This window comes from Hoplias malabaricus, chromosome 3 (assembly GCF_029633855.1).
Source record: "Hoplias malabaricus isolate fHopMal1 chromosome 3, fHopMal1.hap1, whole genome shotgun sequence".
NCBI classification, from domain to species: Eukaryota; Metazoa; Chordata; class Actinopteri; order Characiformes; family Erythrinidae; genus Hoplias; species Hoplias malabaricus.
The window spans coordinates 879414-1023592 of NC_089802.1; the positions used below are offsets into that span (position 1 = coordinate 879414).

At 43.2% G+C, this 144179-nt stretch overlaps 5 protein-coding genes and 1 non-coding gene across 11 annotated transcripts; 1 reads left to right on the top strand and 5 right to left on the bottom strand.

Annotated features, from left to right (window-relative positions):
• Positions 1-3903: 3903 nt before the first annotated feature.
• Positions 3904-15821, bottom strand: fbxw10 (F-box and WD repeat domain containing 10). Its single transcript, XM_066662623.1, has 14 exons — positions 15131-15821; positions 13704-13889; positions 13289-13489; positions 12155-12282; positions 11808-11924; positions 11534-11643; positions 10169-10372; positions 9636-9757; positions 9227-9381; positions 8468-8610; positions 7988-8146; positions 7330-7571; positions 7100-7228; positions 3904-6926 (listed from the first exon to the last, which is right to left on the bottom strand). Exons 1-14 carry the CDS (start codon positions 15639-15641, stop codon positions 6190-6192), a joined length of 3144 nt encoding a protein of 1047 aa, XP_066518720.1. The 5' UTR covers positions 15642-15821; the 3' UTR covers positions 3904-6189.
• Positions 15822-16771: 950 nt separating this feature from the next.
• trnag-ccc (transfer RNA glycine (anticodon CCC)) lies at positions 16772-16842 on the bottom strand. The gene has a single exon. It is a non-coding gene; the product is annotated as a tRNA-Gly (tRNA).
• A 1601-nt stretch (positions 16843-18443) lies between these two features.
• On the top strand, positions 18444-41917 carry unc13d (unc-13 homolog D (C. elegans)). 3 transcript variants are annotated; one of them, XM_066663216.1, is made up of 36 exons: positions 18444-18532; positions 18619-18793; positions 18892-19071; positions 20449-20493; positions 20638-20688; positions 20921-20977; positions 21850-21957; positions 22197-22256; positions 22440-22506; positions 22693-22873; positions 23521-23565; positions 23712-23783; positions 24648-24717; positions 24813-24917; positions 25473-25565; positions 26167-26267; positions 26385-26502; positions 29796-29917; positions 30059-30149; positions 30248-30304; positions 30389-30486; positions 30571-30622; positions 30760-30890; positions 31101-31221; positions 31612-31764; positions 33222-33317; positions 33830-34036; positions 34783-34857; positions 34949-35028; positions 35587-35692; positions 37515-37586; positions 37897-37980; positions 38234-38354; positions 38475-38598; positions 39745-39944; positions 41053-41917. In XM_066663216.1, exons 3-36 carry the CDS (start codon positions 19012-19014, stop codon positions 41187-41189), a joined length of 3360 nt encoding a protein of 1119 aa, XP_066519313.1. In that variant the 5' UTR covers positions 18444-18532; positions 18619-18793; positions 18892-19011; the 3' UTR covers positions 41190-41917. The 3 variants fall into 3 exon arrangements, with proteins under 3 accessions (XP_066519313.1, XP_066519314.1, XP_066519315.1); XM_066663217.1 differs by having other exon boundaries at positions 18924-19071; XM_066663218.1 differs by having other exon boundaries at positions 18957-19071.
• Positions 41905-54913, bottom strand: unk (unk zinc finger). Of its 3 annotated transcripts, none has more exons than XM_066663221.1 (16): positions 54717-54913; positions 52816-53025; positions 52050-52226; positions 51773-51903; positions 51455-51590; positions 50857-50974; positions 50397-50481; positions 50033-50244; positions 49720-49785; positions 49034-49202; positions 48645-48743; positions 48155-48340; positions 47811-47995; positions 44930-45190; positions 44743-44818; positions 41905-43103 (listed from the first exon to the last, which is right to left on the bottom strand). In XM_066663221.1, exons 1-16 carry the CDS (start codon positions 54830-54832, stop codon positions 43096-43098), a joined length of 2235 nt encoding a protein of 744 aa, XP_066519318.1. In that variant the 5' UTR covers positions 54833-54913; the 3' UTR covers positions 41905-43095. The 3 variants fall into 3 exon arrangements, with proteins under 3 accessions (XP_066519318.1, XP_066519317.1, XP_066519316.1); XM_066663220.1 differs by having other exon boundaries at positions 44702-44818; XM_066663219.1 differs by having other exon boundaries at positions 41905-44818.
• A 379-nt stretch (positions 54914-55292) lies between these two features.
• On the bottom strand, positions 55293-63691 carry si:ch211-250n8.1 (uncharacterized). Of its 2 annotated transcripts, none has more exons than XM_066665794.1 (16): positions 63457-63691; positions 63014-63118; positions 62364-62439; positions 61696-61852; positions 61569-61614; positions 61387-61445; positions 59839-59874; positions 59705-59757; positions 59242-59374; positions 58714-58934; positions 58569-58614; positions 58321-58386; positions 57140-57199; positions 56969-57051; positions 56389-56483; positions 55293-55858 (listed from the first exon to the last, which is right to left on the bottom strand). In XM_066665794.1, the coding sequence occupies exons 1-16, from the start codon at positions 63491-63493 to the stop codon at positions 55824-55826; spliced, it is 1308 nt and encodes a 435-aa protein (XP_066521891.1). In that variant the 5' UTR covers positions 63494-63691; the 3' UTR covers positions 55293-55823. The 2 variants fall into 2 exon arrangements, with proteins under 2 accessions (XP_066521891.1, XP_066521890.1); XM_066665793.1 differs by having other exon boundaries at positions 55295-55858; positions 56969-57054.
• A 9431-nt stretch (positions 63692-73122) lies between these two features.
• Positions 73123-76477, bottom strand: LOC136690827 (galanin receptor 2a). Its single transcript, XM_066662869.1, has 3 exons — positions 76466-76477; positions 75968-76359; positions 73123-73864 (listed from the first exon to the last, which is right to left on the bottom strand). The coding sequence occupies exons 1-3, from the start codon at positions 76475-76477 to the stop codon at positions 73123-73125; spliced, it is 1146 nt and encodes a 381-aa protein (XP_066518966.1).
• Between the last annotated feature and the right edge of the window lie 67702 nt (positions 76478-144179).

Sequence of the window (144179 nt, forward strand, 5' to 3'; positions counted from 1 at the left end):
TGTGTGTATGTCTGTCTGTGTGTCTGAGTGTGTGTGTGTGTGTGTCTGAGTGTGTGTGTATGTCTGTGTGTGTGTGTCTGTCTGTTTGTGTGTGTCTGTCTGTTTGTGTGTGTCTGTCTGTGTGTGTGTGTGTCTGTGTGTGTGTCTGTCTGTGTGTGTGTGTGTCTGTGTGTGTGTGTGTGTCTGAGTGTGTGTGTATGTCTGTGTGTGTGTGTGTGTGTGTGTCTGAGCGTGTGTGTATGTCTGTCTGTGTGTGTCTGTGTGTCTGAGTGTGTGTGTGTGTGTGTGTCTGAGTGTGTGTGTATGTCTGTCTGTGTGTTTATGTCTGTGTGTGTGTGTCTGTCTGTGTGTGTGTGTGTGTGTGTGTGTGTCTGTCTGTGTGTGTGTGTGTCTGTGTGTGTGTGTGTGTGTCTGTCTGTCTGTATGTGTGTGTGTGTGTGTGTGTGTTGTGAGGATGCTAACAGTCTGATCTGGTCCTTCAACAGAATAGAATGGTTCTTAAGCTGAAAGAGGTACAAGGGTTTGATCAGTTCACCAGAATAATCAGAGTGTCCTGTGCATGTTCTCACAGCCGTGTCTCAGTTGGTTTGAACCACACTCAGTGTTTCTAAGCATCAGTAGTTTACTGGATCCTTGAGCTCAGCGCCACATTAAATGCGCTGTGTTCCACTCGGCGATGGAAGTGGACTCCGTTACCAAAAGATACATGATCACACGAAAGATGCTTTTATTGTTTTTGCACCACAATAACTACAAACACACACACACACACACACAACCAGAGCAGCAGGCAGCTACCTTGTGGCCCAGGGAGGAATTTGGGGTTAGGGGCCTTGCTCAGTGGCACTTTAACCATGAAGGATGAGGAAGGAGACAGCACTGTTCCTCCCTTCACTTACTTTTAGGCTGCCCTTAAAAGAGCCCTGTTCCTGAATCAGTTTTGCCAAATCTTCTCAGAGGTGAGTAGACGATGTTTCATCGCTGTTAGGAGGTAAGAGAGCTTTCAGGAGCCTGTAACACTCAAAGAAATCTGCAAGTGTGTTTACCAACATTTCTAAAGCTCAGTCTCAGAAGTTGGTTGCATTTCTTCACAATCCCTCACTAACACCGCATTTCAAAACTGTATCATGAGATGTTTACCCAGAGCAAACCGCATCTGTCGTTATGAACCAGAGCAGAAAAGAAAACTCTTCTTATGACAGAGATGATATTTCACTACTGCCAGTGCACTGTGTAGCTGTGTGATTATTTGAAGGGCTCTCATTCAAATGTATATTTGTGTTCAGTGGAAGCCTGCAGTAAATCAATACAGTGCTTCTTTATGTGCACAGAGGGGCATCATGTCTGTGTGGCCTGGGGGCAGTTCTGTCCAGTGTCTGCATGCAATGCAAATACCCCGTCACTTAAGAGGTTTTAATCTGAAGCACAGACGCCTGCCACCAGTCGCACGGACACAACCGTCACACAAATTCAACCTGACACACCGACCTCCCAAATACCCCCGGCTTCCACGCAAACGCAGATCAAAAAGGTCAGGCGATGTGGCGTTATTTCAGAGAGACTGCTTTACCATGTGCCACTGCAGCTTACTGCCGGCTCTGTTCAACTAGCCTCCAGGAAACCACGTCTATCTTAGAATAAACCCACCGCTGTTAAAGGAACAGTGCGGCCCAAAAAAAAAGAGTTAAACTAAAAGAAATAATGGAGGGTTACGCAAATGATTGGAGAGTTAGCTGCTGCTGGTAGCGTTAGGTAAAATAAGGCAAACACGGTGTTCATCAAAAGTTAAAAACATTCATTCTTTCTCTGTGTTTTGTAAATGCCACTTCCTGCAGGAACCACTTAAACAAGTCTTTTTAAAAATGTCTTAATATTGTGACTCATTTTTAACAGCTGTTTTAAAACAGGCTTGTGGTTAGTACAATGCTAAATGCTTTGTTGTACGTTCACATTATGCCCCTAACGCCATTAGCTTTTGAAGTCTTGGCCTGACAACTGCAGTAAGTTTAAAGAAAACATTGTGTGAATGAAATTGTTTAAATAAATATTGTCTTAAACCGCTGTCCACACGTGGAATTTAACTGTTGTGGTGTAAGATCACACTGTTTCTTGGACACGTTAGACTCGTAAAAAGCAAACTTCACTTAAAAAACTCTTTTAAACCAGCTTCGTCACCCACAGACCTGGCTCCAGTCCCCCCCCCCGGAGATGGACAGGAGACCAGGGTGTGCTCCTGCATAAAGACTTTCACTTGTTTGCCATGGCTTTCATTTCACCCCCGTTACCGTACCATGGGAGGGAGTGACTGCGGACAACAGCGCTCGCTACCTGGGGGGAATGAGGGAGGGCTCAGGGAGAGGTGGGGGTGGTGCTTAGGGGCTTTGTGTTTCATCCACACGGAGAAAAATAGAAAGACCCCATGAAGCCTAATTTTCTGCAGATTAAACCAAATTAGCACAAAGGTGCTCCTGAAAAGGGGGATTTTCTGGGTGAGGGGTAGATGCTGCCTTCTTTGGGCTGAAGCCTGCGAGTGACCTGCCCTCTGCACCCACCCCCAACTTCTCCCCATTTAATCAGGCCCTGAGGGCAGCACCCCGAGCAGGCCGCAAGCTGGAGCAGGTTCTGGGAGAAAATCTCTGGTTGTGAAATCAGCTTTGGAGTTTCCAGTGTCATACAAAACAGTTCTAAGTACAAATAAATAGGCAGAGTGTGACTAATACTGTACACAACACACTGTAACCGCTTCATCCGGTTCACTGGTGCGGTTTGTCCAGATCCTTCCTGGAGTCGCTGAACACACAGCAGGAACAGGACAGAGCGCCAGTTCATCACAGGACATCACACACTCACCCAGTGACTCTTACACACACACACACACACACACACACCCACACACCCACCTGTGGACACTTATGCACAGCCAACCAATGTGCGTTTGGATTGTGGGTAGAAACTGGAGCACTCAGAGGAAACCCATGCAGACACAGGACGAACACATCTCCTCAGACACAGAAACCCGTAGTGAGGATTGAACATTACCTGAAGCATTATAATTCCACCTGTGAAGATTCGCCTTAGGAATTAATTACTAAACAATAACTAATATATTCACTGTTACAGCTGGATCATTAAAATCATGTTGAAATACACTCGTGTAAAACGGAAACTAAGCACACATGCCTGTTTACATAAACTCTACTACTGTACACTCTCTATAACAGAATACACTAGTCAACGGTATCACCAGTAGTTACAACAGTTAAATACACGGTTACCAGTGTGGCCTGGGCCAGAAAAGAGGTCTAACAACTTTTACAGATAATTATTTTAATAACAGCCCATTCAAAATTACACATTCAAGGGGCGCAGCAGGTAGTGTCTCAGTCACACAGCTCCAGGGGCCTGAAGGTTGTGGGTTCGATTCCCGCTCCGAGTGACTGTCTGTGAGGAGTGTGGTGTGTTCTCCCTGTGTCTGCGTGGGTTTCCTCCAGGTGACTGTCTGTGAGGAGTGTGTTGTGTTCTCCCTGTGTCTGCGTGGGTTTCCTCCGGGTGTCTGTCTGTGAGGAGTGTGGTGTGTTCTCTCTGTGTCTGCGTGGGTTTCCTCCGGGTGACTGTCTGTGAGGAGTGTGTTGTGTTCTCCCTGTGTCTGCGTGGGTTTCCTCCAGGTGACTGTCTTTGAGGAGTGTGGTGTGTTCTCTCTGTGTCTGTGTGGGTGTCCTCCGGGTGCTCCGGTTTCCTCCCACAGTCCAAAAACACACGTTGGTAGGTGGATTGGTGATTCAAAAGTGTCCGCAGGTGTGAGTGTGTGAGTGAATGTGTGAGTGTGTGTGCTGCCCTGTGAAGGACTGGCGCCCCCTCCAGGGTGTATTCCCACCTTGCGCCCAATGATTCCAGGTAGACTCTGGACCCAGCGCGATCCTGAACTGGATAAGGGTTACAGATAATGAATGAATGATGAACATTCAAGGGGTGATCACCCAGTGAAGACCATTACCTAACCCTAGCGCATATTTAACTGAGTCTATCACTGAATCTGTTTCCCTTCATTCCAATTAACATTTATCTTTATGGCATTTAAAAGACACTTATCCAGAGTGACTTTCAGAAGTGCTTTATCAACAAACAGAATACATCCTCACCAGGAATGGCCCAAAATAAAATGTCACTGTTTTGAAAGAATCCTAGTGCTAGGTCCGTTTAGGTTCAAAAAGAAAATAAAATCATTAGATTGACAATGATTCGTGGCAGATCTTGCTGCCAAAGTTGACCCCTTGCATTTGCTCGATCCTTCACCTCTCTGAGGACTCAAACACACTTCACTCCTGCTGTTTGTGGGGGGGCTTCTCCTTTTTGCTATGAATTTTAATTTTGGAAAGTTAGCACGGGTCATTTACGTTTTGTCGGTTCGGTCCATGTTTCCGAGGAAATAACGGCAATTGTGTAAAGCGTCTGTAATTGAGCTCCAGTTAAATTCTGTTACATCTGTTATGTTCGCTTTAAAAGTTAAGATTACATCTAATATGTGGCTCACCAGGCCTTCACTCAAAAAAGCAACTTACGAGGCAGTATATCTTCTGAAGAACCAGCAAAAAACCAAACCACTTTACAAGTGAAACATTACCTCCTCTCGCCGGCCAATAAAGGCCCCTCGCCAGACACTCCTAAAACTCTTAAGCATCCTTTCGATTGCTGTGATGTGCCACACAGTCCAGAATAAGATGCCGCAGCTGCTTGCCAAAGTACTTGAGATGCTGGGGGGATTAAACACTCCATCAATACTTTCCACAGAGATGGAGTGGCTAAGTGTCTTTATCAGCCATGAAACAGAGGAGAACAGAGACGAAGAAGCTGACTTGATTCTTGCTGAGGACAATCTGCATTAAGCTCAGTGAAGACGTTCCTTCTGCTAATCACTCTCTCTTTGTCACTATAAGAAGGAGATGCTGATTGCTTCATAAAACCTCTTTGAAATGCTTAAGAAAGGGTCTGAAAAAGTGCTCTCCATCAGTGGATGGAATTATATCTGCAGTTCTGAAGGGTCTGTGCTGCCCTCTAGTGTATTGAGTGTAACAGTAAGTTGCCAGTATAGGGCTCACTTTCACAGGGATTAAGAAGAAAAAGAGTTACTTTATTAATCCCTCACACACACACAACCAGAGCAGCAGGCTGCCAGCCACAGCACTTTGGAAGCAGTTGGGGAGTTAGGTGGATATTAAGGGAGTAGACAGCACTGTTTCTTCACTTCCCACACCTTCATATTTCCTGCCAGTCTTGGGTATCCAACTGGCAACCTTCTTCTGTATCTTTAAGGCTATGCCTGAGCCCAAAGCCTACTTGCAAAGTCATGACTGGGATTAATCCCTGTCACTGAAACAGACCCCAAACATGTAATTTAATTCATTCATTCATTATCTGTAACCCTTATCCAGTACAGGGTCGCAGTGGGTCCAGAGCCTACCTGGAATCATTGGGCGCAAGGCAGGAATACTCCCTGGAGGGGGCGCCAGTCCTTCACAGGGCAACACAGACACACACATTCACTCACACCTACGGACACTGGAATCGCCAATCCAACGCATGTTTTTGGGACTGTGGGAGAAAACCAGAGCACCCGGAGGAAACCCACGCAGACACAGAGAGAACACACCACACTCCTCACAGACAGTCACCCGGAGGAAACCCACACAGACACAGGGAGAACACACCACACTCCTCACAGACAGTCACCCGGAGCGGGAATCGGACCCACAACCTCCAGGTCCCTGGAGCTGTGTGACTGCGACACCTACCTGCTGCGCCACCGTGCCCCACATGTAATTTAATTGTTTCAGTTATAGATTTATAGTTAATGTCTGAAAAAAGCCTTAAATCTCCAAACTGGGAAATTTCTACCAGTTTTCTTACCATTTCTACTGGGTCTTTGTCATGAAATTTGGTCACAATGTAAAGGGTAAGTGGTGGTGCTGTGGTTTCTGTGCTATAACACACCTCTTGGGAAAGATGTGGCAGGTGTGTTGAATCAGCAGTGGTATTCATAAAACATGCAAGGAGCTGCCAACCTTGAGATCCATTAATCAGTGATCAATGTTACTGTCACTGCCATACGCAATCAGCGGCGCTGTACAGTATCTGTTCCCTTTATCGGATGAAGGTGTCCTCCCCCAGCTCGGGGGCATACAGCTGGTCCTCTCATGTCCTCTTACAGTTGTTAACTGGAACGCCTTTGATTTTAAGCTTCCCGGCAGTCTTTCTCTGTTGCTCCTTCTCTGCTGTAGTGTGTGTGGGTGTGTGAAGCAGCTGTGCATGTATGAACTCCTCCAGCTCTGTGTCTGTTTTCAGCTGAAAGCCTCCTCGCTCTCTGAAGGGATCCAGAGGGAAGTGCACGGTTTTGGGCTTGCGAGGCATCTCTGAGTCGACATGACCACCAGGCTGCTTTATCATACTCCTCATTAACATCTTCTGAGAACTCTTGAGTTTGGGGTGGGGTAGCGGCTCATGGGAGCTCAGTCCTGTCTGAGGCAGGATTAGCGTCGGGGAATCAATGCGTCCGGAGTGCAAGGAATGCTGGATGTTCATGTCCAACACACGGGTTGTCAGAGGGGTGTAAATTGTAACTGTCCCTTTAAAGCAGGACTGTGTGGATAGTTTAGGGGCTGAATGTGGCCGCTTGGGGGCTTTAAGAGGTGGAGATGTTTTAGTTTGCGGCTCCTCGACATGATCGTGTGGAGGCAGACCCCAAGCATCCCGCACCGCCACATTCAGCATCATATTGGTAGTGGCCAGGTCACAGCTGTGGGGCTGCTGGCTGGGCCGGACCTTTAAAAGCATCTGAGGAGCACTCACAGGATGATGGACGCCTCTCTTTTTCACACGCTGTTGGACTGCTGTCTCGCTGGTGGTCAACACATAATCCGCACAGAGATTTTCTGTGAAATTAGAACAGCGTTGTATGTTATTTGGGCTTGTGATGCTAATGTAGTCCATTGGTGATTTGGTGGCTATAAGCTTCAGTGTCAACTAGCTACGTGCAAAGCTCCAGTGCAAAAAAACAAAGAAGCAAAGGAAGCACATTTCTAATCTGTGAGCCACCCGTTCTTACCTGAGCCAGTAGATGTGCTCCTTGATGTTTGACTTGCCCGGCTGTGGGCACTGAGGGGCCTGCTGTGGGATTGGCAGGACGCCTGCAGTTCATCCCAAGTGGCCGGACACATGGATTCGTGCTGGATAACTGAGGTGACAGAGACCAGAGAGAAAGACCCCAAAAAAAGCTCATGGCAACATGTTAAATTCATAAAACAATCCAATGTTTAGAAATATGAGTACACACACCGTGTGCCCGCTGTCTGCTGGGAGCTGAGAGACTCCTGACGTGGGAAAGAGCTTGCTTTCTGGCTCTCCCGTCCCATTGCAGGACCTTTGGTTTGGATGACCCTAACAGAGCCTTGTGTTCAGCGTGAAGCGTCCCTTGAAAAACAGCAGGTCCTGACCTCCGCTCAGACACAGCAGAGTAATCCCAGCTCTCCTTGGCAAACTTCAACAGTAACACACGGCTACTGCTGTTCACCAGCAAGCTGAGAAACAAGGAGAGTAGTGTAGGGAAATATAAACATGCTCAAAAAAAAACATGGCAAACATTAGACGTGATAAATGCACACTCTCAGAAAATATGTACAAATTGATACTGGGGTAGTGTACGCTAACTTGATCCTATCTTTGCATCAGGCTTTACGTTTTCTATCTGTTACGTTATGAAAAGATGCACCTACTCTCTCTCTTTCCACTGTACCTTTTTTTTAAATACAGTTAAAAAAAGAACCATTTTTAAAAAGGTAAAGAACCTAAAGACAGAGTGATGGGTTTTTAAACCTTTAAAAGGTTCTTAACACACGCAGTTCTTAAACAAACGTGGCATCGCTCAAAAATCCTTTTGTAGCACCTTCATGTTTAAGAGTGTGTATGAGAATGACAGTGCGGAGCTTGAACTCACTTGTTGTCGTGTGTGTGTAGAGACAGTACTGAGCTCTGGTGAGTACTGATTTTAATGACTCTAAGGCAATCTCCACTCAGAAAGTTAAAGATCCGGATCTTTCCGTCCACACACCCAGTGATAACCCGCAGGAACAGGAAAGACAGGGTAAGCACACCCCTACAGGGACAAGAGTAAGTGAATATTAGTGTTCGGGCAATAAGTGAATAATCTGAACTGGATTAAACAGCAGTCTTATATAATCTTATAGTGTCTGGACACATGTTTTGCAGATTATGTACAAATGCTCAGACCTTTAACAAACCATCAGGTGACACCCCCTGGATTTTAATAGAGCTATGGTGAAGGTTATCAAAAGGCTGTATATATGGTAAGGTTGTCATGAAAGGGAGGAATTAAAGTGTTGACCCACCTTCAGAAACGCCTTGACAATGAACCACTTAAATAAAGTTTCGGTCCAGTGTACAGGGCAGTGCTTACTTTGGGTGGTGAAAGGTCATGAGGCTCTTTTTGAAGTCAATGTTGGTGCTCCAGGCCACGACCTGCCCATCTGACCCTCCAGAGAGAATGTGCCACTCGTCAAAGAACAGACACTTCACACAGCCTTGATGAGCTTCCATAACCTCCAGAGAAACACATACACACAAGCAGTTCACAATCAGTAAACACTCTCATTAACTTTTACAATGGGACTCGAAACATCTAAAATACATCAATAAATGCATAGTGAACAGAGGCCATGGTCTGGTTACGAGACTCTACATTCAATACAGTTTACATCATTGCTATCAACAGTGAGCTAGGGTTAATATCATTCATTCATTATCTGTAACCCTTATCCAGTTCAGGGTCGCGGTGGGTCCAGAGCCTACCTGGAATCATTGGGCACAAGGCAGGAACACACCCTGGAGGGGGCGCCAGTCCTTCATAGGGCAACACAGACACACACACATTCACTCACACCTACGGACACTTTTGAGTCACCAATCCACCTACCAACGTGTGTTTTTGGAACGTGGGAGGAAACCGGAGCACCCGGAGGAAACCCACACAGACACAGAGAGAACACACCACACTCCTCACAGAGAGTCACCCGGAGCAGGAACTGAACCCACAACCTCCAGGCCCCTGGAGCTGTGTGACTGCGACACCTACCTGCTGCGCCACCGTGCCGCCCTACAATGAAATTACTTCAGTTGTTTATTTATCTCCAGACATCATTTACATTTTTGCTCATACCTTCAGTAAATCTGCGCTCTCAGTGTCCCACATCTTCACCAAACCTCCCTCACAGCCACTGAGCACCAGAGATGCACTGATCTTCACACACACTATGGGCTTAGGGTGCTTAAACTTCAGCCTCTCACAGCACTGCCCGGTCTGCAGGTCCCACACTGGCGCCGCGCAACACAAACAATCAACAATCAAATACAACTTCGCTTCTCATCTTTTTTCCTTCTCAAAATAATTGACAAATTCTTGAAAGTGCTCCGTGTATGAAATTTAAACCTTCGTTATTCAAGAAAGTCAGTTTCCCATTTCCCAGGTGTTATCACTTTAGATAACCTTACATCTGCTCGTCCCTCAGATATATATCATTATGTTGTGCAGCTGAGTACACCTTCATTAAAACCATCTAACACTATACCTTTGACTCTGCAGTCTCTGGCTCCAGAGACCAGAAGATGTTCGTGTAGGTCCAAACAGCTGATGGTGCCCATATGTCCCCACAACAGCATGGTACACACTCCAGTCTTCAGGTTCCAGCATCTTCCAAACAGAGTTGCAGAGTCTAATTAGTTTAGATGTGCAGCAAAACAACACTCCGCTACAACACTGACCCAAACCAAAGAAAGCTTTAGTAAAAAATAAGCAAATCTGGGCATTTATATGCATTTCAAAGTTATTATTTAACTTCACTGCAACACAAAATCAAAACAATGACAAACACTGTCATGAGTGCATCAGTGAGGTACTGACAAACATAACTTGACATAGATGACGCTCCTTCTATCTCCTGCTTAACAATGGGTAAAGTGGCTCATGTGTGTGTGTATAGTTTGTCTCCAAAACGAGAGCATATTACACTGCCATTTTAAAAGGTGCCCACGACCCATTGGTCATACAGTGTGTATGATATTACGGTTTGACTGTGACAGTAATGCTACTGAAAATAATAACCTGATGCTGAGGTCGTAGCTGGCGCTAATGACCAACTCCCTCTCCTCACTGAGCAGCACGGCTCGAACACTGCCTGCATGGCCCTGCATCAGCACTGGGACTTCTTTCAGCAGAGTGACATCCAGCAGATGCACCATGCGGTCCTTTGAGCCGACTGCCACCATTTGGCCCCCGCTGTAATGGATCACTCTGCTGGGGTCTTCTCTGTAGAGCGGCGGGAGGAGGAGGAGACAAATAACACAGCTCATACTTTCAGAGGAAAATGATCCAGGATCACAGCTTCATCTGAACGGAACTAGAAATGCAACCCAGCGCAGGACTAGGCCTGAGGTTTCTGACACAAAATTTTGTAAAACAAATTTGTCACTACACTACTAAGCATAAAAGGTAAATGCAATTGCTAAACGTCACACGGTGATAGTTCTTCAGTGTCAGGATCACGGGGGGCGGACTGACGTAGACGGACGCACACGCTAAAACACAGTTACTGTTATTTAAACAAAAATTATAACAAAACAAAGACAGGCAACTACGGAAACAACAAGATATAGGACATGAAACGAGGAAACGACAGAGACAGACAGACCGGACTAAGCAACATGACAGCATGACAAAGGAAGCAAAACAATACAATACTAGACGGGGAGACCTAAACAGACAAACCTAGACAGGGAGAGCAAAGCAACACAAGGACTTGGAACGAGGAAACAACAGAGAGAGACATACCGGACTAAGAAACAAGAAACGGAAACACTGGAAGCGAAACAACAAGACTTGGAGGAAATTAAACGAATGACCGATATGAGGAAACGAGACAGAGGGACTTAAGTACATGTACCAGACAAGACACACCTGAAACAGATAACGAGGAGGACGGACAATGAGCCGGAACAAAGGCGGGACACGGGCGGACAATAACAGACAGAGCCATGTGCTGAGAGAGCACATGGCGTGGAAAACAGACATGACAGGACGAGGGCGTGACAATCAGATGGTGATTCTCCATTAAATCAGGAAGAGAACTAGACAAAAAAGATATATGAGGTAAAGGAGTGATAAAGGAAGCCATGATCATTTACTCCTTGACATTGTGTGACTTTATTAAGGTTTTTAATTAAACTTCAAAAGAAGCCATATAGATAACCATTAGATTCCTGGGCTCTTTATCTCAGGAGAATTTTCTGGACCGAGGTGATCTTTCTTTTTCTGATATTGTTTATGTCCAGGAGAAACTACTCCGAGAAATGTTGTTCCTATTGTGTATGTGAGTCAATTACATGTATTATTATTATATTTTATATTTTCCCTTGTAATACTTGTAATTCATATCTGACTTTAGATGGTGACTGTAGCACCCTATAACACCTGTCCAAAAGAACCAGGATGTTGAAGACTCCACAGAACACATTCCTCTCCTCCATCTCCACTGATCTGGTTTTAACACCCGCATAGACTGACTCAAAATACTCCACATCCTGTGGAAACACACACACACACACATACACACACACACACACACACATCACATACAGAGTTTTTCTCCTAGAAAGCTGTGTGTTGTACTACAGACAGCATTTATCTTTACAAACTATTGGTTTATCTAAATTTAATCATTTATTATGCGTTAATATGTTAGTACCTTCTTATTTTTAGAGGACATTTTGAGAGGATGGATGTATTTGTCCTCTTCTCTGAGGGGCACTAGGACCATACGGATCCTGGCATAGACAGGGTTGACACCTGGGGAAGAACTGCCCTAAGAATCAACACACAATGCTGTCATGCAGTAGGGAGATTAGGGAGTCATGGAGGTGTGTGTGTGTGTGTGTGTGTGTGTGTACAATAAATAAAAAAAAATATATAACATAAATAAACATCCATAAAATATGCTAATGCTTTATTATTCAGTAATGGAGAACAATGCTTGTAGAGTCATGGAGTCATTAGTGTGAGGAAGAGAAGTGATGATTAATGCAGGAGCATTACCTGTAAAATCATTGCTTGGCTTTCCACAGTTTTCTTCACCTCAATCTCTCGTAGGATCTCCTCTGTGAGATAGCGCCAGTGCTGAGACACACGTTTGCACTGCTGAAGGGTGGCCATGTCCAGCAGGCCTGAAAAAGACAGCACAAACATGCACAGCCCCGAGAAAAAGACGGACCACCACCTTATACCTCTGTAACTATGCAATAGATAACAGACACTGCTACTAAGGAGTAAGAAAACCATCCCAGTGGCCATGTTTTACCTTTACATAGTTATCTATGACTCATGTGATATCAGTGTCACTAGGAGAACAAAAATAGACGGCATATCCAAAAATGTGCATACACCACGTATTAGTAATGAATGAAGCTACTATAAGGTGTTGCTTACAACTATTTTTTATAATCTCCATAAGAGTTGAGTTGAGGTGGCAGTGGTGATTAGGACTAATCTAACACCAGTCTCTGAAACCACTCACTGCATCTACGTGGCTGAACACCATAAACTCCTCACAAAATAATGCCAAGCCTTCGCAGAGAAGCTGAGGTTATTACCGTGGCAAAGGGAACTCTATTTTAGCCCTTAACTGCAGAAAAAACACAGGGCCTATATTTTAATTTTCCTCTTCTCTAACTTCTATACTTACTTTTTCAAAGACATCATCCTCAAAGTAGCACACATCATGAGTAACAGCATGTCTGCACTGTTGTAGTTCATAACAAGACCTTGAATACGTTTAATTAACCTGGGAATGGTTAATAAGGCAATTCCAAAGCACATGGTCATCAGCAGGGTCCCGCCATTTACCTGCTGTCCATCTGCTGAAGACCAGGGTGAGGATCTGAGGGAGGCTTTGTATTTCAAATATACAGTGTGAGCTAGAGGGCGTTTTTCTCACATTACATTCATACAACAGTGTAGGGCTTTACAGTTTACGTGATAATACTAAAATAGGTTTCACAGCAGGTCTGTTTCATTGAGAATCATTGCATTGAATGTTCATAGGCATGGCTGTTTTAAAGCAGTATTTACATTTAATTACAAGTTAATTCATGTAGTTAGCACTTATACATCTGTACATTTCGCTAACAGAAAGGTGCCTGAGCTGTGAGATGTTGTCCTAGTCTTTCTCACCTAAAATCCTCTTCCCGATATAAACCGGAAGTCTTCGGATAAAGTCTCGGTGGAGGCTGACCCCTGACATGGAGCTGGAAGCGCGAGGGACCACCATGAGAGCAGGGTCCTCCGAGCGAGTGTCCGAGTGAGTGTCATTATATTTACCCCTTTGACCCCTGAATGTTGTTTCCTCCAACTCACTCCAGATGGCGCTGTTTGCTGTGGGAAAACTGATAGTGAACGATGACGTGTTGGAAGTTGTGTATTTGTCGCTCTGAAAAGGCTTGAGAGTTAAATTATTAGAGGTACACAGTTACAGTCAGGAGACAGAACTGTTGACACATCTGAGCCACTAGGTGTCAGTATAGTGAAGGAGAATTAGTGAAGAAAATGACTGAATGCTGTTGATCTTTTCAGCGGTTCAGAGACTTACTGGGTCCTGATCCGTGCTGAATCTTTGCTGCAATGTTCTCCTTGGTTTCCTGAGGGAAACACTCATGCAGAGGCTTGTAGACGGAGCTAGCCTGGATGAGAAGGTCCAGCTCTGGATGGTCTTCGGTGTGGAAGGAGTAATGTGATCCTGACTCTGAGCAGCACTCATCACCAGGGTCTGAAGGAACTGTGGAAATTTTCAAAAATGGGTAGAAGCTAAATATGGTTAGATGATCTGTCTGAATTGGAAATAAAATACTCAGTAATTAGGGCGGCACGGTGGCGCAGCAGGTAGTGTCGCAGTCACACAGGTTGTGGGTTCTAATCCCGCTCCGGGTGACTGTGTGTAAGGAGCTCGGTGTATTGTCTACGTGGGTTTCCCACAGTCTAAAAACACACGTTGGTAGGTGGATTGGTGACTCAAAAGTGTGCATGTGTGTTGCCCTGTGAAGGACTAGCGCCCCCTCCAGGGTGTGTTCCTGCCCTGCGCCCAATAATTCCAGGTCGGCTCTGGACCCACCGCGACCCTGAACTGGATAAGTGCTTACAGATAATGAATGAATGAACTCAGTAATTATCTCTAAAATAAAACATAATACACAGATCTGTCTGAATAACTTTGTTAACCCCTCAATGTATGGAGTCTTGAGTTATCCAGATGTTTTAAGGTGTTTTGATTTTAACTACAACACTTATATATAACAAGCAGAAAAGTAAAGACACCCCCCACTAAAGATCAAGTGTTTAACATAGCCATAACATGATTGTGTGGTGTGGTTTTTACTCTAGAAGACGTATCATGAGTGAAATAAGTAGTCAGTGCCATGACATTTCTGCTCAGCCTCAAAAACACGGATTCAGAAAAACAAGATTTCTTATGTCACAAACTTAAGGAACCAACCCTGTCAACTTGGAGCTTTCAAGCTGCAGGAAAGTGGTAGAGGGGTGGGTAGAGGTAAAAACATAGACTTTTGCATATTGCATTGCATAGATTTACATCTAATGTTCCTTTAAGATGTTATGGGATTTTTTTTTTTTATCTAAATCTGTAACTCTGAGCAGAAATGACTTATTATTCAATGTGTAATTGATAAATGGAGGGTCCATTTTCATTTCATTTTTGATCTAGTAAATAAACTATAAAATATGTAGAACATGTTAAAGAAATGTTTATTTTTTAAATGTAATAAACACAAGTACTGTCTCTGCCTAGGAAAACCTGTTTGGAAAACTACAGTGGGACATAATACTTCCACTAGAGGGCACCTTGTATAATACACTCGAGTTTTGGTTGGGATTCTGGATTTGGAACCCCCTGGTGGCTATTTTTGTGAACTACATAAACACATAGCGCGACTCCTGTAAAACTGTCTACCGCATCTTTAACTGTTGAACGTGCTGTGTGTATGTAAGATAGTATTTATTTACCTGTCCTAAAGGGCAGAAAACCTTGTTTTTCTCGCACTATCAGGACTCGAACCAAATTCCCCAACAGGTGCAGCAGGTCAGTGTCACATAGGGATAAAATCCCCAATAAATAATTAGACTTGGCCCAGTCTGGACTCCTACTGAACCAGTCGAGAGTGTCCATTAACGTTAGTCCTTTGTTGTGGTCCAAATCTTTGACCTCCTCCGGGTTTTGTGCTTTAACCTGAGACCTGGAATAAGTAAAATCTTTCCCCAAAGTCACCTGCAGGACATTCTGGAGGTTCTCCATGATCCCTAGGCTCCTACAGCGGAGTAAAAGCCCGGAGAGGAAGCGTCGTTTCTCGGTGTCCCTTGCTCTGCTGATCCACTGTGTCGACTCTTTCAGGTGAGCGGTGTAAATACACGTCTCGCAATGGCCGCAGGTGTTAAACTCTCTGCTGTTGGTTTTGCAGCTGAACCGCGTTGTACAGTCTCCACTCCACTCTCTAAACTCTCTCTTTATCCGCTGCATACTCAAATGAGTTCGCACACAGGATATAAGTTTACTTTTGTAGCGGTATATGAGTAAAAATAGCCGTTTACACTTCAGAAAAAGTGTCAGATTTTCCCCAGTCCGCCCTTCCCTCAGAGAAGCCGGTTGCTAGGCAGCCGCAAGTTGTCGAAGCTGCTAATGTTATGGGAACCGTGGACGTTAGGGGGACAGCAATCTGTGGCTTCTGAACGTATCTGGACGCCTTATAAAGTTGGTAAAAACACATGGTGGACACGTTAGGTGCCCAAAGGTTTGTGGACAGCTGCTTGTCCAACATTTACATTCTCCATCTTCTCCCACTGTGTGTGTGGGTTTCCTCCCACAGTCCAAACCTAAACAAACGCCCCTGGACCTGCAAAATAGGTCCAAGTCAGTCGCTCAAGGACATATTTTAAACGTCAATGAACGTCCAAAATCCAACGTTACAAGTTCATGGAGTGACTGTGTGAAACTGTTTACAGTTGTGAGTGCGTGAAAAATGCATATCGCATGTATTTTACAGTTTTAGTTAGTTTTTGCTTTACAGAAGGTGAAATATTAAACTATTCTGGTCTCTTGAATCAACTACATTATTGATATTTACTCGGGTCCACCATGGGACCCCTCAGATCACTGTCCTGTACAAGACTCATTTATAATCTCCTCACACAGATTTTACACTCACAGAGACTTTTATTATGGAAAACACACTAATACAAATATTACTAACAGCTCTGAGAGAGATAATAATGAGTATAAGACTGATATAAAATGATTAAATGATTTACTAATCTTATTTATAAAGAATAACAAAAAGAACCTAATGAAGGAGAAAAATGTAAATTGGACTGTGAATGGAAAAGTGCTAAAATGTGGCATTTTGTCTAAAATTCTGTTTAATCAGCAGCGGTCCGCCCAGAAAACGCTGTGTAAAACACTAGTGAACCTCCAACTCTCCCCTCAGTGGAACAACAGTGGTCCGCCATCTTCTTGCTCTCAGGGCTCAGGTAAAAAATTTTTTTGTAAATATTTTTATAAATAACTTCCTTATGAATATTCCGAGTACTTTTAAGTTTAAAGGCGTGTTTTGTAAAAGGTAATTGATAGTGTATTTATGTCTAAAACGTTTGTGCGCCGCCCGGGAATCGAACCCGGGTCGCAAGAATGGGAATCTTGCATGATACCACTACACCAGCGGCGCTGTGGAGACCGTTAGAGAGGCTTCTCAATAGTGCATCACATAAACCTCGTACAGTGCAGTAACTCTATAGTTATAGTCGCTCTATAGGGTTTACGAAAGAGTAGAGGTTAATATGTCAAATATAGTCATATATGTTTTTATAATGTATGGTTTTATGATGGTTTTACTTCATCTGCACGGTGATAGTAGTTCTGTTGTTGGTGTTGTTTTATGTTCATTTCCACACACATTCTTAGAATACCGTGACATAAAGAAGGCAGGAAATGAAGTATCTGGCTTTTCAAATGTTTGTGAAAGAGGAAAGTTGAAAGTCTGAAAAGACAAACAATTTCGAAGCAGGAGTGGCAATGTAATCATACATTTCTTTCTGATTGTGGCTGCATTAGTTTATCAGTTCTCTCTAATCACTCAATCACTGTTCCTGTGCTGGGGGTTTATTACATTGAATGGCATGAAAATCAGACAGAATATGACAGACAGCAATATTCACCACATTCGGATATTATACTTGCAGTTTCATGTTTGTCCACACAGTGTCGCTACAGATGTTAAACATTGAGAAAAGAAGGGAGAAACGCGAGGCTGTGGATGTGTCCCAATAGATTTCTAACGCCTTGCTCCCTACTCCCTTCACAGGCAGCACTTTAACCAAAGTCAACAATTATAAAACGGCTCATGTAGTCGCTATAAATAAACTGTGATAAAATGAGAAATTATTAAATCCCAAAAACGCAAGTAGAAATGTTAAAGATTGTTAAAGCTAATTGTAAGCTAACGTTAACTATTTAACATTAGTCCAAGCGGAAAGGAGACCCAGAGTCTGCAGGGCTAGTTAGCAAAGCTAGCACACTCAGAAATAAAAAGGTACGGCAAAGGTACGCTATTTTCACTAAAGGTAAAAACAGTGTAAATGTACCTTTAAAGGTACAATTGTGGTTTTAAAGTCAAGTTATGTTTCCTAAATTTACATTACATTCTCTTCTCTAGAAGGAGAGGTGAATATTTTGTAATCTTTTATTATAGAACTGTGCAAAATAAAAATAAGAAAGTCCTGGAGATGAAATGGGGCGTGTGAAATAAACACAATTTTAATTAGATGCATGATTTGTGTCATTGTGTCGGATATGGGGATTTTTGTTTGTTTTGATCTTGTTTGATGGATGAATGTAAAATATTTATTTGTAAAATGTGTGAATATGGGAATTTGGCCTCTATGTTACCTGCATTGACTTTCAGTCCCATTTAGCAAACTAACGACCATGATATGACTTTTATACACACTTTCAATATTTCAATACACATTATTTACAGCGTCTGTCACTGACCGACATTCATTAAAGGGCAATGCCATCATTTCAATGCACTCAATTTTAAATATATTAATTCATTAATTAATTAACAAAGCCAAGAGGTTGTTGTTTGATGGTGATGTGATATTGCTTCTAGTTTTTGACAGATTTTCTGTGGCTTTTTTATTGTTCATATCGATATCAGAATTTTATTGTATTGAATGGAATGAAGAAATATATTGTGATTATTTTGGCCGTATCGTCCAGCTCTAGTCCCAGTCTGTGTGGTCGACCGCCCTGCACCTTCCTCCACTTACAGCATTATTTCATCTTCAGAAGCTGTGTTGTGGTGGCACGCGTCAATCAGTGAGAAGACAGTATCAGTGTCTGCGAAGCCAGAGGTGGAAAATATAATGATACAAATAACTGGATATTTAAATACGTTTTTGACAAAGAGTCAGCTTTGTTTATTTTTTTATATCATCAGGAGTGACAGAGCAGAGAAGTGAAGAAGGGAGGCCAGCAGAGAGCTGAGTGTTGCGGAGGAGAGGAAGGAAGATGGAGAGCGAGAGCGAGAGAGAGCAGAGAGATAACAGGCTCTGCTGTAAGAGGCAGATGAAGAAACGGTTACAAGTCACAGGACCAACCTTAAACAGGAAATGGTAACTTCCGTAGCACACTTAAAGACTCTCTTATGAAAGATGTATGACGGTGTCAGTTCATTTTTACTGAGGTTTTGCTGAGCACCTTTTATTTTTAGCCGATCGGTTGAATGAACGTTGCGTTTGACAGCGGATGCTTTCAGACGAGAAACTGTGTTTCTAGAGGACTTCCAGCGGCGTTATAGAGAAGGCCACTGCGCTAAACTCTCTCCAGCAACATGGTACCAGTCCAGGATGGGTCAAACAACACAGACCGACTGCTCGTTCCACCTCAAGAGGCAAGTCCTATACACGTTTATATCACATCTGTGTAGGTCTCAAAGCTTAAACAAACACAGTACCAAAGGCTGGACATTCTTTGCCTTTGGCCGATACCTCTACATCAGTTTTATACGATCAAATAACGTGCCAAAGGTGTGTGCAAAGTCTGGACACACCTGGTTTAATTACAGGGTTTTTATTTAAGTAAAACTATGCTTTAGTACACAGTGAAACAGTTTAATACATAGTTATTTTCTGTATTTAATAAACAGGGCACGGCTACATGATACGAAACATGCCGTTTGAACAGGACTCTCTAAAAATCTGCATACAAATGTACAGAGAATGTGTTTCAGTGTCATGTAATGCAGTTTATGATTAACGAGAACACATATTTATGGAGTTGAGAATCCCCTCACAGCCACCTTCAGTTTTTATTTCCATCGACGTCACACAGTAACTGGAGATGATTCAGTGTGCTGCAGTAAGGGGAGTTACACAGTGGGGGCCTGTAATAGAATGCAAATGACTTAGCTGTCAGTGCAGAATTAAAATCTTTGCATGCTAATTCAGTGTAATGAAGCTTCCTTAAAGCAAACAAGGAAGAGTTTTAGAGAACTGCATGCAAACACCATCACAGCGACTCGTCTGTGTGTAGGGGCCTGTTCCGCATGGGCATTTTAATTAAATTCTAATTAAACTGCTTGTTTGTTGTTGTTGTTGTTGTTGTTGTTGTTTATTATTACTGTAATGTTGAGTTTTATATGCTGTGACCCGCCTGGTATTGTGCTTTATTTCAGAACGAATGGCTGGAGCTGTTCTGCTTCACGTGGCATCTTTTTTGCTGGACTTTGTGACATCATAAAAACAGTTAATCTAAAACAAAATATCGATCAGATGTACCTTATAACCATCAATATTTTGACAGTGTTGATACTCAGCAAGAAAATCGTAGTTCAGAATGTTGTTTTCCATGACTCTTTAAACAAAGTCCTCCTTTTTTATGTTATTTAACTTTACTCCAGATCCTGAAATGTTCATTTAAATAACTTAAAAATAACCGTTTATTTGGATAAATAAGGACTTGTGATATCCAGTTTGATGATAATGTATAACTCTGAAGGCCTGGGTGTGTATCTCCACTTCACACCCTGCCTCGTGTTAACACACACCTTATATATTAGTTTTATAGCATTTAAATGGTAATATGTAGCAACTCAAGCAATAGATTTAAAACTTAATCATGAGACACACACTGCAAGTCTTCCCTCATGACATTTATTGCATCCATGTTCCATGCATCAGAAATTCCAGGATCATTTAATAAAGGTTGTTTTTGTCCCCCCTCCCCCCCTCCTCTTTTTGTGTTTCTTTATCCATCTGCGGCTGCACAGTCGAACCCAACAGGTTCAGGATCAGCTCGAAGCAGACAGCGGCAGGTACTGTAGGTGCTGGCCACCTTAACCGACCTACAGTTTGTCTGTTTTTTTATTTTAATAGTAATGCTTTGAATATACATTAAAACATGTTGCATGTAGTTAATAGATGTAAAGTGAAATGATTTTGTGTGGCTGTGTATTTAGGGCTCTCCAGCACGGAAACTGGGAATGACACGGAGACAAAAAGACAGAAAGGTAAACACTGAAAATCACCCAGGTCAGACCCTGCATCAGAAGCCGTGACTAACCTGTTCCGTTCAGAAAGAGTGTGTGTTAAACACACAGCAATGTTTGTGTATTTTTGTGATTTATGTGCAGTGTTAAGGAGTGATGCACGAAATGTAATGGAATTGTATTAGACAGAGGTTTAGATTCAATGATTTGATTGATTATATAGATACGCTTAATATATTTAACTTTACTGCAGGATTTTAAGGATCCAGAAGACCCAGAGGAGACCGAGAGGAAGCACAAGGAGCTAGAGGTGAGCATCACATCGAGAATATCTTTATTCTAATAGTTTGAAGTGGTCTATACGCATGATTTTTGCTTCATTCTGGTGAGTTAATTCACGTGGCTATAGACAGTTATTGCATTGCCTTATTTGTATTGTCACAATTCTCCTTCTGTGCATTACACTTCATACATAATACTCTTTGTACTGTGCTACAGAAGTGTTAAGTAAATCAACATCCGTATTAAGGTTGACTTAAATGTGTCCAGCAGCGTGTTTTGTACTTGCAGATCTACAGGGGTTGGACAGTGAAAGGGAAACACCTGTCATTGTAGTGTGGGAGGTGTCAGGGCTAAATTGGAGCAGCCTGGTGGACAATCTTCATTAACTCCACACTGCACCAGTAAGACCATGTGCATCCAATGGTTCAAACATTGTGTCCTGAAGGCGGTGCCGTGTATCAGGACGACAACGCACCAATACACACAGCGAGACTGGTGAAAGACTGGTTTGATGAACATGAAAGTGAAGTTGAACATCTCCCATGGCCTGCACAGTCACCAGATCTAAATATTATTGAGACACTTTGGGGTGTTGTGGAGAAGCGAGTCAGGAAACGTTTTCCTCCACCAGCATCACGTAGAGACCTGGCCACTATCCTGCAAGAAGAACGGCTTCAAATCCCTCTGACCACTGTGCAGGACTTGTGTATGTCATTCCCAAGACCAACTGACGCTGTATCGGCCGCAAAAGGAGGCCTTACACCACACTAATACATTACTGTGGTCTAAAACCAGGTGTTTCACTGTCATTGTCCAACCCCTGTAGGTCATGTGTAGTCTCCTCACTGAACTTAAATAGATGGATAAATTCATGAACATTGTTGTCGTTAATGTCTGCAGCTCAAACCTTTGTACAAGGAGCTCCTGTACACCATTAAACACAGACTGGGAAAGACAAACAGCAGCACACAATACACTGACACTCAGCTCCAGGAATACATCAAAGAGGTGAGTTTACGATCCAAGGCTGGTGCCGCAGGTTGTTAACTTATACACGGTCTATAATCATATCGTTGGGCTCGTGTTGTTCCTGTTTTGTATCATGTTCTGAAAATGCACACGTATCAATATTTTACTTGGGTACATTTCACTTCACTCATTAAGACCAAGAGGTGGAAATAAGGATTGTAAATACCGTTTGTCATTGTAACTTTTATTAATATGTGTTATTTATGGCGTGTTTTAAGGCATTTAGGATGACGGATGATGAACATAAGAGTCTGAGCGAAAAAGTCCAGAGCACAGAGGTGATTACTTTATTTCTCTTTTATTAATTTATTATTGTTTCATGGATTCAGTTTAAGCAGATGTCTCTGTAAAGCTATATTATTAAGACATATGCTGGAAGAACGTGCTACAATACATTTGAATTGCACTGTAATCTGTATCTCATTTTCAATATTAACTGAACATGGTAATATTTCGCTCAGCGGCCCATTTACAGCCTGAAGGTCACCGTCAAAGAAGCCAAAGGCATTCTGGGAAAGGACATTAGTGGTATGTGTTACCATCTGAACTATTCTTACATAATACACGATCATAAGAGGGAATGAAATAGTCCATGGCTATATTTATCCCTCTGTAGCAGCAGTTACATCAAAGACACAGCATCAGGACTTCCCCTATTTTCATGAGTTGTATTGGTTTTTTTGTTCCTGTTTTTCCTCTGAATGTCCATGGCAGGTTTCAGTGACCCATACTGTCTGCTGACCATTATGCACCAAGGCCAGGAACCTAAAGGCGGCGGTGTACCCTCTAAACCACAGAAGGCTGTGGTGAAGGACTCAGGACAGCATGGAGAAGTGTTCCAAACCGACATTAAGAAACAGACACTCAACCCAGTCTGGGACCAGACCTTTAAACTGTGAGTGTCTGGACAGCAATATCTTTTCATTGAGTAACACAAGTACATTGAGGAATCTTGAGCATGTGGAATTCCAGGACATCAGTCCTCCACCCTGTAGCCCACATTCAGCCATAAGGGATTTTTACTTGTTCCCAAATTTGAAACGGAATGGCATTTGTGTATTTAAACGTGTGTGTGTGTGTGTGTGTGTGTGTGCGATCTAAATTCATGATTTGACTGTTTTCTAACAATTGTAGCATTTAGGAGTTCAAGCAATACTTGAAGACAATAAATATTATTAAAATATAGTTCATTATTAATAAACAATTAAGCAAAAGGACAATGACTTTAACATTTTACTTAGTGCACTGCACCAAACCAAAAATATCACAATACATTTTCTGAGGATTGATAATTTTGAGAAGGCAATAAAGGGCAAGCAGTGCTGGATTTAACCTCAAAATCAAATTAAACTGAAACATTTAATGAATCGTTATGTTACTTGTGTTTCTCAGTGTAAAATTTGAGTTGAAAAACTGAGAATAAACAGGGTGTGTCCTCATCACTAAAATTGCAGATCCTGTTTATAGTGATGTAGCAGTAGAACATGACTAACGATCACTGACTGGAGTTAATCGCCGTGTTTCTCTGTTGCTTTCACTCAGGGTGTTTGAAAACATAACCTCTGGCAATTTTCACTTGGAAATGTGGTGAGTAGAAGTGGTGCTCTGCGCCGTGGGGGCGTTTCTGCTTCAGTTTAGTTTCGGCTGAGTCACTGTGGTTAAACTATAGCTTGTCTATTGCCTGAATGAAGTGGAACGTAGCTTTGCTGATCTTCTCTCCTCTCGCTTCACAGGGATAAAGACGAGGAAGTGTCGCTCGCTCAGAAACTCGACGAGTTCCGGACAAATTTCCACGGTCTGAAAAGGTCACGCCAACACTGTGTTGTATAACACATGCACTCAGTCCACCCCCGTATGCTTTTACAAAGTCAAGGTTTCTGGTGACTCTCACTTTAGCTGTATATTTTATAGATGTTTTAATCTGTATAAAAGATCGTCACTCGTGCACGGCCCTTTAAACAAAATGATTAGCGAAGTGGTCAAAAAGAAAATGAATGCATCTGTTGTAAACAAGCCCACTGACCTCCTACAACAGTTCTGCAATTGTCTCAAGAGTAAGATTTTCCAGTTTCAGGCTAAAAAAATCCCTTTAGGGGATTTGTCTTGAAGGTGGAAAGAATCCACCTTAAGCAACTATGAGTAACATTGCTGCAATCAAGCCAGATATTTGCAGCCATGTAACTTTAGTAGCTTTCTTCAAAATAGGGTGGAATACATGACAGAAATGACTCATAGAGAAGGACAACATGCTGAAAGCTAAACATAGTAAGGTCTGGCTCCTTTTCTCTGGTTTAAAGGATAAAGACTTTTTGTGGACAAAACATTTTGACAGAAGTTGTGTTTCTGATTTTCCTAGTTTGGTTTCATAGAGCATTTCTAAGATGTATTTACACAATCCATGCTTGTTACTGTAGCGAGAGAAAGCTGATGAACATAAACATCAGTACAATGTACATAGTAAACTGTTGTTTTAAAGACTTCTAATTTTTATAGGATCATTCACTGAAAGGTTTTTATAAAACCACAACCGGTGTTTCTCAGGCATCTCTTTAAAAAGCTAACCTTTCATCGCCTTAATAATCACGAGTGTACAACGAGTGGGGTGTAGATTATCTTCTCCTTTTACCAGACTTTGATTTAAAATGGTGGCCAATGTGATTTATTTACAGGATGATAAAGGATGCAAAAAAGGAGAAAGGGACAGATGATTTCCTGGGAAATGTTGTTCTTAAACTGCAGGTGGGTGCATTTTAATATGTGAAAGCTCCTTTAACTGCTTTGTTTAGCACAAGAAAATACAAACTGACAAACTACTAAAGACTTCTGAATGATAGGATCTGCACTGTACGGAGGACAGATGGTTCATCCTCCAGCCTCGGACAGAGACGTACCCAGACCGAGGGCAATGCCATATTCAGTTTAAATTCATTCACAAAGAGGTGAGCACCACTGCAGGTAATTTCAGGTTCTACTGGGCAGAACAAAGGGAACTGAATAGAGACGGGAACATTCACGGATGGGAAAATGGGTAGAACTTGTTATAAGCGAAGTCAAGTGATCTTTATTGTTATTCTTCAGTATGTGTGTATTTATTGTGTTCTTCAAGTTCATGGTGCAACACAAAACAGTAGCACATTACACAGGAAACACATATCTTTTTGGAAATAGTACTAAATATACAATAAATAAACCAGATTAACCTCCACAACAGTAAATACAGAGCAGTAAAGTTGTGTGATACCCTTACGTGTCCCATTAATCTCACATTTGACTACTTTTTGGAGTTCACCATGTTCTTCATGTTCTCAGTCTTGCAAACGCAATCAGATCCAGCTCACACTGGGCAACAGATAGGGCACGTACAGCACCGATAGTGCTCTGAAGACATTTATCTGTTATCTGTGGTCATGGTGGGATTGCATAGCCTTTTATAAATTTAGCACACATCCAGTGATTTCAGAATTGGTGACTTGCTGCGTGTTCGTGATTGACAGAGAGATGAAACGCTGAGCGCTGGCCGTAGTGCTTATGTGAACTACAGTGGGATCCTGCAGCAGTTTGTTCAAGCTCACATCTCCAAACAGCAGGTAGGATATGATATTACTTTGTCACCCTTGTAAATACACAGGGTCGGCCATTTACATGGATACGCCTTAATAAAATGGGAATGGTTGGTGATATTAACTTCCTGTTTGTGGCACATTAGTATATGGGAGGGGGGAAACTTATCAAGATGGGTGGTGACCATGGCGGCCATTTTGAAGTTGGCCATTTTGGATCCAACTTTTGTTTTTTCCAACTTGGGAAGAGGGTCATGTGACACATCAAACTTATTGGGAATTTCACAAGAAAAACAATGGTGTGCTTGGTTTTAACGTAACTTTATTCTTTCATGAGTTATTTACAAGTTTCTGACCACTTATAAAATGTGTTCAAAGTGCTGCCCATTGTGTTGGATTGTCAATGCAACCCTCTTCTCCCACTCTTCACACACTGATAGCAACATCGCAGGAGAAATGCTAGCACAGGCTTCCAGTATCCGTAGTTTCAGGTGCACACAGAATACATCTTCCCTCATGAATGGGACTGGTCTCACGACTGAATAGATCCCAGTAGAGAAGAAGCTCTTACTTTAGCAAAGAGGGGCAATCTAACTATTAATACCCCTTTGTTTTTCTGTCTGATTAGGACAGCAGTCCCTGGAAGGGTGACCTCTGTGGAGAAGGGACTGCACTGTTGGAGCACTATGCTGCCCAAAACGACATTTCTCCATTTCTACAAGACCTGGCGTGAGTTCTGGGCCATCTGGCTGCATTCAAAAAGCTGTGTGTTGTTTACACATCCTCACAGACTTTGTTAGAAGATCAGCATTGCTTGATTGAGATCTCTGATGTGTGCGTGTGCAGGAAGTGGGTGGCCTACAGTAAACTCTATCAGAGTTTGGAGGTGGATTCTACAGTGCTTTTTCAGCAGTTGACCAGTATAGAGTACCACTGGGACCAGCAGGAACTCCCCTATCAACAGGTCAGAGCTACAGCAGACATGTCCTTTACGTTTTCACTGGCCTATAGAAGTCTTTGAACTGACAATTTCATGTTGCATACCCAGATTCCACTGTTTATATCGCTGTAAATCTGTTAGTCATTAATGTGATGAATGATTTATCTGAACTGTTTTCCTGGTAAGCAGACATCAAAGTAAACCCTTAAGTCAAAACATATTTAATCACAATTATTATATAATTACATATATTTTTTAGATTTATACATTCCATGAATATTCAAAAGTCCAGTCACCCACTCTCTTCTGCCCGCTACAGCTTTCTGTATAAAAGCATGATTCGTGTACAGTAGCTTCAGGTGAGTTCCTGAATAATGTGTATTTACGTGAAGGAGACACTTTTGTGGAAACTTCACATTTACTTTTGTGAAGGAGACACACAGGGAATAACTTTATTTACAAAAACAAATACAACACACAAAATGAAAGTAAACGTGAACTGAACAAACCAGGAAACAACAGGGAAGTGGTATAGACACGGGTAGAACACACATCTACACACAAGACCAGACAAAGGAGCACTGAAATCAAGGTGGTATACATGCACATGACCAGAGACAAGGAACACCTGGGAACATAAGGTGGCTGGATTGCGAAGGAGGCACAGGTGGGAACAATAATGTGAGGGTGGGGCTAAGGCAGGGCAAAGGCGGAGAGAAGGGAGGAGACTAGAACAAAAACAAAGCAGACAAGGGAACTCAGAAGACACAGAGACAGTGCAGGAAAACAGGGTAAAAGCTTTAAACATTTTAAAAACAGTAAACATGCTGGCTGTGCTGCCAACCTGGGGTTTTTTATTTAACTTGAAACACTTACTGGAAGGAGAAACCTGAGCTTATGACAGAGCTGAGTCAGAGTGTGGACTGGGGACGTGCCGCTACTCAGATAAAGATCAGGATACATACCTCGAGGACATTGAACAAAATCGGTGTTCCTCCATGTGTTACCAGCCTCTTATTACAGATGTGGTATTGTGATCTGCCTGCACGTGATTTCTGAAGCATTATTGCCATTTTAGCCTTGGCCACAAGGACAGAGATGTGATAAGAGGTGAAGTTGCGCTGACTTGGCATTTTTAGGCTGCTTAAAAAGACAAAGGCTTTATGTATAAAAACAGACGAACACACCACACTTTAACAAATGAGTACTTACTCAGTACTGGAAATGAGGTCATTATAGATTTACATTTGCACAGATAAAGATTAACTCTCAACATTTAAGCAACAGACAACTTCTGGTACATTGTGTTTCTCCTGGTCCGCACTGTTGTCTTTAACAAGGTGCATAATGCATTGCTTTAAATAATGCACTTCAAGCCTCGAAGGGGACATTTTTCTCCACGAGTGAACACAGTTTTCTGTGACATGCTTTGTTTAAAATAACACAAGGATCAAACCACAGAGAAGCATAATTCCCCTGTCTAAACAGCCCATGATAACGAGCCGCTCGGTCTTCACCCCCCGACACGAGCACAGAGCAGCAGCTAATTTTTAACTGTTTTCACTCAGTATACTTTTTTTTATTATTATTATTCTTGTCTTGAACGTTTTTACTCACTGCTCTTATTTCTTTGCAGCTGTGTTTGTTTTGCCCAGTTTATCCTCATCTTTGCACTCTCACATAAACATAGTTCTGCGGCTGTGGTTGGAGAGACTGTTGTACACTGTGTAAGATGCAAAACAAAATCAGCACAAAACTTGTTTATCCCATGTTTACTGACTGCAGCCCACAGTAAACTGACTGGGTTGTTTTATTTCAGTTGTTGGGCCTGGATTTAAGGGCTCATGCACAGATTTTGTTCATAATCTTTCCCCTTTTAAACACTTTCCATAGCATGTGTGTGTTAATAAGTGTGCAGACCTCTATAGTACACACTGATTAGTTTCATCTGAAGTGTTCACTCTTTCACAACTCCCTTCTTTCTCAGTAATCTGATGCAAAAACGGGAGGGTGAGATCAAATCAGCTGTTACTATGATGTTGTTATTATTATTATTTTTAATAATATTGTGGTAATTAATATTAGTGAATCAAAATATAAAGATGAAGGACATGTAGTTAACACAAAAACTAAAGCAGGAATCAAACCGACGTAGTACAAAAAAGAAGAGAACATTTAAAAAAAAGACCTTTATATCAAAGGTTTGTATGAAATTAAATCATCCACCGATAAAATCTGAGAAACATGTACCCAAGTTACAGCTTTGTGTCAGGAACGTGGGGCAGACGGGGCAGGGGAGGCGGACACACTGGCTAAAACACAGAATACTTTAATTTCTACAAAAGATAACAACACAGAGACAGACTAGGATAATGAGACAGGAAACTGAAACAAAGAACAAAGACAGAGAGACTTTGACAGAAGGACAATACATGGAGGGTTTAACAGGGGCCTAGACAAAGAAGCTAAACCGAATAAACTTGAACAGAGAAATCTAAACAGACCTGAGACAAGAGAGATACAAAGACTGACTTAAAGGCAAGGCAAGGCAAGGCAAGGCAAGTTTATTTATAGAGCACCTTTCATACAGAAGCAATTCAAAGTGCTTTACAGAAAAAGAAATTACATTAAAAGCCAGAGTAAAATCATAAATTCCATTAAGACAATTACATAAAAAGAGTAAAATGATTAAAATGATTAAAACAATTTAAAATGACAATAAATGAAAAGAAATAAAAGAAATAAAGGGAATGACAGACAGACAGACAGACAGACTGGAGAAAGCAAACTAAAGGTGGAATGTCCAACAAAGAAGCACAGAGACAAGGGAACTTAAATGAACACCATAGACAAGGGACACCTGGACTGATAACGAGGGGGCGGGATTACAAATGACACTGACAAGGAGGAGGAAGAAAGGCGGGACATGGGTGGAGACATGGACAATAGCAAACAGAGCCATGTGCCAAGTGAGGGACAACAGACACGACAGGACAAGGGCGTGACACTTTGTATATAGATGATTTAATTTTATGCAAACCTTTAAACTAATAAAGTAATACATTTTGAAAGGCATTTATTTTAGTGTAGATATGATAAACAAGTTTGTAAACAAGTTTGTTTTGGTCTCTGTTGGAGTGTAAAACAAGTGATGTGTTTTCTGAGTTGAGTATTTTGAGATTCAGTGTTTTATTTGTTAGTGTTTTCGATTCAGTGAGCTGTCCCACTGAGATACAGTAGATATTTTATGTATTTGTTTTTGGGTCATCACTTATTTTGCCTTTTCCTCTTGTGTGTGTGTGTGTGTGTGCTAACAGAAACAAGAGCTTGGTGATTCACTCCATGGCTTTCTTCAGTACGGTCTCTGTTTAGTGTCCAAGTACAGAGACATCTTTCCTCCAACACCTAAAACCACCCCGCGGCTGCACACACTGCTCAGGTACTGCACTGTTAGCTAGTGACAGGGCTAGCTATGGAGTTTCTAATAGTATTCTATCATTAAACTCATGTAATATTAGTTTTAATTAGTATTTTAAATTATGGAATAAATGCTTCACGTCTTGTGTGTCTGTTTTTTCAGGGTTCTGGTCCAGATCTGCAAGACCAGAGCCTTTCAGAAGCTTAATCCTGCACAGTTTGACTTACACGATGAAGTTACCGATGCTGTGCTGGTGAGAAATATAAAGAGGACTTTTAATTTTTAGTGAAACATCATTCAGATATATGTCAAGGTCATTTGTAATCAACGTTAAACGCTGATTTCTCACAGAACGGTACGGAGGAGTGGTTCAACATTAAAAAAGGTCTTCATCAGCCAATGACTAAGGTGAAATACTCCTGAATATGTTTAATAACTGGTCTTTGTTCGTAGAAGGGGAACGCTTTTAACGCTGGTGTCCGTCTGTAACAGGATCTGCAGGAGACGGTGAGCGCCCTCTCTCTTTTGATTAGAGAAGTGCAGGAGGACATTCGTCTCAGTAAAGATGTCTGGAACAGAGTGTTTGTAAGGTAAATTTAAATGGTGAAATGATAACTCCTGATACTAGTTTAGAAAGGGATTGTGTTAATAATAGTCTCTGTGTCACCTCTCAGTGCGGTGCAGTTAGACGTGTTTACCATCGTCTACCAGAAGTTGGACTCTCTGGTGAGGACTGAATACACACACTGTTTTAGATTTGGTTAAACTGAATCAGTATACAATTATCATGATCAATGACTAGTTGTTCAGTGTGTTTGTGTCTGTGTGTGTGTGTGTGTGTGTGTGTGTGTGTGTGTTTGTAGCTGGCAGTAGAGCTCCGGGCCACTCTGACTCAGTTGGAGAATAACATGGACCAGTCATTGGCTAACAGCCTGTTCCCTGTGTATCTGAGTCTGCAGACCATCCACAATAATAAAGCCTACCTCCAGAAAAGGTCAGACACTGTTGCTTCATGCAGCTTTACGAAAAAGGCAGATTTGTTGTATACTTTACCCATTTAAAATGTTGTTTAAGGCGACTTGGCAGAACCAGGACCTTTCAGTTCTGTGAGGTACAGAATGAGGAATGTGTAAAAAGGATGGACACAGTGAGACGACGAACCGAAATCAGGACTTTGCGTGTTTTTTTTTTTTCTCATCTTCAGGGGAAAGCTGCTACAGCTGACCAGTTTCCATGAGGATTTCCGGGAGGCTCTTCCGTATTGGCTGAATAAAGCATTCACCACCACTCTGGAGCGAGTGGAGAAAGCAGTGCAGGTGGACCAGGTGAGTCTGGAGTCTTGCTCTAAGCAATGTTCTGTCTTTATGTGTTTAAATGTGCTTTTACTGTTGTAAAACCTGGATGTGAGAATGATTACTTTTTATTGAGAGAAAGTGGTAATAAAGACTGAACAGAACTGAACTGATCTGTGTGTGTGTGTGTGTGTGTGTGTGTGTGTGTGTTTGTTTGTTTGTGTGTGTTTGTTTGTTTGTGTGTGTGTGTGTTTGTTTGTTTGTTTGTGTGTGTTTGTGTGTGTGTGTGTGTTTGTGTGTGTGTGTGTGTTTGTGTGTGTGTGTGTGCGTGTTTGTTTGTGTGTGTGTGTTTGTGTGTGTGTTTTGTGTGTGTGTGTGTTTGTGTTTGTGTGTGTATGTGTGTGTATGTGTGTGTGTGTGTAGTTGAAGCCGTTGCAGACAGGGTCCGTTCCCATTAAGCACAGCTCTTCAGCAGTGGACCTGGCTGCTTGTCTGCAGCCCATCTGTCAGCTCTGGGAGCAGCTCAGCTGGCCTGACTCTGAGGAGGGATTCATGCTTATGGTCAAACTCACAGAGGTGATCAAGCTTACACCAAATCATACAAACATTTATCACTCAGATAGATCTCTTTAAAAGGTGACCGTTTTGCTGTTCCATCTGTTCTTAATCATTAAGACCACGACGAATCAGTGCTCTTACATTTACATTTGTCTTTACAGCATTTTGCAGATTTTCTTTTTCACAGCGACTTTTCAAAGCAAAATCGCTTTGTCCTCTTTTTAGAGAATGTGTTCTAGTCGGTATCAATAGGATTAGAGTCTAAATGCGGATGGATTCAGATACAGGACTTGATGTTGAGACCTAAAAAAGAGAGACATACAAATAAACACATCATAAATGCAATAACACACCATGATAAAAGCTTATACCTGGGAAAGAGAAAGAGCAGAGCCTCTCACAGCAGCTCAGGACATTTCAATAAGTGCAGAATTCGTGGTCATTTAATTACTGCACCTCTAGATGAGTCTGTAGTCTGCTTCATATAAGAACGAGGACTGCTGTAGACAGTAAAGGCCAGTGGGAGTTAGTTAGTCTGGGAGACAGGACAGAGAAGGGCCTGAACTCAAAACACTCGAGGCATGGATCATTGTCGTTGTGTAAGACGAGTACGGTCCGTTGTTCTTTGTCTGTAAGAGTCAGGTTTATTAATATGAAGTGAGCAGCTACTGGAAGCAGTGAAGCAATGATATAAATGTGATCTAACAAAGTCAGAATGTTACACATTGTTGTGTGGTTCTTGACCAGAACAAGGATCTTATAAATAAGAATAGCCATAATTCAACAGCATAATTCGCTCCCCTCTGATTAACCCTTTGGGGTCTAAGGACATTCTCTCAATTTTCTGAAATCCGTCTTTAAATCACTTTTATTATAATATCACCCACATGTTTTATATCAAAACGTTCAGAACAGTCTCAGCTCTCTCGTTAAGAGAGGTCCATGTGACCTACAGTGAAAACATCCCTTTCCTCGTGTGGATGAAGTGTTTTTGTGAAATAATTTTATCAGAGTCTTAAAAACAAGTGAATCCACCAGTGAGAAACGGCGAGAGGCAGAGGAGGTGTGTCTCAGGCTCATACAGGCTGGTAACTCGGGGTGTACAGTATCAGTACAGTGGTGATAACGTGCGATCGAAAGACTACATTCACAGAGCGTTTGAACTGTGTTTCTGCGCTGTGCTGTCGCTAAGATATTAATAGAAACATTGCAAATGCTCGTATTTGACGCCCCGCTGTGTTCTTCGACCACAGAGGGTTAACCAAGTCTGAAGTCTGAATTCCACTCCACAAACCAAGCAGCTTCTTTTACACAGTGATAGTTAACCTGCTAACACCCAGAGCTCTAATTCCACAGCTGATGCGTGTGATAAATTATCTGGCAGCTGATTTAAACCAGTTGAAAGGCAGTTCACAAAACTCTTTGAAGTCTAATGGGTTAAAGAAATCTTTTAACTTTTTATTTTCCATCTACAGGACATTTGCAAGATAGCTTCAAATTACTGTCGTCTGCTGAAGGCTCGAGTGAAGGATCTCTCTGAGACCTCAGACCCTGGCAACGCTGCAAACAGGGTGAGAAAAACATAACAGTGAGATACAGTCACAGTCTGAAGCCCACCACTTCCTGTTCTCACTCGTTAAACCTCCAGCTCTGTTTGATCTTGCGCACGCTCGGATTTGTTAAGAGAATTTGGCTTGAGTCACTATTTACATCTCAGCCGTGTAAACAGTATGTTCTCAAGGTCAGAATAAAAACCTTGAATCTCCAAAGACTTGAGGAACATATACATCACTAGTGTTCCCTCTTTATTTATAAAGAGTTCTATAGCGGGGGGTGGGTTCTGGTCTCTCTCTTTTTCTCTCTAACGTGTATGGAGGTCTGTCTTCTCTACCTTTCTCTCTTTACCTGTACATGGTGGTCCCATCTCTCTAGCTCTCGTTCTTTAGGTGTGTGTGATTGTTTGATCTCTCTGTTTTCCTCTGTAGCCGTGGAGGGCGCTCAGTCGTCTCTAGCTGAATGTGGAGGTCTAGTCTCTTTCAGTTGTAGCTGTATACGTGGGTCTGATGTCTGTTTTCCTGTCTAGCTGTGTGTAGTGGTGAATGATTTGGAGCATCTGCGCTTGGTGCTGAACCGCCTCCCACAGCAGCTCAACTGGGCGGGGCTACGGGAGCGGACGAGGAACGTGATTGGAGAAACTCAGTTCCAGAACACTCTTCCCTCACAGCTACAGCACACACAAGCGGTCCTGAACAGAGAGATCCGCTCAGCTGTAGACACACTCGGGAAGAAGGTAACACACTCCACAAACAACCCTACAATCAAGTGTGTATGAGTGGAAGGCATGAGGCAGGCAGTAGAAAGGAAAGAGGCTTCGTCCAGAACTACATACTGTATGTGTATTAGTGAACGCACTGCATTAATGCGTATTAAAGGGGACACAGTCTACACTATTTCCACAAATTAACAAAAGGATCCAACCCCACAGCAGTGTTCTCCCCCTGTGTCCCCCTGTTCAGAACGCCCGCTTTCAGCACCTGTTCCTTTAAATGATAATGAGCCGCTCGCTGTTCACCCCGACCCCGAGCGCACAGCAGTGAGGAGCGAGGAGCAGAAGCTCTGGTTTTTAGCCGGGGGGTGGTATTGTTTCACCGTGTGTGGGTTGATAGGCTCCAGATCCCAAAATGAATGTTGAAATGCACCGAAAATGGTATTTTATCATTTAATGTCCCCTTTAAATACTTACTAATGATGCATTAATGAAAACAAACTAACACGAGACGTGATGTGAATAAACCATAGAGTGGGCCGCCCCCAAGGGGACCGTGCTTAGTGCAGAAAGAAATCTACTCCATAATTAATTAAGCCATGACTCCTCTCTGAAGTACGTTGAAGTGTTTTGGGTGAAGCACATTTACAAATTGCTGAGAAGGAGTAACATTTCTCGTGTTGTTCTTGGAATAAGTTTTATTTCTCACAGGGAGTGTATAAAGAGCAGATCAGACAGTCTCTATTCTTTCTCTCTCTCTCTCTCTGTAGATACACACAGACATCGAGTCGTATGTCCGTAGGATGGCCACGCGACACCGGCTGCCCTCCAGGTCCACTGAGGCTGTATGTTTCTCACAGCACAACACTAGAGTAATGCTGGGAACTGCACCTGTGCAGAACCTTAGTGAACCTCTCATTCCTTTCCTCCTTCCAGGCTGTGGACCCTTTGATGCGATATCTGGAGGAGGAGCTGCAGTATATGAATGAAAACCTAGTGCAGGAGAACTTCAACAGGTGGGCTTCACCTCTGAGCATGTGGGCACTTGGTTTAAACATTCAGGGTCATTACAGCAATGAGATACAATGTGTGCATTAGAACCTATCCATTTACATAAACAGTTATTTTACCATAATTCACATTTACATTTCTATGAATACTCAATTTTCTCCTAATTCTCAGTCGTTTTTAAGTCCATGCTTTGTAGTGATTTCTTTACAAACCACACAGTATTCCCAGGCTACAAGGATGAACTTATCACATGCTTTATTTCTTATTTCAAACTTCCACTAACACAGTTAGCTCAGCACTCTTAAAGGGGAACACCTTACTGCCCTCCTCCTCTGTGTTAGCGAATACACACCTGCACTTACCAGCATCTGACTGAGTGGTGTGGATTTTAACTGTACAGTAGAGAAATGACTCTCTCTCTGTCTCTTTCTCTTTCACTTTCTCTCTCTCTCTTTCTCTCACTCTTTCTCACTCTGTCTCTCTCTCTCTTTCTGTGTCTCTCTCACTTTCTCTTTCTGTCTCTCTGTCTCTTTCTCTCTCTCTCTCTCTCTCTCCACCCTTAGTTTGTTGACTCCATTGTGGACAAACTCTGTAAAGATTCTGCACCAGGTTTCTCAGAAGGAGGACAGCAGTGTGGTTTACTTCCAGCGGCTGCAGTTCACGCTGCAGGTTAGTAGCTGAACCCCAATGACTCCCTCCTTTTATGTGGTGGGTGTTATGAAAATTGAATGAGGCTAAGTTCTTCATGCCCAGTGCCAAGTGTTGACTATAGGGTTAAAAAGCCCCGTAGCACTGGAGTGATCAAGTCAAATCATACAGCATCAGAACGTACAGCAGCTACATAGAAGCAGTAAAAATGCAGTTGCCCCAAAACAGTGTAGGAGCGTTCTCTCTGAGGATGAGCTTATTTCTGAAGAACATATGATTCAATTTCATTTCTTCTCTCCCAGGTCTGTGTGGGGTTCCTCACACAGTCCACACACACACACACACACACACACACACACACACATTTGCAGCACTGTTGGTGCTCTGTCCAGGGTGTGTTTCTACCCGGCACCAAGGTAGGATTCTGGGTAGGACCTGGACACACCATGACCCTGAAAGGATGAAGCATTTACTGAAAATGAAAAAATGAACAGATGAACAAATTAATTTCCTGTCTTTAAGTGAGGGTCAGTGCTGGGTGATATGAGCGCAAATCAACATCACGATAAATTGTACATTTTACCACGATTACGATTAATGAACGATTAGTTTGTTGTTGTGCGGCACGGTGGCGCAGCAGGTAGTGTCGCAGTCACACAGCTCCAGGGGCCTGGAGGTTGTGGGTTCGATTCCTGCTCCGGGTGACTGTCTGTGAGGAGTTGGTGTGTTCTCCCCGTGTCCGCATGGGTTTCCTCTGGGTGCTCCGGTTTCCTACCACGCTCCAAAAACACACGTTGGTAGGTAGATTAGCGACGCAAAAGTGTCCGTAGGTGTGAGTGTGTGAGTGAATGTGTGTGTGTCTGTGTTGCCCTGTGAAGGACTGGCGCCCCCTCCAGGGTGTATTCCCGCCTTGCGCCCAATGATTCCAGGTAGGCTCTGGACCCCCCGCGACCCTACAATTGGATAAGCGGTTACAGATAATGGATGGATGGATGGATAGTTTGTTGTTGTTTTCGTGACCCTCACAGTTCAGTGACGAGGCGTGTGCTGTAAATATGCTCCAGTGTTAAAGCTGGGATAGTGTTTCTAACGTCACTGGGAGCTTGTTCCTCTCGTTTTTTCTCAACGTCTACATTTGACTTCTCTTTGTTCAGTCTCGTCTTAATGATGGTCAAACACACCACGTCCAAACCACAGACGCTGTGTTTTTCTTTGGTACGAGCTTGAGTCGCTCGGTCGGCCTCGGTGTTTAGGTTGCTTCAGTGTGGCAGATAGGGGGCAGAATCACGTGACTACAGCCTGGTAGCGTGGTTTTAAAGAGACAGCACATGAACACACAGTGGGGACATGACAGAATAAAACAATAATCGATTTAATCGATAAAGACAAAATAATGTCTGGTTCTGAAAGTCGATTTCAGTTCATTTTCATGAATGGCCCGGGCCCCAGTGGTTGGTACTGTTTTTTTTTTTTTCTTTAACAAAACATGCTTTAATTTTATTTGTCCAGCAGATGAACACATTTTAACCACAGATGAGCGCTGAAGTCTGGATTTGAAAAACACTGGGATCAACTCTGTGTGATCATTTTGATCTTTGATTAATTAAGGGCTGTCCAGATGATGTTGATTTACAGCGTGATAATAAACTAGACTTTTCACTTCTTCCACTCTGAGAACTGACAGCTGACTGAAAAACGAAGAAGGGATATGATTATGTAAATGATTGTTTGAAATAAAACCATATTTTTATTGGCCACTTCCCCTTCTCAGTCTGGTTACTTCCTGTACGGTCTGCAGTGTCAGTAACTAAAAGGCTGTGTTTGTGCGTGTGTTCACGAACAGTGTCTGGAGCAGTGTTTTCACGCCGAAGGGAACGGCCTTCCTCTGGAGACACTACACACCGAAGAGTATAAGGTCAGAGCTCACAGCAGTCTTCATTATGAATGTTCATATCACAGGCACACACTCAGAGGCAAGATAAAAACGATCTCCTCAATGAAGTCAGAATAAAAGCTTCACTAAGTCACTTTGAAGCATTTCTACTGATCCCTTCATCATGAATGTAGACGGCTGCTGTGTTCAGATGATGAATTAACAATCCACACAAATGAAGATGGATGTTTTTCATTGGACAGTGGCGATTTTTTATTTGTATAAAAGCAGGACAAGGCAAATGCTACCAGTTTTCATCACTCATCCTCTTTAATCTCTCTCTCTCCTCCAGACTCTACACAACCACTTGATGCTGAACTCGATGACCTGTCAGCAGCTGATAGAGAAGTTCTTTGAGAGGAAAGTCTTTGAGCAGGTGGGATCACAGTATTATGATTTAATATCATGCTTTTTAACGCATCAGCACCATATTTATTATGTGTCTCTGGAATAAACTCAACAAATACATTCATATTGTTCACTAAAATAGTACATTTAAATTTGCTCCATTTATTTTCATTTAAAAAAAGTCATTTTAAATGTTTGGATACAGCTATGAGTCCAACACAAGTGCTTTTTTTGTCCAAGTGTACGAGTTGTGTGTGTGTGTGTGTGTGTGTGTGTTACAGAAAGTGTGTCATGGTGAGAAATACGGAGCAGTCACCCTCATAGCCTCGTACAAGCGTTCAGAACAGAAGCTGCATGTCGAAGTGCTGAACGCCGTCAATCTCATCCCCCTTGACTCCAACGGTAAACAGTCCCTCGTCTCGTTGGGGTGGTGTTACTCCGAAAGCCCAACTGACACCAGTCTAAGAGCACAGAACTTAAAAAGGGCTTGATGTGTCTTTTAACCGGGCTGTGTCTCCGCAGGTTCCAGTGACCCTTTTGTCCAGCTGTCTCTGGAGCCGAAGCACGTGTTCCCACAGGTGGAGGCACGCTACACCAAGATCAAGAACTGTGACCTCAACCCACTGTTTGAAGAATCGTTCGAGTTGTGAGTAAAAAAGTGGACATTGTTAATAACAGGCACATTTCAGTGGGTAACAATATTCACTTCCTTTTTTTTCTGTAAAACAAACAAAGGTCCTAAACTTCATTCATTCATTCATTATCTGTAACCCTTATCCAGTTCAGGGTCACGGTGGGTCCAGAGCCTACCTGGAATCATTGGGCGCAAGATGGGAATACACCCTGGAGGGGGCGCCAGTCCTTCACAGAGAAACACAGACACACACACACATTCACTCACACACTCACCTACGGACACTTTTTGAGTCACCAATCCATCTACCAATGTGTTTTTGGACTGCGGGAGGAAACCCACGCAGACACAGGGAGAACACCCCACACTCCTCACAGACAATCACCCGGAGGAAACCCACACAGACACAGGGAGAACACCCCACACTCCTCACAGACAATCACCCGGAGGAAACCCACGCAGACACAGAGAGAACACACCACACTCCTCACAGACAATCACCCGGAGGAAACCCACACAGACACAGGGAGAACACCCCACACTCCTCACAGACAATCACCCGGAGGAAACCCACGCAGACACAGAGAGAACACACCACACTCCTCACAGACAATCACCCGGAGGAAACCCACACAGACACAGGGAGAACACACCACGCTCCTCGCAGACAATCACCCGGAGGAAACCCACGCAGACACAGGGAGAACACACCACACTCCTCACAGACAATCACCCGGAGGAAACCCACGCAGACACAGAGAGAACACACCACACTCCTCACAGACAATCACCTGGAGCGGGAATCGAACCCACAACCTCCAGACACCTGGAGCTGTGTGACTGCGACACCTACCTGCTGCGCCACCATGCCGCCCTAGGTCCTAAACAGGCGGTTGGGTTCTAGGACAGGGATTGAACTTAACCTTGGGTTTTAGATAATATAAAGTGGTAATAAATCACTATTGAAAAATCTGGTTAGCGTAGACTGCCTCTGAGTCTGGAAAGCTAATCCCACACGTGTTTACTCCTAGGCCTATTCCTTAACAACCAGACCTTTGGCTTCACTTCTTTAATTCTTCATATTTGTTTTAAACTTATAATAATCCCCTGGTTCAATGTCATAGTGGTTGTTTAATTCTTGTGTCCTGTGGGGGGCAGTGTTGTGTCCTTAGATCAGTGTCAGTCATCAGGAGCGTGTTTGTTGGTGACAGTGCTGGACCATGACACCCTGCGGAGTGATGACTTTGAAGGAGAAGCGTTCCTGTCCCTGAAGGCGGTGCCTGGAGTCTCAGGAGGAGGAGGTCCAGACCCTAACCCTGCTCAGATACGCCTCCCACTGCTGCACCCCAAACCAAACAGTATGTAGTTAATTTGTAGCATATAGATATAAGTGGGGTCTTTAATTTGCTTCATAATTGTCCATTGGTTGAGAATAATGCTAAGAAGTGAAGTATTATGCACCAACAATTTACATGATGCAAAATGCTGTATCTTTCATTGCTATATCTACTTGCTTTAAGTCATTCATTCATTGTCTGTAACCCTTATCCAGTTCAGGGTCGTGGTGGGTCCGTATGGAATCAGATTTGTGACTTCAGCGCTTTAAAACAATCACAGTAAATCACAGAGAGTGTTCGTGTTTATGTAAAATCCCCACTGTGTCTCTCCACTGCTGAGCTGCAACGTGGAGTACGCATGCGCAGTCCAAAATACCTTGGACACAGAGTTTTTTGTGCGATTCTTTTTGGCACAAATCTGATTCCATAGGTCCGGAGCCTACCTGGAATCATTGGGCGCAAGGCGGGAACACACCCTGGAGGGGGCGCCAGTCCTTCACAGGGCGACACACACTCACACATTCACTCACACCTACGGACACTTTTGAATCTCCAATCCACCTACCAACGTGTGTTTTTGGAAAATGATAAATTTAACCATCACTACATCTAATCAACACTTGATTGAGTAATATTTTAATGATGTGCCTAAAATGTGAGCAAGATATTTTTGAAAAACCACAGGCCCTTTGGGGAATGTAAGGCTAATAGCTAAGGAGCTAATCATCACATCAGTGTTTTCAGCCTCAACTTCAGATGAATATTATGGGTTCTAGGCTGGAATGTCCCTTTAATTATTTTAAATTGGCAAAATGGCATGCGATTCATTTACATAATCGTTTACATAATCATTTACATAAAGACACGGCCTTAAATGGAAATTGGAATGGGATTTTTTTCACTGTTACAGTGTGAGATTTAATATCAAAGTTAGTGCCTGATATTTTGTCCAGGAACTGACAAAGAGCAACTGGCCAAAACACTGCTTTCATATTCATTCTTTCACTGGGACAGAAGAAGGTGCTGATACACTGTGCTTAGCTGCAGCTTTCCAAGTGTTTGAGCTAAATCACAGCAAAGACACTTTACAACACAGGACTCATGGTACTTCTGTGTCTGCGTTTTACAGGTGAAACCACCTTGAAGCTGCTTGAAGCCAGAAAGGGTGAGCGAGAGGCTCAAGCCTTCGTCAGACTGCGCAGACAGAGAGAAAAGAAGTCTCAGGAAGTCCAGACAACGGAAATGATGAAGAAGCTGGTCGTATAAAAGAAGAACAAGCTGAAAAGTCTCTGCTGTATCTATTTGTCTCTGTCAGAATGTTAATATATTGATTTTAAATGTGTTTATTTCACAGATTTTGAATGTTAAATACTTCATAATTAGAATCCACATGTTGATGGTGGTTTCCAAGGCAGCGATTAAGCTCAGTCCTGACTACGCCACATTGTGTTCCGTGATCGTCCACTAGGTTTAATCCCTGTCTGAGGAAAACACCTCAGAGTTCCTACGATTCAATACTGTGACGTTGTAAAATCTCAGGACCATTACATTGTAAAGTTGGTCATTTTCTTATTAAAAGAAAACAAGTGATCGAGACGTTTTCATCCAAAAATATACATTTGTTTATTGTCTTGTACAAAATCAGATGGAAACACTGTTGTTGAACATTTTTGGAGCAGACTACGGAACTCAGAGTGAGGTCTAATTCACCCACCTTCAGATTAAACTGAGTTCAAATCCTTCCAGCACCTCCGCTCCCACTGGGCCAGCGTTTCTAAAGGACAGCGTTCATCTCGAGGGCGATTTAGCGACCCGTTGAGTAGCCGAATCAAAGTCGTTTTTTTATTATTGACCCGCAGAGTGAGTCTATTCAGACTCCGTATTAAAGCCTCAACTAAAACTCAACTACGACCATAATTTATGGCTTGATGTAAAAAACTGTACAGTCAGCATTCGTCCAGAATGTCCGTATAGACTCACTCCCTGGTCCTGGGACTCCCACTGGTTTTAGAATATTTCTGTATGATTTAATGGAGCACTGCCCCCAGCGAAGAACCATGTGACATTTCTTGTAAAAGTATTTTGAGCCTGAAACATTGTTTTATGTCTTCAATATAAAAAGCTGTTATTAACCATTTCCTCTGTTCCTCCGGCTACATATACATTATATCACTCACTCACACACACACACACGCTGAAAAACTAGCTGATATATGGTTTTTCGTTGGAAGGGCTCGAGGGCTCATGATGTACAAAGACATTTAGAAGTTTGATGTGAAATGTTTCAGTGGAGAAACTATCAAAGCAGTGATAGGAACCAAGGATGTGTGCAAGTGTAGCTCACTTTATTTACCATCCAAACTAACCCTGGAGAAGTTAGCTGTTAGTCTGAGTGTTCATATGTAAAGAGAGCACAGTTAACATTTCAGAGTGGATACACTCCTCTGCCTTCACATTCCTATCCCCCATGTTTTTCTAGTGTGTCACATCAAAGCGTTCTAAATGACTTTGTTTACATCTTAACCGTTTAACCAGATGCAGAAATGTAGAAAAATGAGTGGGTTTGGCCTTTAATACTCTGCCCTTTACGCGGGTGGCTGGAGTCAGTGCACGTAAAGGAACCTAAAATCAGACTTCACCATTTGACACGGTTTCACACATAAATATCAAAAATTGACCAAACACTTTTATGTAAAAGAGCAGACTGTTTAAAATAAGCTTGTTTCTTAACACAGACTTGATTTCCTTTATAGAGAACGACGTATAGGGCTTTAAATGCTTTCTATAGTTTTCTTGCTCCTCTATTGCAGATTCATGGTTATGATGCTTTGAGAAAGTCCTGAGTGTACACGGAGCTGTGTGAACGAGCACATTGACCATCTCCTGCTGAAAGAGCACAGGGACCTTGTGTTTTCTTCGTAGAAAAACCTGGGGCTCTTTTTAAGCTTAAAATAAGACCTCGCGGAAGCAGCGGTGAGATTTCTGTCGTTGCACTGTTTCCTAGGTTTAATTCATTTGAGTTTAACATAAAATCCAGAAACTGCAGTAAAACAGACAATGAATTCAGGCTGTGGATGTTCCTTCTGTTTGACGTTCGGGCACTTTTTTTGTTTTAAGAAGTGCTGAGGCAGTAAGCGGTGATTGTCACATTTTACAACTATTTCCTGGACCTTCATCTGACTGTAAAACAAACAAAAACAAACAAACAAACACTTTGTTCATGTCGTTTTTCTGGAAACGTGCTGCCGTCCACAAGCACATCCACCTCAGAGTTCTGCTTTACTTACTATAATCAAAACACATCAAACAACTAGGAACACACACTGAAAATGACAGCGTTCAAAACGATCAGTTTCAGCCTTTTGTTTTTCTTTCCTCCTCCTCTTTTTGTTCCCACGAGTAGCAACATTTGTGACAATAAAGGAATTTGTAAACAGTGAAAACCAATAGTCATTTGCTCCAGGAAACAAAGCAAACGGGACCAGCTCAAAGCCCTCAGTGAGAATGTGTTTAAAAGTAGAGCGTGAAGGGATTAGAGGAGAGAGTTAAGTTTAGTTTAATGTAGAGGTCAAGTTCAAGGTCAAGAGCAAGATCTGGATTTCATTTGGGTTTTAAAATGTCTGCAAATATTTCCGAGCCATATTTTTCCAAAGTAAAGCTTGCCGTTATATTATTTGGTCAACGTTGATTAATTGATTACTCAAGCCAAATATTAATAATAAAATAACTAAATATTTACAAAAGCATTCAGAGCAGGGTCATAACATAAATGTGTATTTAAACGTCAGGATCTTGTCGAAGTAAAAGCCTTCAACCACCCTGGCTTCATAGCAGACAGAATATATAAGATATTTACGAATAAAATCAATAGGAAATGATAAGGTTACACCTCTGATCACTGGACGATGGAGTAGACGCTGAGTAAAGGCCGAATCATGAAGTGCCACGTTTTTTTTTTTTTAAACTAAATCTGACTCTAGAAGTGAATTTTAAAACATTCCTATCTTTTGCTTTTGGACGGTCAAAAAAGTCAGTGGTTTCTGTTTGGGTTCTTAAAATAACGTACGCAGTTTTCAACCTAATCTTTGTCTGCAGCATGTGCTCTGTGTCATCAGGTAAAACAGTTTTCCACTGACAGAACCCAGGAAAGGCGAAATAAAGACAGGACTCACTTGCTGAACTCCTGGAATGGTTCCTTGGAAAACCCACAGGATTCTGCTGGTAAAACATCATCACGTATTTCCTCCTCCCACCGCTGACAGAACCGTGTATACAAACGTACAGCTTAATTTACAAACCCTAGTGAAATTCATAAAAGTGCTCTACAAAAATACACTTTGTATAAACTTGACAGACAGAATTTAGGCACTTCACCGTGGCTTCCGTTAAAAACTCATTTCAAATCCAAAAATCCACCGTTTGTTCTTAAATACTAGAAAATAAAACGGCTGTCCAATGAAACGGACCACATGCTGCAGACACGGCACAGAGATTTGGCTGAAAAAACACTGGGCTTGCTAAAGAGGTAAAGGTTTACTTCAGAGGACTGTAACCTCCTCGAGATCCAGCTTTGACCACGTCTCACCCTCAGAAGAACACCACCACTATCTGGAGCCTGTGAATTTGATTTGTACAAAACTGAAGACGGATCTCCAGGGAGGCATCGTGAGGGCTGCTGAGGTTTAGCCGAAGGGCTTGGTTTATGGAATGGTTTAGGGCTAATACGGCTGTCAGTTAGACTGCGGTAGATTTAGACTCTGCTGGTGCTCAGAACACACCGGGCATTCAGCAGAGGCTGCACATCGTTCACAGCACACACCGTGTTGACAGGGTAACGCCACCGAGCCCAGCTCCTCGCACGACACACAACATAACCGCTGCTTCCTGTAAACAGCCTGAGAGAGAGAGAGAGAGGGCAGTGAATATCAGCAAAAGCTTTATTTATATAAAACAGCTACTCATTAATACTTCAGAGAATATCTGTGTATGTCATGAGTGTGTTATACCTGCTCCACTGTGCGCAGGCAGGTGCAGATTTGAGCTTGTAAGCTGCAGACGGAACTGAGTGGGAGTCTATGCAGCAGCTGGAGCTGATGGAGCTGTAGACGGGGGTTCTCTGCGGTGCGTAAGCTCTCTAGCGCCTCCTCAAGGAGAGAGGCCTGCTGCTGCGCCTCCTCCTCAGCCTGCCTCGCTCGCTCTGCCTCGATCCCCAGACGCCCGGCCATCAGACGAGCCTCCTCTGCGTCTGCCTTCAGGACCGCCCACGACTGAGAACGATAATACACCAAACACACTTTACTGCAGGTCATCTTTCACAAGGCCATGTTCAAACACATTGTTTTCAACAGGAGGCATGACGCTGATACAGATGCACATTCTGCAGGGAGGTCCACTAATTCTTGTTTGAGCAGCCAGCGTGGTGGACATGGTGAGTGCACTGAAAAGCAGTGTTATGGCATGAGCTGTGAGCGCTATGTCCACTCTATTCAGGGTGAAAGCAGTTTAAAGGTGTGTCTGGACGAACCCTGGTGTGACTGCTTAATTGTTAACTTACTTTAGACTTTAGAAAGTGTGAACGCTACCTTTCAAACTCTGGAGCGCACCGAACGAGTCCTGATCTATTTGTAAATAAACTCTGGTGCAGATTGTTTCAGTTGTGAACCAAATGAACTAAATGAACCAAACGCCACGTGAAGGCCCATGATTTAACAACAATCGCACTGAAGCGGTAAGAGGCAGGTCCTCCTCTCCATAGCGGACGTGCCTTGGTTTGTTGCCGAGGAGGAATTGGGCACACAAACCCAAAAAGTGTAAAAAAGCTCAGCTGACCACTAACAAAACAAGCCATAAACGCATCGTGTCATTTTTATGAACAACCCCAATTCCAGTGAATGAGGAACGTTGTGTAAAACAGAAGTAAACACAGAATACGATGATTTGCAAATTCTTTTCAACCTTTATTCAACTGAATCCACTACAAAGACAAAGATATTTAATGTTCAAACGGATAAACGTCATTGTTTTTTTGCAAATATTCACTCATTTTGAATTTGAGGCCTGCAACACGTTCCAAAAGAGTTGGGACAGGGGCAACACAAGACTGGGAAAGTTGAGGAATGCTCCAAAAAACACCTGTTTGGACATTCCACGGGTGAAGAGGTGAACTGGGAACAGGTGAGTGTCATGACTGGGTGTAAAGGGAGCATCCCGAAGGACTCACGATGGGGAGAGGTTCACCACTTTGTGAACAACTGCATGAGCAAATCGTCCAACAGTTTAAGAACATTTCTCAACGTACAATTTTGAGGAATTTAGGGATTTCATCATCTACAGCCCATAATATCATCAAAGGACTCAGAGAATCCAGAGAAATCTCTGCAGTAAGCGGCAAGTTTGAAAATCAACATTGAATGCCCGTGACCTTCGATCCCTCAGACAGCACTGCATTAAAAACTGATATCATTCTGTAACGGATATTACCACATGGGTTCAGGAACACTTTAGAAAACCATTGTCAGTGAACACAGTTTGTCGCTCCATCTACAAGTGCAAGTTAAACCTCTACCATGCAAAGCCAAAGCCATATATCAACAACACCCAGAAACGCCGCTGGCTTCTCTGGGCCCGAGCTCGTCTGAGAGAACTGACGCAGAGTGAAAAAGTGGTCTGACGAGTCCACATTTCAAACTGTTTCTGGAAATCATGGACGTCGTGTCCACCGGGCCATAGAGGAAAAGGACTGTCCGGATTGTTATCAGTGCAAAGTTCAAAAGCCAACATCTCTGATGGTATGGGGGTGTGTTAGTGCCCATGGCATCGGTAACTTCTGTGAAGTTACACCTGTGAAGGCACCATTAATGCTGAAAGGTACATACAGGTTTTGAAGCAACACATGCTGCCATCCAAACAACGTCTTTTTCAGGGATGTCCTGCTTATTTCAGCAAGACAATGCCAAGCCACATTCTCCACGTGTTACAACAGTGTGGCTTCATAGTAAAAGAGTGTGGGTACTAGACAGACCTGCCTGCAGTCCACACCTGTCTCACATTGAAAATGTGTGGCGCATTATGAAGCGCAAAATATGACAAGAGACCCCGCACTGTTGAGCAACTGAAGTTGTACATCAATCAAGAATGGGAAAGAATTCCACCTACAAAGCTTCAACAATTGGTGTCCTCAGTTCCCAAACGCAAAGTGTTGTTAAAAGGAAAGGTGATGTAACACAGTGGTGAACATTGCCCCTGTCCTAATTCTTTTGGAACGTGTTGCAGACCTCAAATTCAAAATGAGTGAATATTTGCAAAAAAAAACAATGACATTTATCCGTTTGAACATTAAATATCTTGTCTTTTTAGTGGATTCAGTTGAATAAAGGTTGAAAAGAATTTGCAAATCATCTTAATTCTGTCATTATTTATGTTTTACACAACGACCTGACCTCATTGGAATTGGGGTTGTACTTTGGATTTACTGTAAATGTGTCAGTGTGAACCAAACCAGGACTAAAATGTAACAAAGCATCATTTTCTTGTTTAGTCAGGACCAAGGGAACCAGACTAAGTCTGAAAACACCTTAAAAATGCTTTAGAAATGTAGCATGCAGCATTACCATGAAGTATGCCAGGGTAAACATAATGTGTTTCATTCTTTGTCCCCGTGTGCAAATCATACCCATGGCTTTAACCTTCTGAGTAAAATTAACACCTTGTAGCTTCTTATACAAATGCATTTGACAATCACTGACAGACTTAAACTAAACCTGTACAGTAACCTTTAACTTCCATAGAGCACAGAAATAAGTGCTGCCCACCATTCAACTAATGTTACCCCCTCAATTTCAACTAAACAAAGTGCTTGTGAACAATCGTCACTTCTACAACACACACCTGGGACATCTGCCTCCAGCTGTGGTCCCAGTGCTTCAGCACCCTGTGAGCCTCTTCCACTTCCTGTTTGAGTCGAGAGGCTTCCGCAAACAATGCCCCCGTGGAGAGCAAGGCTGGAGGGGTCCCGGGAGAGCTCTGTCCTGGGGGGAAATGCTCCCAAATACTACTGTTCATTCCATTCAAACCTGTACAGCACAAACACAGAGCCATAAGCATGTTTACAGCACAGATTATACACAAGACCTTATACTGAGCATGAGCATCATGTAGAAGATTTAATATATCCTGAAAGGCTATTAAAAAAACAACAACAACAATGCAGCAGTTCAAAAGTATAAACAAACCTAATGAACTATGGGATGCTCCCAAAAAGCTGCTCTCTGATTGGCTGTGCTGAGACAGCTGGGCAGGCAGAAAAGGAGAAGCGTGCGCTCTGACTGGAGGAGAAGGTGAGGGAGATCTAAAAGGGGACGGGCTGCTGAGGGATCCAGGAATATTAACAGGAGCTGAACTTTGAAGCTGACTCCCTCCTGTTTGGAGACAGAAAACTCAACATCAGTTCGGAGGAATGTAAAGCCGCTCTGGACCAGGACCAATTTACAAATGATTGTGAAAAGCTTTGAACTTTTGAACTTTTTTTGAACTTTAACAGCACTACTCAGAACTGTAACACAATCTGAAAGAGGAGCTATTTCTAACTCAAACATGTTTTTAATAAAGATTTAGAAATAAAACATTAGAGTTATCACTACACAAATGACATCACACCAGCCACACATCTTCAGTCTGCTGTATTAGTATTATTGAAAGTGTGAGGAGCTGAATGATCCTGACCTAACATCAAGCCCATGCTGGGCATAGAGCTGCTTTCCAGACTCTTCTCCAGGGCTGACACTCCAAAAGCATTCAGGTCCAGATCATCCAACGCAGACTCTGAGCAACAGGAGACGAAGCATGTGAAGCACAAATTCCAAAATAAAACAGCCTCCTACAAACCTTTATTTATTTACAGTCTTGTATTGTATAAAAGATGCTTTTATTTTGGCACAGGTAGCTTAAGCTTCACAGACAATAAAAGTTGCCCTACATTAAACATTGTGATTAGAGAAGCCATTCTTGTGCACTGCTTTTACTAGGAACATAGTGGCACTGATGCATGTTAATAGCAACATAGTACTCCACTGTGACTTGATAAACTCTCAACTCTAATGAGGTTAACTGACCCACTACAGACTCCACGGTGTCACTGGTGGGGTAAAAGGGCAGTGCGTTTGCATTCATTCCTGTCGAGGGTCCAGGAGGTGCTGGACTGGGAGGGGTTGCTGCCAAACTCGATGGCACACTGGACGAAAGGCTGAGGGGGCTGCCCACCGGCAGAAACACAGACAGCTCCTAAACCAGAAGATTAGAAAGAAATAGACAAAATGTAACCCCTCTTTTTTGTTATTGTCTCTGATGTAACACTGGCAGATTAAGACTAATAAATTATACCCACATTCATGTGTTCTAATCGTCATATTTATAAGTGTCTGATGCACATACACTGAAACTGCACTATCCCACTAGAGCCAAAGCGAGACACTGATGTAGTCTTAATGGGAAGCCAGTTCATGACACACTGCAGGTTCTGTCTGTGAGTTAGTGTGGTACATTTGTACACACCTGAGCATTTGTTTAATTTGCAGAAATTATCACTTTAAAATAAAAGCGCTTGCAGTGGACTAGGGCAGCTCTATCAAGGCAGAAGTTTGATTAACCGCCCTACAGGAAATATAAAAGTGCAATGTTGAAAACCATAGAGGTGTGTCTGTAACTGAAACATCTACTTATCAGAAAGTGGGTCCAAATTATTGTGGACATTTAGTTTACCGTTAAAAAACATGAAAAACACGAAGACACAATGCAGTACCGGCTTGCTGTGTATATGTGCAAATTCTCTACTGCGGTGTTCCATAGTAAACGTCTTCTGTTTCGCCTGAAAACCAGAAAAAACAAAAAAACAAACATATTTTACTTACCATCAATAATAGTTACTAATAAAGTAATAGATCATTTCTTGCTTTGGAATCTGTGCATCCTGCCATTTTCATATCGTGCCAATGCAGTGCCCTCTCTCTCACGTTATAATAAAACGCCATGCACAGTGTAACTTTCAAACAGACCAAGTCTAATCTGTCCGTATTAAAGCATATATTACACCGGACTAATCCTGATCTTCATACCTGGTCTTCTCTCTCAAACCCTGGGGCCTTCCCATAACCCCCCTCCCCTGCCCAGAGGGAGAGAGGGGCGTCCAGGCCAGAGGTCTCCTCAAAGTGAATCCTTCCGAGAAGGCCTTGTTCTGTGGCTATGCTGTCTGCAGTCGACGCACAAGAGATTGATGGAGGAGAGGAGCCACACTCCAGGAAAGGTTGATCCTCACTCACAATCGCTTCTAAGAATACACACAGTTACCCACATTTCAGCTACACACATGACTATGTGACGTTTTGCTGCATGTCTTCTGATAAACGTTGTTTAAAGAAAAAAAAACAAAACCACATTCCTCAGTGCACTGATTTGAAGATGAGACGAATGAGCTCTTACTCTCCACGTGGGCAAAGGCACAGAAGGGCCCTCGGGGGCAGCTGCCGCTCTGCTGCATATCATTACATTTGGTGGATTTGTAGATCTGGAAAGAGAAGTCAATAATATCAACGATGTTACATTGTGTTCTATTGTTGATCCCTTATTCTATAAAGTGATGTTCTGCTCTATGATTTCTTCTGATTTTTGCTGGGCTAGTCTTACAAAGAACTATTTAAAGTTACATTGAGATCATTTTGCTCCTTTAATGTTTAATTCTACAACGACTGGTCAAAATTAATTGTTGAATATTTTGCTATATGTTTTTTTTTTTTTTTACGTAAAGTACGTAAACTTTAAGAGGCTTATCATGGTTCGCCTTAAACTGGAATAATTAAACTGTTTATATAACGAGTCTATTAGTGAGAATGTAATCTCCTGCTGTGTGAATGATCTCTGCATTAACTGCAGTGTTCATTACCTCTGGGTGGAACTGCTGCTCTGTGCGTGTGTGACAGTACTGACAGCTCTCTCCACTCTCACATTTACTGGGGTCACCCCACTCATCACTGTGCTTTACTGAAGGACAAGGCAAAGCCCTGAAAACACACAAACAGTACACTCTCACTCTCAAACATTCACACTCTCGTCATTCTCAGGACAGAACGAGAAACCAAACTGATCCCAGAACGATGTGTGGACCTTAGGTGCCAGAGTTCAGTACGGAATCAACATCATGGTCAAGACAGTGATCAGCGCAGTGGTTCCCAAACTTCTCCAAGAATATTTGAGCTCCCCCTCACTCTGACACACACATACATTTCTATTGCTTCTAGACTTCCCTGGAACTTCTTTTACACCTTGTAATTCATACACAACTGAGGTTTCTTTTAACAAAACAAAATAAAGTGGAATTATTACAAGTGACATGCGATACCTACTGGGAACTATTGGATCAGTTTAAGGCATCAATAAACAAATCTGAACTATACACAGTCATAATGAGGTTAAAGAATAGAGAAGCCACATATGGAGCTATGCTAACAAACACACGTTTCTACACTAAAGCAGACTCGTACCTGTATTTGTGCTTGTGAGGACAGCGCCGGCGGTCTTTACTGTTGTGGTAGTAAGGGCAGGCGTAACCTTGGCGGCAGAGACGCGGGGGCTTTTTGCAGAGCTCCGTTTTATAGTGAGACAGAACATAACTGTTTTCTGAAAAAAAGAGAGAGAGTTAAAAGAAGAGAAAGTGTTGAAATGGACAATGATCAAATTTAATCTAAAATAATAAATACATATTTTACTCGCTGGCGATGTATTGCATTAACAAACGGAAAGGTTGGTCCACCATCGAAACGGTAGAACTACATTAATGATGCACCCAGATTGATCATCACCTTGCCAACGTGGTTCCTCACTTAGTATCTTCTCTATAAGAGCTGTACTGGCCACTAAACCAGACTGCCCTTCTCCTATTCCGGCTTCCGTCAATCCAGAACCAGTCTGGGCCTCCAAAGACTGCACCTCTCTGCAAGACAGACATGCTGGATAACTTGGCCATACACCGTTATACCTATAGACAGTGTTGCACATTTTAAAACGCAGGAAACTCGTGTAATAAGCACCTCTTACACAGAAAAACCCAAGCCCTAAACGTCCATCAGTGAAACGTACCTTATGTCATATACTGGAGATCGAAGGTCATGGGAGCCGTGAGCGAAAGCACAGTGAGGGCCATTCTTACTGCAGTGGCCTTTTGCGTCCGTCTCATGGATACAGGAGCCTGTTTTATAATACCTCAGGTGGTATCGCCGCTCTGTGTCTCCCGCCGTCCGGTGCAGAAATGAACATCTAACAACAAACATACCCACTTGGACTGAACAAGGTGAAAATGATAATATACATGACTCACAAAACACACATCAGTGCTAACACAACACAAGCTAAAGTCATTCACATCTCACAGGACAAGAGACACTGGATCAATGGACTGTTCACCATCTGTCTTTCTTTGAGAACCTCAAACAGCAGGATTTCTCAGTTACACAGAAGTCCTTTGTCCAATTTGACAAGAGTTTAAGAACAACATCTGAATATCATTTTCAATTTTCCAGCTACCTGTTTACTATCTGTTTAGTAAAACGCTCCCCTTGACTCAACAGAAATGTTCTGCGTAGGCTGTGTTCCTCTACAAATGATGTCAGACTGTAACCTGTAACGTTAACCACATCTTTCACTTGAGGCACTTTGTAGCCGCAAAAAGTCCTTAGAAACATCAAGGGGAATTTCCCGAAAGAACAATGTCATTAAAAGCTATATGAGGTGATAGAGGGCTTCTCTGAACCCTCGCTCTGAACAGTTTAGGGGTAGGTTTTAACATGTGTATGCGTGCTGGTCGATCTGTACACGTGCTACATGAAGTGAAAGTGCAGCTACTTACTCATCTCCATCAGGGCAGGTGCCCGTTCCCTCGTCGTATTTGATGCAGTACACATCAGGGCTGTAGTTGAACGTCCCATCCCGTCTGCGAATGGGCCGCCTGCGGCGCTGGTTCAAGAAGTGCCAGTGAAAGCAGGTGAAAGGGCGATGCTGAGTGCACTTGTGCTGCACGAAGAGAGGACACTGCTCTGTTCTGAACTCCTTTAGATATCTGAAAAGACCACAGGGAGACAGAGTAAATACCAAAAGAGTTTTATATAGTGAGGTGGGTAACTTACTACTGTTCTTTCTAGGTATAGTACTGACAAGATGCGGTGTATTGCACGTACAATGTCTAGTTTTTTCGAGGTGTCAGCACTGGCCCTTGTTCTGACCGTGTCTGAGACTGGACTAGAACCTATTTGTAGTAGCTAGGATAAACATTCTGTTTGAACACTAAATACTGCTAAATGCTGTAAATGTAACACCTGTACTAGCCATACATCTGGCACAGCTAGAATTCCTAATTCAGGAAATCACATTACAATATGGTGGCAGCATGGATGTGCAGCAGGTAGTGTCACAGTCACACAGCTCCAGGGTTAGGCTCTGGCCCAAGCCTGGAAGTTGTGGGTTTCATTCCCGCTCTGGGTGACTGTCTGTGAGGAGTGTTGTGTGTTCTTTCTGTGTCTGCATGGGTTTCCTCCGGGTGGCTGTCTGTGAGGAGTGTGGTGTGTTCTCTCTGTGTCTGTGTGGGTTTCCTCCAGGTGCTACGGTTTCCTCCCACAGTCCAAAAACACACATTGGTAGGTGGATTGGCGACTCAAATGTGTCCGTAGGTGTGAGTGTGTGTGTGTGTGTGTGTGTGTGTGTGTTGCCCTGTGAAGGACTGGCACCTCCTCCAGGGTGTATTCCCACCTTGCGCCCAATGATTCCAGGTAGGCTCTGGATTGGATAAGCGGTTACAGATAATGAATGAATTAGGGTCTTAAAGATTCTACATTCGCTCACATCTGTAAGATAAAACCAGTATGTATCTCTGGATTAGGTATCTGCAAGCTGTGTAACACATTAGTATGCAACAAATCCATATCAGCCTATAGTCACCATGCTCAGTCAAGCTTGGAGTAGAGAGCTCCATTCAACAGCTTTGGGAAAAGATGGAGTGTTGCTTGTGATGCGAAACAAATGATCACATGTCTGTTTTTTTTACACCACATATATATAATATGATATATAACAATGATATGCAAATATAACGGGCACACCAATCAGCCATAACATTAAAACTTCTCCTTGTTTCAAATCCCTTGTTTCCACAGCCCTCTGTGTTGATCATGTGTGCAGCCATAGGTACAGTGTACAGTGTGTATAATAATCTCCATATTGATGGTGTATACTTTGTGTATAAAAGCGTGCATATTCAAAAGATCCATGTATGTAGAGTGTAAGATAACGCCTGGCTATGTCCATAATGATGTTGTACACAAAGTATTTAATGTGTATATCCAGGATGGTGTGTGTGTGTGTGTGTGTGTAGTAGTATGTGTACATCCAGAAGAATGATGTATGATAATGTTTATATATCGTGGGTTTATATTGTGTTGTAAAGATAAACATGATAAATCATTGTATTTGATGTGCCAAATTGCTGTCAGTACTCCAGATCTCACACTGAGATGAGTGGCTAACGTTAACTGTCAGCTATCAGGCGCCAGTGTGTGACTGCTGCAGCATTTAAGGTGGAACGGAAAATTAGAAAAAGAAACTGGAGGCTAGCAAGCAAATTACAGCCTCGCTGAACTCTAGAATGCTGCAGCAGGTCTCTAATAGAGAGGTTTAGAGTAAAGCTGTCCTCGTAGTGGAGTATTGTACTGTAAAACAGATAGCAGAGCGCATACTTTGTTTTGTTTGTGTACGTACGTGTAGTGCTGCGGTTTCTCCAGAGCGTTGGCGGGAGAAGCGGCCCCTCCGGCAGAAGGAGAAGAGCAGGAAGACGTGGAAGCCCCAAGTCCGGGCGCAGCCGAAGACTTCGACATAATTAACCTCTTTTAAACGCAAATTATTTCTTTCCGAGTGTTTAATTTTCTCATATTTCTCAGAGCTTCGGAAATCCGCATTCTTCTTCCAACTGCGCATGCGCGAACTGCTCCGAGGCGGGACCCCAGCCGCCATGTTCGTGACGTTTACCATAACAACAGCAGCTTAACAACTGAATTAAATTGTTATTAATGTGGGGGGAAAACATGCCAATGAGTGGAAAAAATAAGTTACAAACTACACATAATAATATAGAGACAATACGGATTTCGAGGAATAGAGCCATAGTTTTGAAATAGTTTGATTTTGAGAAATTTTCACAAAGCAGGATTTCTCAGTTAACCAGATAAACTTAGCCCAAAGTTAATCCTGTCCAAGAGGATAACTGAGGGCAACTCTGGGCCAAAGTTATCTGTCTAAAATATAATATAATATAAAGAAATAGTCTACACCTTTGGCCAATGTGTAACACAAATGATCTGTTTTAATTCATTAAATATAAAATACAAAACATGCAGTTTCGGTTCTCAGACCAAGTTCCAATTGCAGTCCCTTTAAGGTTAAAAACAAGATGCATTTAATGCACAGATCACCGCTCCCATTCGAAAAATCATAGGAAAAGGCATCAAGAATCAGGTGTAGGCCTCTACACTGTGATATTAATACATGAGAAATACACCAAGGACCAGATGAAAAATATTATGACATAATGATTCCACAAGTATATTTTACCTTTTACCAACACAATTTCAGAAAAAAATAAAATCCAAAGATTTTTATTTTTTTTTTACAAAAATGATTTGATGTGTGAGTAAGAGATACCGTACATGTAATAAACAATTTATATTACTTTTGTCATTGAATATTTTACAAAATGTACACATATTACAATACATTCATTCATCACACATCATATTCTTTAAATGTTTACGGTGTTAAAAACAGTAAACACAGTCCTGCAAGAAAATAACATCGTCTGCACAATAGTTTTCATACGAACCATTCTGTGTTTTTAAACCCAGCCGCTGTAAAAGTAAAGAAAGAGTCATTATACCTTTAAACAGAGGAGAATTAAACCACTCAAAACCCTAAGTTCCAGTGCTTTTACCTGAGTGTGAATAAAGTTACTGTACACACCTCTGTTTGTCAATAGATTTTTATCTTGATTACTCTTGCACAATGTTGTGAGCTGCAATTTAAATGTAATTAAACTTTCAAGGTGCACTGGCACCTCTTGACACATTAAAATGCTGATTACTCTTAAAATACTTTAAAAACCTATAGAATCATTACAGTAATAAAATATTATAATTATAATAGAATTATAATAATATAATATCATCTGAAACTACTTACAACCAGAATAATAATAATAATATGCCTGGTAAAAGGCTCTTTAAATTTGGCAAACACATCACTTTACATTAAACAACTATATATATATATATAATCATAAGGTGATTTGATGGTCCCAAATACAGTATTTAAAAAGGAATGAATAAATATATTAAACACATGATGTCAATAAATGGGTGAGAGACACGTATTTGCTCACCGATACGGTTGATGATCTCTTCACACTCACTGCTGGATGATGCCTGTAGCACCACGCAGCAGAAGCCAGATGACTGCTCCGTGTCTGGAGCGTCTCTGAAACAGCCAATTAAACACTCTGCTTCAATATTGACTCAGCTGATATAGTCAGAGTTCACATGCACAAAGCCTTTGAGAAATGAAGTGTATATTTGCACTGATAAGCATCTGGAATGCAGATATACAGGTCCTTTCAGTCCCACAGGTGTTCACTACTGCACCAGTTAATCAGAATGCTTCAGTGCCAGCGATCATCATGCATCATTTCCACCTTCCTCCTTCATTCACAGTTTTGGGTGTCACTAGTTTAACAGTTGACCCCTACTTTTTAATGCTTCCGTATTGATTTTCTCACTTAGTTTTTGTTTTGCAACAAATTGAGAAGCAGTTAAAACATACAAAACCATCCCAATAGAATTATATGTATAAATATATGCAGACACACGTTATAGTGTGTGAATTCACTACGTTAATGTGCACCAAGTGAAGACACAAACATGTTCAAACGTGTAATAAACAAGTGATGTGTCTAAAATACATACACTACACAAAAAGCAAAGATGGTGTAGTCTGGCTGTCCGAACCTCCCCACACAGGAGATCTCTGGAAAGTGGTGCTGGAACAGCTGCTGTTTAAGGTGGAAGAAACAGACTGTAAAATCACATTTTAATATGCATCGTTTTTACAGTCTCTCTTCAGTAAACGATACTGACCTGTTTACTTGCTTTATCAGAGCACGTCAGGTGAGTCTCCTTCACGTCCAGCAGCACTTCCTGAGCACAGGAACAAAGCTGACAATGGCTTTTCTCAGAAATCTCTATAGTACATTTACCAACGACTATTTGTGCACACCTTGTTTTTCAAATGATGTTCAAAAGTGTTCTCCATGTCAATTTTCAATAACTAATAAAAATAATAAAATAACTTTTGCAGAATTTCAATTTGAATAAAAAAAAAATACACACAAAATTAAAATAATTTATCTTGGGAATAATGTCAAACTTCAGACATTTTATCCCCTTGTGATGTTGAGACACTCATATTCAAACATTTTTGGTGTTTTAAATTTTCTTTGGGGCGGCACGGTGGCACAGCAGGTAGGTGTCGCAGTCACACAGCTCCAGGGGCCTGGAGGTTGTGGGTTTGATTCCCGCTCTGGGTGACTGTCTGTGAGGAGTGTGGTGTGTTCTCCCTGTGTCTGCGTGGGTTTCCTCCGGGTGACTGTCTGTGAGGAGTGTGGTGTGTTCTCTCTGTGTCTGTGTGGGTTTCCTTCGGGTGACTGTCTGTGAGGAGTGTGGTGTGTTCTCTCTGTGTCTGCGTGGGTTTCCTCCGGGTGCTCCGGTTTCCTCCCACAGTCCAAAAACACACGTTGGTAGGTGGATTGGTGACTCAAAAAGTGTCCGTAGGTGTGAGTGTGTGAGTGAATGTGTGTGTGCCTGTGTTGCTCTGTGAAGGACTGGCGCCCCCTCCAGGGTGTATTCCCGCCTTGCGCCCAATGATTCTAGGTAGGCTCTGGACCCACCGCGACCCTGAACTGGATAAGGGTTACAGATAATGAATGAATGAATGAATAAATAAATTTTCTTTGGGAAACAAAAAAAAATATTTAAAAAACTTTGAAACAGACACAAATTTGCTCTTTGTGTCAAAGAAATACTCTGATGCACACATGTAAGTACTTCATGGACTTGGTGTGTGAGTAAGTCACTCACTTGATCGCATTTAGCAGGCAAACGTTTCTCCTGAAGGGGGCACTGTCAGCACTCAAACAGCTTTTTGAGATATATATATATATGTGTGTGTGTGTGTAAATGTATATACACTAGTTACAAATACACTTTAAGTATTTTATACCTTAAGTATATATTTAAAGAAAAAACAGATGCACTTGTACCTTACTCTTCTGCTTCATTCTCAGAACAGCAGGAATGGCATGCTGCAGCACCTCCTTCCCACCGTACTGAGAGAAAAAGTCATGAATAATTAAGATTCATTTCACACTTAACAAATCATCAGCTTCCAGACGGCAGCAATGCCTTACATGTTACTTTCATATAAACAGAGTCTAATCCAGAGTCTGGGCCATAGACAGAAACAGAAAGCACACATCATTTTCAATATTGACTTATGTATCTACATTACCATTCCTATGTTTGTCTTGCCGAGGAGCTGCAGGGCGTACAGGATCCTGGTAACAACACATAATAAAGAACACAGTATTAAACAAACAAATACACATCTAAAGAGAGATTTTAATGATAATAAAAGAACGGATCGACATTCCCACCGTCCTTCTTTCACACACTGGCTGTGGCCCTGTCGCCGAGCTGCTGCAGGATCCGGCTGCAGGGCGTCCCGAGACGAGCTGAACTGGAGCGAGGGGTTTTCCTGTTTGAGCTGCCGTAAGAGAGGCACTAACGGACGATACACAGCTCCGTCCTCTCCTTTCCAGCGCAGCAGCCGGAGGGACAGAGGTTGACCCCTCAGTCTGGACAGCACCACTCCTGCCTTTACACAACACCGTGGTACAAACACTCAGAACTTAATCTGATAAAATGTATTTAATACCTGCATACCCCGTTTATAAAAGTAAATAAAACTGTTAGAACATGGAGCTCTTTGGGGGGGCACCCATTGTGGGCGCTAGTGTTCGGCTTAGATTTTTGTGGAAAGAGGATGTAAGTAAGGGCCCTGTTTCACTACTCCTCTAGAAACCCTTCCACTAGATACTGGAACATTTCAACTACTGCTGGAACCTATATTGGGATCAACAGAGTGTTATCTTTTAACTTATTCTTAGCAAATATGACCAGACCTGCCCATTGCTGGAATTCCTCAGTGATATTCCATTGATTTCATCAATGATGTCACCAGGCTCTGCAAACATGTCCACTAGAGCAATGCCTCCCTGAAGAAGTTCCAGTACAAACACGCGCCCCTCTAGGTATCTGAGGAACGGAGAGAGAGCGAGGAGGAGGTTGTAACTCTCTGAGGCTGCTGTACACTCAGAATAAACATGCTATAAATTTCTATGTGAAACTTTGGACACACCCGGTCAAATGTACAAAGAACTAACTTAAACAGCGAGGTTTTCTTGAAAACTCATTAAAATATATCATATGACCTGGGGTGTGCAAAGTTTAATCTACAAATAAACGTTACCAGAACACACAGAGGAGCATCTTGCAGCATTCCCGTTAAACTACAGCTTATAAATGGTGTGTAAAGTGCAAATATCTTGTCTAAGATGACAGACATGCTGCTGTAAGCATGCTAACCTGAGCACCATCCCCAACTCCCGGCATGGCACGGCCTCATAGGTCTCACACACCTAAAACACAGGTAGTGTCTCATCATGCGTTTACATGCACAGACCACCAGCGCTAATGCAGGGTGAGTGCTGAAGACTTACCGGAAGCAGCCAGCTCTCGTCCAGAAAGCTGCAGTTCTGAAGTGGAGACACGGAGAGGAAACGTCTGAGATACTCTCAGTTGCCAGTTTATTAGGTACACTAGGTTAGTCACATTCACACTGAAGGTTTAACATTCTTATACAAAACGTATCTCTTCATTAACAGTCAGTTTCAGACCACAGAGATGCTCTAGATCTTTTTCTCACACTACAATGTGAAACTGGACATTTCTTATTATTAATATTTTTTTGTAACATTTAATTGTAATTCAAAGTGCAAACATTCGCCTGCTGTCTTTTCATTTTATGGTATTTCTGGCTCATTATTTAAAAACTGTCTTTTTATTCAACAACAATTACCTAAAAATTAAGCAAGTGAGAATTTATTCATCACTGCATTCATTATGAGTTCCTACAGCAAGAAACTGCTGCAAAAGCATGTGATGGATTTGTTCTGTTCTTGGGGATAATGAATGAATGAATGAATGAATGAATGAATGAATTGCCTGTAAGTGCTTTTCCAGTTCAGGGTCTGGGGGGGTCCATTGGGTGCAAGGCAGGAACACACACTGGAGAGGGCGCCAGTCCTTTACAGGGCAACATACACACACACACACACATTCACTCACACCTACGGAAACTTTTTTGAGTCGCCAATTCACCTACCAACGTGAAAACCACACAGACACAGGGAGAACACACCACACTCCTCACAGACAGTCACCCAGAGGAAACCCACGCAGACACAGAGAGAACACACCACACTCCTCTGGAGGAAACCCACGCAGACACAGGGAGAACACACCACACTCCTCACAAACAGTCACCCGGAGGAAACCCACGCAGACACAGGGAGAACACACCACACTCCTCACAGACAGTCACCCGGAGGAAACCCACGCAGACACAGGGAGAACACACCACACTCCTCACAAACAGTAACCCGGAGGAAACCCACGCAGACACAGAGAGAACACACCACACTCCTCACAGACAGTCACCCGGAGGAAACCCACGCAGACACAGGGAGAACACACCACACTCCTCACAGACAGTCACAAGGAGTGGGACTCGAACCCACAACCCCCAGGACCGTAGAGCTGTGACTGCGACAACTACCTGCTGCTCCACCACGCTGCCCTTCTTTGGGTAAAACTGTATGCAAAAGTACGTGTGAGTTTTGGTTTTGACAATTTAAAGATGCCAATTTTCATGTAAGTTTTCATGAATATATTCATTCAGTCATTCATTGTCTGTAAGCACTGGGCGCAAAGCAGGAACACCCACGGAGGGGGGGGGGGGGGTCCCAGTCCTTCACAGGGCTTCATGAATATAGTTTTAATTAATACTTAAATTGTAGGTTGTTTTTTGCTGAATAAATGTTGACAATGTCGATTACACAAGCTGTGTGTGCAGAGTTAAACACTAGTGCCCACAGTGTGTGCAGCTGAAGAATAGGTGAATTCACTCATTACACGTCTGCAAACATTTGGACACGGTTAGTGTGGTACACTGGTCATATACAGTTCTCACAGCAGTGGATGCACACCTCTATATTGAGCTTGAACTCCATTTCAGAGAGAACTAGACAGAGAGAGAGGAAAGGTTCTGGGTGGGAGAAAACACACACACACACACACACACACACACACACACACACACAAGTGAGGTCATCTATACTCATCCATAAAAATGATAACTGCTACTTATGTCAAAGAAGAACATGCTCACCTACGAATTCCTCATTCCTCAGAACAGAAATGTCAGGGCTGTACCACTGCGGAGAAAGAAAGAAATGTCACTTCGAAAATTATTCAAAAGAAACCAGGCAGAACTTCATTTATTGAAAGATACTGACCTCCAAGACTTTATCTGTGTGTAACAGATGCTTGACTACATTTCCCAGAGTTCTCCTGGTCAGCATTAGCCGAATGAAGAAGCGTCCACGGCCCTGAGTGGTCAGGAGCTTGGGGCAGGCTGTGGTCTTTTGCACTGCTAAAGAGACTGCACTCAACCTGCAGCCAGAGAAAGTGCAGTAAAACTACAGTGATCAATGCCAGAACTTCACTGTATACATCAGTGTTGGTTATAAATACATTAAAACATGATATCACATCCTCACCCAGTACATGGCACGGTATCATATTCACCCAGTCACTCACACACTCACGTTTGGATAGTCCCACACACTCACACCTGAGGATACTTCACACACTCACCCAGTCACTCACACCTGAGGAGATTCATACACTCACCCAGTCGCCCACACACTCACACCTGTGGATATTTCATACAGCCAAGATTACACTGACACCTCTATCCAAAGCAACTCACAGTTTATCCATGTTTTAACGTCAGGTGGAATCTTGTCTGAGGAGACTCATTTATCCAGTGTAAATATGTAAAGTGTATGAAGCCCAACAGGGTCCCAGTATTGTTCCCAGTATTACAAATCATCATAAAACAAACCTGCTTCAGCTCAGTGTACGAGAATATTCACACAGAGCAACAGAACACAAGACTGACCTGCCACACGCGTCATTTTGCAGCAGCTGCTCAAAACAGCACCAGTAGTCTCTGTGAGTCAGGCTCAGAACAGGCTCTGAAACATCCACAATGTTTATAGAGTTAGAACCATTCCATGCTCGTTGTTGCTGGACTGGACAAGCTTTGCAGACCACTGATGGTCCTGAGGGGAACAGCTGTCTAAGAGGTGGCCCCGTTGTCAGGAAATCATCGGTTCGGTCCCCGCTGATGCCTCAGCCATCCAAGGTCATGGGTTCTTGCCGTTCTGAGTATATGTCTAACGGCACGGGGTCCTCCAGTGTATAGCACAATCATTGGCATTGCATTAGCAGCAGTGCAAAATGAATACGATGGTTGAATACGGTCGTGTCTCTGAGGAAGCGGGAGCTCATCCTCGTTGTGTGAGGTGGGGGAGTTCAGAGCTCTAAATGTAGATGGAGTAACGTCACTTGCAAAATGACATTCAATTTGGATGAAAGCTAATAAGGTCTCGTTTAGTTTAAAAGGAGAATTTGGCAATAGTCGGTCAAGCTTGTCCAACCTAGCAACAGTTACTACAAACAAAACGCTGGACAACCATATAGCCATGATATCACCCCCAGAGACAGTGTATATAAACATGTAATGGAGGAAACGTGTAGCCTACTCACGCTGAAGCCCCTTGCGAAGAATGAGCTCCAGCAGCTCACAGCACGAAGCCAAATGAGGACTGGAGTCTGTCACTGTGCCTCCAGCCTGGAGCTGCAGAATACACACTACAGAGAAACCGGTTGAGACAGGCTGGGAATAGGGATATGTTTAGGTGGAGGTAGGGGATAAGGTGAGTCAGACTTCAGATTACATTCATTATCATCATCATCATCATCATCACATACTGCCTGCAATAGCTTGGTATTTGGCTGATGTTCTGGCCTTAACTCACCTGTTCAGACTATCATAAGGACACATACAGTGCACTGGGCAAAGTGTCAACATGCAGCAACAAGGAACATGGACATGAAGTGCAAGAATGTTGACGAGGGGGGTAAGCACCATGCACAGAAAAGGATAGCGCCACAGTTGAACAACAGAATTTAAAATAAACACTGCTTACCCTTCAGGGTCTCAATAAGAGGGTCTTTAACGGGCATCTTTCCTCACTCTCCTGTTTATAAACACAGCACTGGGCACAGTTGGTCGAGCATTTCCGCACACCCAGCTGGAAATACAATGGCATTTACCCCAACCATGCACAGACATCCATCTACAGCAGCACAGACCCAACACGCTCAGCTCCACTTGAGAGACCTAAGCCGTACTCTGAAGCCTGCTCCTCCATTCGACGCCTGGACAGGGCAGTATGTAAATATTATGGAGATGAGCGACGAAAACTCTGAATGAATATTCATGAGGCTAGCCTCGGTGTCTCTAATCAAAAATCATCTACAGCACGGCACCGCCCCTCCAGCTCAAACGCGTCTCTTTGGCGCCCTCTAGTGTTCACAGCCTTGTGATGACATCTCAAAGCTGTCACTGATCTGGAGTAGTTTGTTTATATTAGTAAACTACATTGAATGGCCAAAAATTCGTGGACACTTCTCCAGGGACTAGGCCCCTCTTTGGCTGTAGTAACGTTGTCTGTAGGCGTCTGATGAGATTCAGCCACCAAAATGCCAGTGAAGCCAGGTTCTGATGTTAGAGGATTAGTTCTGGATCGTAGATTCTACTCTACGTGATCCCAGAGGTACTGGACAGAGCTGCATCACTTCAGCGCACATATAACCACTGCTCCTAAGTTTGACATACTAGGAAAGAAAATTAAAAAAGGAGATCTCCTTAATATCTCTAGTTCCTCTTAAACAACAGTGAGAACACATGGAAAGACAAAAGAGACTTTAGCAGAAGTCCCTTCTCTGTTCAGATTTGCCACATGAACTAAACACTCCTTTCTCCTTTATCTCTCTCATGTCTCATTTTTGTCTCTTTCTGTTTCTCCAAAGGGGTGACTCTGGGTGACTGTCTGTGAGGAGTGTGGTGTGTTCTCACTGTGTCTGCGTGGGTTTCCTCCAGGTGACTGTCTGTGAGGAGTGTGGTGTGTTCTCCCTGTGTCCGCGTGGGTTTCCTCCGGGTGACTGTCTGTGAGGAGTGTGGTGTGTTCTCCCTGTGTCCGCGTGGGTTTCCTCCGGGTGACTGTCTGTGAGGAGTGTGGTGTGTTCTCCCTGTGTCCGCGTGGGTTTCCTCCGGGTGACTGTCTGTGAGGAGTGTGGTGTGTTCTACCTGTGTCTGCGTGTGTTTCCTCCGGGTGACTGTCTGTGAGGAGTGTGGTGTGTTCTCCCTGTGTCCGCGTGGGTTTCCTCCGGCTGACTGTCTGTGAGGAGTGTGGTGTGTTCTCTCTGTGTCTGCGTGGGTTTCCTCCGGGTGACTGTCTGTGAGAAGTGTGGTGTGTTCTCTTTATGTCTACGTGGGTTTCCTCCGGGTGACTGTCTATGAGGAGTGTGATGTGTTCTCCCTGTGTCTGTGTGGGTTTCCTCCGGGTGCTCCGGTTTCCTCCCACAGTCCAAAAACACACGTTGGTAGGTGGATTGCCGATAGGGTTGCCAGATCTGAGTCGCCCCCCACTACTCCACTACTGACGGGGTAGAGGTAGGAGACTAGCTGTTTTGGCGAGTAAAAAGTGTCCAAATCTGTGAATGTGTGAGTGAATGTGTGAGTGTGTGTTACCCTGTGAAGAACTGGCGCCCCCTCCAGGGTGTGTTCCTGCCTTGCACTCTGTGATTCCGGGTAGGCTCTGGACCCACCGTGACAGACAATGAATGAATGTTTTCCAAAGCAGACGGAGTAGAATCGCCATTAAGTCTCCTGAGCTATTACAGAGCAACCTATGACCTCCGACTCTGTCCATGTTTTTCCAGGGTGTCAGCACTGGCTCAGGCTGGGTTAGTCTAAAAAAAAATCATTGCTATGAGGATTTGATGGCATTCAGACATGAGAACATATGTAAGGTCAGGTGCTGATGTTGTATGAGAAACATACGACAAATAACATAGGGTACAGTTCTACTGAACCACAGTCCATTGTTGGGGGTTTAAAAAAGCACTCTAGCCCACACCCGACATTGGGCAAATTGAACGGAGGCTCATGTGCAGCTGCTCCAGTGTCCCATTCTATTAGTCAGTGCTTGCAGCAAATACATCAGCAATACGTTCTAGAGGCATTTCCTTATGACACTGTCATTGTTCTGTACACAGCCACTGCCTTCGCTCAGGAGCCCCCTGAAGGGAACTCTGATTTCTTTGACATTAACAGGAGCTAGAAACACTTCCAGACTTGAGCGCAGTAGGTAGGTAAGGCTTCATGTGGTAACACCTTCACTTTATTCAGGTCAAATCCATTGTTTTGTCACAACAAAGCAGAGCAAAAAGAGATTAAATGAATAACAGCAAAGTCTACTTCCTTTCAGACCTCAGATACGTTCCACCTGCTCTTTTCTGAGTACAGTGCGTTAGATTCGGGTCTTTATTTTCATGGTTTACTGGAACATTTCACAATAAACAGGTGACATTTGAAATTGGGACAGAGCTGTGTCACACGCAACCTGTGGACGAGTCAACTTAACAAGGGATGTCGAGGGAGGGTCAGTCTTTGTTAAAGCTCCTCTGACCCACTTTAGCAGCATGACGGGGTGCCAGAGGGTCTGGGGTGGGGCTCTGTGCCCCTCTCTCTCTCTCTCTCTCTCTCTCTCTCTCTCTCTCTCTCTCTCTCTCTCTCTCTCTCTCTCTCTCTCTCTCTCTCTCTCTCTCTCTCTCTCTCTCTCTCTCTCTCTCTCTCTCTCTCTCCTGAGTTTTCCCGGAGCATGCCTCACTCTCCTGATTTCTTCAATCACTGCTGATTTGGACAATAAGATGCAGGTCAGTGTGTACTTTTTCTGATGAGATCCACATATGTGTGTGAGCGGGTGACCCCTGGGGAGAAGGGCGTGAGGACTTATGGATGCATCAACATGGTACACAAGCTGAAGTGAAGCGCTCTGAGGTGCTGTGGAAAAACATGTTGATCCAGGAGAGACGGAGGCACTTTAGTTTGTACATCGTACGGTACAAACACGCTGCACCTTTTTTATTATCAGACAATGAATCATTTCTCTGAAATAACAGAAGGAACAATGTTACGGATTTTCAATCATGAAATTTACACACAGTGTCAAAGCTCACGTTTTCAAGTAAAGAAAGAAAGCAAAATTCCCCTAATTTCCATGCCATTAATTTTTCTCCTGAAACTTTTTAGATACCATTTCAACCTTTCTTTTTACATTATAATAATTTGTGTTACTGTGTCTGCGTGGGTTTCCTCCGGGTGACTGTCTGTGAGGAGTGTGGTGTGTTCTCTCTGTGTCTGCGTGGGTTTCCTCCGGGTGACTGTTTGTGAAGAGTGTGGTGTGTTCTCCCTGTGTCTGCGTGGGTTTCCTCCGAGTGACTGTCTGTGAGGAGTGTGGTGTGTTCTCCCTGTGTCTGCGTGGGTTTCCTCCGTGTGACTGTCTGTGAGGAGTGTGGTGTGTTCTCCCTGTGTCTGCGTGGGTTTCCTCCGGGTGACTGTTTGTGAAGAGTGTGGTGTGTTCTCCCTGTGTCTGCGTGGGTTTCCTCCGGGTGACTGTCTGTGAGGAGTGTGGTGTGTTCTCTCTGTGTCTACGTGGGTTTCCTCCGGGTGACTGTCTGTGAGGAGTGTGGTCCAAAAAACACACGTTGTTAGGTGGATTGGTGACTCAGAAGTGTCTGTAGGTGTGAGTGAATGTGTGTGTGTTGCCCTGTGAAGGACTGGCGCCCCCTCCAGGGTGTATTCCCGCCTTGCGCCCAATGATTCCAGGTGGGCTCTGGACCCACCGCGACCCTGAATTGGATAAGGGTTACAGATAATGAATGAATGAATGAATGTTACTGTGCCTCTACGCCATGTTTCTTAGACTGAAGGAGACAAGAGTGTGGAAGCATTTGCTGAGGTGGTGACATTTAATTAACTCAAAGAATGCACAAACATACAATAACAAGGGAAACCAGAAACAATAGGATGCACCTGTGAGTTCAGTCACATGGCGGCCTAACAGTGCTCAGGTGTGGGATATGGCTAAGAGAGACAGGCAGGGAAATGGAAAAGTCCAAACACAGAACAAAAACCAAACCATCAGGTCCTGACACTCTAATTTATGTAATTTGTATATTAAATATATACATAAATGACCTCTGTTCTGATTGGATACTGCTTGAGCTGGAAGCTATGCAATACTTTGTTAGGTTCAGATTAAAAAAAAAATCCTCTATAATGTTTTGCTCTGCTGGAATTTTTAAAAATCTTCAACAAATCATTTGCTTCCTGACCGCCAGGAACAGCACAACCTTTGTACAGTTATTGTCCTCATTCTTTACTATAACTAACAGGAACAACACTAACAACAAGATAATAACAGAATGAGTGGGTTAAACTGCTGAATGCTGAAAGTGTGGTCATATGTAAATTTATTCGATGTTGAGACATCACAAAAATAATGAATTAAAATGAAGGTGTAATGTACCTTTACCTTTACCTCACACCTGTATTTAAAAAAAAACACTTTTTATAAAATTCAGAAGACATTTCCTCACCATTCGTTGCTCTCCAGTCTGCACTGGAATCTAATTGAATGTGTTTACGAACCCCAGTGTCTGTAAATAAACAAACTGTCTCAGTCCAGTATGCTAAGCTTTCTCTCTCTCTTTTTGCTCATGGCAGAGGCATCTGGAGATTTTTAGACGACGGAGGGAACTCTAAATGTTGAGGATATTCCTGCTTCATAGTTGGGTAATATTGACTTATTTTTTTGCTGTTACAGCTCACTTAAGGTGGAAATGTCTCCAAACTCAGGAGACGTCTAACTGCATTCTAGAAGGTGCTACAAAACTAAACACCTTGAGTCACAAATGAGTTTCTGTTGAAATTCAACAAAAGTGAATAAAAATGTACAGACCAGTTAAACATACAACATCAAACACACAGTTTCACCTTAAAAGATGTGGAGCGTCTGAATGTAAACAACCAGAGAGTACGGCACTCCCTTTAACAATGCTTACAGACCAAACTCCCTTCTGTGTTGTTGTTATGTAGTTTTCCACGATATGAGACTAGTCAAAGTTAAACCTGCACTACCACAACAAACAACCCATAATGACTTTGTGGTGGCTACAGACACAAAGGCCATTGGTCACAACATACAAAGCTTTGAGGAAACCGAGGACTCTGTTGAAGATGACGATGGTGGGTTGCACAAACAGAGACAACTTTTCTGCTCTTAATGAGAGGTCAGACTGGTACGGCTTGATTGGTCAACTCTGCCTGTGTTGTGGCCTATAGCAACCCTTGGTGTGGTCAGGGGAAGCCCATTAAAGTGGAAATAGATGGACAGTGTAGACAGAACACACAGAAGCATCTGCCCTCCACACTGACCATGACCAATTCAACTGACAAACACAATAAGAAGTGAATGCAGTGACTCATAACTCAAAACAGCAGCCCTGGAGTTCACTGTACGTTTTCTGAAATGAATAGTTGAAAAAATAAGTGAGAAATGTTCTACACAGGGGCAAACTACAAGGGAAAATGTTATAGAATATTGAAGTTCCAAAAGCTCTGCAGCACAGAAGGGGCAAGGCTCAGCATGACAAATTGCAGATGAGAATCTGGAGAAATCTTAGACCATTTAGGGCAAGGCTGGACACCAGGTGAATGATTGTGACCTTCGAGCCCTCAGATGGCACAGCATTAGATGCCTTCTTGCTACTATGAGACGTATAACCACACGTGCAGCCTGAAACTCTTATTACGCACGGTGAAAGACACATCGGCTTTTTGCAGCAATGCTACAGCATTTTCTGGGCCTGAGCTCATCTCAGATGGCACATTTGGTTTGTAAATCTTATTTTCATGCATGGGCAGCACGGTGGCGCAACAGGTAGTGACGCAGTCACACAGCTCCAGGGACCAGGGGTGACTGTCTGTGAGGAGTGTGGTGTGTTCTCTCTGTGTCTGCGTGGGTTTCCTCCGGGTGACTGTCTGTGAGGAGTGTGGTGTGTTCTCTCTGTGTCTGCGTGGGTTTCCTCCGGGTGACTGTCTGTGAGGAGTGTGGTGTGTTCTCTCTGTGTCTGCGTGGGTTTCCTCCGGGTGACTGTCTGTGAGGAGTGTGGTGTGTTCTCTCTGTGTCTGTGTGGGTTTCCTCCGGGTGACTGTCTGTGAGGAGTGTGGTGTGTTCTCCCTGTGTCTGCGTGGGTTTCCTCCGGGTGACTGTCTGTGAGGAGTGTGGTGTGTTCTCCCTGTGTCTGCGTGGGTTTCCTCCGGGTGACTGTCTGTGAGGAGTGTGGTGTGTTCTCCCTGTGTCTGCGTGTGTTTCCTCCGGGTGACTGTCTGTGAGGAGTGTGGTGTGTTCTCTCTGTGTCTGCGTGGGTTTCCTCCGGGTGACTGTCTGTGAGGAGTGTGGTGTGTTCTCTCTGTGTCTGCGTGGGTTTCCTCCGGGTGACTGTCTGTGAGGAGTGTGGTGTGTTCTCTCTGTGTCTGCGTGGGTTTCCTCCGGGTGACTGTCTGTGAGGAGTGTGGTGTGTTCTCTCTGTGTCTGCGTGGGTTTCCTCCGGGTGACTGTCTGTGAGGAGTGTGGTGTGTTCTCTCTGTGTCTGCGTGGGTTTCCTCCGGGTGACTGTCTGTGAGGAGTGTGGTGTGTTCTCAATGTGTCTGCGTGGGTTTCTCCGGGTGACTGTCTGTGAGGAGTGTGGTGTGTTCTCACTGTGTCTGCGTGGGTTTCCTCCGGGTGCTCCGGTTTCCTCCCACAGTCCAAAAACACACGTTGGTAGGTGGACTGGCGACTCAAAAGTGTCCGTAGGTGTGAGTGTTTGTGTGTGTGTGTTGCCCTGTGAAGGACTGGCGCCCCCTCCAGGGTATATTCCCACCTTGCGCCCAATGATTCCAGGTAGGCTCTGGACCCACCGTGACCCTGAACTGGATAAGGGCTTACAGATAATGAATGAATGAATGAATGAATGAATTTTCATGCATTGTCAGCTCTTTCCAGTTTTGATTTCTGGGTGAATCTGTATTGAACTTCAGTTTCAGCTTTGGCCAAGAACTTCAATGATTTCCAGTGTATCACTAGAAGCTAGTTAAGAAAGTATAAGTTTACGAGGCGTTTATAGAGACATATTAGGAGCAAGTGAGAGCTGGCAGTGTGTGAAACTTCGTTAGTTTAACACAGCTCTGTTGACTCGTTTTCCTGCTGCAGCTGCTGCTTGTGGCCTGATGGTCAAAAGCCAGATCAATGATTAGCCTCAGCCTCTTCATCAGACGACATGAGCCACAGAGTCACACAGAGCAGTGAATCACAAAATGAACAGCGCACTGAAACAACACAGCATTCCTGCTGGGTTCTTCAGTGAATGAAACCCACAATACCTTAGCAAAACGCACACACACACACACACACACACACACACAAAGAAAGTCAAATCTATTAACCACATTCTCATTTCTCAATTCCATTCTCTTATATCAATAATCATTACTGACTGAATAAATTAACTCTAATAAAAAAGCCTGAGGTCATTTTAAAATAGACCCCAGCTTGTTGTCCCCAGCTCATTGACTCTATTGTTACAATCAAACATCTATCTGGAACAACAAATACAAATGAAAGTCCATAGCACAAATGCACAATACATATTCACATGACAAGGCCCCAACGACATCTAATTATGGAGGGGATGCCCACGTCACATGTTAAATGAAGCTGAAAAACAATGTTTTTCCACTGACCAAGCATCGCCACTTACACCAGCTAACACCCTGCACGTTCTGTAGCCCCCCCACCAGTGAAAAAAGCAGCTCCTCCTGCCCGGAGAGAGAAGGAAAGGATAAGAGCACACACCAAAAACATGTTGTGTAACAGCTTGAATACTGATTTATCTCAAGGGTAGGGGCAAGCTCTTAAAGATAAGCCTGATTTTCTATAAAATGCACTTCTAGGCAAACACTTGGAAACCCCTTGAAAACACTTGGCAAAGGAGAGATGAGCTGACATTCGAACAGCACTTCAGAGGAAGAGTGGTCAGCGTGGGTTCAATCTGAACTGGAGTAACAAACGAATAAACAGGCCGTGACTAATTGATCTGAACGTCAGTTAAACACTGAACGCTCTATGAGCTGTCGGTGTGTAGTCTGGGTCCAGTTACATGAACATATTTTAGATTTGGACCATTTATGCTGGTCAGTTTGTCCTGATGGTGGTTCCGGGTCGTGTGATACAAAAGAAACAGGCCTTACAGCAATGTCATGTGACAAAGTGTGTAACAATTATGATCCTCCTTTCATGATATGATGATTTCTCAGTTCATCGTCTGATCAGGGTCGAGGTGAGTTCAGAACATATACAGAATCATTGGGTGCCAGTTTGGACAGAGCCCAAGTCCATCAAAGGGCATCAAACTGTGTTTTCAGTATCACTTTTTCTGTCTTAAATGAATGGGATTGTTTTTATATAAATGATGTATTCTGTGGGATGTATATTTATATTATTTTAATATTTATTTTTACTTACACTTTTGCATAATTCAGATATGTTGGAATTGGACACTGGAAGCCTGTGCTAGCATTTCTCCTGCGGTGTTGCTATCAGTGTGTGAAGAGTGGGAGAAGAGGGTTGCATTGACAATTCAACACAATGGGCAGCACTTTGAACACATTTTATAAGTGGTCAGAAACTTGTAAATAACTCATGAAAGAATAAAGTTACGTTAAAACCAAGTTTTTCCATTGTTTTCCATTGTTTCCATTGTTCACACCATTGTTTTTCTTGTGAAATTCCCAATAAGTTTGATGTGTCACATGACCCTCTTCCAATTGAATAAACAAAAGTTTTATAAACAAAATGGCCGACTTCAAAATGGCCACCATGGTCACCACCCATCTTGAAAGGTTTCCCCCCTCCCATATACTAATGTGCCACAAACAGGAAGTTAATATCACCAACCATTCCCATTTTATTAAGGTGTATCCATAGAAATGCCCCCCCCCCCATAGATCGCCCTCCAGGGTGTGTTCCTGCCTTGCGCCCAGAGATTCCGGGTGGGCTCCGGACCCACCGCTGCCTTGAACTGGATAAGGGTTACAGACAATGAATGAATGAATGAATGAATGAATGTTGGAATAGATGCTAACCATTTTAACAGATATCAAATATTAAACTGAATCTGGACCCCATTAAATCAACACTGTATTGTATAAGCCATGACCATAGAACAAACATCAACATATTAACATCAGGCACATACTCAGACACTGCTGGCTAATGCTGAATATTTACACCTCTTAATGACAGAGAAAATATGAAACAGATGCTGATATTAATACTATAATACTTAGTGTTTATAATGATCATCTGAGTCCACTAACTACACCAACCACCAGCTGATGATATCAACAGTGGATAAAGAGACCAGCGATAAACAGCTCAGCTCCATCCACTCACTGTCCAACGTTATTCAAATAAAAAGCAGAACTGAATTTTCTACTTTCACCCCGACAGCATCACGCCTTCTTTTTCCTTTCATCACCGCCACAGCGAGGCTTTCTCTTCTAACTCCTTCATAGCCAACGTCCTGGAAGGTCCCGACTTCCATACCTTTCTCTCATAACTACATACATATTAGTTACATAGTAGTTACTGATAATTCATGAGTTACTACTGAGTAATAAACCTTGACATTTCCGTCTAAACTTAAGTAACATTGAATGTCATGAAGGCGCTAGTCATCGTCTTCTTGCTGCTCCTGCTCCACAGACGGGCCTTGGTCAGCCCTTCGCTCTGATTGGATCCTTCGCTGGAGCCGACCTCCACCAGACTGACAGTCTGCGCCGGAGGAGCGGCGTGAACCCTCTTCACCGGACGCTTTCGCCCCACGCAGTAAAACACCTTCCGAAATCCCTTCCGGAAATGCTTGGATACCAGCGCGTACACAATGGGGTTGAGGCAGGAGTTGGTGTAGGCAACCAGGTGTGAGAGGATCCGCAGGACGTAGGTGGTGTGGTTGAGGGGAAAATGCCCGAACCACATGCACAAGATCACCAGGTGATGGGGCAGCCAGCACAGGCAGAAGAGCACCGCCACAATGATGATCATCTTGGTGACCTTGCGCTTGGCCCTGCGGCACTCTGACAAGTCCTGCATGGGGTCCACACTGGTCCACAGGTAGCGGATGGTCTGGGCGTAGGTCAGACTGAGCACCAGGACCGGGATAAGGTAGCCGAACACGAAGGTGCAGATGTCCATGGCTCTGCGGTGCTGGAAGTCCCAGGCTGGAATGCAGACTGTGGTGCCGTCCAGGTCCATCTGCTGGTAGTAGCTGAGGTAAGGGCTGGATAGCACCAGGGAGACCCCCCACACCACAGCGATGCAGATTAGAGCGTTACGGGGGGTCCGCATTTCTCTGGCCCTCAGTGGGTAGCGAATGGCTAAATACCTGTAAAGAAAGATCAAGTTAACTTTATTTTAGTGATCTGTGCTCCTCTAATCAGAGGTTAGAATCCGGACACCACCTGTTTACATTTATATTAGCCGTAAATAACATGTACCTCACATCTAATCACTTTTACCTCAGGTTTTTGAGTCTCACACACACACACACACAAACACACACACACACACACACACAGAAAAGCAGTGACCAACAGAGTAAGACAGTGAAGCAGACGCTGAGCATTGGTTAAAGGTCCCTCATCTCTTCAGCGCTGAGCTGAGGAGCCAGGGACCTGTGAAGTGATGGAGCTCCCTCCAAAATCAATGCTATGAGGTAGTGTGGGTTTTGTGATCCAGGACCCAGCATCATGACTTCACCAGGGCACAAGTGTGAATGGTGTGTTTGATGGTGAAGTGTGTGTGGGAGAGTCACCTGTCTAGAGACAGAGAGACTAGAGTGTGAGCGCGCTGGAATGCCGGGTGTCACAGAGGGCAAAATGTGTGTATGGTGTGTGTGTGTGTGTGTGAGAGAGAGAGATAAAGAGAAAGGGAGAGAGAGAGAGAGAGAGTAAGTCATGTTTTAGATGAGCTCCTAAATTTCTTGCCGTTTTTCTATTTTAAGTTGAGATAAACGTTAGAAAACATTCTTTATTTAATTGTATTCTATTAGTGAACATTAATTTGATGGGAATATATTAAGAAACTTTTTAAAAGGGCACATCAGTCTTGTGAGGCTACTGCAGGAGGAGAGAAGAGGAGGGGATTAAACCAGAACAGAGGAGGAAACTACATTATTTTACATCTTAAAATCCAAAGATGAACAGATCTACAGGGACAGATCAGGAGAAAAGAGAAAAGAACAGAAAACAGAGACTGAAACAGCAAAAGAGACTGAAAATGAAGCAGTAAACAGAGACAGAGAGAGAGAGAGAGAGAGAGAGAGAGAGAGAGAGAGAGAGAGAAAGAGAGAGAGAGAGAGAGGGAGATAGAGAGAGAAAGAGAGAGAGAGAGAGAGGGAGAGAGGGAGAGAGGGAGATAGAGAGACGGCTGCAAAGCGGAATTAGGCCAGTACCCTCTGTTACTGAGAAAACTAAATGATTAAATATTGGCTACATCTAAAAAACTGTGACCCCCCTCCAATCACTACAAAGCCCTGCAAAGCCAAGAGTTGAGCAAAGTGAAGAGTTCCCTCACTCAGCTGGTCCTGACCCTGACCTCACTAACACACACTAACCCCCATCAGGACCAGTCTGACACACCCCCAATCAGAGTCAACCAAATTATAACACTCCAAAAACACAACTACATCACCCATTGGAACACACACACACACACAGGCACAAAGCAGAATGCAGTGCTATCTGGCCCTAAATCGACAGTACACTGTAGCGGAGCACCTCAGCACAGTGACTGACCGCACACACAGAGCCACACTGACCAGGTACAGACTCAGCGCCCACAGCCTGGCCGTACAGACCGGCCGCTACAGACAGACCTGGCTCCCCAGAGCGGAGAGACACTGCCGGCAGTGCCAGAGCGGCGCTGTAGAGACAGAGCTGCACTTTATTACAGAGTGTGATAAATACAAACAATTAAGAGAAATTTACTTCCCAAAATTTGAAAAACTTCACCCACAATTCAACAGCTTCTCTAACGAAGACAAACTGAGCGTCCTGCTCCGAGACACGGGGGAGAGCAGCGCCCTGGCAGCAAGATATATATCTGCCTGCCACACACTCAGGGACAGTGAGTGACCAACACACACACACACACACACATATACACACACACACACACACACACATATACACATACACACACACACACATATACACATACACACACACACATATACACACACACAAGAGAGACAGAGAATGAAAGAAAGAGAGAGAGAGAGAGAGAGAGAGAGAGAGAGAGAGAGAGAGAGAGAGAGAATAGTTCTCCAGAGAAACTGTTTTGTACATGATGAGGAAGATGCACCATGAAGGAACTAAAATACTGACTCCTGTAAATAATTTATTCTATACCTACCAAAAAACTACTGAATCTCAATGTGTGTGTGTGTGTGTGTGTGTGTGTGAGCGAGATAGAGAAAGGGACTCACCTGTCCAGAGACACAGCTGTGAGTGTGAGGGCGCTGGCGTGCATGGTGAGGTAGACGGCGAAGTGGACGGCTCTGCAGGTGAGGGGTCCGAACAACCACTCGTCCAGTGTGTAGACGGCAGCCTGGAAAGGCACACAGAGCAGAATGAAGCAGAGATCTGCCACGCACAGATTCAGGATAAAGACGTTGGTGCTCTTGGCACTGGCCCGGCCCCCCCTCAGAACCACTGCTAGAACCAGGCTGTTGCCCACGGTCCCAGCCACAAAGATCATCGAGAAAGCCACGGAGATGACCACAGACTCGGCTGTGCTGTTAGACGACAGAGGGAAGTGCTGAGACACGTTCATCACTCCTCCACCTGCTGCAGCTACAGCAGGACTGACCCTCAGCCACTGACCACACACACAGACACACTGTAATCCCAGCCCTCAGAGCAGACTCCTCCTCCTCTCTGACCTAATCTGAGCATCACATTCAGGCTGAGAGCTGTTCACTGACTGAGACAGTCATCGCCGCGTGGTGGTGGACCTCTGTTTGTAACAAGCACAGCTGTTAATAAAGCATTAGCTGCACTGATTTCAGTCAAAACAAAGAGTGGCCATTTCACTAGAGGGAACCAGAGGGACGTGAGAGTGGGGGCAGCACGGGCAGTTCACTAGAGAGAGGGGGAAGGACGTGAGAGTGAAGAGAGGACTGGTTCATTTCATTAAATGATGTTATTTTTATTCCTTTGATTCTGAGGATTCAGTCTTGATTCCTTTTACATTTACTCCTCCACCTGAGCTAGAGAAGACCTCATCTGATCCTGGTACAGCACAGATCAAGGCCTCTGATCAGTTTAAAGAAAGAAAAGCAACATTTAGGGGTGGGCACACGTATTTCTACTTTGATGGAAGAAAAACAGATAAAAACCATGATTTCCATAATTCACTTGTCCCTCACTTGATCTTCTCCAACACCGCTCTCTAGTGAAACATGATGTTTTTTATTGTTATTATTTGTTTGATCTGGTTGGGCACTAGAGGGAGCAATTACTCAAACAGAAAATAAAGTACTTTACAGAGCATCATTTAGTGCCGCTGCATTTCCAGCTAAAATATTACTGAAGAACAACAGGGTGATCATCTCCTTTGGGACCAGTGCAGTTTAACCTTATAACAGAAAAAAACACTGCATGGAATGGATGACTACAGCACGTTTGAGTCTCATAGCCCTCACCAGGGGTCAGTATAACAGTAATTAACTGTTATTAAATAATTCACTTGGTCAAAATAGATCTAACTGTTCCATGGGCTTTTCTCTGGTGTCATAGACAGTGATTGAGCATTAAATAGGTACATCTTTAAAATAAGACTACATTTAAAAAAATCTGAGGTTTTAAGAGTGTGGACTGGGTGTGGATTCACTATTTGGGAAACAACAGGTCACTGTTGCCCTTTTAGTTTATGTGTTAAAACGGGTTATTAATAACTTTTAATACATTAACAACATGTTTAATAACTCTTAATAAACAGATATTAAACAATTTATAGTGTAGTGTTATTCTGAAGTGGTGCCATCTAATCTCTCTTGAAACACACATCCAGGAAAATTATATTTAAAGTTACTCAGACCACTGCACACATGTCAAATGTAAATTCATTCATTCATTCATTATCTGTAACCCTTATCCAGTTCAGGGTCGTGGTGGGTCCAGAGCCTACCTGGAATCATTGAGCGCAAGGAACACACCCTGGAGGGGGCGCCAGTCCTTCACAGGGCAACACACACACACACATTCACTCACACACTCACACATACGGACACTTTTTTTGAGATGCCAATCCACCTACCAACGTGTGTTTTTGAACCGTGGGAGGAAACCGGAGCACCCAGAGGAAACCCAGGCAGACACAGAGAGAACAAACCACACTCCTCACAGACAGTCTCCCAGAGGAAACCCACGCAGACACAGGGAGAACACACCACACTCCTCACAGACAGCCACCCAGAGGAAACCCACGCAGACACAGGGAGAACACACCACACTCCTCACAGACAGCCACCCGGAGGAAACCCACGCAGACACAGGGAGAACACACCACACTCCTCACAGACAGTCACCCGGAGGAAACCCACACAGACACAGGGAGAACACACCACACTCCTCACAGACAGTCACCCGGAGGAAACCCACGCAGACACAGGGAGAACACACCACACTCCTCACAGACAGTCACCCGGACGAAACCCACGCAGACACAGAGAGAACACACCACACTCCTCACAGACAGTCACCCGGAGGAAACCCATGCAGACACAGAGAGAACACACCACACTCCTCACAGACAGTCACCCGGAGGAAACCCACACAGACACAGAGAGAACACACCACACTCCTCACAGACAGTCACCCGGAGGAAACCCACGCAGACACAGAGAGAACACACCACACTCCTCACAGACAGTCACCCGGAGGAAACCCACGCAGACACAGAGAGAACACACCACACTCCTCACAGACAGTCACCCGGAGCGGGAATCGAACCCACAACCTCCAGGTCCCTGGAGCTGTGTGACTGTGACACTAACCTGCTGCACCACCGTGCCGCCCTACAATGTAAATTTATTCATTTATTTATTTATTTATTTATTCATTAATTAATTCATTTATTCATGCTCAAATGCTCAAAAATGTTTATGGGTAAAAAAACATTTCAAGCTTTACATGAAATTACAAAGAAAGGTTAGATTTCCCCCCCTGCTGTTCTTAGAGATGAGGTTATGAGTGAAGTGTTTAAATTCAGAGCTAATTATGCATTATCATTTTGCATTTTTATTTAAATTCTGAGGCTGATATTCTCCGGTAAATCTGACTGTTAAATTAAGACTAAATCAAAGCTCATTCATAACTCATATGATGAATAATAGTAAAAAATATAGAAACAAGATTGGTCTTAAACTTTAGCCCTGTGGAACACACCCTATTGGTGCAGTGTCTATTCCTGACACATTGGTGTGTGTGGTCAAGCAGAGACCCTGAGACCTGACCCATTTCACTCAGAGAAACCTCACTCATCCCTGGTCCATGAGTCACACTTTTCCAGAGCTATGTTTGTACACACAAGGGCACGCTCATACATACTCATACACACACACACACACACACACAGCCACACCGTCCAACACAACTCTGGCTAATCACCGCTTTTTATATCGAGGGGTTTCCAGGGGCATGGGGCAGTCCAGGCCTTTGATATTTGCTCCTGGGCTGATTAAGCAGTGGCACAGATGGAAGAGTGAGGGAATACAGTGCATTCATTCATTCATTTCAGGTTTGTAGTGGTTCAAGTATCCAACTGGGTTCAATGGGCACATTTTTGAGAATATAAAATGGCAGTTCAGTTATTTAACTCTCATAATAAACAGACTATGAGAGTTAAATGTGTAAGAGTCTATATGTAACATGTCTTTTGTGTAGTGTGATGATACGGGGGCAGCACTGGCCCAGGGTCCAACCCTCTGTGACCCTAATCAAAATAAAGCAGCTACAGAGGACACAATAATTATGCATAATGTTATGTGGAAAAAGTACCCCTTTAATTCATTGTACTGAACATTCCTTGGTGGAGCAGCAGAGGGCAGCACCATCATAAGGAATGCAGACGAGAGCGTGTCCAGTAGATAATCTTCATTAATGCGTTGATGCACCGGACAGAGGTCAGCATGGTTACTCTGAGCCGTCTGCTGCTACACAGCTACATATGCAGCAAGCTGTGTTACACGGTGTGTTCTGACCTCTTTCTGTCAGAGCCAGCATTAAAGTTTCAGTAGTCTGTGCTACAGTAGCACTTCTGTGGACCCACACACACCTTACTGAGACCTTAGGTGCCCCTGACCCTCTCGACAGTTCACACCGGGAATACACAACAAGGCCTGCCGGTCTGGAGATGTTCTGCTTCAGTCGTCTAACCACCGCAGTTTGACCCTCCTCAAAGTGGCATAGATGTTTGAGTTTTGTCCATTTTTCCTGCTTCCAACCACAACTTCAAGAATTGATTGTTCACTTGACGCCTGCTACACACCACCACCACCACCACCCTATAAAAAAAACAATGATCAGTGTTATTCACTTCACCTGTCAGTGGTTTTAATCTTGTGAGTGATATATACATTTTGAAATATCATCGCTGCCCAAAGATAAACATGTATCTCTAAAATAGTACATTTATTGGAGAAGAAAAAGCCTTAACTTTAAATAGACGTCAATGTAAAAACAATTTATTCCAAGTAATAAAATGGAGCATTCCTATTGGTTCATTACATACTGCCTACAGAAAGCTGACAGAGTCAAACAGGCATAAATCAGAAACAGTAATCAGCATGAGAGCACATTTTTGTTGTTGCTGTTAAACATTTGAAATCTCAGTCATTTGCCAAGTTTTTGTCCAGTATCTTCACTGTGGAAGCCACGCTAAATCTCTGCATGACACTGCCCCCGGAGTCAAACAAAGGACACATCATTCACAGAGAACTGGAGGGAGAAATATAGAGGAAAGGGTCCTCTTCTATTTCTATTAGCATCTCATATCACTCAGCCCTTTCCTGAACACACCCTTTGTGGTAACTGAGATGCTGCACTTTTCTAATAATCCCTCTGTGCTGCCAAGCGCTAACGTCCAGGCCAGCTAACCCAACGTTGAGCACCAATTTCCCACTGATTTCCAGGTCTTTACAGCAGTAGGGTTTGGAGTTTGTTTCTGTGACTTGTAGACACACTGTACGTCCAAACATTCGCACACACACTAATACTGAGAGTATGAATTCAGCTACTTAGAGGTGCAGATATGACAGACTCAGATGTTCAGTTTGTGTAATCTCTATAGAAAATCATGAAATGTAACAGGATTCTCTGGAATTACCCAGTGTCAAGCATCAGTTCGAGAGTTATTAATCCCACAGCTCTGAGCTGTGAAGCAGGGAGCCTGGGTTCTTTGCAAGTGACTTGCCTTCACAAAACTAATTCCACTGATACTTAATCTGAGATATCAGGCCTTCAGTTCTGCTCCTGAAGTTCTAACCAGTGAGAGAGCTCAAGTGGCTGTATTCATCTAAAGATCACAGAGAGTGAAAGCATAATTGGACTGTTTTCATTCAGGTGTTTCACACACATAACCCTCTTATTTCCAGAAGAGAAATAAAATAAAATCAACAATGAAACAGGGGCGTTACAACAATATTCATTCATTCATTCATTGTCTGCAACCCTTATCCAGTTCAGGGTCGCGGTGAGTCCGAAGCCTACCCGGAATCACTGGGCATAAGGCAGGAGCACACCCTGGAGGGGGCGCCAGTCCTTCACAGGGCAACACAGATACACACAAGTTCACTCACACACTCACACCTATGGACAATTTTGAGTCAAAAATCCACCTACCAACATGTGTTTTTGGACTGTGGGAGGAAACCGGAGCACCCGGAGGAAACCCACGCAGACACAGAGAGAACACACCACACTCCTCACAAACAGTCACCCGGAGCAGAAATCGAACCCACAACCTCCAGGCCCCTGGAGCTGTGTGACTGCGACACCTACCTGCTGCACCACCGTGCCGCCCAGAGACAAATATTTGAAATTAATAATAACTAGGCCCAGGGCTCCTGGGAGGGACTGTATTTCCCGGCTGATCTGGGAATGCCTGGAGGTCCCACAGGAAGAGTTAAAAGATGTGAATGACAGAGATATCTACCTCTTCGCTTGCCCTGTTGCTGCTGTGACCCTGAAACTAAGCCGAAAAGATAATGATGAGTGGATGATGATGATAGTAGCACAGAGTCTTTCTCAGAGGGACGTTTGCCTTGAATGTGCACCAGCATCCTTTCCTTCATGCTCCTCGTAGGGATCAAGTTTCTCTGAAGCCATTCACCACAAAACCTTCAAAAGCTACTGGGAAAGTGTATCGACTAACATTATAAAGTTTCAAAACACAACAAACTACTGTTTTGTCTTTTATGTGTTCAGCAATGTCGCTGGAGACCCTTTGTGTGTTGATGAATGTGACAGGAGCGTTCAGTTGTAAAGAAGTGTAACTTTAGCTCGTCTTTGATTTTGTGAAGTAACAAAGGGCCTGAGGATCCTGTGGTGTTGTCCAGGCGCGGCTATCAGATATAATATTGTGAAAAAGGCTTTAGGTAAGATATAAGTTAAATGCCCCTCCTTAAAGGGGAAAAAAAACAAGTCCATAATCTGTTGTTATAGTTATGAACTGGTGAATTGTGGGTAAACTTTATTGTAGAGCATTATTATAATACATTTACAAAAAAACGATTGGGAAATTAAAAGGATTCTTCAGCGTTTTTCCACCTAATCTCCATTTGTATCATACAGTCAGTAATGGCAGAGAGTAGTGTATATTTAGTAATACTGAATATCCTTAGCTATTTTAAATGTACCTTTACATTAATTTAATTAAAATTCAGTAGTTCAAATATACTTTACAATGTATCAGAATATTTCCATTCCCTTCATCCTGTTCAGGGTCATTCAGTTTTACTCACTCCCCCAGTCACTCACACACACCTCTGGATAATTTTGTATAACCAGTCCACTTCCCAACAAGTGGAACATGGGAGGAAACTGGACAGGCTGAAGGAAACCCACACAGACACAGGGAAAACACAACAAACTCCTCACCGACAGTGTCCAGAGGGGAGCACTGAACCCACCTGCAGCCCCACCAGCATCAAAACTGTATTTTAGAAATAGCAAAATAAAATTACAGCTTCAAAATCATTGTGATATTCCTCTGACCTGTAATAGGGAGAAAAAGAAGGGGTCAGAGGCTAGGAATATTCCCTACATTTTAATGTATAGCATTTAGAACAGATCTAGCTAATGGGTGGAAAACAACAAAAATGGTAGAGAAAATTCATTCATTCATTCATTGTCGGTGTTACATAGTGGAAGGGTGTTGGGGGGGTTCAAAGAAAAAGGAGTAAGGATGGAGGTAAGTGCAGGACATTATTGTTATTATAAAGAGTGAACCACAGAGAGACAAACAGTAAAATGGAGGAACTAAGAATCTAAACTAATGGCACTTTTCCACTGCATGAAACCTACACAACTCCACTCTACTCGTCACGGCTCTTTTGCTTTTCCACTGGCCAAATCTGGTGCCTGATCTCTAGGACCGGGTTAGTTTTCAGTCCCAGCTCACTCCGGGTTCCAACCGTGCTGGGTATGTACTAAATGGCGATGTGTAAACCCTGCAGAGCGCTGATTGGCCAGACACATGTCAATCACCAAGAAATGCAGAGTTCATTCAAATCCAACACAAACCACCGCTTGTTAAATCTCTTAAGTCACATCAGCTTTCATATTTATTTTGATCGGACTCATAACGGCAGCTCGTAACTTTACCTCGAGGGGGTTTTGAAGAAGTTTAAATGCTCCTTGGGCCGATGGCAGATGAAAATGTCCAGTAAAAGCCAAACGTGCAACAAGGAAAACTGATTTGTGAGAACTGGGGCACGGAGCTGTGTTTAGTCCAAAAAACAAAAACAAACACGCGAATACACAGAGTAAACAGCTCCTAACTTCACAGCTACTGTTGTTGTGGTTTTCAAAGCCAGCGATTACTAGAGATGGGGTTTTGCAATGTCACCATGTCCATTTTGCGAGGGAGCCTTGCCAGTGGAAAAGCTTTAAGCGAGCTGAGCTATGTAGTGCCCGACCCATGCGGTGGAAAAGTACCGTAAGACAAATCAAAGGGCAAAGGAGACTAAGCACAGGGAGCTAAAGGAGACTAAGCACAGGGAGCTAAAGGAGACTAAGCACAGGGAGCTAAAGGAGACTAAGCACAGGGAGCTAAAGGAGACTAAGCACAGGGAGCTAAAGGAGACTAAGCACAGAGAGCTAAAGGAGACTAAGCACAGAGAGCTAAAGGAGACTAAGCACAGAGAGCTAACGGAGACTAAGCACAGGGAGCTAAAGGAGACTAAGCACAGGGAGCTAAAGGAGACTAAGCACAGGGAGCTAAAGGAGACTAAGCACAGAGAGCTAAAGGAGACTAAGCACAGAGAGCTAAAGGAGACTAAGCACAGAGAGCTAAAGGAGACTAAGCACAGAGAGCTAAAGGAGACTAAGCACAGAGAGCTAAAGGAGACTAAGCACAGAGAGCTAAGGGAGACTAAGCACAGAGAGCTAAGGGAGACTAAGCACAGAGAGCTAAAGGAGACTAAGCACAGAGCTAGAACTAAGACACAGAGCTAAGGCTAACACACAGGGCTAGAACTAAGAACAGAACCAGGAACACAGAACTTATACAGAAACCTTGAAACAAAGACAGGACCATCAGTAACAGCGACACATGAAGAGTAACAAAGTGAGTAACAATGGTGGACAACTAGGAAACACAAAAACAGGTATTATATAGACAAATAATACAAGACACCTGGGAGAAATCAAGACACAGGAACACGACTGAAGGGTGATCACATGACAGGAGACAAGATCACATGACAGGGGAAAACCAGCAGGAATTAGGCACACGTTACAATCTGTAACTGCTTATGCAGTTCAGGGTCGCTGTAGGTCCAGAGCCCACCCGGAATCATTGGGTGCAAGGCAGGAACACACAGACAGAGCGGGACTTGAACCCACAACCTCCAGGTCCCTGGGGCTGTGTGACTGCGACATTGCCTATTGTGCCACCGTGCCGCCCGTGGAGAAACCTGAGTAAAAAAATAAATAATAAATAAATAATATAACCAATTGCTGAAATATTCTATAAGGATACATGGGGTTCTTATATGGTCTCCTTAACAAACCAGAATAGATACATCTACAGTATCCCTTAGAGAACAACTGGCACCCTTATAGGCACCTTTATAACCAGAATAATCTAGAATTTTAATTGAACTACATGGGCATCTCCTTTGGTATTTTTAGGAAAATACAAAGGGTTCTTCTATGGTATCCTCAGAGGAACCAAAACTGGGTTCTTCACTAAGGGGTCATTCTATTGTATCCTTAGGAAGCATACTGATACTTCTATGGCATTGTTAAGGAACCAAAAATCATTCTTCCATGGCATACTTGGGAATATAAAGGTATGGCATTTTTAAGGATCTTTTAGTTTTAAAAGTGTAGAGTACACAATAGGCTTCTGCTCCAAAACAAAGCAAGGGCACCTGGAGCAGTGTGTGTTAGCCCTGGAGCTGTTCACCATATAAAGTCATGCAGTTTGACAGTCTTCATCTCTCTTGCTGTTCACTTAGAGACTGTAAGTAATGGGCTGAGCCAGCTGTGGCTTTGAGCTCAGTGCAGGAAACTGTATTTCATCTCTGGGTTGCATATGGACAAGAGCCAGAGCGTGAGTGGCAATGGCACTGCAAGGGTCACAACCCACAAATCAGAGCCGCTTCATTAAGACCGCCTCCTGCCCATGAGTGTCAGCATGTGCAGTGAGCCGGACTCAAGTCAATAACCTCGATCCATCTGTTTTAATAGAATACAAATCTTTCTTTAGTAAAGAAGAACAACTAAGGAACCCGTGGCCATGAGACTGACCAAGCAGGCTCTGGCCTCTGGAGGTCTGAACTGCAGCTCTGGTTTCGTCCAGGCTTTCTTCAGCTCTCGAAATGCCTCTCCTGCCATTGGTGGTAGTTATGAATAGCGTGCGTTTTTAATATGAGTGTGTGTCCAGCGGATAACGTCATTGCTTTGGGAGAAGGGCTACAGGAGTGTTTCATTATAAACCTGTGCCATTAAAAACCTGTTGGCGTGATCTGGCTTTTGGCTCCCACGGCCTCCTCAAGCTCATGTTCTCCTCATTGTGTGTGCTCTATTTTTATTTTTATAGAAATAGAAAAACTGGAGAAGAATGGCAGTTGTCAAAAACATCGGAAACCATTTACTTAGTTGCTCTTAAAGAGACAGCTCCGCCAAAACATCCCTTATTTTAACCCCAAATCCAGCTAGTCACACTACTTTATTTATTTTTATGTCTACAGGGAGTCTGTTAATAAATGCATATATATATATATATATATATATATATATATATATATATATATATATATATCAAAGAATGAGTAACATTTATACAGCCTTATTCTACACCATTAGAACAACATTTTACAGCATCTCCAGCATTTTTACATTGTTCGGGACATAAGGAAGTCACCCCCACCATGCCCCTGGAACCCCACATGGCATCCAATTGACACCAGTACACTTACCACACATCAGATATTATGTAGAAAGAGGAATAGAGGGAGAGACTGTGGGTGAATCCCATTTCAGCCCTTAGCCATTAGCCCTTCCGTTTTTCCTAGGGGTATGGTCTCCCAGTTCTTGCTGGGAAAGAGAGGTAGGACCTTGAGGGCACACTTCAAACAAATGGCTATGAATGCCTTGTGAATCGCTGGCAAGAACCCACGCAGTGACCAAAAGAATCCAAACATGTCAGTATTTTCTCCTTTTAAAACTATGATAACTCTTGTATTATCTTAATGTAGTTTAATGAATAATGACCCTTTACTTCATAACAGGCAAAAAACATCACTAGTAGTTTCCCAATGTCTCTGTATTTAGCTGTAAATTTCCAGATCTACCTTAAAGGGAACATCTACTATTGTGGGCAATCACCGTTCTTCCTGGTTGTTTACGTTCCGAAGCTAATTATCTTTAAGGTGGAACGGTGTTTGAGGGGAAAAAATCAACTTTTTTGTATGCGGCTGAAGTTTAATTTGTCAGTAAATTTTATTCACTGTTTGAATTACCACAGAAACTCATTTGTAACTCAAGTTGTTTAGTTCTGTAGCTCTGTCGATGATGCAGTTAGCCGCCTCCCGAATTTGGAGACATTTCCTTCTTAAGTGATCCGAAATATCAAAAATAAGCGTATATTACTCATCTATGGAGCAGATATAGAGCAGCATCCTCATCTCGGTTCATGCTTTTCAACACTCTGAGTTTGCTCCATTGTTGCATAATACTCCAGATGCCTCTGCCATGAGCAGAGAGAGAGAGAGAGAGAGAGAGAGAGAGAGAGAGGATCTAGCATTAATGTTTCACTCATTTACAGGCACTGGGGTTTCTTAAAAACACATCAGACAGTTTTCCAGCACAAATTAACTGGAGAGCAGCTGAAGTTTATAGAAAATAAAAACAATCAATCGTAAACTTCATTTTTAAATGGTGATGTAATTACATTCTCGGGCCTGTGGCAACTGCAACTTTTAAGGTAGAAATGGAAGTTTTGGGGGAAAAGCAGCTGAATAAACAAGCTGAGTTCAGCTTAATATCACAGAGTAAAGTCCAGCAGACCTCACTTCACCACTGAAGCACCACCGCTCCTTTTTCTGTTCTGATGACGAACTGGGTCCTTGAAGAGTTGTACCCTTTCATAAGTGAAGGTTTTAAACACTATGGGGTAAAAATAAGAGATGGCATTCCGCAGGGTCAGTTTATTTGAGAATGGGATTATTAGGGGCCCAAAATGATCACAAGAGCAGATATAATCAGACAACAGGGTCACACCCCAACTCTTGAAAATGTCCCCGGACCTCTGTTTTATGGCTCAACCAAAGGATGGCACTCTTGGTTCAGTACAGTGTCCCTGTGACTGCACCCTTTTTTTCCACCTTCTTTGTTGCAGATCAATGAGTGCAATATACATGCAAAAAAATATATCACTCAGGAATAGATTTCAGGGTCACAGAGGGGTCATGAACGGTCTCACTCGTCCTTAGTGATTTGGATTACATCCTGAGCTCAGGCACTACACAGCGTGTGGAAATCATGTGATGATTTAGGCTCGTACTTTGCCTGGCTGTAACTGGTGGGGTATACATTTTCACTGGGAGGTACAGTGGCTCAACAGTGACTTGCAACAGAGCTCCAGGGTCTTGGGGTCCTGGGTTTGACACTCAGCCAAGACAACTGTCTGGTAAGAGTTTGACACGCGTGTTATAGGTGGACTGGCTGTGTAGGATTGTCCGCGGGTGAGCGACTGGGTGAGTGTGTGAAACTGTCCAGAGGTGTGAGTGTGTGTATATTTACATTGGTCAGCGGACTACTGAAGGCTAGTGTTACTCATGTAGTATCCTCAGTGAGGGACAGAACACTTTCTATTTGGTGCTGGGTTTTAACTCCAGTCAGCGCCGAAATAAAAACAGTGCTGTGAACTGTGTAAACATGTATCACATGTGCTCCAGAGAGAGAGGAGAAACAGCCTGTCTGAGCCAATCCACGTTAACCATTTCAGCCACCACTCTCCCACCATGCTCTTCACTGTAGCCTCCTCAGTATCTCTCCGTTCAAAGGTCACCGAGGTCAGCTGGTGGTGCGTGCAGGTGCTTCTGGGAGCGCGGGGGCCGTGCGGGGGGAATATGGGGGAAACACATGGCCGCAGAGGGTCCACAATCACGCAAGCTGTGGTTTGCCAGTCACTGCCAAGACCTCTCACTCTGTGCATCTCAGCCTTTTCTCCCAGGGCTATCCAATCCCTCCTTCCTCCTTCATCCCTCCATCTCTCTTCCAGTCGCCCGCTCCACCCCCAACTGCAGACCGCACACAAATGGTTTGAATAAGAGGCCGGTATGACTGGGCCAAGGCTTCAGATGAAAATCCCAAAGAGCAATAGTTTACTTAGCCTAAATACCCCCGATTAGACGAATTGAAACATTGTTGTTATGCGGTGGAAACTCAAGGACCTATTGGCCGAGTCTTTTAACCCTGTTCCGGAAAGGACCTACTGCAGACTTTCGTCATTCGCGGACCACAAGTTTCTCGTTTTCGGCTCAAAAAGAACGAAAAAAAAAAAAACTATAGAAAAAACACAGGCAATGGCAGCGACAACAAAACACTCAAAACAGTGAAACAAAATCTCAAACAGTGAAAACACAAATCGTCAAGGAGGCACACGCTACTCAAGCTTCTGTAACTACTGGAAAACACGTCCAACCGCAAGTGCTCTGTCCTGCCTCACGAAACATAATGCGTCACGTAATATTTTCCTCTCTCACTAACAGCGCCTGTCCAACGTCTCCCATCTGTCCAACACAGAGACCGCTCTAATCTGTAAACCCAGGAAAACTAAAGTCCCAGGAAATGTCCCTAAAAACATCGAACGAGGCCTTTCAGCCGCTGACATTTCGTGAGAGGATTACAAACACGCCTTAGCGCAAGTAAGTTCATATCCTGCAGAGACTTTAATGGACAATCACTGTACATTCTGTGAATTTAACAGAGGAATTCAAACTGTGGGGAGCACCTCCCTAGGAACTGCAGGGGAGAACTGGTGAGAGGTGAGACTGCAGGAATGTACCTTTTTAACCTCTAATTCAGTGACACTGGCTAATTTCATTCATATCATAGAGTCAACATTAGTGCCAGGGGATAAATGGGGTATCAGCCCCTGGAGGATGAGACAATGCCCCCCAGAGAGGAGAAGCAGACTACAGGGGCTCCAGAGGAAAACGTTTACCATGGTTTAACACAGTGGGAGTTTAACATGGAGGTCACTGAGGGGTCATGTGGTCTCAGGCACTATGTCTTTTGCCAGTGTAGACCGGGGTGTGGGTTGTTAGACACATGTTAAAGTGCAGTATATGGCCAAATGTTTGTGGACACATGCTTATCCAATTAAAATATATACAATAATAATAAATTAATAAACAAACAGATTGCCCCAACCCCTTTATGCTCCAGAAACAGCTTCTTCTCTTCTGAGTAGGCTTTGCACTAGATACTGATACACTATTGTGAAGATTTGATGGCATTCTGCAATGGAAGTGTTACGGAGGTCAGGTACTGATGTTGGATGAGCATTTCTGGATCACAAACAGTAATCCTCATCCCAAGGTACTGGATGGTGTCACCACTCTGACAAACACAGCTCTACTGCTCCTCAGCCCTGCGCTAAAAAGAACGTGTCCATAGTGAACGCACCTTAAAGTAGCTGAAATTCGGACGAGTAAAACACATTGCCTTCAGTGACACAGGGAAATACAGTGAGTGCTTTGAGGGTGCCCATCTCCTATCAGCACAGCTGCAGTCGCCTCAGACAAGAGCCCATTTTCTCCATTTTCCCCATAATCAAGGTGATTGGAGCTCTATTTCCAGACGACGCTGCTTTGAACTGTGGATGCCAGTGCCCAAGGGATTATGCAGATTCATTGAGTTGCCAAGATCAAGACCAGAGAGAAAAAAACCTCCACTCGCCATCTTATCGGTCTCATGCAAGTATGATCTGAATGCACACCTGCAAACATGACGTCACTCGACCCCACTGGATATTAGTCAGCTTCTGCCAGTCTGAATCAGGCCTCGTTGGGCTGAAAACACTTCAGCTTTGTTCTATGAGCTGTGGTGGTCCCGACGAGCCATTAAATGACTGGTAGAAGAGAATCAGCCTCAGGCTCTCTCTCTTTCTCTCTCTCTCCCTCTCTCTCTCTCTCTCTCTCTCTCTCTCTCTCTCTCTCTCTCTCTCTCTCTCTCTCATCACAGCTACCATTCGCAGGCTAAAAAACCTGCTAACTTCCCTCCCCCTCTGAGCTGATCACAATCAGAGAGTTAAGAAAAGAACAGGCTTCTTTTGGCAGTGGCCTGCGAGTGCAGTGTATATTACTTGCATTTAATCAACCTTTATAAAAGCGAATGTCTAGACTTCTGATATACCCAATAACTTTAAACTTGCGGTGGACATGCTGTAGTGACTTAATTGTGCTGATGTGGTTACAATTACTTGGGATGATTTGTAGTTCTTGAAAACGAAGGCTTAACATTCACTCAATCAACATTTCTGATAAGGAAAAAAATGTTTTGGCAGTGAGGTGATTTTAAAAGGACTATAAAAACAATTAAATCATTCTGTTAAGTAGATATCAGTCTCAACTGAACTGTCTACAACTATACAGATAAACCAATAGGAGAGTGCTTCATTTATTTACAAAGAAATCCTGTTCCAATAACCTCTATTCAAACGTGAAATGCAGAAGTAGTAGCAGCAGTAGTAGTCATAGTAGGAGTAGAATTAAGAGTATTAGTCAGTGAAGTAGAAATAGAAATAGTGCAAACAATACTGGTATTAATATTAGCAGTAGAATTCACAGTAGAAGTAGTAGCAGAAATACTAGTCGTTGGGCTATTACTAGTGGTAGTAGTACTAGCTGCAGTAGTAGTAGAATTTGCAGTAGTAGTAATAGCAGCAGTGCTTCAAATGGAATATGAGTGTATATAAAGCAGTGTTAATCACTGTGTATTTTACTAGACTAGACACACTCCCACGTGGGAACACACACAGCAGCTGCTGCAGCACCTCTCGACGTCTGCACATGCTCTGGTAAACAGAGGGGCTCATACAAGATGAAAAGTTTCCATCGGTGCCAGGCTTTCATTACTGCCATAACAGTGGAAATAAATAGTGCTGCGCTCCCTACGACAGGCCTAGAAAAGGTTTGGTGGACCTTCGGGAGAAATGCATTAAAGCGGGAAGTCCAGCTAAAATGAAAGAAAATCATCACACACCATTTCTCCTAGCTCACTTATCCCAAATACTTAAGTATGGATAGAGTTGTGTAATATTACATTTAAATTTGGGTCTGTTTTAAGGAAATGGCATTCGTTTTATTTCAGAAACTAAACTAGTGACAAGCTGCAATGCTTCACACTGTGATCTCCCTGGTTTTTACAGTGGGTTTTCACATGTGTGTTCTCAATGACCTAAACGCTCTATAAGGTGCATTTGAGGCCTTTATAGACTCACTGTGACAGCTTTTGAAGGCCCACCGTTAAAGTTCTCTCGGGGCAAAGGGGCTCAGAGTCTCGACAGCCGGCTGATTTTCCACTGTTTTAATGAGAATGACAGACAGAGGGGAGGAAACGCGCCGGGTATTTATAGAAACAGCTGGAATGTGCGCCCCTAATTGTGCTTAGTCTATTGCTCCCCGCGTCTTCTGTTCACCATTACAGTGCTTTCCAACAATGGCTTCTGAGGAGCAGGAGTTTCACTAGTGAGTAAAACATGAGGGGTTCGCTGTGACCGAGTTTCCATTCCATTCACTTCTCAGACCCGAGGATATCTGAGTTTGCCTCCACAAGAATCAGATCTCATTGGCCAGAGCTTTACACCACAGTGATAAGAAGTTAGAAACACCTGGCAGGTGGCATGTGATCACAAATGAAATGCCCCCTATCAGTGGTTATGCACAGTCGACTCTCCTATAAGGTGTTGACCTTTCCACTGCAAACGGAGAGTTGGAGCCGGGAGGTGTGGTGCCTGTGTTTCAGCAACACCAGCACTTGTTGGCCTTAGCCAAGCTTAGCCATCTCAATCCAGGGTTCACATGGGCCAAAGAAATGTGACAATGGACCTCTGACACATGCAAGGCAGTTCTCTGGAGTGATGGATCCCATCTCCCATTTCTGCATGAAGCTGCATCTCCAGGTTGCAACGTTAGAGATCTACAGGCCGGTGGTGGTGATGGTGGTGTGGGGAGCATTCTCTTGGTGTGATTGGTTCTGTGGCAGGACTGATGTTATGTAAATCAAAGTTAGTTCCAACAACTGAAATCTAACAGTAGAAAACTGGAGTGAAAATCATTTTTTAAAAATCATTAAGAAGAGAAGTATGGGAAGGTGTGGATGGAGGCTTTCGTTTCTGGTGCTTTAGGATTTCCATTGTGGAACAGTTCCTACGTTGGTCACAGATGTAGAAATATAAGGATTCCACTCCTACGTTCATTCTAAAAGGTCAGCCTTTTTTCAAGAAATTGAATTTGATACCACACAAACAACGTGAATGGAATAATCTAAATCAGTCCGATCCTCCAGCCCACTCCAGAACACAAAAACACAGGGTGGCCTTGTGTCAGAGACCTCACATGAAACATTTGATGATGTCTAAAACGGCGCTGGGGAAAGCTGATACGAGACAAGATCTCCAGGCTGTGAGGGTTCAGTTCCGCTGCTACTTCTCTCGCAGGCTCACCGTGGCCTTCCTTAAATCCACACTTAAGTTTAGAGGAAAGGATCGGAATAAGCCAATCACACTAATGAAAGGCACACTGTTTCCCTGCGTCCTTAAATCAGTTGCAGCGCAACTTATGTCATGTTTACTCTGTGTTGTCACTCCACCCTTTTCCTTCTGTTGGCAGGACCGTTCCGAAGTGCGTGTGTTCTCATCCGATTTAAGACTCTGCGTCCGGACCTTTTGATACGAGATACCTCGGCAGGTACCACGCAAGCAGTCTGCGATCCAGCCGAATACCTCACACAAACAAAAGCCTCAAAACAATAATGATTAAACTCTGCGACTTGGCGGCGGAGCTCGGAATCTGCCGGGGCCGTGACGTGTAATTAAACATACTAAGCCACACAATGCAGGATAATCAGTCGATCGCTGTGTGATGAAGACATCAGAGGAAGCCTGGCATGGAAAAAACTCGTCAGGAACATGAGCGCATTGCAGCCCTGTGTCACTTCGCATGCGACAGACAAGCCCCCGACTTCCACGCTAACATCTGCGCAGCACTCCGATCCAGGCCCCGAAACAGCCTTCTCCGGGTTTGTTTGCATTTCTCCCTGATGACCCATGCGCTGACCTGATGTGCGAATGGGCCGTTCTTTATATAGTCCATCCGCACCTAACCAAGAGGAGATCTTTATCAACACTGGGCATTCCCATTCCAGTGTGTGTGGAGACGTTTACACAAGGAACGGTGTTTATTTCAGACACTCACGAGACTCTGTTTTCAACCTGCAACCTTTTCACCAACAGATGGAAGACTAGTGAAGCCAGTAGAGGCTGTCATCTGTTATTGGCCTTGCTGTATTTATAGCTCCCTGCACTTCTGTTTGACTGCCTACTTACAATCACGGTATAACACCACACCAGGGCAGTGTCCATAAGGCTACATAAGCACATCATGACAACAGACGTAAATCTATACAAACCTTCATAAAACCTTATTCCAATAGCCATCTACTGTCTAAATAACACTTTTATCAAGTGACCATTTTTGTCTGACATTGGGTTTTGACACTGCACATTGTAACAACTGACACTGTAGCTCAGTGTATATGACAGCTACATAATGCTGACGAAATGGCATACACTATATGGACACAATCTTGTAGACACCTGCTCATCCAAAGACTTCAGGAGCTCTGGTTTACTCCCACAACGTCAGAAAAAACGTACGGTACATTATTGCTCACTAAGATCCAAACAGGGACGTACTTCTAAAAGTGCATTTACATTACTTTTTCATTAGTGGTGTTAAAGTCTATTTTGTGTTCTCTAAAGGTACATTACATTCTCTTCTCCAGAATGAGAGGTGAAGATTTTATTAAGTGTTAATTAACTTAATCCTAATCCACAAATAATATAGAAGGCACCATCACCACCACAGTGACAGTTTTTCTGAGAGTGTACAATCCAAAAACACATGTTGAGTAGTGAATTGGCTGTGCAAGAGTGACTGGGTGAGTGTGTGAGTGACTGGGTGAGTGTGTGAGTGACTGGGTGAGTGTGTGAGTGACTGTGTGAGTGACTGGGTGAGTGTGTGAATGACTGGGTGAGTGTGAGTGACTGGGTGAGTGTGTGAATGACTGGGTGAGTGTGAGTGACTGTGTGACTGTGTGAGTGACTGGGTGAGTGTGTGAGTGACTGGGTGAGTGTGTAAGTGACTGGGTGAGTGTGTGAGTGACTGGGTGAGTGTGTGAGTGACTAGGTGAGTGTGTGAGTGACTGGGTGAGTGTGTGAATGACTGGGTGAGTGTGTGAGTGACTGTGTGAGTGACTGGGTGAGGGTGTGAGTGACTGTGTGAGTGACTGGGTGAGGGTGTGAGTGACTGGGTGAGTGTGTGAGTGACTGGGTGAGTGTGTGAGTGACTGTGTGAGTGACTGGGTGAGTGTGTGAGTGACTGGGTGAGTGTGTGAGTGACTAGGTGAGTGTGTGAGTGACTGGGTGAGTCTGTGAGTGACTGGGTGAGTGTGTGAGTGACTGGGTGAGTGTGTGAGTGACTGGGTGAGTCTGTGATGGGTTTGTGCTTTGTCCAGGGTGTGTTTCTACCTTGCCCTGGTGATTCAGTTTAGGCTCTAAACCCACGTGAGGCTGAAGGAGAATGAAACAGTGCTCACTCTATTTTTTTTTAATCAAGAGCATCATGGGTCATTAGTTCCTCTTTGCTGCTGTAAACTTTTCTAACCTTCAGTAAGACTTTACACTAGTTGTTGGAACATCTGTGAGGATTTCAGAGGAGACATTACACAGAAACATAAGTTACATCAGTGATGCTGTATGATCATTTCCAACTGCAATTCGGTGACTTTGGGCTCATGTGCAGCTGCCAAAGAGGGTATCTGCAATGGGTCTACATTCCAGTTAAAGGAAATCACACATTAAAACAGGTGCTTATGGGCCTTTGCGATTATGCAGCTTAATGTCACGTGTTTATGAAGGTCTTGATTATGAAAAATGACCTTCATTGAAGTCTTAATCAAGTGTTTAAAAATGTAGGTCTATGTCACTGGATATGACAAGCTTATTTAAGTGTCTTGACCCTTAATGGACACTGCCCTGCAATAAAGAGTTGCCTACAAATCTGACACAAAGCCTTAGATGTAATGCTCCCTGGGGACTTCACGGACATGAATACAAAGAGGAAGTGGCACTCAAGTACATCCTGTTCACCTCAGTGCTCGCTTACTCACACTCACACACACACACACACACACACACTCTCTTACTCCTGGTTCCCAAAAATAAAATCTGACTTGTGAAAAACAAGTCATATTCCATGTTGTTTTGTTTTAAAGCCTTTCATATAATTTCTAATGGGAATAATCAAAAACAAATGCGGACCCAATTTTTATAGTACAAAATGATTGCATAGTTATGTTTAATGACTTATTTTTCAGCCTTTCAGGTTTTTTCCATTCACTTTCCTCCTGTTCCTCTGAGGGCTTGTCAACCTGAGGGCCAAGAGGAGTGGAGACGAGACAGGTTAAACACCAGGCTGGGCTTTGGTCGGAAAGGCCAGGGTTCTCTCTAGTGGTCAGTTTTACTTGGTGGGAGTTAATGGACCAAATCCCTAAAGCTTCCTGGTGCTAAGATCATTGTTACAATTAGGTACAGCAACTGAAATTATATTCTTTCTTCCTTCACATAATGACCCTAAGAATTTGGGGAGGCTCTTGGCAAAGACAGACCTACAGAAATGACATCAGTGGCTTTTCTGATTCTGCTTCGTGTGCTACCAACTCACATTAGCTACAGATCCAAATATTTTCTCCCACAAAGCCTTCACGTGGAGCTTCATCTCGCCTTTTTGTGCTTAAAAATAAATAAATGAGTAAATAAATAAATAAATAATACCTCATGGGCCAATCATGTTATAAAATAACAATGTTCTTTTGGCCACCACACACGCTAAAGGTATTATGAGTATTTATATCATTGGTTTCCTTTAATAGGTGTACCTCATTTCAGATTAGTACTTTATGCTCTGTATAATTTGCTTGACTGGACCAACTCAGGTCAACCATCGCAGAGGAGTCCATTGCCCAAAACATACCTCAGAGCAGTTCAGCAAGTTCATTTACCCAAGAGGCATCATATAAATAGCACGAAAAAGACAGCTTCAGACTTCAGGTCAAAGCAGGTTAAGGACGTTACTGCGTTCTCACAGTGAATTAACTGACTTTCTTTTGTAGTTGGTGTAGTTCTGGCAAATCTTTTACTCTATAACTCCAACACCAGACAAGTTTTTAATTATCCTGGTGTTTTGGCGAGTTCAGTGAGAGGAAAACATGAACAAAAACCAATAACATTCTTCACACATTTATATTTCACACTGTATCTCTGTACCATAAACACATGGTAAGTAGCTCCAGGTAAGAGCCAAACTGAGCAAATGTAAATGCTGATTTCTTGCTGTGTGGCCAGAGTAACATCTGAGAAAGTAACATTGTACCCCCACCACCTGTAAGATGTCAGTTGGAAGATGACCTTTTCATGATGGAAATGAAAGACCCCTCCAAACCTCAGTCACAACGCAGCAGATTGCTGAATACACCACCCTTGTTGTAGCTTCTGGGTGTTTTAAAAAAGCAGGAGCAAGACACACAGAGTGATGCTACAGAGGCAGTGTATTTACTGTGGTGAAAAGAAGGCCAGCGGGCTCTCACCCCAGCCGCTCATGTTATTCAATCCACTTCCTCTTCCTTTCATACTATAAAGCTGGAGAGGCCATTATTAGAGCATGAGAATTGTGAGCTTGCGAGCAACACACTTGCAAAGTAAAGCCTGCAAATTCATTACCTCAGGCCTGCCAGCAACACACTCGCAACCTCAACTGAAGCAACTTTCAGCTTGCAGAAACACAACCTTCCGAAACACACTCACTACTTCAGGCCTACCAGCAACACACTGGCAAACGCAGTACTACCAGCAGCACACAGGCACTGTCAGGCCTGCAGGAACACTCACAACCTCAGGGCACAAATTTGGGCTGCTGAAACACACTTGCAACCTCAGGCCCATCAGCAAAACAATCACAACCTTCCAGCAACTCACTGCCAAATTCTGCACTACCAAAAACACAAACAGCCTTATGGCTACGATACGAAAACACGCTCAAAACAAGATTTGTAGAAACATTCTCTCAAAAACAGGGCTGTAGCAAGGGAATCTTAATCTCAAGCCTCCCAGAAACAAACTGGAAAACCAAAGCCCACCAGAAAAACATTGATAACCTCAGGCCTGCCAGCAAAACAGCGCCACAGCTACAGGGCTGCAGATACACAACTGCCAAGCCACAGAGTAACCTTAGGAATGGCAGCAACATATTGGAGACTTGCAGAAACCCACCAAGATTCTCAGACCAGCAAGCTCAGTTGTACAAAACATCCTTGGAGCTACGTACACACACCCTTAACCTGCCAGCGACTCTGGCCACCTCAGGCCTGCTAAAACACACTCACAAACCTAGGCCTACCACCAACACACTGGCAACTTTACGTTTTACCTGCACAATCATAAATGCACCTTTAAGGCAGCAGAGGCACTCTTGCAACTTCAGGCCTGCCACCAACACACACACACACACACACACACACAACCTCAGCCATTTCAGAACCACACTGGCAATCTCAGGCCTGCCAGTAACATATCTACAACCTCAGGTCTGCCAGCACCACACTTGCAAACTCATGTCCATCTCCAACACACTAGCAACCTCTGGCTTGCAGAAACACACTCACAGCCTCGGGCCAGCCAACAACACCCTCACAAACTCCAAGCAGCCAGAATCGCACTCGCAACCTGAGACCTGACAGCAAACACACTCCATCTTATGTTTCATTCATTCATTTTCTGTAGGGACTATAAATGATATAAAAGACCTAAGTACAAATCTGATCAGAGTGCAGTTATTGGGACTGTCTAATGACTCTGGTCTCAGACTGTAGGAGTTCTGGGTGATTTTGTTGTGAGCACATTTGGATGGGAAGGCATTCGGATGCAAAGTTTTCATCACAGGAAGTTATAGGGAGGGTAAAAAGTTTACAGTGTTTGGAATGAGAAGAAGGAGGAGTTCCTTGGCATAAACGTTCCTTAATTTTAAGGAAAAAGAAAATGTTTACACAAGGTTTCCACCACCCGTTAATAAATGCATAGATCCCTATGATAGCCTGTTTCAGTTGTGTGAAGATCTTAATGTGATCAAGATTGTCTTCTCTATTGCCACAATTAAACTAATGATTATATAATTAGCGGCACTCAAACTCACACTAAGCTTGAAGTTGTGGTTCAGTCACAAACACTTCCACCACGGCAAATCCATTCAGACCAAGTCTGTGCAGATAATATCTGTGTATCGTAGACTGCTGGAGAGACTGGAGCGACTACAATAAGAGAAATGAATAGCACAACTTCAAGTTGTTTTCTTTGATTTTCTTTCTCGTGGTTTCATTTTCATGGAAATGTTACCTTATCTGACCTCCTGAAAAAAAAAAAAGCTGCACATTCCTCTCCTCAATGAACCAGTCCCAATTCCCAGGTTGCAAATAATATGGCCATTGAAATATAGCTCACGGTAAGATTTGAAGAACAAAAAGAACAGTTTATTGTGAAGCAGAAATTAGTGCCGCTTGTGTAGAAACAGGTGAAAGTGCACCAGTCTCCACCAGCTCATAAAAGTCACAAAGAACATATAAAACTGAATGGAAAAAAAGCCACTAGACATAGCCCTGTACTCCAGAGAGGTCTATTTGATGCCAAAATAACCACAGAATCTCATTACGTTTATTGATTTTCACTCTTATTCTTACAAAGGCTTAATGACTGAGCACATGCCACAGTGTCACACATTGGTGGTTTTTAAAAGCTCAGTGTAATGTTAAATTTTCTTATTAAAATAACAGCCTACACCATATGGACATATGTTTATGTGAAAGAGCAATGGCAAATTTTATTCCGAAAGCAATATAATTTAATCAATCAACCTTTGTTTAAACATGTAAGTACACTGAGACGCACAGTTAGTGTGTCCTCCTTTACAGAACGCTGAGCACAAACGATAAAACTTCAATTAATATTCAGAAATTCCCCCCAAAAAAATACAAAAACAGATAGAAATATTTATTTGAAGAAATATTAGAAGGAATAAAGTACAACAGGAAACAAATCCAGTGAAAGTACATCACACTATCGGCAAAAATCATTAAAATGATAAAGTAAAAAGGTATAAAATGTAAATAAAATCAGTGATCAGTGCAACTGGTAATGTAGATGTCCCAAGCATAAGTGTGTGAGTGACTGGGTGAGTGTGTGAGTGACTGGGTGAGTGTGTGAATGACTGGGGGAGCGTGTGAAACTGTCCACAGGTGTGAGTGACTCGGTTAGTGTGTGAAACTGTCCACAGGGGTGTGTAAATGACAGGGGGAGTGTCTGAAACTGTCCACAGGTGTGAGTGTGTGAGTGACATGGTGAGTGTGTGAGTGACAGGGTGAATGTTTGAAACTGTCCACAGGTGTGAGTGTGTGAGTGACATGGTGAGTGTGTGAGTGACTGGGTGAGTGTGTGAAACTCTCCACAGGTGTGTGTGAGTGAGTGACTGGGTGAGTGTGTTAAACTGTCCACAGGTGTGAGTGTGTGAGTGACATGGTGAGTGTGTGAAACTTTCCACAGGTGTGAGTGTGTGAGTGACTGGGTGAGTGTGTTAAACTGTCCACAGGTGTGAGTGTGTGAGTGACATGGTGAGTGTGTGAAACTTTCCACAGGTGTGAGTGTGTGAGTGACTGGGTGAGTGTGTTAAACTGCCCACAGGTGTGAGTGTGTGAGTGACAGGGGGAGTGTGTGAAACTGTCCAGAGGTGTGAGTGTGTAAGTGACAGGGTGAGTGTGTGAAAGTTTCCACAGGTGCAAGTGTGTAAGTGACAGGGTGAGTGTGTGAAAGTTTCCACAGGTGTGAGTGTGTAAGTGACAGGGTGAGTGTGTGAAAGTTTCCACAGGTGTGAGTGTGTAAGTGACAGGGTGAGTGTGTGAAACTGTCTACAGGTGTGAGTGTGTAAGTGACAGAGGGAGTGTGTGAAACTGTCCACAGGTGTGAGTGTGTAAGTGACAGGGTGAGTGTGTGAAACTGTCCACAGGTGTGAGTGTGTGAGTGACTGGGTGAGTGTATGAAACTGTCCACAGATGTGAGTGTGTGAGTGACAGGGTGAGTGTGTGAAACTGTCCACAGGTGTGAGTGTGTGAGTGACAGGGTGAGTGTGTGAAACTGTCCACAGGTGTGAGTGTGTGAGTGACAGGGTGAGTGTGTGAAACTGTCCACAGATGTGAGTGTGTGAGTGACAGGGTGAGTGTGTGAAACTGTCCACAGATGTGAGTGTGTGAGTGACAGGGTGAGTGTGTGAAACTGTCCACAGGTGTGAGTGTGTGAGTGACAGGGGGAGTGTGTGAAACTTTCCACAGATGTGAGTGTGTGAGTGACAGGGTGAGTGTGTGAAACTGTCCACAGATGTGAGTGTGAGAGTGACAGGGTGAGTGTGTGAAACTGTCCACAGATGTGAGTGTGAGAGTGACAGGGTGAGTGTGTGAAACTTTCCCCAGATGTGAGTGTGTGAGTGACAGGGTGAATGGGTGAAACTGATGCCACACCAAATGTACCCAGAGGCATTATTAGATGGACCTCGGTTTCTCCAGTGGATGCAGTTCTACTGCTCCACAGTGTAATCACACTTCATCTTTATAACAACACAATACTCAGAGTCACTGGTGTTTAACACAGCGAAGCATACTCTTATTATTAATGTGAGAGGAATTTGGACAGAACCATAAGACCGCCAGGGCTTTTCATCTCATAGTTGCTCAAACCAAAGAATGCAATGTCTCTTTTCAAATTACACTTTTATATTATTCGTTTGTACAGGAATAAGTGATACTCCCCATTTCCCAGATGAAAGAGAAGTTTAAAACAACTGATGAAATGTTCAACATCAGTGTTGTTTTCATTACCCATAGGGCCTCTGCTGAAATATCACTGAAAGGCAATGAGAGAACCACAGATCACATTTTTTAAGGGGGCGTTTGAAATATGCAGAGCTTATTTTATTTTTTTTAATTCCATGTCCAAATTGCTGGAGTTAAAGTTTCTAAAATAAGAGTGACAGGCAATCTGATCAAAGTGCACGTCTCACGTCTCACTTCAAAGCGGAGTCACCCGATAGTTTTACAATACTTTAATAGACAGCACTCGGTTTCACTTGTTCCAGTATTAGCATTGGCGTAGCAGCCAATACAATCAGAGTCTGGTCCAAAGGGTACAGTTTTTCCCCTTCACTCAAAGTGTGGTAGTGGCTTTGAGACTGGTTTTCTAGATGATCGAGATATCCTGGAGAACATCTGAGCGTCGCAGACGTAACAACTGAATACAAACACACTGTCCGAAAGCATTTCTGATTTGCTGCATGCATTAGTGGAGAAGGAATTTGCAAATGGCCTATTTGACCACTCACTTTCCCCAGGCTCCTGCACTTGGTGGACCACTGCTATCCCAACGCCGCCCCCCCCACGGCTGCAGTTATTCAACGTCTGCTGTTTTTCCCTCTGTTTACTGAATGTGCACAGCCAGCTCCTCCGATTGGTCAGAAAGGTCTAGGTGAAAGAGACCACCACGAGTCCCACATTGTGTTGACTCAGTTGCCTTGCTTGAGGCTGCACAACATCCCCTGAGGAGAGTGACAAAGCCAGTGGATATCAGACCCCCAGGCCCTTGAGCCCTCAGACCTTCACCCGTCATGGGTCAGAGCTCTTGTTTCAAGCTTTGGTCTGTTCCTCTTTGCACTGGTCTAATCCAGACTCTACTGCTTCTCTGAAACATCCATCACCTCACTGTTTACCTGCTGACAAACACTGCTTCAACCTCTAAACCCTCTGGTCCTACACTCCTTGTCCATGTCATAGCTCCACTGACCATACAGGAGTTGGACAGTTACAGACTGTAGCCCATTTATTGCTGTGCATACCTTGTTTTCTGACTCACCTTCTCCAGTGATAATGACCCTCACAGGACCCCCACAGAGCAGGTGTGATGTGGTGGTGGATCATTCTCAGCGCTGCAGTGACACTGACGTGGTGGTGATGTGTTAGTGTGTGTTGTGCTGGTGTAGAGTGGATCAGACACAGCAGTGCTGCTGGAGTTTTTAAAGAAGAGTCCACCGACCAAAAACATCCAGCCGACAGCGTCCTGTGTCACTGATGAAGGACTAGAGGACGAGCGACACACACTGTGCAGCGACAGATGAGCTACTGTCTCTGACTCTACATCTACAAGGTGGACCAACGAGGGAGGAGTGTCTCACAGAGTGGACAGAGAGTGGACACCGGGTTTAAAAACTCCAGCAGCACTGCTGTGTCTGATCCACTCTACACCAGCACAACACACACTAACACACCACCACCACGTCAGTGTCACTGCAGCGCTGAGAATGATCCACCACCACGTCACACCTGCTCTGTGGGGGTCCTGACCTTTGAAGGGCAGAGTTAACAGATGGATTACAGTCTGTAATTGTAGAAAGTCTCCCTGACGATGAAGGTAGAAACAAGGATGTCGTTTATATGTAGCTAATCGATATATGTCCATTGTCCATCTGTGGGTTTATATCATAGAGTATAAATCTAATAGATGATATGTATGCGTTAAACATTCATAACAAACCAGCAGTGAACTTAGACCAACCCCCCCCCCCCCCCTTCAAAAAAAAAGCAGCAAAATCAAATCAAATCAAATCAAATTTATTTATATAGCGCTTTTCACAACTGATGTTGTCACAAAGCAGCTTCACAGAATTCCAGTAAGACAAGATTTGACATGAAATGTAAAGACAAATGTAAAACCCTCAAGTGAGCAAGCCAGGGGCGACAGTGGCAAGGAAAAACTCCCCCAGCTGAGGAAGAAACCTTGGGAGGAACCAAGGCTCACAAGGGGTGACCCATCCTCCTCTGGTCAATCTACTGGTGATGATAGTTAGTAGTCCATGAGAACTTCAGTGTAGGGACAGCTTCAAGGCACTTGGTGGTTGCTGGAGCGTGGGCAGCTGGTCTGAAGCGTGGAGGAGGATCTCGACAGTCATCCATCAGTGTCCAGACAGACAGGTGGGCAGTCGTTTACTCGGAAAGATGTAAAGGGATGAAATTAGTTTTGAACTGTTTTGTGTTTGTAAAGTAGAAAATATGAAAATTTCCAGAGTGTGGCTAATGACTCCGGCAGATCTGACTATGACAGCATTAACTAAAAGGAGAGAACCAGAAGGACACACAGACACGGGAGCATCCTGAAACACTGGCATCCCTCCGCTCCACCGTCAACAAACCTGAGTGATCGCGAGAAGCGGCGGGACGACAGCACCAGCGTCTCAGTATACTATAATTCCCTGTGTCCATGGACCCCCCGGATCTGCCGCCTTTATCTATGGGGGAGCATTAGCTACCAAATGATAAACTAAACAAATGAGTTTTTAGCCTACATTTGAAGATTGCGACTGTGTCTGAGTCCCGAACATTTTTTGGAAGATCATTCCAGAGTTGGGGGGCTTTATAAGAAAAGGCTCTTCCCCCAGCTGAGGCCTTCTGAATTCTGGGAACATTTAAAAATCCAGTATTCTGTGATCTGAGTGAACGTGGAGGCTCATAATAGGAAATTATATCTTGAAGATATTCAGGAGCAAGCCCATGTAGAGCTTTATATGTTAATAACAAAATTTTGTAGTCAATGCGGAATTTAACAGGCAGCCAATGAAGTGATGATAAAACTGGGCTGATATGTTCAAATTTTCTAGTTTTAGTGAGGACCCTAGCTGCAGCATTTTGAACTAGTTGAAGTTTTCTTAAATTGCTGCTGGTGCATCCTGACAGTAGTGCGTTACAGTAGTCAAGCCTTGAAGTAATAAAGGCATGTACTAATGTTTCTGCGTCCTGGAGGGATAAGGCATTTCTAATCTTAGCAATATTGCGAAGATGTAAAAAAGCTGTCCTAGTGATACTACCTATGTGTTGATCAAATGATAAATCCGGGTCAATTATGACACCAAGATTTTTTGCTGCTGAACCAGGTTTAACTGGAAAGTTAGCTAGATCTAAAATTAAATCTGATAATTTATTTCTTGTCACTTTTGGACCCAAAAGCAGGACCTCTGTTTTGTTGCTGTTTAGAAGGAGGAAGTTACGCAACATCCAGCCTTTCACGTCTTTTACACAGTCCTCTATTTTCTTTAATCTGTGTTTGTCATCGGGCTTGGCTGAAATATACAATTGTGTGTCGTCTGCGTAACAGTGAAAGTTAATGTCATGGTTTCTTATAACTGTGCCTAGCGGTAACATGTATAATGTAAATAATAATGGTCCTAAAATAGAGCCTTGTGGAATTCCAAATCTTACTTTAGAATAATTTGAATTTAGATTGTTTACTTTTACGAATTGATAACGTTCCGTTAAGTAAGATTTGAACCATAATAGGGCTGTCCCTGTGATTCCAACCATGTTTTCTAACCTTTCTATGAGAATATTGTGGTCTATTGTATCGAAGGCTGCGCTTAGGTCAAGAAGCACCAACAGGGATACGTGGCCTTGATCAGAGGCAAGAAGAAGATCATTTGTTATCTTGACTAGAGCTGTCTCTGTACTATGATGTTGCCTGAATCCAGATTGGAATTTTTCATATATATGATTCTTATGTAGATATGAACTAAGTTGTTGGGCCACAGCTCTTTCTAAGATCTTAGACAGAAATGGCAAATTAGAAATAGGCCTGTAATTAGACAGTGTACTAGCATCAAGATTTGGTTTCTTGATCATAGGTTTAATAACTGCTAGTTTAAAAGCTTTGGGTACATGGCCCAGACTAAGCGATGAGTTTACTATAGTTAAAAGAGGATCAATAATAGCTGGTAGTACTTCTTTGAGCAACTTTGTGGGAATTGCATCAAGTGTGCAAGTTGTACAGTTTGCGGAGGTGATAATCTTCTCTAGTTCTAATTGTGGGAGTGGGTAAAAGGTTTCAAGTCTTTCTTTTACAGTTATATTATGTTTTATTTCATTCACATCAGGTGGCAGCCAGGATGGATTTGATCCTGTGGCTAGAGTTTGTTGTCTAATATTCTCAATTTTATTATTAAAAAAGTCCATAAAATCTTTACTGGTGAGAGTTGCTGGAATTAGTTGTTCAGAACCTGCTTGATTTTTTGTAATTCTAGAAAACACACTAAACAGTGCTCTCGGATTATTTTTATTATTGGAGATCAGCGAGGCCAGATATGCTGAGCGAGCTTTAGTGAGGGCATTTCTATACTCTATAAGGCTGTCCTTCCAGGCAGAATGAAACACTTCAAGCTTGGTTGATCGCCATTTCCGCTCTAGTTTTCGTAATGTTTGTTTTAAAGTACGGGTCTTATCGTTATACCATGGTGCGAGCTTTTTCTGTCTTATACTTTTATGTTTAAGTGGTGCTACCTTTTCTAAAGTAGATCGACAGGTATTTTCTAGGTAGTCAGTTAGTACATCTAGGTCCATTGGGTCTGATGGAGTTGGAACTGGGGTCGATAGTTCTGGTAGGTTTTCTATAAATTGTAGGGCGGTAGATGGTTTTATTATACGCCTTGTAGAATAGCGAGGGTTCTTACATATATTATGGATGAAACGTAGCTCATATGAAATTAAGTAATGATCGGAGATTGCTGAGGATTGCGGTAAGATATTAATTTTGTCAATGTTAAGACCAAGTGTCAGAACTAAGTCTAAAGTGTGGCTGCAGTAGTGTGTAGGCCCTGTTACATTTTGAGTAATACCAATAGAGTCTAAGATTGAGGTAAATGCCTTTTTTAGTGGGTCACTTTCCTTCTCGAAATGGATATTGAAATCTCCTACAATTATAACTTTATGATTGCACACCGCTAGGTTTGTAGCAAAATCGCTGAATTCTTTCAGAAATTCTAAGTAAGGCCCTTGTGGTCTGTAAATGTTGCATAATAAAAATGCGTCCTTTTTTGTGACCGGATTTGTAATAATAGTGGAGAGAACCTCAAAAGAAGAAAAGGTGTCACATTGTTTAAGACTAATTTCTAGGGTATTTTGGTAAATTACACATACTCCACCTCCTTTGCCTGATATTCTTGGGCTATGTGCATAATTATAGCCTAGGGGGGTGGCTTCATTTAGTGCTAAATATTCATTTGGTTTAACCCACGTTTCCGTGAGACAGAAAACATTGAATTTATGATCACTTATAATATCATTTACGATGAGTGCTTTTGAGTTTAGTGATCTTATGTTGAGTAACCCAAATTTTAGTTCTGAGGTGTTGCTGCTAGGTGTTGTGTATGATTTAATATTGATTAGGTTGCTGAAACAGGCCGATTTTGTTTTTCTACTTTTACATTTAGTTCGGGGGAAAGACACAGTCTCAATACAGTTGAACCTGGGTGACGCCTCAAGACAGTTCGCAGACGGTCGGTTTAGCCTGTCTGTCTGCGGCCTGGTCCCGGCTCTGGATTGTCAGCAGCTATCTACACTACTCTGCCGACTAACTAAAAGACTATGTGCTATACTGCAAGAAAGTAAGGCAGCACCCTCCCGCGTGGGGTGGATACCATCCCTACCTATAAGACCAGGCTTGCCCTCAAAACGTAACCAATTGTCTATAAAGCCCACTTGATTTTCGGAACACCACTTGGACATCCAGCAGTTTAACGCCCAAAGTCTGCTGTAAGCTTCGTCGCCACGCCGCATTGGTATGGGACCAGAGCAGATTACGGCATCGGACATCGTCTGGGCCAGTTTAATCACCTCTCTAATATTACCCTTAGTTACCTCAGACTGCCGCAGACGAATATCGTTGGCCCCTACATGAATGACTACCCTCGAATATCTCCTATTAGCTAACAGTCTAAGGTTGCCACTAATATCCGGCGCTCTGGCTCCCGATAAACAGCTAACTGTTACTGCCGGCGCCCCTAAAGGAGTAGCTAATTTCACGTGCCGAACAATAGAGTCTCCTATAACCAGAGCACTCTTAACAGGCTCCTCAGCGTGTGCTTCGCTGAGCGGGGCAAACCTGTTTGACACGCGAATCGGAGGAGCGTGGTGTCCCGGTGGGCTAGCTTTGGCCTCAGCGTTAGCATCAGCCTTAGCTTTCCGGCTATGACGCCGAGACGTCACCCATTCACCCCGCTGTGAGGGCTCTAACGCCGGAGTCGTGGGGGTGCTAACTCTCCCTAAGGCACCCGGAGTTGCTAACACTGAATCTCGCTGTTTATCCCTCAACAATAATAAGCTCCGGATGCGCACTTCTAGCTGGTCCACTTTATCCACCAGAGAGCTAACTAGCTGACACTTACTACAAATACAACCACTATATTTATCGCTAGAGGTGGAAAAGGGCGTTAAACTAAACATGCCACACTCTGAGCAGGCAAAACAGCCAGTAGTAGCCATGGAATTGCAGGTACTTACCGCTTTTAGTGAATTTTAGTAACTTACACCAAGAACGTTACTCCAGGGTCCGGTGGCAGTTTTAGTGCCTCTGTAATGAATATTCCTGCGGAGACAATCTAAAAGATAGATCTATGGATGGTTAGTAGGTTATAAAAACAGATATAAATATAGAAATAACAATGGAAACGATTAAACAGGAAAACCCGAGCGATCAAAACAGCTTCCAAACGGGTACAGAAACAGCCAAAAGGATAAACTCAAGGATAAAATCAAGGATAAACAATGAAATGATCTTAGATTTGAATATCATTTCACATGGTTCTGTAGACACATTCTGAGCTGAGTATCAGATACTCCCTGAAGTATCACACACTGCCAGTTCAAGGTTAAATCATGAGTCAGATTGGGCAGAGCCACAGTCAGCAAGCTATTAGACGTCTGCTGGCTGACATTTTCAGGTTAGTTTAGAGAACATGATAAATTCTCTTTCTCACCCCTTACACAACTCCACTGTCAGAAATAAGAGCAATGCTCATGAAAGACAGATCCCTGACCCTCTCCACTCTGAATCAACACATGAATCAGGAACAGTGAAACACTACTGGCCGGACATCACAGTGACGCACACTCGGCGGCAAAAGCTCAACAGACAAAAGCCTTTACACGACGTGATGGATGAACCCAGAGCAGACAATTGGTGCTGTTTAGGTTCCTGGCTTTGACACTGTCAGGTCCTCAGCCCTAACAGGCTTGCGTGGTCAGTTCTAATGGACAGAGAGAGATCGTCACACACTCTTCCTTCCATCTCACTTCATTCCACCTGGCTATTAATCAGAGATAGGTATTCTAACATTTATTTTCAAAAGGACCCTTAATGTAATTAACCTTAGCAGATGTGAACTATCAGAGTGCCACACCCACATGGGGTTGAGCTGCAAAAAATGATGAATATGAGCGTGGAGACAAAAGAGGACTGAAAAGAGCAAAGCAGAGAAGGGTGCTGTGGTGTTTGATCCTTGTGGGATTTTATCCAGCGCATCCACCGCAAAGAACAGTGTTGACGTGGATACAGGTGACATTTAAAGTGCACAATTTATCAATGCAAATGTTGAATTACAGACAGGCACAGTTTAAACAAACTTCTGAACCACAGATGTTTAAGAATGAGGAGGAATAAAGACACAGATGAAGAATATGAACATCGCAAACCAAGAGAATTGAGTGAAAATGTAAGAGAACTGAGCGAAACAAGGAGCTGTGTAGCAGTATCTTGGGGATGAGTTGGCATGGTGTGTGTGATGCAGGTTCAGAATATTACATATGGAAACTCATACCAACATAAGGCATGAAAAAAGCGCTGCACTTGTTTTCAAATATTCACTTGAACCTCCCCAGCCCTATGACCTTTCACATAAATATCACACTCCCGATGTGTTCTCACACTCCGGACCACTGCGAGTGTTAGGACTCAGCCAGAGAGAATGAGAAGGACAAAAACACTGCTGCAGCTGCTGCCAATACACTGCATCTGATTTATTCTCCACTGCTCCGTTGTGAAGGAGGAGAGCGATTTGATGCCATATCAGTGTCTCCGGTGAAGGTAAATGGATGCGGTCGTGGGTGTGGATCAGCAATCCACTTCTTCAGTCACGCCATTTGAACATTTTCCACATCAGCTCATTCACTCCACTTTCTCATCATTTTTCCCTCATACTACCTCACCACAACCATTAGTCTCTCCTGCCCCTCTCTCTCTCTCTCTCTCTCTCTCTCTCTCTCTCTCTCTCTCTCACTCACCCACACCTCCACAGGGTAAAGCTCACTTCCCACTGATCACTAACAGTATATCCTCCATTTCCTCTGTGATATCCATCATACACCCTAGCACCTGCTCTTTAATTTTGGGATTCACATACATCATTATCCACTTTGTAGCTCTACAGTCACACACTGGATGTCGTTCACCTGTTGCTCTGCATACTTTGTTAACCCAGACTTGAATGGTCAGGACCCCTATAGGACCACTACAGAGTCCACGTGGCTGTGGGATGTTAGTGTGTGTTGTACTGGTATGAGATGTCCACTGTGTTCCTTGTTGGTCCACCTTGTAGAGAGACAGTAGCTCATCTGCCGATGCTCTAGTCCTTCATCGGTGAACACAAAGGACGAACAATGCTGGGATGGACTTCATTTTATCCTCCTCTACAATTTGTCCATGTTTTTTTATACTACATAGTTGTGCACATTGATGTCTAAGACTACGTTCACATTAACAGACTGAAGTGATTCAAATCTGATTATGTGCTTCACTGTGTCTCAGATGTGATCTTTTCAGGGCTGTGTGAACATCCTATTTTGACAAATCAAATTTGAGGTCCTAGATCAGATAAAAATCCGATTTGTTGGTGTGTGAATGGCATTAATACACTTTAGATTAAATGCTGGATTTTGAGGATCTGATAGCATTCAGCCATGAGCGCATTAAAGTGCATTAAGGAGAACTTAATGATCACAAACACAGCTCCAACTCCCAGAGGCCCCCATCTAGAGAACAGCGCTCTGGCCAACACTTAGCATTGGACATGCTGCCCTGAGGGTCAAAGTATTTCAAAGCATCCCATTTCATTTCATGCTTTTCTATGATTGAACGTATGTGTCCATAACGAGTGAGCCTTAATTACAGCTTAATTCTCTAATTGCAAGGGTGGTCCACACAGGTTTGGACTTATAGTATAGTCTAACTTTAAACTGCAGATCATTGTGCATCCTGAAAGCACCTCTCTGAGGGCTGTTCAGTCAATGGGGCTACTTTTTGGACAGATTTGGCAGGCATCACAGGAGGAGAGTGGAAAAAACGTGGGAGAGCCTGATAATGACCATAATGCTGGATGGCCCAAAGCCTTCTTCCTGCCAATGGCTTATCCTATTCCTGTACTAAACCATCATTATTACCCTGTGACATCAAACACCACTTTGTGAACACAACTTTTCTTTTTACACACCGTTCTAATCTTGACCTCTGCACTTATTCTTCTTTAACTTCTCTTTGCGAATAAGGAGCAGTGGTCGTAAACTCATTTCCTATTGTCTGTGTGGAAAAGAAGGGAGCCCTGTTTCCACTAGGTCGATGCTTCTGGTGTTTGTTCACTCTGCTTAAGGGCAACATGAATCACAAATCAGGGTGATTCAATGCAGTAAAATATGTTCCTTGTACTTCTATTAGAAACAGCACCCAGAGTGGGTGAAGGCATTTATTCTGTGTTGATTGCATTTTGTAGACGCTTTTGTTTTGGAGGCTGTGTTTTCCTCTGTAACAGTCGCTAGCAAAAAGTGTAATTCATAAATGATTCATAGAGTACACCTTAAAAATGAGTCCACAAAGGCTCTTAAGTGTAGGCCCTAAATCCACACTCTGGCTGTTTCTGAAACTGAAGAGACCCATGCTCTCCAATGAGTCTGGACCAGGACAGTGGTATCCTACCAACTTTGGAGATATTGATCAATCAGACGGCATGTTTTATGTACATTCAACTCAGACACAACAGTGCATTCAGCATTTCACACACAGCCTATTTGTCTAAACATTTTAAACAACTACATTAAGGTGCATCCAAGTCCTGGCGCCCCCTCCAGGGTGTGTTCCCGCCTTGCGCCCAGTGATTCCGGGTACGCTCCGGCCCTTACAATAAGGTGCATCCACTGAGGACGGACATTCAATTGCACACACAGTGTGGATTTAATTGAAAATGGGAAAGGGGTGCTGATGAGCAGCTGCACATGAGCACATTGTCACTATGCTCAGTGTCAATTATGGGCTAGAGAGATATAAACCCCCTCAAAACTGGGCTGTGGTGCACTGGACATGGATTCTCTGGAGTGACAGAGCAAAAATGCAGCTCAGAGAGTCCTTTTTAAACACAAAGCACCTTATGCCATTGGCCTAAAAAAGCTGATTTGACGCTACGATGCCCACAAACTTCTATGTGTCCTTTACACCCACAAGCAGGAGCAGCTAAGAGTAAATGTGGTGGAAGAGGTGGTCTGACATCTGACATCATTAATATCATTAGGAAAAGAATATGGACAGAAGGCTTCATCTGTATCTGTATTTAATGCTGAACATAAATGAGCCTTAACTCACTCACTCACTCACTCACTCACATACTCACTCACTCACTCACTCACTCACTCTCTCACTCTCTCACTCACTCTCTCACTCACTCACTCACATACACAGCTTTAGTAAATGCTCTAGAAGAATGGATGTGTCAGGGATAATGCGTGTGCTTGTTTCAGTAATTACATGAAACCGTATCTGATCAGAGTGTAGAAGCTGTGGTGTCTGTGAATAGTAGGTTGTGACGAAACTTTTAAAACAGAAAGGAATGATCAATGTGTGCAGCACACTTTATTGTGAAGGGAAGCGGAAATGTTGATCAAGTTTGCTCTCAAAGAGGGAACGATCGATGGCCCAGGGCCCACGGGTGAGATAGGAAGTGCTGTGAGTTTAAAACACACATGCAGCCCCACACAAACACACACACAAACACACACACACACAGAGAGAGAGAGAGAGAGAGAGAGAGAGAGAGAGAGAGAGAATCATAGCTTCATCAAGGTGCTTACCCTCGAACAGTCAGCTGAGCTCATTCACTGAGGCTCGTCCCTCCACTGTGGGCCCCTTTTCTCCTCTTTTCCACAAATCAACACATTCTTAATGACCTGCATTGGTAAAAATACCACAAGGATCTCACCCCTCAGCAGCGTTCTCCCTCTGTCTAAAAAGCCCTGTTCAGAACGACTGTTTTCAGAAGCTGTTCCTTTAAATGATAAGGAGCTGCTCGGTGTTCACCCCGACACTGAGCGCACAGCAGTGAGGAATTGAGCAGTGAGTTTTTAGCCATTTTTGCTCGGTTCTCTTTCCTCTCTGTTCTCGTTTTCTCTGTTATTTCTCTGCTCTCATTGTCTGTTTTGCTGCATTTAAACTCATCTTTGTGCTCTCACGTAAACTCGGGTTCAGCGCTGTAGTTGGAGACATTCACGCGAGGCTCAGCACTTGCTGTAAGAAGCAGAGTGAAATCAGAATAAACTCGTTTTATTCAATATTTTTAGCCTACAAAAATGACTGGTTTTTTTTTTTCACAGTGTGTGGTTGGGTGGGCTCATAATATCTTATCATTAAGATAACACGGTTTTCAGTAATATGGTCAGTTTAAAGGGTTAACTCCCCTCATCCATATCAACCTAACTTAATCATCACTGCAGAACAATCAAAGTGGCCAATCCCTGCATTAGTTCAACCCAAGCCAAAGGGCAGCTGATTATGTGTGGTGTTATGATTGTATGTGTGTGTGTGTGTGTGTGTTTGTGTGTGTGTGTGTGTGTGTGGACCCCACGCCCCTCCATTTTTAATGCCTCCCTGGAGCTGAAATGAGGTCACACTGTTCAGGAACCTAGTCATCGATAGAGACAATGGGCAGCACGCTGGTCCCATTCGGGCCGAGCTGAGTCGCACCAATCACAGCACTGAGAACCAAACAGACACACACTCTGCTTCCTCTTACAGCTACCAGTACTAAATGATCACTTTCCTGTACTCAACTGATTATAAATTGGATAATTTAACAAAAATACCCCTCTGCCAGGAATTCCAGCGTTTATTTACATGCTGATGTAGCCCTCACATTTCATTAAACAATGACTTTCAAACATGATATAATACCACTCTCATAATCCATAAATAGATAGTTTAGTAAAAGAGAATTAAGTAATTACACTGCAAGCGTTTGTAGAGACCTCCTGTAATTATTAATTTCAGCTACACACAGATATTTCCGCACATAATTACACTTAAGACTAAGGTTCTGGGTAGAGTGCTGTAAGGCCCCCAGCGATGGGCTGTGAGGAGCAGTGTGAACAGTGGTGCTTCGGATCCAAAACTAATTACCCATACATTAATCAAATCAAATTCAAGTTTATGTTGATGTGATTTTGATCAAACATTAAAACACTGAGAAGATGCATTGTAAGCGTTAGGGAAGTACTTGTACATATGAGGGCTGGTAAGTATTTTAGATGAGTAAGGACGTTATAGGAAGGTACACTGTAATTACCTGGTAAACACACTTTAAGACATGGGAACATACACCATAAAACACATGAAGGTGCACTGTAAGTGTATAAAGAGTTACCGAGTAGAAACTACTGCTGCAACAGAGGAATTCAATCCCTCTTTTTACCCTTCATTTCAGTAGAAGCATTCTGAGTTTGGACCTTCGGTGCCCTATGTATAAATTAATTACTCCATTCAGTTACATCATCCATATTATACATAATAAATGTTCCTCATTTATCATGTATAATACCCTGGACTCTCTTGTTCATGAAAAGGCATTCATGGAGGTTAAAGCATGTTTTCACTGCGACTGCAAACTTCACTCATACAAATGTAATCATCCTCTGTAAAGGAGATTCTCTGTGTGTTTTCCTGCTTGTGTTCTTTGTACTATGTGCTGTCACTAATTTTCCAAAACAGAGACAACTTCCAGTGCATTCTGATGATGCTGTTTTCTTTTTTTGAAACAAATCAAAAATCACTGTAAGTACACAGCAACCATCTGTTTAATTTCTTTAAAACATGTTATTTTCGGAAAAGATCCTGTCTGTTTGGTTATTATAGTCATCTGTTTGTTGGCACAACAGTCATTTTTGACATATCAGATTGTGGTAAAATAAATCTGAAGTTTCTATTTATCACCTGTGTGTGCTTAAAATGGCTCTAATGTAAACAAAGTTCTATCCCTCCCCCTTTAAACTTTTAAGAGGCTCTGGTACAGAAGGAGTCATGGGGAGGAGGTCAGGCTTCTACTGGCTGTAAAAGAACCAAACATTAATGGTAAAAAAATGAATAATCAAACACAAAATCACTTGTTGCTGTGCTTTACGTAACTATAAAAGTAGAGTTAACTACAGGATGTATAAGAACACCTGGTAATCTAAACTACCTGCATGAGTACCACCTGTAATACTAAACAACATCTCAGAAGAGCTCAGTAGGAGAAATAGGAGCATGCCAAGTACATTTACATTAGCTTTGTATCTAAAATGATTAAATAAAAGGACAACACTTGGGGATTTGTGTCAGAAATGACACTGCAGTACTGCATCTTAGTGAGGTCCTCAAGGACCTGGTTTATTTTGTTGCTGGTGAAGAGCTAAATCTCATTTACCCTGAATTTATACTGGAGCCCAGAAATCTGATGCACAAAACACTTAAAATACAGAATAACTGAATCCTTTCAGTGAAACTAAATGCTGGTACTGCCAGTAAAAGCAAACGCATAACCCCCCTTTCTGCACATCCCTGACTGATTACTTTCAAGCTTTATTGTCATATTGGCATCCCAGCAAATAGATAGTGTCTTTCCCTACTCCACTAAACTCTCACATCACACGCTCCCTCTGCAAGACATTTGCAAGCTCTGTCTGTGTGGTCCAGTCTAAGGCCATTGAATAAACTTACTCCACAATGATGTCAAAATATGAACAAAAGTGTGTTTGCAATTTGGACTCATTTCTAAGGATACAGTTTCATCCATTTGAAGTTTAACAGATAATGAGGCTTTCTTAGTTTATTAAATCACGCAAAAAAAAAAAAAAAAGGACAGCAGGTCAAGTGTATCAAAACATTGTGTTTGGCATTAGCCTCTGAACCCCTGACAGTGACAGCGTTTTCCTGGTCCAATCTCAGTGCACCTGGCACGGAATGACATCATGGAAGATCTCTGGTTTGGAGAGTGCTCAGGCTTTACATTGTCAAGCATTGCCTCATAGAACGGCTTTTGTTGTTCCACAACAGACGCTATAACCATGGAAATAAATAAAAAGAGACATTATTAAATGGGTCCATTTCAAATGCAAACCACAAGAAGCGTCATGCCAGACATGGCCTAAAGGTTCAAAGGACAACCAGAGGCTTGAGCCAAATCACTCTCTGGGCAAGAAAGAGGCAGTGAAATTGGGAGGATCAATGTGACCAATATTTTCCATTTGTTAAGTGTAAGATGGACATTTCATTGTACAGTATACTGAGGGTGGGACCCCCAGTGGTAGTAAACAATCCCATAATGACTGGAAATCCGACACGAAAAAACAGAAGCACTATCGTTAGATCAAAGCTCTGCATCAGAGGGTTCACATACACAGCACAAACCAGGTCAGCACAGCACTGTGTGATGGGAACCTAACCTAGAAGAATAGGATGCAAACAAACTACTACTGTACTCTTGGATGTAGTTTGTACTCAGAAATGGAAACTTACTGGTTCAAGCCCCTTGCTAAGAGACAGCTAAACTGCTGCAGAGCCAATGTATTCTGGGCTGTGGCGCAGTAGAACTGTGTTCTCTGGCTATATGAACACCATCCTTTATATCTGGGATCTGACGTAATTGTTGTTTCGTGACCAAGGGATATTCAGCATCAGCACCAAATTCTCACAGCAGTTCTTCAGCATCTAGTGTAAAGCTTTCCCAAATATAGAGGCTGAAACCTTTGAGGTTTTTTTCTTTATTGAATCCATCGATTACAAAAGAAATACTCTGCAAGCGGTTATCCACAAAAGTTTGGCCATATAGTGCATTCTAAAGTTGGATTTGGTCAAATCATTAAGCACTTGTTATTGTCATCACAATTAATATACAACTAGGTTTTAAAGGGATATTTGTAAGGCTTAACTGTAGTTCAAATGTCCAACATTGTCACAGTCTTTTGCCATTTTAACTGCTTTTGCCATTAGTAAGTGTTGTGTATTATTAAACAAGGCCTAAAAATGAAGTAGTTTGAAAATGGCAAGTGAGAATAATGTATTTGTCACTGCATTTGTTGAGTTCCATCAGAGCACTGTTCTGTTCTTTGGGATAATATTGTATGGACAAATACAAGTGAATTTTGTTTAGATGATTTAAAGGTGGTGATTTTGTTGTTAGCGTTAGTGAATGTGGCATGTTCATTCATTCATTCAGCCTGTAACCTCTTATCCAGTTCAGGGTCATGGTGGGCCCAGGCCCTACCCGGAATCACTTCTCGCAAGGCAGGAACACAACCTGGAGGGGGCGTCAGTCCTTCACAGGGTGAAACACACTCACACATTCACACACACAATCACACCTATGGACACTTTTGACTTGCTAATGGACTGTAGGAGGAATCCGGAGCACCCAGAGGAAACCCAAGCGGACACAGGGAGAACACACCACACTCCTCACAGACAGTCACCCGGAGGAAACCCACGCAGACACAGGGAGAACACACCACACTCCTCACAGACAGTCACCCGGAGGAAACCCACACAGACACAGGGAGAACACACCACACTCATCATAGACAGTCACTCGGAGGAAACCCACGCAGACACAGAGAGAACACACCACACTCCTCACAGACAATAACCTGGAGGAAACCCACACAGACACAGGGAGAACACACCACACTCCTCACAGACAATCACCTGGAGGAAACCCACACAGACAGAGGGGGAATACACCACACTCCTTCCTCACAGACAATCACCCGGAGGAAACCCGCGCAGACACAGAGGGAACACACCACACTCCTCACAGACAATAACCTGGAGGAAACCCACACAGAAACAGGGAGAATACACCACACTCCTCACAGACAATTACCCGGAGGAAACCCACGCAGACACAGGGAGAACACACCACACTCCTCACAGACAATCACCTGGAGGAAACCCACACAGACACAGGGAGAATACACCACACTCCTCACTGACAGTCACCTCGAGGAAACCCACGCAGACACAGAGAGAACACACCACACTCCTCACAGACAGTCACCCGGAGGAAACCCACGCAGACACAGGGAGAACACACTACACTCATCATAGACAGTCACCCAGAGGAAACCCATGAAAACACAGGGAGAACACACCACACTCCTCACAGACAGTCACTCGGAGGAAACCCACGCAGACACAGGGAGAACACACCACACTCATCATAGACAGTCACCCAGAGGAAACCCATGAAAACACAGGGAGAACACACCACACTCCTCACAGACAGTCACTCGGAGGAAACCCACGCAGACACAGAGAGAACACACCACACTCCTCACAGACAGTCACCTGAATGAAACCCACGCAGACACAGGGAGAACACACCACACTCCTCACAGACAATAACCTGGAGGAAACCCACACAGACACAGGGAGAACACACCACACTCCTCACAGACAATCACCTGGAGGAAACCCACAGAGACAGAGGGGGAATACACCACACTCCTCACAAACAATCACCCGAATGAAACCCACGCAGACACAGGGAGAACACACCACACTCCTCACAGACAATAACCTGGAGGAAACCCACACAGAAACAGGGAGAACACACCACACTCCTCACAGACAATCACCTGGAGGAAACCCACACAGACACAGGGAGAATACACCACACTCCTCACAGACAGTCACCTCGAGGAAACCCACGCAGACACAGAGAGAACACACCACACTCCTCACAGACAATCACCCGGAGGAAACCCACACAGACACAGAGGGAACACACCACACTCCTCACAGACAATCACCCGGAGGAAACCCACACAGACACAGGGAGAATACACCACACTCCTCACAGACAATCACCCGGAGGAAACCCACGCAGACACAGGGAGAACACACCACACTCCTCACAGACAATCACCCGGAGGAAACCCAAACAGACACAGGGAGAACACACCACACTCCTCACAGACAGTCACCCGGAGGAAACCCATGCAGACACAGAGAGAACACACCACACTCCTCACAGACAGTCACCCAGAGGAAACCCACGCCGACACAGAGAGAACACACCACACTCCTCACAGACAGTCACACGGAGCAGGGCTGGAACCCACAACCCCTGGAGCTGTGTGACTGTGACAGTACACTCTCAGAAAAAAAGGTATGGTAGATGTACATTATTGGTCACTAAAGGTACAAACAGTGAAAATATACCTTTAAAGATACAGCAGTGGTGTTAAAGTCCAGTTGTGTTCCTTAAAGGTACATTACATTCTTTTCTCCAAAAGGAGAGGTGATTATCTGTAAGATTTTATTATAGAAATGTGTGATATATAACAACATAATATAAGTCCTGGAGATGAAATGGGGAGAATGAAATCAATACAGTTTTAAAATCTACATTTAAAATAGAATTTTAAATTCATTAAATGTCATTTTATCATAAAATGACAAAAAAGTAGAAGAATGTTTCAATGCTGAAGGAAAGTTATACATTACGACAGCAGATTTACACTGTCAACTTTCTTTCCACAATCTCTTTCCAAACCCACCCACTTGCCAAATTTCCCCTTATCACACCAGACGCTGCCAAGCTGGGAGGGTGAGGGGTTAGCACGTGCTCTCGTTCTGAGTCATGAAGTGAGCCACCGCATCTTTTTGAGCTGGAATTAGAACATTAGAAGCTGAACATGCTTGGAAGAGTGCTAACGTATTCTGATATATGACCTTCCAGATGCCCAAGTTGGCTAGCATGGCAATGAGTAATGGGAAAGAAGAATGAACATCCTACTCACTCAGAACATAGAGAGAGGCCAAGTATGTAGCATCAAGCTTCAAACACTCTGGGGTTTGGTGATTTGCAGGACAAGAACCTGTAACAATGAACAGAAATGATCATTTGACTGAGGATCATGTTCTTGTGTATTGACACTCCATTAGAAATTAAAGAGGAGAATAAAGAACAACTCATCTACTCTTATTGATTTTCTTTAATCGCATCATACTGCTAAAGAAAATCAGCACAATGGAACACACAGTGACTCACCCTGCAATTTGCAGTTCTGCACTGTTTTATTAAGTCAACAAGGATCACTCCTCAAATCTCTATTAGTTTCATAGCTCAGATTACACTTAATGGTGTTTACACAGGGATGTCTGTGAGACTGTGGAAGGGGGAGAAAAGGTAAAGGATTGTGTATTAACCTGTGTATTAACCAGACATCTTTTTGAATGACTGAAAGATGACTTCCCAGTGTCAGAAGGAATAGCATGAAGAAATAAAGTTGGGAGTGAAGAGGAATTCAAGGTGTTGCCTTCATCCATTCTATGAACTACTATGAATTTAACACCAAATAAATAACACTGTCTAGATGGCAGTGTAAGTAATGTGTCTGTGCATATGGAAGTATTCGCTCGTCTGCTTTCGCACGCATGTGAACTTGAGTGACATCACATTCTTAATCCAAAGGGTTTAATAAGATGTCAGCCCACCTATTGGTGCTTTAACAGCTTCATCTCTTTTGGAAAGGCTTTCAATAAAGTTTAGGAGTGTGTTTTTGACCATTTTTGGATACATTTTTAACCATTCTCCCAGAAGTGCATTTGTGAGGTCAGACACTGGTTTTGGACGAGATAAGGCCTGGCTCACAGTCTCCATTCTAATTCATCCCAAAGGTGTTCTATCAGGTGGAGGTCAGGACTCAGGTCGGTCAAGATCTTGCACACCAAACCCACTCATCCATGTCTTTACAGACTTTGCTTTGTGCACTGGTGCACAGTCATGTTGGAACAGGATGGGGCCGTCCCTAAACTGTTCCCACAAAGTTGGGAGCATGAAACTGTCTACAATCTCTTGGTACGCTGAGTTACTTTAATTGGAACTAAGAGGCAGAGCCCAACTCCTGAAAAACACACCATAATCCCCCCTCCACTAAACTTTACACTTGGCACAATGCAGTCAGATAAGTACCGTTCTCCGGGCAACCACCAAAGCCAAGACTCGTCCCACTGATCGCAAGACTGAGACGCGTGATTTGTCCCTCCAGAGAACATGTCTCCACTGAGTCCAGTGGCGGTGTGCTTTACATCACTGTATCTGATGTTTTGCATTGCACTTGGAGGATCATGCTCTGTCATTTTGTGTGGCTTGACACTTTTGATTGAGTTGCTTCCACTTTATTATAATTCCACTGACAGTCGACTGTGGAATATTTAGCAGTGAGGAAATTTCACAACTGGACTTGTTGCACAGGGGGCATCCTATCACGGAACCACGCTGGAATTCACTGAGCTCCTGGAAGTGACCCGTTCTTTCACAAATGTTTGTAGAAGCAGTCTGCATGCTTTGTTTTATAAACCTGTGGCCATGGAAGTGATTAGAACACCTGAATTCAATGATATGAATGGGTGAGTGTATATATTTGGCAATATATTAATATAGTGTATATTCTTACAAATTCCCTTTTGTTTAGGTTCTTATTTTTCTGTTCATATGGTTGTATGTCAAGGTTCATGTCATTCAGTGCATGTGCACATCTGAAGCCCACCAAACCCAGTCAGATTTTTGTGGACTACCTAAGTCAGAAAGAAAGTGATAAAACAAGTGGTTCAGTGTACAGAGGAACATAAACAGTGTTAAAAAAAATAAGCAAGCATGGAGAAGTAATAGCAAGAGAACCGAGCAAAAATGGCTAAAAACTAGAGCTTCTGTTCCATGCTTCTCACTGCTCTGTGCTCATGTCAAAGTGAGGTGCGGATTCCTGCTATTCAGGGTTGTTTAGACATGGGGGAGCAATGTTGTGGTGTATGATCCTTGTGGTATTTATTAATGATGTTTATTAAAGATGGTTATTAAGACCCCAGGACTGTGTTTACTTGTGGAAAAGGGGCAGAAAATGTCCCATATCCAGTGTTTGTCCCATAACAATAATTGTTTTAACAGTTATTTTTGACATTCACTCAACAGTTTGTTGAGGTTTGCTTCTCAGTGTTGGTGTGATCTGGTTCTTAACAGTAGAAATTATCTTAACAGTACTTTGGGAAACAGGCTCCAAATGGAGGCTCAGTAGGCGTAGCACCATAGAGACAACATAAAAGGTTTTGCAAACATTACACAGGTGCCAGTATTTTGGGGAAACCATAATAACAGAAGAAGACATCACTGACTGTCGTTGCTTAAAATGAGTCACACCGAAATAAAGAGCAGAGATGCTACTCTGAGGAAAATCATTTGTAGGGGTGGAGCCCTGTCATAATCCTAACAAATGCAAGCCACCTTCCTTTAAGCCGCTTAATGACCTTGTTGCCATGGCGTCTGTGTCCTGATGAAATATTTGGTGAAGGAATACGTTATCTCTCTATTTTCATTTTTCTGATATGTCGAGCTGTTCCGAAATTAGGGGTTTCTTCAACAGATGAGCTTCCAGAGCTAAAACGGGATAGAGATGTCATCTTCTTCAACATGTTTGTGCTAAGGAGAAGATCTGAAAAGCCTGAGTGGGATTAATACGGCACATTGCGCAAATCTTCAGAAATGTCTACAGTATTTAGCTGTATGACCAGTGACCTCATCGAGACCTTTACTCAGCGATGGGCAGCGAGAGGTCTTATCTTGTTGTCCTGATCTAGAGGCCACAAGATCAAGACTATAAAAACATGGCACTGGTCAGGCTCTTGTTCTGGCCATGCTACATGTCTACACTCTCGAATAGCACGCAACCTCAAAAATAGTTTTTTATATAATGGATTGACTTGAATCCATGTTGTTGACTGATGCAGACTGACATGGAATGTCATTCAGCCATTCTCTGAACTGGAGCGTACTGTATTTTCACACAATTAAAATGTAAACTGACCGCTAGAAACAATGATCTCAGTTTTAAGTTTCCATAAAAAGAAATAACAAGACCCAACAGAACTGTACTGCCGCTGTCCTGCCAACATTTCCAAGAAGACCTGGTTTGGTGCTGACTTGACTTGAATCCTGGGCTGGAGTTCGGGACCCAGTGGTGTGGCTCTCCAGGACCAGGGTCTTAAATACGTGTCCTAAACGACAGTTAAACATATCTCTTATGTCTTATTATTTTAATCTTTAATAATTTAGCTTCTCAATAAGCTACAGACCCACCTCGACCCTGATCAGGATGAAGTGGTTACAGAAAACCAACAGATGGATGGATAACATTTGTAAATGATGTGTCCACTCGCTTACCTCGATTCATTTGGTCAACCACCCTTAAATTGGACAGGACATTACGGTCTGTGTTATTTGCCAAAATGACAATCCAATTCATGTGGAAGACTGTAATCCACGTACATGTTCTTTACAAGAAAACTATATGTGGCTACAGTAGCTGAGAACTAATGTTCTGAACAGACGACTGCTAATTAAAATGCAGACGCAGCCAAGGTTTCATATCAGATTTAAACATGCATAGGTACTGAGCACAGTAAAAATGTTCTCCCTCTCTCTTGATTTTGACCAGCGGTGCAGTGAAACACGCCAGTGACGTTCCAGCTGGGTCTAATTTGGCAGGGATTTTCTTTTTCACCCTTTATTATTATTTTTATCATAAATGTTTCCTCTGGTGGTTATGTTAATATCTGGAAATCCACTGCTGAAGCCACAGACCCTTCACAAGTGTTTGTGAGCTCTGTGATTAAGGGCTCCTGGGAAGGCCATGCCTTGGGCTCTGGTCTGGTGGGTTACATGCAGATCCCTGGGGCCGCCTTTTCCAGCTTTCCAGGAATATCTCAGATAAATCAGGTGTGATGGCTGAATGGAAAAGTGCAGCCTTTGCCATGTTCACCTACTTCTGACTTACTTCTCAAGACATTCTTTCAACCCTGAAACAGGATTTTTTTTCCTTTTTTGTTCTGTAGAGATTGGACGCTTCTCTTGGCACAAGGCGAATGAAAAATCCTACAGTTCCAGGCGTGAAATAAGATATACATCCCTTTCTGTTTCATTTTCCAGTAAAAACAAAGGCAAACAAAAAAAAAAACAAGCATTTATGCACTGTACACTCTTTACACTCTTCAGCTGCACTTCCAAACACACTGTGGAGTGGCAGGTTTGGGCAGAGCGGCCTGCCAAGCTTCCTGACAGGAAAAACAGGGAAAGACACGGAAAGCAGGCCCGGGAACTGGGCTTCACACCGCTGTTTGTTTTAATTACGGCCATTAAAAAACGGAAGGCCGCAGTCACGGACGGACTGGAGTGTGGCTTCTTGCTCCACATCGTCGGGTCAAGCGCTCGTCTCCGGCTGATATTTTTAGCTCTGGCAGGACACCTCTGTTTTGCCGTTGGATGGACGCTATCAGTGGAGCCGGACTGCTCTCAGCTGTGAGGGATTAGTGGAAGGTGCGAGGCGGAGGTCAAGGCGATTGCATGTGAAGAAGGCAGTACTAGAGGTCGTGCAGAGGTCTCGGCCTAAAGCCACATAGCTCGCTACATCTGGCCTTTCTGAGCACCGCCATGTGAACTCATACAGACATATGGCAAAGGCAATCTGTTTCCTTCCTTTTTTGTTCGAGTCCATTCATTTGTGGTGAGGCTTTGACAAATTGGTTTAGCACCTCTTTGGCACGACTATGGCAAATTAGCATAGCAATTTTTTCCAGACCTGAGGTTGAGGTTGAGGAAATGGATTAGGCCGCATCCATTTCCAGCACCACTTCTTGTTTAAATGAATGTTTTACAGGCCTTCTATCAGATTAGCATATTTCACAGGATCAGCTAAGTTCAAATCTGTATCTACATCTGTAGACTCTTGGTTCATTGGTATGATATATATATATATATATATATATATATATATAATCATACCAAATAATGCTAAGCATGTTCTGAGGAGTCGTTATGGAAACCATGCTCACCAGAGCCATCTTGGATCTGATCAACTGTTCGGATGTGTTGTGTTAACTGGTTGCTAATGTAAACAGAAAGAGACCTGCATTATCATATTAGAAAATCTCTGTTTTCCCCATAAACAACACAGACAAACTAAATTTGATTGTCCTGTGGATGGCTAACATGCAGACAAAAACCTAATTTGAAAATATCCAGATAGGTGTGGAACATAGTTTTGACACCGGCTGCATAGTAAATTGTTTCTGGTCCAGAGTTCTGTTTAAGGCTGCTACCTTGACTGGCATAATTTAGGAGTGGTTTCCCAGACAGGGATTAATCCTAGATTTCTCATTTCATTGGAAAATCACAATTCAAAATTTTGTATCGTCCAGGACAAGGCTTAATCCCCGTCTGGGAATCCACCCCTTAGTGTTGTTGGGCACTTTGTGAGCAATAAAGCATTGTGTTTTTGTGATCAATAAAGCATCTATCCATTCATTCATCAATTTCTAAATAAATATTAAAAATGGAAGCAGGGCAAGTCCATTTTCAGCATAATTCTCATAATATCCAGTGTCAATGTTTTAGGTAAATTAGCATATATCAGCACTTTGGAAGAGCTATTGTTTAGGAAGTGCATTAAGTGACTCTTTTTCCTGTCACTCCATCATTCTGCTGGGAGGCCACATGACTCAGACCGATGAAAGCTCCTGTAGAAATCTTTGGTCCTCGTATGAGTATCTGTGTTTGCTTTGACTCGAGCTTGTCTGAAGTCACCCTGATGTGATAAGCCATTCGTGTAATGTACAGATGGAAGAGAACTGGTCACAGAGCAAATAGGAAGCAAGGCAGTGGGAGTGCGCTGCTGCCTGACTCACCCCGAATCACGACCTGTTTCGGTGTGGTCTAATTCAAGCCACATTCCGTTAAGTGAGCTCTGAGGTCTATGGTCATACCCACAAGCTCGCAAACTCTCTGTTTGGCTCCTAACAAGCAATGCTGTCCTTTGAGTCACTCATCTGATGGTCAGACAAGAAAACAAACAGAGACTGGCTAGTTAACAGAAAGCGAAACAAGGCGTTTACCTCAGAGCATTTCTGGTGTCAGAATGTCTGTGATGAAGCATGTTCACATATGTTTCCTTGGAGCATTGGTGTGAACAATAAAAACATATTTTGGAGAAGCGTGGTGCTTTGAATTATTCTTGTGTTTCCTAAACCTCTAGAAGTCAGCTGGCACTCTGGATAAACTTTCGGCTCCAGAGGAAAAGAGGTTTCAAGATAAAATTTTTGTTCAAACATAAAACAGAAAGGTGTGTAAACACTGAACACCCAAACGAGAAGAAGCAGAAAATCACACTAATCCAATTCAGGGTCGCGGTGGGTCCAGAGCCTACATGGAATCATTGGGCGCAAGGCGGGAATACACCCTGGAGGGGGCGCCAGTCCTTCACAGGGCAACAAAGACACACATTCACTCACACACTCACACCTACGGACACTTTTGAGTTGACAATCCACCTGCAACGTGTGGTTTTGGACTGTGGGAGGAAACCGGAGCACCCAGAGGAAACTCACGCGGACACAGGGAGAACACACCACACTCCTCACAGACAGTCACCCGGAGGAAACCCACGCAGACACAGAGAGAACACACCACACTCCTCACAGACAGTCACCCGGAGGAAACCCACGCAGACACAGAGAGAACACACCACACTCCTCACAGACAGTCACCCAGAGCGGAAATCGAACCCACAACCTCCAGGTCCCTGGAGCTGTGTGACTGCGACACCTACCTGCTGCGCCACCGTGCCGCCCTCATGACATTCAATGACTGACAATTCAGTGCAAAAACCATTATTTTATGACCTACACTATGCAGTACGTAGAGTGTTGTCCCAAGAGAGGAGCAAAACTTTCCTTTACTTGTCGGTGAGAGATAAAAGAGATAAAATGATGTAGAGCTGGTCATCTTCTCGTTAGACGACTATAAACATTTGTTGCATCTGCTTTGTTAGAGTTAGTGATCATAATTCATCTCATTTCCGCAGAGCTTCAGTGAACTTAGCAAACAATGAAAATCCAACATTAGACTTTACATCCCTGTTTTTGTTTTTCTTTTGATTGCAGTGTAAACTGTGATATTATTGGTTTTATCCATTTTTCTCGATGTCAAACAAATCTCACAGCAACCAATTTTTCCATTACATGACAGAAAAGACCTTGTAAATTTACCTCAGTTAGCTTCTAATAACATGCTCCATTTTATATTATGAGCAATATACATTGTGTATCCTGTCTACAGGAATATTTTATTCGCTTACACACAATCTCCAAACTCAGCATTTAAAAGCTGAGCAAACACTGGGGTGAAAATGCAAGCATTTCAGCAAATGTACAACTTTGTCTTTATTTTACGCTTATTTTGTTTTATCCAGTAATATTACTCCACTTTATTATTAGTTGACTTTTTGTGTAGAACGTTGCCTGGCTCTGTATCCTTCCACCCATCAACAATCTGCTGAGCTCTGTGGGGGTTGGTGACTTGATTTCAGGACAGTGCTGTAAAAGTGAATAACACTCTGTAAAAAGGGGGAGCCCAGGAGGAAAAAAAACACCAATTCTGACATAATGTCACTTGAGTATTTGAGTGAGGAAGTTGGTGCGAGTGGGTTAGGCTAAAGCAGGTGAAAGAGGTGAGGCAGTGCGGTCTGGAACAGGCCATCATTGGATAACAGCTGTAAAAACAGCTGGGGTTCACAACACAGACGGAAGCTGTGGACCACACGATGCCCGTGTGGTCCGGTTCTACCAAGCATGACATCAGGTAGGCTGCGGCAAGAGCTGTGACCTTCTGCTGTAACAGCTTTAAAGGCACTGGGCTAGTCTCTCTGAAATCAGACACCTGAAGTATTATACTTATAAGATCATTATAGATGATATGTCTGGATGTTTCACATTATTTTTTTTCATTGATGGAAGTGTGGGGGCTAAATGCTAAAACACACACTATTCAAATTCTTGCTGAAAATAAACGGCCTTGTGATTTCATTGGCTATTGACTGCACCCATTGATCCATTGACCAGCACCACTTGATTATATCCAGATTCCAGTGGAAAAAAATAAACATTTCTGGTACAAGCAGACTGCTCCGAAACTCCTACGGAAATCAGGAAATTAGAACCTGTGTCCCTTGCATATTTCTTGATTTTCAGAGCCAACCATCACCCCCGACTTCCCTGAAACCCTGACTTGACCAGGACGGACTCAGCATGATGACTGAAACACAAAGCACAGCACACAAAGAGTGCAGAACAGTACTGACAGCAGTAGTGAGAGCAGGTTGCGAGCCAGCGAGCAGCTCAGAACAGCAGGGGTAAAAACGGGCTCCCTGAGCCAGCAGTCATGGTGGATACAACCTGTAGCAGGCAGCTGATAGCAGGCAGCTAACCATCAAGCAGTGGAGATGAAAACAGGCTCCTGCAGTCAACAGTCCCAGCCGATAGTAACAGTAGTACTTTGTGATATTGTGTAATAACGTCTGTACTTTGTCACTGTGTGGTACAGATTCAAACCCACCACACACAAAGGAAAGGGGCAATAAATCCCTTTTTAAAGGTCCAGGGAGCAACTGAATTTTTAAGAACATAACTGACTTGAATTCAAAACACTGTCCAGTCGATGTAAACACCTGCACCTCGTGGCTATAGCTGAGCTGGAATAGAGTGCACTGGCCTTGTCAGTGGAAACATGACGATATTTCACAGACAAGTCAAGCAGTGCCACACAAAATCTTCTTACAGTATAGGTTCAAAAGGTCGTAGACACTGCTCATCCAAAGTTTCTTTTGAAAATTAAGAGTATTAAAAGATAGTAGGATGGCTTTGGACTAGATACTGGAACATTTCTTAGAGGATCTGACAGAATACAGCCTTGAGAACTTTGGTGAGGTCTGGTTCTGGTGCTGGATGATTAGTTCTAGGCCACAAACACCACTCACTCCAAACCTATTAGTTGGAGATCCATTGCTTCAGAAATCATTTCCATACTTTACAGTCATTTTGGAGGTCTTAGTAACCATCCATCCAAAACTCACCCTGGAGCATGTTGACCTTAAGCTCATGTGCAGCTGCTCCAGAGATTCTCATTTCCCATCAGGTTAATGGAGATAAAACAAACTATGTCCACTATGGACGCACCTTATATTCGCTGAATTCAGACGCTCAGTAAGTGGAAATATTTAGACATATATTATGTAAGTAACAGGTCATCTGTTCTGTATTTGCTGGCAGTGGTGTCAAAATAGCCAGACAGGCATCTGATTTTGATGCAGCATAACTAACGCACCCTGACAGGCTTACATTAACTTGTTGCCTTTTATAATCCTCCCTTGGCATGTCATTTCCCATCTACAGTATTTCTGTCATTGTTCTTATTCTAATCAAGTTCCTGATCGGGTTATTCATGCTTACATTGATTCTGATGCTGTCATCAAATATTTTTAAAACGATGTACAGAGCAATGGTTGGGATCATATTATTAAAAAGGATGATGTCAGAATAAGAAATAGAAATGCTCAAAAACCAGCACCGTTCTTGATGTGCTTTATACCTGTACACCCAGTTTTGCTCACTCCACCCTTAGATTTTCACTATTTGTATTATCAGTACGCTCATCAGCACAAATACCATGAAGAAATATTATGTATAAGAACAATAATTCATTAAAAAATAGCTATTTTATAAGAATACTCCGTTTTCTGTGGGCTGCCTAACATCGAATAAAACAAAGCATTCTGATTTCGCTTCGCTTCTCACAGCAAGTGTTGAGACTTTTGGACTGCCCTGCCCCCTCGTCCGAGTGTCTCCAATCACAGCGCTGAACCTGAATTTATATGAGAACACACAGGCCAGGTTAAATGCAGCAAAACAGACACAGTGTGCACTCGGGTCGGGGTGAACAGCAAGCAGCTCATGATCATTTAAAGGAACAGGTGCTGAAACCAGCCGTTCTGAACAGGGCTGCTTACACATAAGGAGAATGCTGTCGTAGGGTTTGATCCTTGTGGTATCTTGATCAAAGCAGATCACAGATGTTTCATTAAGACCCAGAACTTGGGGAAAAGGGGTAGAATATGTCCCCTATAAAAAGAGTCTCTGTTCACCAGTGAGCTCAGAAAATGATTGACTCCATGTACTCAGCAAAAGGAGACTAATTTAAACCGAGCTAATTAACTGAGCTTCTATTAACAGCTCATTTTCTGCCATGGAAAGTCACCCCTTGATCTTAGACTCTAAAATAAGCCTGCTGACAACAAAAGAAGAAAACAGCATCCAGGCCAATCCAAATGGACTTCCAGCTGCCAAAACAGATCAAGTTCAAGATCCTGGCATTCCCCTCTGCCCCTCGGAGCCACGTGCCAAATGTTTAATTACAGAGATATGACTGGATGTAATAGCAATGCAAAATGAGCAAAATTAGCCAAAACAACATGCCTCACTACTGGAACATCTGTCCTGCGTCTCCTCCTGTGTGAGTTTTCCCCTCAATACCTCTGATCCTGTTGCGAATACACACACAAACCATACAGCCCACCAAACACAACGCTGCTTTAAGGTATGCATTTTATTTCAATCTACAGACTTTACAGCAGTTCTCAGCCTTTTAATGCGCTGCCTGCCATGTAATTAGTGACTACGGCTAAGTAATTCCCAGTAGGATGTTTTAAACACTTTCCACGGCTGCCCAGATCACTGCCTCTCAGCAGCACCCTGGGCCTCTAGTGGAAAAACCAGCCCTTTCGCAACACACAGGATTTAAGGGTTCACCAGTCCATTCAGTGTAATCTATCCATTTCAGTGTGAAACTATATTTCTGTGGAAATATGATAAAAATAGACAGATTGGAACAATTTCTCCAGTCGTTACAATTGTCTAAATATGTTCCATTTTACATTTCCAAAACTAAACACGAACCACAAACAGACTGATTTTTGAATTCAAATTACTGAGCAGCAGATTGCAAAGCAGCCATCCTCCAACTGGCAAAACAGTAGAGCTTTTAAAAACAGAGGCTTTTATAAATTAAAATAAAAAGAGGATGAAAATGGCCCATGAGCTCAGGATGGATAATAGTAAACAAACTTTTATATCTCGACGTTTATTCGAGTAAATTGCATGAGACAAAAGTAGGTAAACCATATCATTTGGACATACATTTTGACTCTTTCCTGGCCTTTTGTAGACAAACTACTGTCTTAGAAACTGTAGCAGATTTCAAAGCTCATCCTTAGCTTTGTCAAGATTGAATACAGCTTTCTGTGAAGGTCTCGTCGTCCGTTTACAGAATCCCGTTTCTTTAAGGTGTACACACTGCAGAGCCGTTTAATAGACACATGGCAAATAGAAGGGATGTGCTGAAGCAGCTGCACATGAGCCTAAGGCCAGCTAGCCAAATTACATTTTCTGGGGTAATGGGGCATCATTCAATCACTCTGGGATGAACTCAAGTGTGGTTTGGGATCCAGAACTAATAGTGCAACATCAGTAACTGACATAAACATTGTTCCAACAGCAGTGTTCCAACATGTTTTCCCAGAACTGCAGAAGAAGCAGGTTTAATACCTTTCATCATTTAAATATCAATATAATTTTAACTATAGATAAAGTTACTGTAACAATCAATACATGAAACATGTTGAGTTTGGATGCAGGGCGATTTGTTGCAGAGTTAAACAGAGATATTACTTTTGTTTTGGCAGATACGGCATACAGATTTGGAAAGTAAGTTTCTGGTTTGGTTAAATTTTATTGCTGAAGTGATTGGGGGGAAAAATAAAGAAGCTGATGCCTAATAGCTTCATTTGCATTGCCAGTGGAGCATGTGAGCCGTGGTAATGCTTTTGAAGAGAGAATGATGCAATGGCAGTCTGCACCTCGACATGATGTGTTTTGATGTGTCGGCCCCAGAAAGTGAACGCTGAAACACTGATGGTGCCTTCAGGCAACTCCGGCCAGATTTGCAGGGCAAAGGAGCAGCTTGATGGAAAAATTAGACCTGTGGTGGGGCATGTGTGTGTGTGTGTGTGTGTGTGTGTGTGTCTTTATTAAGCATCTGGATCTAATCAGTAACTGTTATTGAACTACTGAGAGCTCAGTGTAGTCACTAGATGCCCACTGGCTATAGTGGCCCTCCAGTGAGAGTGATTTCACAACTATGTATTTGGGCAAGTTGAGTTAAAAAAAAAGGTTATATCTGAAACTATATCTGGACACATTTTACCAAGCACAAGTGCTAAATGATTTCCCCAAAGGTCATTCCCAAGGATGTTGTGTGGGTTCAGCAAAAGCTGAGTGACATAAGGTGAAAGAAAGTGTTGTAGAAACTGCAGTAAGTACAATACCACTGTGACCTCAAGTTTAGTGAAGCAAGCTTAGGACAGGAGAGCAACCTGTTGAAAGACAGATAAATTGGGGCATGCATCAGCTGACCAGATTTGCATAAGTGGCCTGTGTATGTGAGCGAGCAGGCGTTCAGATATTCTGGTATGTCAGTGACAAGGGAACCCACATCATCTTTGCTGTTCATTACGTCTGTTTTCCCATAAAGCCGAGTCTACAGATGTATGACATCACATGTTCAATTTCAGCTGTTGAAGCTGTTCCTCGGTTGATTATTTCTTTAATCTTGATGCGAAACGTGGGACTAGCTGTGAGGTTTCATCTGCTGTTCTTTGCTAATCGTATGATTTCTGAGAGCCTTGTCACGAAGTGAGGAGAAATGGAGAGGCAGATGCATATGCACCAACAGGGAAAACGATCATAAGCAATAAAAACATGTAGCTTGGAGACTAAGACAAAACAACCTTGACACAAGAAGAGAAGAAAATAGGATGCACCTGTGAGTACAATACCCTAACAGCCACACAGGCACAGGACATGGAAAACATGCACAAACTATTGCCCATGACTTGAAAAACAAACAGAACACATGACAAAACACTGATGTAAAACACAGAACGAACCATAAACACAGACAGATACTGAAAGGCTAATCTTGCATTTAATTCATACACAATTTTTACAAAGGTGTGTGGACTCCTGATCATTTCATATTTCTTTATGAGATTAAGAATATTAAAAGGAATGTGTTCCCTTTTGCAACAGAACTAGCTCTTACTCCTCTAGAAAGGCTTTACAGCAGATAGTGGAACATGTTTTGTGAAGATTCGATAGCATTCAGCTCCTAGACCATTAGGAAGGTGAGGCTGGATGGATTGGATGGAGCTCAGCTGCTCCAGAGAACACAGTTCCAGTGTTCCACTCTGGTCATTGGATGTGAAAACTGAACATTGGTGTCCACTGAATGTTCCTGATAGCATCTGATTTCACTAATTATAAGGGAGGTGTAAAGCTTTGAACATATGGTTTATATTGTTTGTATAGAAGGTATAAATGTAATGGTTTGAATTATCTTGTATGTATGTATCTTTACACTTATATAGCACCTTTCTAGACACCCAAGGACGCTTTACAATCCACACTGCTCAGAACGCTCAATCCACACACACACACACTGGTGAGAAGCGGCAGCCAAACGCGCACAGCGTACTCTCGACCAGGAACGACCGTCCACCTGGAGGACTGCATCGGGCACTAGGGTTTAACCCAGGACAGAGCGCCAATCCATATCTGGGCTCACACACATATAGACATTTATTCACACACCAGGACAGTTATTACAGAAGCCAATTCACCTACCCTCCATGTTTTTAGACTGTGGGAGGAAACCGGAGACCCCGGAGGAAACCCACGCAGACACGGGGAGAACATGGAAACTCCACCCAGATGGGACTTGAACCCAAGATCCCAGCGCTGAGAGGCTAACGTGCTAACCACTAAGCCACCGTGCTGCCGATCTTGTGATTATAAACTATATTTCACGTTGCTCATCTTGTGTGCAAACTGCATGGTTGTTGCCTTGAGAGACCAGGGACGTGCACTGAAACGGCTCATATGACCTATTTGGCTGAGCTGCTCCTCTGCCCCTGTTGTGGCTGCATAAATACGAGTAGCACATTATTACTTAAGTTAGACCAAATAATCATTGGCCACATCATCCGAACGTTTATTAGTGTTGGGTATGAATGCCTTATCGAGACACAGAGACGGAGCAGAACAGAGCCATAAAAAAACCTGACACAATCTGACTGTAGCGTCCAAACTTTTATTGTTGTTACAAAACGTCCTAGTAATTTGTCATACACAGGTCCTATCAACAGGCCTGTAGTTATTACCTTGCTGTTATTGGGGTTTAATAATTGCTTGTGAATTTCCACAAACTAATTTGTAACTCGAGCTGTTTAGTTTTGTAGCACTGTCGCTAACGCAGTTAGCCGTCTCCTGAGTTTGGAGACATCTCCATTGATTAGAAACAGCAACAATAAGTCAATATTATCCACCTATGGGGTAGGAACAGCCATATCCTCATCTCAGTTTGTGCATTTGTCTAGAGAGAGAAAGTCTAGCACACAGAGCCGACAGTTTTCTTTTATTGTTCATTTACAGACACTAGGGCTTCGTAAAACATTAGATCGGTTTGAAGGAAATAAACTGGAGAGTAGCAAAACATCTTCTAAACAACTTTATAAAGTGTTTTTTTGATTACAATCATGAACTTCACCTTGTTTTGGATCTATGCATCATTAGAATATAACATTGAGCAACTGACAATAAAAAATATAGACCCCTAAAAGTTAATCAAGTGCTCAGTTTCGCATCAGATTTTAACGCTGACCCCTCATTGATTCCCCACGACCCTGAGTCTGCCAGTGATGTTAATTGAGCGGTCTGCCAATTTAGTCGGCCAATAATGTTAATGTAGTTTCTCTGAAGGCTCCGGCAGCAGTAGCAGCAGCGGTAGTAGCGTGTGAACATCCGCTCAGTCTCACGGTGTGTAATGAAAGCTTCACTGCTACTACTTAACTCATTAACACTTACCACTGAGGAGAACACTGCATGCTTCCTTCTGCTGTTTCTGTCTTTCACACACACACACACACACACACACACACACACAGAAAGAAACGCTTTTACACACACACAAACCCCCGCTCAAAGGGAAAAATGGCTGGGTCCGTGAGCCAGACACGCAAGCGGATATACCTTGGATGTGAGCTCTCAGGAGGGGCTGCTGCATTTCATTTTTCATCGCTGGCCTGGCCGCTGCGTGGCCTCTGAGAGCCGGCCCCTTGTCCACCAGCGCTGCAGATGTATGTTAACTAGTAGCAGAGGCCTCACGCTCTCAGATGCCTGTCAGGGCCGCCCACGAACTCGCCGCTCCATACCAGACGAGTGCATCACCTCGCTCTTGGAAAGAATGAACGCATTGCTTCCTAATGTGTTTCAAATGAGCGCAGGTATTTTGTGGGGGGATTGGCCCACACCACAGTCCCACCATAGTCACACATGTAAACCATGAAGAGATGCATTCACTCATGGAGCGGAGGGGCTTTATGAGCTACATTTAGATCACAGCGGACATACAAGTGTTCTGAAAGCCGTATCACTCGATATGACTTTACGTAACTGCTCAGAGTTATCATGGAGTTATTCATGAACTGTTCAGTAGTAGCCAGAAACCCTGGTCAGATGAGGGGCATCGTTGATTTTGTATTAAGGAAAATACATTATCCTCCAAAGAGAACACGCATCTGCATGGTTCAGTCATTAATTTACTGATTGTAACATTGTGAGGAAAACACACATAAATGTGGCCCATGAAAATGTCATGAACTTTCTATACATTAGGAGAAGTAAACACACACACACACACCACCTCAGCACCTATGGAGCCATGGATGTTGAGGGAAGAGAAAGTGCAGACCCTTCACTCCCCCCACACCTACAGTTCCTGTTGGTCCAGGGTTCAAGCTGGTGACAGAATCCCAGCCTGCTTTTCCTATCTTTAGGCCATGGTCGCAGAGTGTGTTTAAGTTTGAGTAGGAATTTACTTATCGTCGCTGCCCAATGAAATATTTGTATGTTCATTTTTAGTTTGTTACATAATTTAAACAAAGCAGCTTTGTGTGAAACTAGAACTTGTGTGGTCCAATAGAAACGCTCCAGAATTTTTACATTGACTTCCATTTAAAGTTAAGTAGTGGTTTCCTTCTGTATTCTTCTGTATATTCTATTTTGGAGATGCGTCTTTTTCTCTGGACAGCAACATATTTCCATTCCCATCAGAGGAAACGTTAGCATATGTCTGGACGTCCTGAAAGGTGATCCCACCAGTGTGTGCACAACCAAATAAAAATCAACCATCCTAATATCACCAATGACCTTTAATATATGACACTTCCTGCAGAAAATGATTCTATAAAATAATGTGCTGCTTGCAAACAGTAAAATATGCAACTTCTGCCACACTAATTAAATCCTAGAATGCATCATCAGTATCTTTGAACGATGCAGTTGTATATTTGAACCCTATGTAAACACCAAAATGGCAATTCCCCTCAAACCAACAGTAGAGGCAGCCCGAGCTGTGGTGTATTGTTTGAAGTGCGCTGACCTGCGGAGACGGAGCAGGAGCCCCGCCGAGATGACAGAGTCGGCTTTGGGGAGGAAGACATCAGGGCCACTCAGAGTCCTCACAACATCCCCTTTAATTATTTTTATAATGCAAGTGAAAAAGTGAGTGGAAACTATGCGCATTCCAAGCTCCTGTGGTGCTGTAGAGGGACCTTTTTTTTTTCTTCTTCTTCTTTTTCTTTTCTTCTATGGTGCTGCTGCAGGGTTGGATCAATTTACGCTCCACAATCTCTCTCTGAAACACACACGCACACGTTTGCTGTGTGGTGGTTTGAGGTTTGGGCATGGGGACAGTATAAATACGTTCCTGCATGCAAGGGTCAAAGCTCTACTGGTGTCTCCATTCTACCTGCCCCAAAATGCCCTCCAACACAGTACAGCCCTACTGCATCTCAGTCTACTACCCCACACACTTCCTTCCTTTCTGCAAGGCTTATGATGTTCTTAGGTGTCACAAAATATGTCTCTACAAAAAGGACAGGAAACGTATAAATATAAATGTGACATAAACGCAGTTCTGAAGTCAGAATGAAGCATCTATTATATGCTTTTGTCAAAAAAACCAAAAGGATCAAACACCTGTCTAAACAGCACTGTTCAGAAGGTTCCATTTCAGTGTCTGTCCCTTTAAATAATAATGAGCCACAACTCACCCCACCCTTAAGCGTGCAGTAACAAGAAACGAGGCACAGAACTGTATTTTTAGCCTTTTTTTGCTCATTCTGAAGTCTCTCTTCTTGATGTCAGAAGCGGAGCAGAATCAGAATGGCTGACTTTGCCTTGTTTAACAGTGTGTGGTTTGGTAGGCTCCTGATACACATATAAATATGCCACAAGTGACCTTGTCATGATATGTCCCCTTTAAAATAGTTTTTAATGCGAAAGTTAAAGTAACTTAAGGAAAACATTTAAACAAATACATTTGTGGAAAGTCTGATGAAAATTAGCTGCTGCATGCTACATATTTTCATCTTATCTCTTGTAATTTTCAAAGACGGTAATGCAAACATAGCTATTACAGAGTGTTGGGGAATGATGGGTATAAGCTTCTACTCTTAGCTAGCTACATTAGCATTGTTTGCCCAATTCAAAACAAAAGAGAAATTCAGACAACACACGCCTTAGTTTATTGACCTGGGTGACATTAGGGCTAAGGGAAAAACCGTATACATTCATTTTGGCCGAGCCATTTTTTCCCACCGATTCTTCTGTCGTTTCTGTACGAAAGAAATTCTGCACGACTGGTGTCCAGTGACCCCTGCTGCTATCCTCTGAAGTCCAGTCTACTCTTAAGCATGGTGCCATGACTCCAGCAGAACTGATCATACTGCACTCCTCTCCTTTCTCCATTTCATCGCTCCAGGTCTTCCACCTCTGCTCCTTGGACAGATTTGGAGATTCACAGCAGTGGACAGCAGTTTCTGGCAGCTTCCCATCCTCCTTCTCACCCCTATTGGCCTCTCTGTGGTGTGCCTTAGCCTTTGGCCTCACTGTCTGTTTTGTCCAGGCCATTACATCCACGCATTCTGCCATTTCTTTTCCCACCCTCCAGCATCCGCTGTCTTCCATCTGATTGGCTGTTAAGTTTCCATGCTTTTCTGTTTGTCTACACGGTGTGCTGTGTCCGTGACACTGTGGTGTGTTCTGTTCTTGCGTTCTCCCCATGTCCACTCTCTCTCTTCCATCCCTCAATCCCTTCTTCCCCCTCCTCAATCTCTTCTCCAGCCACCCTCCATCCTGGCCCTTTTTACCTCGGTCAGTTTCTCATTATGCTTACCCACCAGAATGTGGAACCGTTCCACTTCATGCGAGCGCAAAACCGCGAGTGTTGTTCTAGCTGGAGCAAACCCAATGTGAGCCGGCACTTTCTCTTTCTCTCTCTCTCTCTCTCTCTCTCTCTCTCTCTCTCTCCTTAAAAATAAGTGGGTGCCTGTTACTGCTGCTCTTTCTATCTCAAGGGTTCCCGGTCCCAGTTCTAGAGACCCCACACTGTGCGCATTCTTGTACTTCCTCACACATAACACAGGTGTGTTGAGTAAAGTCAACACAAAATGTGTGTCATGCATGGGGTCTTCAGATCTGGCATTGGGACCTCTGGCCATGTTGCTTGTGTCCAGCTTTGAAGATGCTGTGGCTGCTCCAGGCAGACGCTGAATTCCCTGCTGGAGGAGCCACAGCCAGAGCTTAAGAGCAGCCCTGAGGGTTCAGCTCCAAAAGGACAATTCCCATGTGTACGGATGGAGAACAACACGACGTATACCCATCCTCTACACTGTGAAAGCTTTAGACTTGAATATTGCTGTGAGAGGACTTGATGGCACTCAGCCACGAGTCTTAAAGAGATCAGATACTGATGTTGGATGATTAGCGCCAGACAACATATGGCACTTCAACTCATTCCAGACGTATTGGATTGCACTGCATCCCTGCCTCACATTCACACATATGGGGGCTTAAAATAGCAGAATTGAACAGATTTTAATAACAGAGTGCTAGAAGATACACCCTGGAATATATAAGGTCATATAAAAGATTTCCCAACGTTTTTGTATGAAGATTAGATCCAGTGGGGGTTGAGACTAGTGATGCCAAAATATGACATAATCTTCTGCTATAATTCACCTACCTCAATGTACTGGCAGTGGCTGAGAGCATTAACTGTTCTTGCATAAGGGTGTCTAATGGGTTCACTTCAATTCCACTCAGACCACAGAGCTCAGACCATTTAAAAACATGTCCAGATCCCAGGCCATCTTTCCCCAACACACATCCTCTTCAGAGTGCTCCACGGTGAGCCTTTGGGTCATAAATGGCAGTGGCATCTGGAAGGATGGAGACACCTGCAGCTGTGGCCTGGATGGGAGAAGGTTTGCAGTGAGCTGTCTTGAAGTTATGTGGGTTTGTAATGTGCCGCTGAAAATGGAACAGGTCAACGCGCCACGCCAACTTCTCGGCCCATTAATACAACGAGAATTATTTTCATTATTCCTTTGGTTTGGTCTTTTTTAGAAAGTCTGCTGACTGCATGCGTTAAGAATTTGTGGCTCAGCAAAATCAGCGCCAAGCAATACACAACAACGAAGGAAGGAAAAGAGGATGAAAAGAAATTATGCACTTCTGAATCTCAATTTCCTAAACCATGTATCTAGGGAACATGCCAAGCATCACAGGGCCATTAACTCACACCACTGCCAAAACTCACACTCATCCACCGTCAAATCGGCTAATGACATGATCGATATGTTTACTAATCAACCGTAAACCGATTGGATAATACACCACCATTAACTGCACACAAAGAGGTGGACCTAATTATTAGATTTATTCCACTGCCAAAACAGAAGGTAAGGAATCGATTATTCAGACACACCAGCTTCTCTGGCCAAATCAGGGCTCCGAAAGCTAACTAGAAACATGACCAAATAAGCTGTTACTAATGAGAACGGTTTCTAGCCCTAACCCATAGCTGTCTCCTGCGCTGCTCTAGTGGGTAAGATTTACTGTTTGGTTGGGAGTTCAAAGCCATTTCAGTAAATTCTTCATTTAGAAATGAGGACAGGAGAAGTGAACTGTGCCCTTGTTATGAGCCGAAATGTTGATTTTTTTTTTTTTTTTTATTGCAAGGGCTTAATAAGACAAGCACTGGAACACCCTCAAAGTGAGACCTTGACTTCTCAAGACCTGATAAATCATAATAATTCAACATTAAAACATACACCTCAGAGGGTGGGCAGGGGGGCTTGGGCACTAGCTCCTTCCACCACTCAAAGCTCCTGGGGGCTAGAGAGAGAGAGAGAGAGAGAGAGAGAGAGAGGGCAAAGGAGGTCACACCTCCATCTCAGCTTGGGATGCAGGCAGCCAATCACTAACCAAGACTGCCAGCATCGTAGCCACTGAGCGAAGAGGGGTGAAAATCCAGGGCATGAACTGATTCACACAAACCTCATATGACCCCGCAGGGGGAATGAAGCTAAACACAGACCACTTCAGATGCAGCTAGATATGGGCAGCATGAAACTACAACACCGTTATTGTCATAGGCTCATCTGAGAGTATGGTCTGTACTTTGAGATCACAGTACGATGAAACACCAGCATAAAGCTGTGGTCACATTACATTTTACTCTGTGAAATTTCCAGAGTAAACACTATTCAGAGCGGCATGGTTGACGTAGCCAGTAGAGTCCCTGTCACACAGCCTCAAGGTCCTGGGGTTGTGGGTTCGAGCACCCCTCTGTGAGGAGTTTGGTGTGTTCTCACCGTGTCTGCATGTGTTTCCTCCAGGTGCTCCAGTAGGAACACCTTACTATGTGTGAGTGTGAAAGTGAATGTGTGAGTGTGTGATGCCCTGTCCAGGGTGTGCTCTTGCCTTTTGCCCAGTGATTCCGAGAAGGCTCTGGACGCACTTTAACCCTGAACTAGATAAGAGGTTCACTGTAGTGGATGTGGGATTCCATGTCAGCCTTCCAGGGCAAATGCATTTTGTGAGCATAAGGCACCAGAAGGCACCATATGACCACCTTCTGAAGATGGAAGCTGAAGTCGGACTTTTGATACAGCACAAATTTGCCATAAATGTTATATGCAACACGGCTGAACGGTCAATCAACAACAATATATCAAGATATAACGTACAATTTGCAATTAATTCTATAGGTAACAATATTTTTAAACATCTACAATGAATTCATATGTTATTTTGCTGCTTTTGTGTTCAGAAACACATGTAGAAAGGTCAAAATCAACATATAATGGCTTTCTTTATTTATTTATTCAAATTCCCATACAAACTACATGCACGCGTCCTGAGGAAACAACCTCCCGACTTCCACTTGAAAGCAGCATCTGCCCCCTCAAATTCACACCCTTAACCAGTGCTGCTGCTGCTTTGGCTGTGGTTACCTGAAATGGCAGCACTTTGTACAGCAGCACTGTAAATCCAAAATGGAGGACATGCTAATAGTAGCAGTGTGTAAGCATAAAAGCTTATATAACACGGTCCACGCTGATTATAATATGGAACAGCAATGCAAGAAGGTCCGGTACATGGTCAGATGAGTAGGTAGCTGGAGTAGATATTGCTTTTTCTTATTATTATTAATATTATTTTATTGTTTATAGTTTGTAAGATAGCTGGTTTGTTAACTAACTCCACAAATACGGACCACATGGATCTCTTCTGTGACCACAACTGACATAAACCTACATAAATCTAAATATGCATATTTGTCATCATAAATGCTGCTGTGATCATCATCACCTCCCAGAGTGTTATGTCGGAAGCTGCCTATTAGAGTAAGCTGTTATAGAGAATTGTACGTTAATGATTTATGTGAGTTTCCTGTAGCCGTATGAACACTGATTATGGAAATCTACGAGGGGTATAGTTTAATAATTTGAACATTTGAAACACTTATGATTTATTCATGAACAGAGGCAAATGACACTCAGCTGAGAACAGTTGTGATCTCTTCAGTGTTTAGGAAAGCATTAAAATAATGATACACACTGTGTTGGCTTTTTAAAAGCTCAAAACCCCTCCATCCATCCTGTCTTTATCCAGCCAGCTGACAGGTGGAGCGTTCACCCCAGCAGCACAGCGTAAAGGCTGTCAGCATCAATGACTGTTGTTAAAAGCCCTATATAAATGAACTGAACTGAACTGAATGGAATCTTCTGTTTTACAACGTTGAGGAAAGTCAAGTGGTGTGAAAGCTCTTGTGAAAGCAGGAACTGGAAATGTAGCAGTGTGAAACGACACTTTATTGGTGGCCTGGCCTTCATTTTCAGCCTTTACTCATGTGGTTAGTACACAAATGAAGGAACATATTAGACTGAACGGAGTCTGGTAGACCGGAGATGGTCGTAGTCTGGCGAGGGTTTTATTGTTCTTTTATTGTTATTGTGTGAGAGCTGCCATAAGCAGAGTCTCAGAAAGCCAAAGAGACACAGACACGAGCTACGAGCTATGACATAATGGTACGCTTTCTTTACGGTCTGCGATTACATGGACCATCAAATGGCGAAGGACACTTTGCTTTCTGCTGAAACTGAGTTTGAAGTTTGATTTTGAGTGTTATTTGTTTTAGCAAAACGATTAAAACAACATCATTCAAAGAACCATCTGTGACACCTTTTTTTAATCCTGTCTTCAACATTCACCATCAACAAACTGTTGGTATAAAGAGTAAACTGTTCCTAAATAATGATTTGAGAGGATTTAACTTCCTGGCTACTGCTGGCCCAAAGTTGGCTTCAGCGCCCAAAAAGCTTGAGGTGCCGACATTACCAGAAGGAGATAGGATCCACGAGATTGGGTTTTATTTCGAAATATTCATTTTAAAAGACCAAAAAAACCCTGAACTCTCCATGAAAGTCAATGTAAATGTATTTTTTTTAATTGGTCATGAAATTTGGATTCAATATAAATGGCAATAAGCCAAAAACAGAAAATAACAAACATTGGAAATACAAGGTTCTGACAGCGATGACTTTATTTTACAAAGATAAATACACGTCAAGGTCTAAACATCTGAATGAGTTCAGGAACTGCTGACTAACCAAGAAAACATGCATTACTATCCTGTGTGTCCCCAAACTTTTGCCAGACAGTTGAGTAACACATGCAAAGATGGCTTTAGTCAAGAAGCACATGAAGCTGTGTGAGTGTCTCTCCGGCTGTTTGATATTCTCACTCCAGCTGTTTGCCCTTCTGTTAATGAACTGTCTGCGAGCGTCACGTCATCGTGGGCTTGATGAAGGACTGGAAAAATGCTACTTGCACGCATCGCGAGGCTGTTGTTTAAAAAACTGGCTCGAAGACGAATGAAAAGCATCACGCGGTGCATGCCAGAAGTCATTTCATACATAAGTAACAGAGTGTTCTTTTAAATTAAGCGTCCCAGGGTGGGCTGTTGCTGTGAGAGAGCGATGTGTGATCTCCGTCATTGTTTTGAATGAGGTTTTATGTATAAAAAAAAAAAAAAAAGCACATTAAACTGGAATTGGGCTTTAAAAAAGACTGATTTATCCTATCAATGCAGTACTTAGAAATAATTATTGTGCAAGCGAGGACCACTCGACAATTAAATGATATAATATGTGGGAGAATGTGAGCAATTGTGGGAAAATATCATGGAAAATATTAGCAGGATGGAAAATATTACAGGTAGTTTGGATTCCATGAGATACTGTAATAATACAACGCTTTCTGTCTTCATGATGACAGAAAAACATTAGATTTCTTCTGATCCCACCTCCTCACACGCCACACACACACACATACACTCTCTCTCTCTCTCTCTCTCTCTCTCTCTCTCTCTCTCTCTCAGAAACACTTGCCTAATGAGTTGGTTTGGCTGCAGTTGCAATATGGGCAAGAAGGCACGTTATGACTTAACTCAAACTGAGGAATGAAGTATTTGTCTGATTCACACAAGTTGTAGGAGTGAGAGCGTGAATGGGAGAGAGAGAGAGAGAGAGAGAAAAAGAGAAAGAGCACAAGTTCAAAACAGTGCAGTTTCACAAGAAACAGAAAAACAGGAGTGAAGACGACAGTTAACAAGCAGCATCTTTGAAAACAGCCTGGGTTTTCTGTCCCAGCCACACATCTGTTACTGTTGTGACAGTCACATTCCCAGAACTGATGTGCTGCTTATTTAGCATTCAGCACCCCCCCCCCCCCCCCCCACCACCACCACACACACACACACACACACAGAGACAGAGACCCCAGGGAAAGTAGAGCCCCTGTGCTTTTATACTTCTGTGATTGTGCCCCTGTGAAAAGTGTGTATAATCATTATGTCTTCTACGGTCACACTTCAGTGAAAATGAAATGTGGCGTGTAAAATCAACACATCTTTAAAATCCACAATTATTATTGTTGTGTGAGTTGTGTGTGTTGCAGTTATGTCCCCTCCCTGATTGTAGTGTACCCCTTGAGTGCAATAATGCAGTGACAGCAAAAGTTACCAC

Bases quoted from the DNA above. Each gene is read 5' to 3' on its own strand.
- fbxw10 (XM_066662623.1), bottom strand. From the start codon at position 15,641: ATGCAGCGGATAAAGAGAGAGTTTAGAGAGTGGAGTGGAGACTGTACA. The intron at 11,925-12,154 runs GTAATGCTCCTG...GTTGATTCTTAG, and splicing joins GCCAAGCAATGATTTTACAG to GGCAGTTCTTCCCCAGGTGT. The intron at 6,927-7,099 runs GTAAGAACGGGT...CTAATTTCACAG, and splicing joins GAGCACATCTACTGGCTCAG to AAAATCTCTGTGCGGATTAT.
- unc13d (XM_066663216.1), top strand. From the start codon at position 19,012: ATGGTACCAGTCCAGGATGGGTCAAACAACACAGACCGACTGCTCGTT. The intron at 20,494-20,637 runs GTACTGTAGGTG...CTGTGTATTTAG, and splicing joins CTCGAAGCAGACAGCGGCAG to GGCTCTCCAGCACGGAAACT. The intron at 38,599-39,744 runs GTGAGTAAAAAA...TGTGGGGGGCAG, and splicing joins TTTGAAGAATCGTTCGAGTT to TGTTGTGTCCTTAGATCAGT.
- si:ch211-250n8.1 (XM_066665793.1), bottom strand. From the start codon at position 63,493: ATGCCCGTTAAAGACCCTCTTATTGAGACCCTGAAGG. The intron at 62,440-63,013 runs GTGAGTAGGCTA...TGGATGTTTCAG, and splicing joins TCTTCGCAAGGGGCTTCAGC to AGCCTGTTCTGAGCCTGACT. The intron at 61,615-61,695 runs GTCAGTATCTTT...CTTTCTCCGCAG, and splicing joins ACACAGATAAAGTCTTGGAG to TGGTACAGCCCTGACATTTC.
- LOC136690827 (XM_066662869.1), bottom strand. The intron at 73,865-75,967 runs GTGAGTCCCTTT...CTTTCTTTACAG, and splicing joins ACAGCTGTGTCTCTGGACAG to GTATTTAGCCATTCGCTACC.
- unk (XM_066663219.1), bottom strand. From the start codon at position 54,832: ATGTCGAAGTCTTCGGCTGCGCCCGGACTTGGGGCTTCCACGTCTTCC. The intron at 48,744-49,033 runs GTCAGTTAACCT...CCTGTTGCTCAG, and splicing joins CACCGTGGAGTCTGTAGTGG to AGTCTGCGTTGGATGATCTG. The intron at 44,819-44,929 runs GTATAACACACT...TCTCTCTCTCAG, and splicing joins GCCTGCGCACAGTGGAGCAG to GCTGTTTACAGGAAGCAGCG.